Below are 128391 nucleotides of genomic sequence, written 5' to 3'. Positions count from 1 at the left end.
CGGTCATGCGCTAACTGTGGCCTTGTTGTCCCTGAAAACTTAATCTCATCCGTCCACCTAACCTTCTGCCGCCCCCTGATACGCTTCCCTTCTCTTGGAATCCAGTCCGTAACCCTTAATGAGCACCGATTATGTTCCCTGCTCATTACATTCCCTGTCCACGCCCATTTCTTTTCCTTGATTTCAACTAAGATGTCATTAACTCGCATTTGTTCACTCACCCCAGTCTGCTCTCTTCCTTTCCCTGAACGTTACACCCACCATTTTTCTTTCTATAGCTCGTTGCATCGTCCGCACTTTAAATAGAACCCTTTTCGTAAGCCTTCAGGTTCCTTCTCCGTAGGTGAGTACTGGTAAGACCCAGCTGTTATACACTTTTCTTATATTACAATCTTGCAAACCGCATCTTTTCTTCGGCGTATTTTTTGTTTATTATATGGATTCTTGGGTTATGAAGTGTTGCGATATGTGTATTGCTTTAGGATTGTAGTAGTTGTCTAACCGTTCTTTCTTTGTTTCTAACCACAATGGACGCCTTTTTAGAGGTTGTCGCAATATCCCAACTATCATGCACGAAGATTTGCAGATACGCCACGTAACTGCCACGTAGATAAGCCACATAGCTGGACAGCACCAAAGCAATGTCGTTTGCAGCCGCTTGGAGATACTCAGACAATTTCTAGCAATGCACCAAATTGCATAAGTATCCTAAAACAGTTCAACTTGTCAAATATTATAATTAGATAAAACGGCTGAATGAGAACGTTCTAGAGTGACAAAACATTTCCGATACAGCTTTCTGTTTGTCAGTACGTACTACATGAAACTGTTTTTCCAATAGCCAAAAAGACCCGCGAATACAAGCATACATAAAGCCTCGACGGGTCAAACTGGCAGCAATTTCGCGTTATTCGCTTACTTCTTTTACGCTCGGAAAAACTGTTATGTAGCTCTTACCCAGCAACAGAAAGCTGTAATGGGGGTTTTTTGAGTTGCTGTACAATTTCCTTATTGACCCTTTCATGCAATTATATAATTTAAGAAGTCCATCAAATGATTAAGACTAAATATATTATTAGGCGGAATGCAAACGACAATCTGAATTTCTCTAAGTGACGACAAACAACATTACCTAGCTTCTTTCCAGCTACGGGGCGTTTCCAAATTTTATTATCTTGGTGCATGATAGTCGGGACACCCTTCATATTATTATGCAACTAAGAACAACCGGTCCCGCTCCAGCTTCTACCCGCGGGACCTCTTTCAGTAAACGTCTACTGTCATGATCATCATCATCATCAGCCTGGTTACGCCCACTGCAGGGCAAAGGCCTCTCCCATACTTCTCCAACAACCCCGGTCATGTACTAATTGTGGCCATGCCGTCCCTGCAAACTTCTTAACCTCATCTGCCCACCTGACTTTCTGCCGCCCCCTGCTACGCTTCCCTTCCCTTGGGATCCAGTCCGTAACCCTTAATGACCATCGGTTATCTTCCCTCCTCATTACATGTCCTGCCCATGCCCATTTCTTTTTCTTGATTTAAACTAAGATGTCATTACCTCGCGTTTGTTCCCTCACCCAATGTGCTCTTTTCTTATCCCTTAACGTTACACCTATCATTCTTCTTTCCATAGCTCGTTGTGTCGTCCTCAATTTGTGTAGAACCCTTTTCGTAAGCCTTCAGGTTTCTGCCCCGTAGGTGAGTACTGGTAAGACACAGCTATTATATACTTTTCTCTTCAGCGATAACGGCAACCTGCTGTTCATGATTTGGGAATGCCTGCCAAACGCACTCCAGCCCATTCTTATTCTTCTGATTATTTCCGTCTCATGATCCGGATCCGCCGTCACTACCTGCCCTAAGTAGATGTATTCCCTTACGCCTTCCAGTGCCTCGCTGCCTATTGTAAATTGCTGTTCTCTCCCGAGACTGTTAAGCATTACTTTAGTTTTCTGCATATTAATTTTTAGACCCACTCTTCTGCTTTGCCTCTCCAGGTCAGTGAGCATGCATTGCAATTGGTCCCCTGAGTTGCTAAGCAAGGCAATATCATCAGCGAATCGCAAGTTACTAAGGTATTCTCCATTAACTTTTATCCCCAATTCTTCCCAATCCAGGTCTCTGAATACCTCCTGTGAACACGCTGTGAATAGCATTGGAGATATCGTATCTCCCTGCCTGACGCCTTTCTTTATTGGGATTTTGTTGCTTGCTTTATGGAGCACTACGGTGGCTGTGGAGCCGCTATATATATCTTCCAGTATTTTTACATATGGCTCATCTACACCCTGATTCCGTAATGCCTCCATGACTGCTGAGGTTTCGACTGAATCAAACGCTTTCTCGTAATCAATGAAAGCTATATACAAGGGTTGCTTATATTCTGCACATTTCTCTATCACTTGATTGATAGTGTGAATATGGTCTATTGTTGAGTAGCCTTTACGGAATCTTGCCTGGTCCTTTGGTTGACAGAAGTCTAAGGTGTTCCGGATTCTATTTGCGATTACCTTAGTAAATAGTTTGTAGGCAATGGACAGTCAGCTGATCGGTCCATAATTTTTCAAGTCTTTGGCGTCCCCTTTCTTATGGATTAGGATTATGTTAGCGCTTTTCCAACATTCCTGTACGCTCGAGGTCATGAGGCATTGCGTATACAGGGTGGCCAGTTTCTCTAGAATAATCTGTCCACCATCCTTCAACAAATCTGCTGTTACCTGATCCTCCCCAGCTGCCTTCCCCCTTTGCATATCTCCTAAGGCTTTCTTTACTTCTTCCGGCGTTACCTTCGGTATTTTGAATTCCTCTAGACTAGGTTCTCTTCCATTATCGTCGTGGGTGCCACTGGTACTGTATAAATCTCTATAGAACTCCTCAGCCACTTGAACTATCTCATCCATATTAGTAATGATATTGCCAGCTTTGTCTCTTAACGCATACATCTGATTCTTGCCAATTCCTAATTTCTTCTTCACTGTTTTTAGGCTTCCTCCGCTCCTGAGAGCATGTTCAATTCTATCCATATTATACTCCCTTATGTCAGCTGTTTTACGCTTGTTGATAAACTTCGAAAGTTCTGCCAGTTCTATTCTAGCTGTAGGGTTATACGCTTTCAGACATTGGCGTTTCTTGATCAGATCTTTCGTCTCCTGCGATAGTTTGCAGGTATCCTGCCTAACGGAGTTACCACCGACTTCCATTGCACACTCCTTAATGATGCCCACAAGATTGTCGTTCATTTTTTCAACACTAAGGTCCTTTTCCTGAGTTAAAGCTGAATACCTGTTCTGTAGCCTGATCTGGAATTCCTCTATTTTCCCTCTTACCGCTAACTCATTGATCGGCTTCTTATGTACCAGTTTCTTCCGTTCCCTCCTCAGGTCTAGGCTAATTCGAGTTCTTACCATCCTGTGGTCACTGCAGCTCACCGTGCCGAGCACGTCCACATCTTGTATGATGCCAGGGTTAGCGCAGAGTATGAAGTCTATTTCATTTGTAGTCTCGCCGTTCGCGCTCCTCCACGTCCACTTTCGGCTATCCCGCTTGCGGAAGAAGGTATTCATTATCCTCATATTATTTTGTTCCGCAAACTCTACTAATAACTCTCCCCTACTATTCCTAGTGCCTATGCCATATTCCCCCACTGCCTTGTCTCCAGCCTGCTTCTTGCCTACCTTGGCATTAAAGTCGCCCATTAGTATAGTGTATTTGGTTTTCACTCTCCCCACCGCCGATTCCACGTCCTCATAGAAGCTTTCGACTTCCTGGTCATCATGACTGGATGTAGGGGCGTAGACCTGTACAATTAAAAATTATGGGCTTTTACGTGCCAAAACCACTTTCTGATTATGAGGCACGCCGTAGTGGGGGACTCCGGAGATTTCGACCACCTGGGGTTCTTTAACGTGCACCTAAATCTAAGTACACGGGTGTTTTCGCATTTCGCCCCCATCGAAATGCGGCCGCCGTGGCCGGGATTCGATCCCGCGACCTCGTGCTCAGCAGCCGAACACCATTGCCACTGAGCAACCACGGCGGGTTAGACCTGTACAATCTTCATTTTGTACCTCTTATTAAGTTTCACAACAAGACCTGCCACCCTCTCGTTAATGCTATAGAATTCCTGTATGTTACCAGCTATATTCTTATTAATCAGGAATCCGACTCCTAGTTCTCTTCTATCCGCTAAGCCCCGGTAGCACAGGACGTGCCCGCTATTTAGCACTGTATATGCTTCTGTCGGCCTCCTAACTTCACTGAGCCCTATTATATCCCATTTACTGCCCTCTAATTCCTCCAATAGCACTGCTAGGCTCGCCTCACTAGATAACCTTCTAGCGTTAAACGTTGCCAGGTTCATGTTCCAATGGTGGCCTGTCCGGAGCCAGTGATTCTTAGCACCCTCTGCTGCGTCGCAGGTCTGACCGCCGCCGTGGTCAGTTGCTTCGCAGCTGCTGGAGACTGAGGGCCGGGGTTTGATTGTTGTGTTTATAGGAGGTTGTGGCCAAGTACTGCACCAGGGTGGCCAATCCTGCTTTGGTGAGGGAGTGCGTTACAGGTTCTGGTCACCGGGATCAGGCCACACTCCAGGCCTGTTTGTGCAATTTTATCAACACGCGGATTTTTTTCTTTAGTCCGGTGGAAAATTGCCGGCACCGGGATTCGAACCACGGAACTCTTGCACGCGAGGCGGGTGTTCTACCTCTACGCCACCGCTGCACCACCTGTATATATGTGCTACTCATGAAATGAAGCAATACACTTGAATCTGAATGTGAATATGAATCTGAAGGCTTGAGAAGCAGCTTACGGTTACGCGTATTTGGTAACCATGGCGACACACACACACCAAGGGAAACAGAGCATAATGCCGAGTGAGCTGACAAATAGCCTAATGAAATAACTTGTATGCTATATCAAGACACTGAAGAAGACAGGTAAGATTAACTGCTTTTTCAAGCTCTGGCCGAGTCATACGCGGCAACGTAACGATGCACAAAGTAGTATATGTTAATCCAAACGCACCATCGTGATTATACTTGCCTCGCACGCCATCGTGGCGTGCCGCCAGGGCATCATGTAGCTTCGCGATGACGGTTTATATTGTGGGCTCGAAAATAACGACTAGTACATCATGTAAATGAGGGAGACTTTTCTACGGTAAGAGATCCCATCCGGGAAATAAGAACACGCGTATATATAAGCTTCGCAACAGAGGCATTATAACATTGAGTACTACGGTCCTGATTGATTTTGTTCAGGGTGACGTCACCATTTTATTGAGCGTTTAGTTCGCAGAAAATGAGCTAAAGTTATGTTTATTTGCATCGCAATGGCGGGCGTGCTCGGGCAGAATGTGGAACCACTACTTTTGCTTTTCCCCGAGTATTCTGCGTACACTACATACGACAATGACCCCAAGAATGCAGTACTCTGAAATGAACAGAATTTGAAAACAAGTTCATTTATTAGTACAGTGCAGTAAAAAGTGAACACTGTCACAGTATAGCTGTGGGGGGGGGCGCAAATATTCAATATTCAAAAATAGTCTTATATGTCTATAGTAAACTAGACAGACCGATGGCGTCTTGGCAAAAGAGTCAGGGTATACTTCAAGGTAGATGACCTGGTGGCACTGTGGACCGGTTGGCTTTCACCGTCATAAAATTCCACAAAGGACGCGATGTCGCCACGACAACAGGCGAATGTGCGCCAACAAAAAACAACAACATTGTTAAATCAAAGGTTTCATTGCCTCTTCTTTCGAATTTTTCCAGCGCTACGGTTTCTGTCATCCACGCCCCGTCAGCGGTTGGTTCTGAGCGTGCATATACATCGAAGGAGCGTGGTAGAGAGAATAGGGAGCGCGAGAAACTCATTGCGACCTTTGCATCACTTCGTATGCGGACAGTACGCTCAGAACTACTTGGATGTAGTCACATTAGTCCTTTGCCAGCTGTAATTATCCGTGCTCCCTCAAAATTATTGCAGACGCTGCTGCTCTTACCCTTCAAATGACGTGCAAGTTCCAAGAAAGGTACATAAGATAGTGCAGAGGGGGCAGGGACACGAAAGGTGGGTAGAACTGGCGCAGTCAAGGGAAACAAATGAATAGGAGCCTTGCCATTTTTGGCTTCCTTTTCTCATACAGGGGAAAGGCGAGAAAGGGACAAGCCGACGTGTGAAGGCAAGGAAACGTTGCTACAATAAACACGACAGTGATTGCGGGCAAACTGAATGAACGATGCTGTATGTTTGCGCTTTTCGTAAAAAATAAAGGCCATGCAAATTGGCCAAGTGGACAACTGACGTTGGGCGTGCAAAGGAAAAGGTGAATTAGCCGACAGGCATCGCTGTGGAAGCGGTCGCACGTCATGCCAACTATTCTGTGACCGCCTAGGTAGCTATGCGCCTATAGCGTTGCTCGACATCATGGTTTTGGTCCCGGCCGCGGAAGCCGGATTTTGACGAGGGCGAAATACGAGAACGGTACTGCACTTAGATTTCATAATAATAATAATAATAATAATAATAATAATAATAATAATAATAATAATAATAATAATAATAATAATAATAATAATAATAATAATAATAATAATAATAATAATAATAATAATCTTCCTGGCTACGCCCACTGCAGGGCAAAGGCGTCCCCCATACTTCTCCAAGTCCCGGTCATGTGGTAATTGTGGCCATGTTGTCCCTACAAAATTGTTAATCTCATCCGCCCACCTAACTTTCTGCCGCCCCCTACTACGCTTGCCTTCTCTTGGAATCCAGAGCGTAACCCTTATTGACCATCTGTTATCTTCCCTCCTCATTACATTTCCTGCCCATGCCGCCCCCCATTTCTTTTTCTTGATTTCAACTAAGATGTCATGAACTTGCGTTTGTTCCGTCACTCATTCTACTCTCTTCTTATCCCTTAACGTTACAACCATCACTCTTCTTTCCATAGCTCCTTGTGTTGTCCTCAATTTAAGCAGAACCCTTTTCGTAAACCTCAAGTTTTCTTCCCCGTAGGTGTGTACTGGTAAGACGCAACTGTTATACACTATTCTTTCGAGGAATAATGGCAACCTGTTGTTCATGATCTGAAAATGCCTGCCAAAGGCACCTCAGCCCATTCTTATTCTGATTATTTGAGTCTCATGATCCGCGGTCACTACCTGCCCTAAGTAGATGTATTCCCTTACACATCCAGGGCCGCGGTACCTGCCGTAAACTGCTGTTCCCTTCCGAGACTGTTAAACATTACTTTAGTTTTGAGCAGAATGATTTTCAGACCCACCCATCTGCTTTGCCTGTCCAGGTCGGTGAGCATGCATTGCAATTGATCCCCTGAGTTACTAAGCAAGGCAACATCATCAGCGAATCGCAAGTTACTAAGGTATTCTCCATTAACTCTTATTCGCAAGTCTTCCCGAACCAGGTCTCTTAATTCCTCCCATAAACACGCTGTGACTGCCATTGGAGAGATCGTATCTCTCTGCCTGACGTCTTTATTTATTGCGATTTTGTTGCTGTCTTTATGGAGCACTACGGTGGCTGTGTAGCCAATATAGATATCTTTAAGTACTTTTACATACGGCTCGCCTAAACCTTGATTCCGTAAAGCCTGCATGACTGCTGAGGGTTCGACTGAATCAAAACTTTCTCGTAATAAATGAAAGTTATATATAAGGGTTGTTATATTCCGCACATTTCTATATCACCTGATTTACAGTGTGAATATGTTCTATTGTTGAGTAGCCTTTACAAAATCCTGCCTGGCCCTTTGGTTGACAGAAGTCTAGGGTGTTTCTGATTCTATTTGCGATTACCTTAGTAAATACTTTGTAGGCAACGGGCAGTAAGCTGATCGGTCTATGACCTTTCAAGTCTTTGGCATCGCCTTTCTTATGGATTAGGATTATATTAGCGTTCTTCCGAGATTCCCGTACGCTCGAGGTCATGAAGCATTGCGTATACAGGGTGGCCAGATTTTCTAGAACAATCTCCCCACCAACCTTCAACAAATCTGGTGTTACCTTGATCCTCCCCAGCTGCCTTCCCCCTTTGCATAGCTCCCAAGGCTTTCTTGACTTGTTCCGGCGTTACTTGTGGGATTTCAAATTCCTCTAGACTATTATCTCTTCCATTATCGTCGGGGGCACCATTGGTACTGTGTAAATCTCTATTGAACTCCTCAGTCACTTGAACTTTCTCATCCATATTAGTAATGATATTGCCGGCTTTGTCTGTTAAGGCGTACATCTGATTCTTGCCTATTACTAGTTTCTTCGTCACTGCTTTTAGGCCTCCTCCGTTCCTGAGAGCATGCTCAATTGTATCCATATTATACTTCCTTATGCCAGCTATATTACGTTTGTTGATTATATTATATTATATTATATTATATTATATTATAATATATTATATGGGACGTCAATTGAGTGGCACTTTCTGGAAGGCGGGCCCGCGCCAACGGTTACGCTGGTACTTTCGACAAGTCATCTGTAAATATCCATGCGCTAGACCCGCCGATTACATTTCAATGATCGCTGAATTTGCTCGCCGCTGTCGTAGTGCTTCGACTGTTACTTGCTTTTCTAGGCGCCAAGTCTTGCAATAAAAAGTTGTTTTCACGAATCACAGCTTTACTTCTGTGTTCTACAACGTCACTACAACACGCGAAATTTGCGGTGTTACGGAGCAACGCCAATAAATCTACATCAATGGTCATTGGTACGTGAGAGCTCTCCGGCTGTACAACAGCCAGCACAAATGACGTGTTTTTGGGGTGCCAATATGGTGTGTTGCCGCATTGCTTCAATGCCAATCGCTTTACCGTCCGCATTCCTTGTGACGTGCGTTCTGCCGGATCTTTTTTTTTTAAGTTCGAGGGTAGATTTAGCAGTGGTTTTTCAATACACTGTGCTTGTGATTGGCTTTTTCATTACAATACATTCACACAGTGTATGCCGAGAGCTGCAGCCGGTTCTTCCATATGTGCCAACTGTTAAGTTTTTCAGTGAAATCGTAGGTGTTGAGGTCCTCCTTTTCTTCCCCTGATGTGAAATTATGAGTCCCAGAAGGCAAATATTTAGGCAACGTTTTCTTTTGTACATTACATCGCTTTAGCAATTTATGTACCCAGCTTGAATGATAAGAGACATTTGCAGAAAAGAAGTCGTCGCTTGTTGTGGCGCTCTCCGGTTCTGTAAATGAGACGGGTGCGACTGTCACTCTGGATACTGCGGACGTGGCACATTGGGTGTAGCAAAAGGGTGTGGCGAAAATTTTCGGTTGATGATGCCTACCTCCTCTAGAAGTAAGATAAGCATGGGTGGACGGGCAGGGTTGATAATATGATGTCAGGGAAGGCTGCTTATAGGCACTGGAACTACACATGTACTGCGCTAGGTTACTGTTCACAAATCTGCCAAATGGAGTGACCTGAACTGCGCTCACTGTGAAGAATTATCCTGGTAGGGCCTGAGCTTGCCAGGTGAGTGATGCAATCGCACGTAATGATGCATAAGAGGTGGGGTAGAAGTACCTTTTGGAATTCATGGGCCTCTTTGATTCGTATTGTTTGCCGTGCGCAACTCGACAACCTTCACCGGTAAGAGCTTTTTGCCATCGAAGACGGGCGCGCAATGTGCGATCAGCGTGCGTTACCATATGCGCTTTCTCATCGATTTCTATCCCTTGATGTCCAGATATCCATTCCAAAACTATCCATCGGTTAGGATGTGAGGAGAGAAGTATTTCGACGAGCGCCAAGGTGAAAATAGAGGGGATTCCCGAGCCCGTCCGTGGTTGTCAGGTCCAATAATAATTCTGTTGGCGGCGTTTGCGGGCTGGGAGATCGCATGCGCAATGGCCTGTGTTTCATTCCCCGACAGCTGACACATTCACGAATGAATATGTAAACAAGCAGGACTCATTTGGTACTGTTGTAACCATCCGTTCCGGTGCATTGACAGCGTGCACATAGTGCGCGGTGTGCAGTGATATATGTTGCACGGGCATACCGGTGCCGTGGTGAATACCGGCGTTCAAGTTTCGGAGTACCGGAAGTACGTCAATCCACGGAATGGAGCCCCACGCTGGAATCGCTGGCGAAATAAACGGACGGTGGCTGTAAATGGACAGTATACATTTCCATATAGATTTTGCTTTGCCGTACATGCCCGCCTGTCTAATAAGAACTCCGAGATTACTTGCACTCGCAAGTATGGCTCGCGACAGAATGGGATTCGTATCGGTTATTTTTCTTCAGGACAGATCGTTTTTGTAGAGATACCGCAACTACAATCTACGTGGGTTATGTCGAACAACGGTGTAAAACCGCCTATAGTCTGATGACAACAATATCCACTCAGCCTGTGTTTTTGCATTACAGACTTGAGCTCACTTAAATTCGCGAAGTACGAATTAACCACACTAGCTACGAATGAGGCTGCTTCGTCGAACTACACAAAATCACAAATTGACTGAAATAATAATTATAAGCGAAATCCTTGAGACTATTTGAGACTGCTAAAAGACTGAGCAACTAACAGCAAACAGCGTGCTGTGTGGCGGCGTCTAAATATTTGTCTCTATTGTGTTTGGGACGAGCTTTTCAATTTCTTGTATCTGGCTGTGCTGCTCTCCATTTTTGTTCGGTGTAATCGCTCCCTGTAAAAAAGGTACATATTAAGACTCGTTAATAAATTCTTCAAAAGTCTTGGAATGATACGCACCTGAACTTTCTCTTCACGACAAAGTGCCATCAGTTTTCTCCAAAACGTGACAGCCCCGCCACAACAAAGATGATATTGCCATTTTACATTCTTCATTTCGCCTGAATCAAAAATCAATTTTTCAAAATATATTAGGCGCTAGAGCGAGGTCTTGAACAATTTTATATAAGGTAGCAAAATATTTGAACGTGCAGTTAAGCAAAAAAAAGTCGTAACATATTTTCCAGCAAAACACGCACAAGATTAAAAAGGTCTCCCAGACGTAGAAGTATGCAGTAGATCGACAGTTTGTGTAAAGCTTATTATTACATGTTATCTTGTCTGCAGAAGCACTCGAATTTAACCAGAAATATGTAGCCATCCAAGAACGGAAAAAAATGAAATAAACTTCACGAAAGGACCGAGTCCTTTGCGATGCATACTATTCCTCTGCTCATGTAAAGCGAAAGCGTACGATGAAAGTCTCTCAAAAAGGTATATCTTACTAGAAAAAAACATTTACTCCATAGGGAAGGTGGGTTTCACTGCGAAATGGTGAGCCTAGCTTTTCACATTTCAGCAGCTTCTTGCGCCCTCTGATTTATGTACCGCAAGCACAACATAAAAACGCGTGATCTCTAACAACGAAGAAGCTAAAGCTGAAACCATCACTAAACCTGCGCGAATAAAAAAAGAAGGTGCTGGGTTAGCTAGCCTCGTCAGTCTGTCTTCCTTCTTTTTTTTCAACAACATGCTCTTCTGGTTGATAAGCGTGATTCCTCCTTCCTTTTAATAGCTCTCCCACCTCAGACACTGCTCACTCGTTCAGGCAGCAATTTCCGCTAATGTTGGTTAGCTCGATTAAAACGAAATGCAACAGTAAAATGAACGGTAGTTGCAGATTCCCATTTTCCATTTGTTGTACTGGTTTTTGTTGCTTCCCGGTGTTCCACCTAGCTCTTCTGTAACCAAGCACTGCAGCATCAAGCTGTAGGATTTTTCACAATTTTAGCATTTTTAGTTACATATAAGCTGTTTGTTTGCTAAAATAATCCGAATGACAAGACCATTGAAGTGAATAGGTAAGAAAAAAATGTAATTTATAAATAAAGAGTTTCATTTACCTGTAACAGCACTCACGGCAACGCCAATTATAAGTGTTGCAAATATAGCAAAAAAGCTAGTCCACAGATAGGACATGCGAAAGAGGACAAATGATTCTTCGAGCCTGCAAAAAAAGAAAATGCAGTGATGCAGGAGCTCCCGTACCTGTCAGTATCAAAATAGAAATCTGGAATACGCAATAACAAACCACGCACACATTCTTGTTGCTATGAGCTTCATCTCAAAACGATGTTACCTACCCGGAAATAATACTAAGTTAAAAATCAAAAGGATGTGCTGCCTAATCATCATGCAATTTCATGAAACTGTTTTCTTTTTCTTCTTTTTTCTTGAACTAGCGCAGTGTTTCGCCAAGTAAATATCCTTAGAATGCATTACTTGCATGCCACCTGTACTGGGCCTTGTCAGCCATTTTCGACGCATTTCAGCCTGGTCAATTTCATGAAAGGAATTGGTGAGCGCATGAAATGAAACGCAACAGTGCCAGCAATTAGAGAAGACGTTGATTACTTGCACATATACTTATTACGCGGAGATTATCATTGCACACATTGCGCGCATAGGACATGCTGTTGTTCCCGACACGTATTTCTTCCTTTTACAGTAAAATGTCCACACAAGTATAAATTAAACTAGGCAGGGAATAAAAGGAAGATGCGCTGCATAACGAGGAGAAATAGTGCCGATTCGGAAAGATGCAATCCTTGCTTTAAAACACACAGCACAACTAAGGTACGTAAGAGCAGCGAACTTACTTTCTGTGAGTGTCGACGAATGTAGCATTTATAGCTGAAACAATGCTGCTTTCATTTCCAGGGCAGCTGTCGAGCGAGGCTGCCATTCTGGGAGGCCTTCGTCCACTCCGAATAATTGTAGTTATGTGACAAAGTTGGTAGATGATCATTGAAAGCGTTGCCACGCCAGCACCCTGCGAGAGCAAAGTTTTGCCTTGCAAAGGTAGCAGGAAGGAATACAGCACAAAAAGAAACCTCAGCACACAGTCACTGTTTCTCCGAAAGGATTCTTAATTATAAATAATGCAGCTTGCACAAAATGGTTGATGCAATGTTCTTTGCCCATTTTCAAGTCTCTGTCTTATTTTGACCCCCTTCGTTTTTCCTGGAAAGATGAAGGGTGTTTGCCTTCTATAATGACGTTGCTTGGCTAAAATCACCTTGAACATCATCCCACAAAGGGTCCGTAGAAGGGCCTGCGATACCGATATTCAAAGTTTTGAAGTGACGACGTCATGTGTTGTGCTGCTCTTAGTAACGCACACCCTTACCTTGACTAAGGCGACAACGCAGGAAAGACTTGGACAAAAGAAACGTAAAACTGGCATCAAGAGCACGGACCTTCGTGTTTACGTTTAAAATTGCGTTTTCAACTTTGTCTGTGACTGTAACAACCAACTTACATGGTGTGAAAAAGACTGTTCGTATCCGGTACCGATTGGCCACTTTCTTAGCACTACGAAACAAACACGGGAATTACGACATTGCATGATGCATACATCTGAAGGAGCTCGTTGCATGTGTCGCCCAAGTACCCTCAGATGCTTTGAAACACATTCACCAGTGCTACAGGAACTATAGTGGAGTGTATGCAGCCTTAACTCAAGCACTAGACCTGACTTGCCCCGATTCTATGCAAACAAATTTTAAAGCGCTGAGAAAAAATATAGCATCACACAAGCCCTTAATGTTAGCCTACTGCATTGGGGTCGTTCAGGGGCAGCGCATCGAACATATATCGTGTCATTCTTGCACGAAATAGCTGTGACACGCCCTTGTGGGGTCCTTAAGGAAATAAAGTGAAGCAAATAAATTAGGCTTCACGGACATTTCAGTGGCAAATGTCATATATATATATATATATATATATATATATATATATGACGTATTTTTTGGCTTTCTCAATCTGTAGGTTCAAGTCTAAACTCATCTAGTACCCAGCTTCCATTTCTTTCTCGTGTTCTTGCACGTTGCTTTGCCTAAATTTATGCAATTTCAGGCTCCATGCGTAAGTAAATTGATCACAAAATTTAGATGACACGTAAACTTCGCCTTTAAAAGTGGAGTACAATAGTATTAAAAGATCCGTGTCCGCTTCTCACGCTTGAGGACAACTGCAGCTCATATGTAAACGTAAGTTTTACCGGAAAACGCTGGCGGCGAAAGGATTCACAAGGGCAAGCTTTCTGGTAAAAACGCGACCTCCTGCGGGGCGAATCTTCTGTGACTGTTTTCTATTTTTGATATTTCAGTCTTAGAAGATTTAACCAAGGTTTCTACTCTGTTCACATTTCCGAATTCCTTGATTTTTCCAGGTTTTCCCTGAGTGCCTTCGCAAAATTCCCTGAGTGATGCAGAACTGTGTTTTATGTCAAGACGGGCTGAAACCATATCACCCGACGCTGTCGCTCTCTAGTAAGCATATGAAAAATAAATAAATAAAAAACCGACCTAATCCAATTTGAATACAAAGGAGTAGTGTTTATGTTATTCAAAAAAAAAGAATAGAATGGAGGGGTTTGTAAAAAGCACAGCAAATAAAATGTCTTAAAAAAATTGGAAATTGAGGCGGACGTTCTCAAATACAAATAAAAAGGAGGTGCATACAGAAGCAAATATTTTCGAATATGAGCTATTTCTATCAGCTGACAGCAAGCTCAATGGTACAAAACCCGAACTTTTTCACAATTGAAATTCTTTTTCAACAGCTCGCAAGTTAAGCTCAACTGTCCTGACATACTCTCAGTCCACGCACGACGCCTCAGTGTTGTTTGACTGCTTTAAACAGTTTGGTTTGGGTGAGGGACACCTGCATCTGTATCTACACCTGCATCTGGACACCTGCACACTGTTTTTTTTTGAGCTCAGGCTCCTTCAAAAAGCGGTCGCATACTTCATTCCCCGTTCATTCCTCAATGCGCCGGTCCTTTTTGTTCTTCTCCTCGTTTCGCTGCGCGTTCGCCCCACGGACCATTTGAAGCATACTCTTGGTCAGGTTACAGTCAACGTCTAATTTTCTGGGCCCCATAGGGGCCACGAAAACATGCAAAAGATCACGCAGTCCGAAAAAATAAATGCATGTCTTTTAGTGCCCTTAAGGGCTCGAATCGACACGCGCACGTCTGAAAAAGATCTGAATGCCTGCCAGTATACATATTAGGCATATCGGTGCTCCTATAGTGACAGGAGAGGGTGGGTGCAGGCGTGTAAAACTAAGGAAGGCATACTGTGTCCCACCCCTTCATTACGCTTGTTAAGCTTCACCGCAATACTTTGCTAATGCTTCACCGCGTTACAAAACTGTAGTGAGAAAAAACCAACTTTCGAGAACAAGCATTATGCAATGCGCCGTGCTTTCCGAGCTTCAAAGCCAAAATTATTGCTGATAGCGGAGAAATGAAGAAACACAGCATCGAACGGCAAGAACCTTAATGGCGAACGTTGAAGCGGCTAGGCCTAGCGTTGCCGCAGTGGTGGCTAAGACTGCCAGCGCATCTGTGTGCGAGAGCGCTGGTTCGACGCGGCGAGGTAATCAAAATGGCAGCGGTGGTGGGTTTGGTTAATGCTGTTTTCGACCTGCAGTCACGGCAAAACGTCCGGAAAATCGGACGGCAAAGAATTGTGAGTCCGAAATTTCAGACATTCTTATATATTGACTATACGAGGTACGTGGTGGGGCCGCGAAGCCGTCCGAATTATCGTGAGGGAAATCTGGAAAGTCGGTCGTTGACTGTACACTGGCAACTCCTCCAGACAACGACAGGGCGTCAAAGACGACTCGTTACGATTGCTGTGTGTTACTCCATCCAGCATTACCGTGACTTTCGACCCTTTCAATAAAATGACAGCTAATTTTCCCTTATAAAGGCCCAAATTCCCTGAGTTTTCCCTGAGTTTTTTGCAGACTACTCAAAATTCCTGAGAATTCGCGGTTTTCCCGGTTGGCAGACACCCTGTTTAACATAAAAGGAACGCGCTGTCGGTGTTTTCTTTTTTGGCTTTTTTGTGGGCTGCCATTCTCAAAATTTCGAAAGATAACTTTGTAAAGAATTGAAGACAAGGCATAAGGAACTTTTTGTTTGAATAACAACTTTAGTGCCGTGCAGAATATGAGTCGTTCGGGATGATTACCTCGGGCGCGGAGGCTGTCACCGGCACCTACGCCGACAGCGCTTGCCTGCGAGGAGGGGCCCTTAAGGCTGTCACGTTAAAACTAAAAGCATCACCATGGTAGCACTTACCTTTGAGTGAACAAATGGAAACAAAACAGCCAGCAGACATAATCCTACAAATGGTGCTGTGATGCCATTGTAAACCATCAAGAAAGCCTGCAGAGAGAATGAAGTTACCAGAACAAAATTGACAGTTGAAATGTTGAAAATAATGAACATCAAGGTTCCTTTTTAATTTTGACCTTTCACATTTTACAAGCTGGTACACGAAGTAAGCATCACCAAGGCACATCATTATTGAAACTTCAGTGCCTAAACAATTTTTTTTTCTTGCCCGTCGACCCTGGACAAGCAATATGTATATGGTGTCACCACTATAGTAAGCCAAGCCGTCAAAAGAAATAAAAAGTAACAAAACATTGTTTACAACTAACTCTTGAGGTCTGAGCCAGAGAAAGGCTGCCGTAGCTGTATGTTCAGTTTGTCCGTGAGGAATCGGACGAACCACGTCAACAGGATATTCTATCACATCTCGATCGTGCAACGAGCTCGAAGGTGACAACGCCTCCGAGAGCTTTGATATAGAGCGCGGAGCTCTGAGTGAACAAGACAAAGGTGTCCCGAGCGCTCGGTTCCCGCTAGGCGAATGTAAAAACAAATTATGGGGTTTTATGTGCCAAAACCACTACCTGATTATGAGACACGCTAGTGGGGACTCCGGAAATTTGGACGACGTGGGGTTTTGTAATATGCACCTATATGTAAGCAAACGGGTGTTTTCGCATTTCACCCCCATTGAAATGCGGTCGCCGTGGCCGCAATTCGACCCCGCGCCCTAGTGTTTAGCAGCCCAACACCATAGCCACTAAGCAACCACGGTGTGTGTAGCCGAGCGTAATCGCGCGGTGAGTGAGCTCTACCTTACATTATACTTTGGGGTCTTACGTGCTAAAACCCTAATCTAATTATGAGGCACGCAGTGCTCTACAACGCTCGAAAGCGACCTGTGGAAGGTCCCAATACTTTGATGCTGCACCCACGGTGAAATACCAAAAACATAATCAAAATTGTGAGCCAAATATGGTTTTGGGCGAACTTGTGTTAGAAAGTCAAGCAACAGTCAAATCCTAACAGCAGCAATCGAGGCTTCCGTAGACGATTCTAATATCATGGCTAAGGTCTGCCCGATATTTATAAACCTGTCAAATTATACATTCAAAACTGTTGTGGGCTAGAGAATGTACAACTGTGGGCAAAAGTATTGTGTTGCGTAGTTGTTCGGAAACGCACACTACACAGTCATGAAGTTGTATACTGTACAATCGGCCTGCAGGGGAACCTACCCACAAAATTTTCCCAACCAGCCGTCGCTGCGGGGATGGCGATATTCGCAGAAGTGACCCTGGAACTCTCCCCAGCCCGCTGCGGCGACTCACTCTGTAAGGACAACAATGCGCCTCGTCAACAGCCCATTGGCGTCATCATGTCTAGACGCGGTCGGCGGACCAAGTATTGTTAGGAATTCGCCGTCACCATGACGGTTTGTTTGGAGCGGGAGAACTCCTGGAAGAAGATGTCGCGAGCCGCAGAAGCCGTCACAATCGATGGACAGACGCGGCGGCCACTGGCTGCAGGGCCAATCCTGGGATCAAGAGGCGTTTGTTCGGGACAAGACCCCTGTCGGCGAGAACCCTCTCACCTTGGTGTGTTCAGTGAAACCTGTGAGGAAGTTAGTGTGTAAACCCTCCCCCTCAAAGGCTGGTCGGCTACGATGACTTTCGACGCTCCCATTGGTCGAAGGTTGAACGGCCATTTGCCCTCACCTAGGGAAGTAGGGAGGACAGAGTGTTTTAAGGAGCCGGTGCGTGGCTGATTTGTGTGTATTCTCTTTCAGTCGTGCTAGACTGATGAACTGTAATGTTCTCATGTAGATACTGTAAATAAATCCTATATTCCTCGTTCTCGATGAGAACGAGTCCTTCCCTTCAACAACGTCCTCAGAGTGGGTGAGTTGTACGACGGCATGGCCCAGCTGTCATCTATTTCATGCCCGACCTCAATCCTTACAATACAAAGAGATTTGCCATTGCCGACTTCCTAATCCAGTTCTCGATTCCTTTATGCCCACGTGCAGATACGTAAGTAAATTCTCATTTACGCGGAAGCCGTGCAATACATACTTCTGCTCAGGACTGTAAAATCACTGACTAGCACCAGTTAGCTCAAGTTTTCTGCTATTGCTGTACAATGCTGTTGTATGCCGCTTCCGGCTTCACTGATCGCACCTCCTCCCCACGAATCCACAACAACGCACACAAAGTTTCTAATTCAGAAATTTCGACCTAAGTGAAAGCGATAACCAAAACGGTGCAACACTTAGTAAAGCGAGAGTCAGGAAAGGTAAAGGAACGATGGATAGGAACTGGAAAGTATTTCTTTATATCCTTGGCTATCATGCGGCCACTTCATGGAATTCATGCAGGGCACGCCACAATGTTGTAGGATTTTGGTTTGGAAGTACTCCCACATCCACCATAAAGTTCTGACATAATTTCCTGCGACTCTCTTTTCTTTTGACCAGTTAGGCAACTCCTAGGAGGTCTGCATTTTCGCATTGACGATAAGGTCAAACAAGCTGTCTGTTCATGTCAGCAAAGCAAAGAGAAATCTTTCTACGGTGAAGGCATCAATGCGCTCCCGAAATGCTGGGATACTTATGTTATCTTCAAGAGGCATTGCCTAAAGCAACCAGACCACTTCCACATGTCTAAAGAATTACGTTTCGTAATCTTGAGGGATAAAACTACGTGCTTGACTTTAGCATCCGTTAAAAATTCGCTCCTTGAAGCATGACTTAGGTTATTTTAGTGAGCTTTCTCTCAATACGCCGTCTTCCATTTTTGGTTTATACAAGTAAGGCAACACACACCCGCAGGGATTTCTTCGTCGAGTTCCGTTTCAAGTATTTCTAAAAGAGATGGCTTTTCTAAAGTCATTGCGGCAGATGTTTGTCGTCGTCAGCTGGCGCTTTGCACAAGGGGATGTGTGAAACGATCAGAGTTGTTTTATTGCCCATGGTGTGCGTATGTTTTCTCTTTAATTCCTAACGCAGAGTAACAGTCCTATATCCATCGAAGATAAACAGTCGATACATAATGTGATAAAACAGGCTTTCCCAGTTCGGAAATATTGTAGAAATATGCGTGCAACATCCCCAACGTCTTCTAGAGAATGCGCAAAGCGACCCGAAAGTAGAGGAAACTTTTTGAAGGCGAAACATTGCCATCCATTGCCATTGAAGCACTAAGCTGCAAAGAAACCTCCCAAGCAGCTTCTTCGAAAGGAAACTTAGTTGTTGGAGTAAAATTCGCCATGAGTTCGGAATTAGGGATAAATTTTTCTTGAACCGCAAAGTTGTGATCGTGGGAAACCAGTTGAGTTTCCTGCGTAGGTTTGTGTTACAGTCTGGTGGATTACAGTTTCTTTCTTTTCATGTAACTTCTTCGCACATGTTAACGCAAATGTTTTGTTAAGTCAATCATCAGGCCAAATTAACTTTAAATGCTCATTGTGAAAAGTGTTCTTTAGGAAGTAGTGATTATCCATTGCAAACAAATAAAGGAGTTTGACTTTTATAAGGGTTGTAAACGCTATATGAAGGAATCAAAGAATGTGTTCGCCTTTTAGACGTTCATCAACACGGTAACGGTAGGGTCACACGTGCAGAAAAAGTGAAAGATGCCATAATCAGAAAAAGAAAAACAACTCCAATGGTCTAAGAGAAATGTGTCTGGAGCACTTACCCTCGTCACAGAGCCCATATGTGCGCAGAGCATGCTGTAGATTGTCATTAGAATGCCCAAAACTAAAGCTGAAATAAAGTAAGACGTTTCGCTAGTTAGCCATTATGAGGTGGTTATTTGGCCATAGATTTTACTGAAAATTTTAATTTTACTATGATGTAGCTGCCTTATTGAAATGAGTATGGCTACAGTGGGCATTCTGGGTTCTAAAATTGCGCAAGATTTCTCCCAATGAAAACATGCTGACATCAAATATGTTATATCTCTGTCGTGCTTTGGTATTCGGTCCTTTTTAATAGCAAATAATGGCAAAAGACCAAGACGAATAAAAAGTGAAGAGAAGCGTTACCTAATGCTTACCGAGAAGACAAGGTTGCAAGTAGTCTTGCAACTACTCTCTGTAGTAGTGTTGAAACTACTCTCTGACTTCGATTGTGTACGAATAAAGTTCACCGGAGAGTGTTTTTTTAAGTACACAAGCTAGGTTTGCCAAGGTCATGGCTCCTTGCAATAGTTTTCACGCGGAAAATGTATGCCCCTTCATTCTAATCATTGGCGGGGAAGTCAGAGAGAAAGTGAAAGCCCTTTAATTGAAATGTGGTGAATTCTTTGAGAGCGTATTTATCCGCCTAATGCCAAGGCTGTCAAATTGAGAACATGTCTGTAGACGGCACTGCATAGTTGACCACGCCATTGTGAGCGCGTATACAGAATCGGGACCTTCTAGCCGTGTTGGAAAACGCAATTCAAAGGAAACATATATTTAGTCAATCGGAACGTCTGCTGCCATCTCCCTCATAAAGTAATGAACGATGGTTGCATGCTTGCTTCCTAGATGGCGCCATTTAGATCGTGTTTACGTACGTATCCTTGTGTACGAGGATACGTACGTGTCCCTCGCCAGGTAGAAAAGTGCCATTAAGAAAGGCATTTTTCAGTGATCAGAATATTTTCCGTCATGCCTCGGAAAAATATTGTCACCGTGGCTTAGATGCTTCTTTTCTAGATTGCGCCACTTGGATATTGGAGAGAGCAAGATGTGGAGTACGCGGTGCGGAACGCGCCTTCAGACACAGAATATTGTGGGCGTGGGAATTCTTCATCTTGGTGCAAATTGTGCCAAAGTCTCAAGTATTCCGAGAACTGGCGAAAGACCTTTGGCAGACACTAAAATTGCGTTCTTTTCTGGAACAGAGTGAGGACTCTGACAATGAATACGCGTTGGAGCTCTGACAGCGGTGGTAACGACAGGAGACGAGAACGACATGAGAGAGCCAGTCACAGCGAGCGGGAATTCAAAAGAATAGCAAGGCAGTGCAGCCGAAGCATTCGGTTTGTTTTTCAATGTCATGGGATGGACAGTGATGTTCGCATGCTGCTTCAAGATTTTCACACGAAAACGAGCTTCTCAAGGTAAAACGAATGTAACACAATGTTAAACGACCAATTATACTTTTCCCTTTTCTCGTTTTTCTTTGTTTAAAATAATTTTCGAATTAAGCTGCCCAAGCCGTAGTAGTTCTTGAATACACATTAATAATATTGAAAACGTCGAGTCTATCGCTCCCTATCGGTTTGTGGCAACACTTTCACTTTATCTAGTATTGGGCACGGCAAAATGAAACTGCTCGCACGACATGACAGTTACATGCATAGCTGCTACATTGGCTACATTAACCTAAGTTCCCTTTTTGTCATGCCACACATATTAGCTTTTATATGCGAAGAAAGGGGTTTCTGTACAACGTCGTTAGCAAGCTAGGCTTCTTTTTTTCAGCAATAGAAAAAAAAGGTGAATAAAGAAAGTACACCTCTGGAACAGTGGCCTACTCTAATTACGTATTCCATTTGGTTTCCCCATTTCTATTTCTGTACTGTGACGTGTTACCGCGACCCTCTAATTTTTTTCTTCCCATTAGTTTTACTTAAATTAGCGTTAAAGGGAGCGTCTTGTTTCTGCATGAATAAGTGTTTGTTAACTCGAACGCCTGTTTAACATACATGAATGCAACTACATTTACATAAAACATTCACAGTTGTTTTCAGGGCATTCAGGGATGTTTAAGCAGGCATGTTTAAGGAGTTAAGCGGTTAAGCCAAAAAGAATTTTACAAAAGAATAAAAACAACGCCTCACGATTTGTTAAAGCACTAACCTTGCTCAAGATATTTTGCAGACAAAAAACATGGAGAAAGCTCTTGAGAAGACAGCGCGATCATCACAACATTGACATTTGGATTTGCATCGAAAAAAAATGAGAAAAGAACGTTGACAATAAGCATAAGCATGCAGATAGAACATCATTTATTGATGTCGTTTATTGATTGAAAGGCTTACCGAGCTCACAAAATTCTACCAAAGCAGGTTTCGTCAAAAGAGAAAAAAAGTCGCAGTTTCGCTTTAAAGACGTAGCATCAATAATTGCAACAGCAAATTAGTCGACACGTAGCTATACGCAGTAAGGATAGTAGCATCGGCAGTATACATTTGTGAGCATACATACGGTCACGTGTACTTGTCTTTGTCGGACGGCGCGTTTCAATATGCTAACTAAATTAACAAGCACGCTGTCACGTGCGCACAAGCAAACATGAACACATTTTACTCGATGACCACGGAAACTCGCTGCCAAAACACTGAGGGATGTGGCGCGGCAGAATCAACCAGCGAATTGACCTTCACGCTGCGTGTCACATCAACGCCAACAAAGCCCCAAAAAAGCCGCGCATCCTTACTCTGCCACAGGATCGCTGCGCGCGACGGAAGACGACGCGCTTCGTCCCCGCTTCTCTCACTTGCGTTAGCGAGATTGTGGCGCGAGGGCCAGATCACCCTCGTGCGCTTTCACTCGCGAATCCAAAAAACGGTGCGCTGCGAGGATTTTACCTCCTCGGAATTTGTACTGAACCTCACAGCGACGGCGAGGCCGAAAGCAGAAATACGCCTATAGAGTGTCCATATATTGCAATAAATATGGAATGATGGACACGACAGCGGTGCACATCGCCCTACAGATCTTTACAGCAGTTCACCAACGGCATAGAGAACGACAAGGCTTGCATGCTCTATCCTCAAGCTACACAACGCAGCAAGGCGTGGAATCGCATCTGCGCTCCTTTTCGGTATTTCCATTTGGAATTTAATTGCCGCGCACCTTCGTGTTCTGCTTTGGTATGTAGACGCTGTGCTATACAGTGCGCCTAAGCACTCATTTGCAGGATGACTCGTGCTGTTACGCTGTACTGGATGCCGTAGTGCCTGTAAGTAGCTTAGTCCACAATAATTAGGAACGCCTGCAAAAGAAAACCCGTGCCTGGACCGCCAGCGACAGAGAACACGCGCGGCAACCTATGCGCGAAAATTCGATACGTGCGGCGACGAGCGACAGTAAACTGCACACGGAAGAAGGCAGCTACGACTGTCAACTTGCAGGTGACGTCAGTCCTGCGTTTTCACATGAGATGCGTGTGCGATCCCACTCGCAAAATATTTGGTCACGGGATCATAGCGTAAATCAAACACGAGCGAAGCAACCGCAGTGCCCCTTTTCTTTTGCGTGTATGAAGCTTTATCAGCTTCGACAAACAGAATAGTACAGCCAGTATTCGTTTTGCGGCAAAGCCTTTTCGATTGAGACACGTTTTCTTTGCGAACCCAACGAATCAGTGGGATTGCAATGCAATGCAAGGTAGTTCCAAAGGCTTCAGTTGACAATTTGAGAGCGTATAAGCAAATGTACATAAAGGATTTAAATCGGGTCAAAAGCGCACATTGCCACGAGCAAAGGCTCGGCGAAGATTTTGGTTTCAACGCAGTACGCTTCTTGAGGCTGCCGTATAGGAATGGATAGAAAAGGGTGCAAGAACCAGCTGTCATGGCGTTGTTTATACGTTGGGACTCAGTGACGTTGAGTATTCATTAAGCGCTGGGCGATGAAGGCTTCTGTTGCATTTTTAGACTCCTAAAAGGCCCCACGCCCACTACAGATGGCGGGCGCTGCCAGTGTTGCCAGAGCACTATGCCTTTGGAGCATTTCCTATGCCACAATTAACAAGCTAAGAGCAGGAAGGCGGAACAATGGCAAAATGCCAAATAGTTTTACTATCGAGATAGTCGTATCTACAGTTGAGACGAAGGCGAAGGTGCAGAACTAAATAGGCAGGAGCTTGTCAATTAAGCCAATGTCTGAAGAATGACAGAGGAAAATTTAAAGCGTAGCGTTGATATGAAAGAGAACGCATAGTTCCTAGGATGGCAAAATGCCAAATTGTTTTACTATCGAGATAGTCGTATCTACAGTTGAGGCGAAGGCGAAGTTGCAGAACTAAATAGGCAGGAGCTTGTCAATTAAGCCAATGTCTGAAGAATGACAGAGGAAAATTTAAAGCGTAACGTTGATATGAAGGAGAACGCATAGTTCCTAGGATGGCCTTCTAGATTACGAAGTATCCCGTTCTTATATTTTGTTACCTGCTAGTCCATGTGTTTCTTAGTAAGCAGAGCCTATCCTGAAAGCATATGCATCTCTTTAAGCCGGAGATACGAACAGAGGGGCTTTAGCGCTTTCTAAAGCACAACACTTATTACAATAAGGACCGATTGTCAGTGAAAGATGCAGCGTGGCGGCAAAGTTGATTGACTCAAGGTGACGACGAAGCCAATGTGGCAATACTCAAATGAAGAAACTGTTACACTTACCTGTGCCACGTGTAATCCACAGCACGTGGTTCTCAGCATTCTTGTATCGAGGTGCAATGACGTCCACGTGCAAAATAGCAGCTTGGGAATTCACTGTCGAGGACACGGTACTTCAATTGAAGAAAGGAGAAAGAAAATGAACGAAGTAGACGCATTGTAAATAGGCATAGTGATTTTGGTGTCATTATATACAGAATTAAAAATTCTTCCCTGCCACTGTTCAGCAAGACTTTGATAGACATAACTCGTGTGGAAACGTGTGGTTGTAAGTACTCAATGTAAGAACACAAAAGCTTATACGTCAAACTCGGAGAATCTTTTGAAGTTATGGATTACCGGTGGGCTTCGTAAAAGCGCCATTGACGAACAAGAGACGCTACCAAAAGAACTGAAGAAATTTTTAAAGAACTATTGTTGATTCATTGTCTCGATAGGTTCCTTATTGTTCTCAACAGATAATGCAAAAGTAGCAGCTGTCTTTTTTTTTTCAGAGGATGTAGCGGGCTATTCAAGTCATGTTCTGAAATTTTTATGCTATGACAGCATAGGTGGTTGTTGTTTGTGCGATGGCCGATAGCCTAAATAATTAAGTTACGTATGCTTCGAAAAGCTGAACCACCTACGTCGAACAGCCAGTATTCTTAAAATGCCTGCAATATGTCTAACAGTTCTCCGCAATAAACGTGTATTAATATAACTAGATACAAGAAAATAACTAGAAGCGTGTGAATGTCTTCCCGCCTGCCACAAAGGGGCCAGTAGTGATCAGTAATATAATAAATAACACAATAAAATAATATGTATACACTTGCCTAAAATGGAAGTATGAAAATAATTTGATATGGCTAGCCAACTGTTGTCCTGTCTTTCAGAATGAGCAGATCTGCCTTCTTTCACAGCCATTGTTTTGAATATTCAGAATTATGCGTCTCAGTGAGATACCACTTAGCGATGCAATGTGTTGCTGCAATTACTTCAGTTATATGAAGCCACTTGATTGGTATAGCGTTTAGTTACAAATTACTATAATGCTTATTTTGTTATGACTGATATTGTTATAGATTCTTACAAAATTGTTGTGGTAATTTCATGCACTGTAGTAGCGAATTACTGTGCCTGTAGATTGCTGCACTTTCTTTAAAACGAATCTGCGCTCATAGAAAAATAATAGTTTTGTTGGCTTGAACAATGGAATCAATATTATTAAGCCTCAATATTGATAGTAAGGGTGTTATTGAAAGAAGACAAAAATGCAAGTTTGCACTATGTTGCCTGCAGAAATAGAATATAGCGTATATAACTAAATTTCCCCACATGTACAGGCAGAGTAACAGCAAGTTCTTGGCTAAGACAAAATTTACACAAATTGTAGACAAGACACTTGTGTTTCAGTACCTTGTTGCAGCGCTCACGATACCAGCTAGAAATAATCCAGAAAATCCAGGAATGTCCATCAGGTATGTGTTGATATAGTACGGCACAATCTGCAAATTAACAAAAATAGAATAAGGATTACCTAAAGCACCACCAGAATCGGGAGAGCAGTTTTAGTATTTTTGCGCGAATTTTCGCCGTAAAGTGCGAAGTTTTTTTTTCTCTATTCAAGGACGCTAACGCGATATGTTAAGACAAACAAAATATTGAGGTTCGGCTTCTAAAATAACGAATTGGTAATTCTTAGCGAGAACAGATGTTTTCTACGCGATAAAATGACGTACCTGACAAGTCATAGTGGTGCAATCTGTTGTAGACTAAGGTACGTCTGATCTGTGGTCAGCAGCAGTGAGGTAGGTCACGCGCTGATTAAGTCTATTCGTTCGTTTTGGTGCAGGCGGTTCATATTGAGAAGCAGCAGCTGGGACTTCGGCGGCTATTTTTTACGCAACAAAGTGAGATATTGGCACACGGAAGACAATGATATTCATCTAGGCAAAAAAATATACCCATGTAGGAGCACTAAATATTATCCACCAACATCCCTTACGGTGTGAGACAGCCACCGACATCGTTGGGCGGCAATCACTTTTTACTTGCAAGGACGCAGCATTCATTTGTGTGAATGAATGTAAATGTATTGAAGTGATGAACAAGGGCATAAAGCGGGATGCCTTTAGAGTCAACCTTCACACAGGGGAGTAAAGGTAAGGGGTCATGTCCCTTTGTCTAAACGTTAGCCTATACTTCCATTAAGCTGTTAGTTAATTATCAATCTTCTACTTATTCGTTTGTTTTGCATGAAGTGTATCGATTAATGCATAAGCTTAACTTACTAATACTGGTTTAGTTGCCACTCGCTAGGAGGGCGGTTTCCTCTAGTGAGATTCGTTACGCTCAATAGTATGAGCGAGGGACAAAATACAAGGGAGTACGAAACAATAGTTCTTCACCGACGAATGCCAGTCTGACAACTGATATATATTACAGAAAGCGAAGGCGCACAAGCGAGTGCTTGCACCCTTCGGAATTACAGGGACCTGTTTGCTGGCTCACGATACGGCATGAACGCATCAGCAGTCAAAGCGGAAGCGCGATAAAGAAGAATAACGATGAAAGAATGGCAAACAAGGGTGAGTGCTCTTTCTTCTCTGCGTCTTCTTGCAGTTGTTCTTTTCAACATATTGCTAAAAAACTTCGGTGCACTGAAAAATTCGCTATATTTTACTCCCCCGGTTGATATAGCACTGCCATTCGTTCTTGTCCTCTCTTTATGCTTTCCAGTAGAAATGGTCAAGACTCCATTAGCAGTTTCAGTACTGACCAGAAGGACCAAACCGGAAGGTTTTATTCATATAATTGCTGCACCGTTTGTCCATTGAGTACGTCATCCTTGAATATAGAGCTTACGAAGACGACCGAACTCCATACCACACGGACGGAGAGAACCTCAACGAAATCCCTTTTACTTTAAAATAAATCTTGCTTGCGTGGCTTCGCCTATACAGGCGGCACGAAACCCTAGTTGTTTCCAACCCTCTATTCAAATAGGTTGCGCTTGATGCTTAGTCAACCTTGTTCACGGAACTAGAATTCGTTAAGTTGCTATATTGATTCAATGCTAACTCATTACCCCCGACAGTCATAGCAAAGTATATTACTTCTGTTTGAATTTGATCACGTCTTTTAAAGTTATCATTGGTGTTGATGAATAAGAAGGCATGTTGGAGCAGGGGCGTAGCCAGAGGGGGGGGGTTTATGGGGCTTCAGCCCCCCCCCCCCCGAAATTTTTTCGTGCTGTGATGCACCGCCAACCAAAGCAACCCACGGCACCGGAAATCATTCTGGATTTTCTCTAGAATGCATCTTTTGCGCCAGAAAATGCATTACAGCGCGAAGATTGCGAACTCGGGCTGGATTTCGTGGCGACGCCCATGCACCTGGACTCACATAACGCAAAGATCCCCGTTCGAGCACACAGTTTGAAGGGTGCTTTGGTGGCGAGCGGGCCAGCCGCGGCACCTTGCAGAGGTCGCAGAATCTACGGAGCGCACCGATTTCAATTAAGAAACTTTAGAGGTGTAGAGAGAGCGATTCTTCATTTCGGTGCCTCCCCCCCCATCCACACACACACACACAAAACGACATTATTGCCGCGCCGCGAATTGCCGCATGCTGAAAGCTCGATTTTGTTACTAGTTTTGCGAAAAGTAATGGGGCATCGGACTCTTCACTCGCCGGATACTCTTACTATATTATTGCGATAGCAATTAGGTGGACACTCAAGGCGCATTCCTGTCGTCGCCGTCATGTTCCGTATGAAGTACAAGGGCGATAACATCGTCAGCGCGCGCCACGGGCTGTATGTGCGAGTGAAAGCGTAACGGGGGGGGGGGTTGGAGGGGGGAGCCGACGATGGCGGGTCAGTCTGCTGAGCACAACAGAGAAAAGCGAGAAGGAAGCGCGCCGCTTTCCGTCGCGCGCCATGCATCGGGGGAGTGGAGGGAGGGGGCGGGGGTGCGGGCCTTAGGATTCTGTGACCTGTGAATCTGTGATTGCGTAACACGTTTATTTGCCTTATTTGACGCAATATACAGGGTGTTTTAGCTAACTTTAGCCAGAGTTTAAAAATATGCCGATGCACTCTAGGACGACGCGATCAAATGAATGTCGCTCACTTTTGTATGCATTGCGTAGCTGTTCTGTATTATCTTTAATTAGATAATTAGTCAAGATTTATTAACTTATGAAAGAACGAAGCTAGGAAAAAAATTCTAATTAGAAAGTTTCGGAGCGCTTTGCAAAGCGTCCGAATATACAGTTTCTGTCTTTCTATCTATTAAGTATTAGTGTTTTTCAGCTCACTGCGGATTCCCGCGAAATACAAGAAAACATAACGTGACCTGCCCGCTTGCGTGTCGTGATTGCACTGATCCCAAGCTTTCCGCGCACAAACAGCCATATGTGCACTAGCTGCCAATTAAAAAGCGACAGAGCAGTGACGCAAGCGTTGGCTCTTCGATATAAGCTAGCAACCGTTATCCCCTGTGCTGTGTAAAGCGACTGATGGACGTGGTTGTAGCTTTAGGTGGCAATTCCAGAAAGCGATGAACAGACTATCGTGCATCGACCGCTAAAGCGGGAGCAATTTCGTGATGCCTTTTTCCAACGAGAAAAAAGCAAACATGATCCTTGCCCTAGTAGCTGCATGCAAGCAGACAGAGACGGCAGGCTGCAAGAATATTTCGAAGCTGGCACCCGGTTACGCGACTGAGCCCGATGACAATATTCAACACGTACGAGTCGCTGAAGCAAACCGGCAGCTTCACAAGAAAGAGGCAGAGAGCTTGAGTCATAAATAATGAGGCTCGCTCCAGCGTTTTGGCTTTCATGGCAGCTAATCCACACGCTAGCACGCGCAGCGTGAACGCACAGTTCGGTGTGTCCAACTCAAGTGCCTGGACGATATTGAAAACAGCTGGACTGCAACCTTATCACCTGCAGTTGAATCAGTGCCTGGAGTCAACGGATCTTCAAAAGAGACTCACTTTGCGAATTCGATTTTGATTCAGGAGGGGCAAGATTCTGACTTTTTCACTTAGGTATCCGGACTGACGAGATGAACTTTTCCTGAAATTGCCAAGTAAATATCCACAACGCACACTATAGAAGTGAGCGAAATCCCCACTAGCTAGGAATATCTCGCCACCAATATCAGTGGTTTTTTAACGTTTGGTGCGGAATATATGACAGCACAGTCATTGGCCCAATGTTTTAACAACACTCTGGCCGGCAAGAGGTATGTCAGTGCCTCAAAGGGCAGGTTCAAGACTTCTGGTGTAACATGCCCCTAGCCCAGCTTGACGAAATGTGGTGTCAGCACGACGGGGCCAGTCAAGCACGACAGTCAAGCACGAGCAAGTCTTGGTGTTACTTTCCCAGGGCAATGGACAGGGAGAAACGGGCCTGTGCTGTGGCCGGCAATGTCCATCCGACCTCAACCCTCTTGACTTTTTCTTCTGGGGCTATATTAAGGATCACGTATACACGACGGAAACTACGACTCCAGAAGTCTTACAGGATAACTGAAGTCTGCCACAGCATTTCACCGACGGTGTTCAAGGCAGCGACAGCAAGCGTTCTCAGAAGTTCCCGATGTTGCATCGCTGCAGAAGGTGACCTCTTCGAGCGCTTGTTGTGAAAGCGCATGAAAAATAAACGTAAATTAAGTGAAAGACTGCGTCTGGTCATTAATGATACTCTTATTGCACCATTTTCAGGCTTCTGAAAACTGAGTTTTTTTTTATTCAGGGATGTTCAATTTGCTTACAGTTATTGCGAAATGACGGACTTGTTGCTTCCGGCAGCACAAGCGATAACCGCTGCGTCTGCTTATCGTTATAACGAACTTTTGCGAGGGGAGCACATCGCTAACGTAAACGGCACAGCCGATGCCTACGTGGTTGCCCTGTCGCCTTTTAAGTGGTGGCGCGCCTATGGCTGTTTGTGCGATGAACGTTGGGGAGCAGTGCAATCACCACGCGCAAGCGGGCATGTCACTAGTTTTGTGGTTCGCGGGCATCATCAGTAAGCTGAAATACACTAATACCTAATATAGATATAGAAAGACAGAAACTGTTTATTCGGACGCTTTGGAAATCGCTAAATGGAATTTTCTAAATGGAATTTTTTTCCTAACTTCATTACTTCAGGGCTTATTAATCTTGACTAAAAATGTAATAAAGAAAAATACAAAATACAGCGTGACACACTGCGTACAAAAGTGAGCAACATGCCTTTGGTCACGTCGTCTTAGAGTGTATTGGCATATTTTTAAACTCTCACTAAAATTAGCTGGAACACCCTGTATAAAGTGACTTCTTCTTAGGTACGTTGATTTATCGGTTACTTATACGTATATTTAAATATCTTGTTGCGAGGTTTTGTGGATACATTCAGCGAACTTTGTTCCCAGAGACTCTTTTTTTTTGCTTTTTAACAATCTTTATCTTGGCAATTGTGCATTCCATTGTACTTCGAATTTCGAATGTATATATTGCAGTACTGCTGCTTTTTATATGTGACCTCTGTTGCGACCACGATTTCGGTGCAATTACAATATGCAACCGGTGACAGCTGCTCCCTGCTCAGTACATTGGAATGAAGGACGGCCTCACTGAGATTTCTCCCTGGCCGTTGCATATGTACAAAAATGTAAACAAGGCTTTCGAATGACAAAGTGTGATTAACATATTTGTTCTCAACTTGTTCATTTCACGGCCTTTACATTTATCATATCAGCGGCATGCACTGCTTTGCTGGTTTCGCACTGATATAGTTCTAAAGTTCGTGTGATATTTTTTTTCCTAATAGACAAGCAACATGGAAGCATTGATATCAGTTATTTTTGGCACAATTTTTAGGACATAAGAATACATTCTTTTGTGCAAAAATACATATTTTGCTTGTCTTGAAAGTGCGTAGCGTTCAAGAATTTGTTTGCAGCATTTTTGGCAACTGCAATGCAGTTATTATTCATGTGTTTGATGCCTCGACAAATTGTGTGAGGAGGTCAAGCTCCAACGTGAGCCGCTCCCTCCCCTCCCCCCCCCTAACGAAATTTCTGGCTACGCCATTGTGTTGGAGGTAATAAACTTGGCGATATATTGCAGCGGAAATATTTAAACTGCATATTAGGTGATTTGTGGAAGTAGACTAATCATAAAATCAGAAGCAATGAGACCCTTATTCTTCTAGTTTTCCTAAGTTAGAGCCAGAGACACCTTTCGCTACATACGAACAACTTAGTCTCACTGTTCGATCACAAAATGGTTACGGCCCAGCCTTACTTGCATTGTGCGGAGCCTTACTGATCTACTGGACGAGTGAGTACAGCCTAGACTGAAAGGAATGGGTACCATACGCCCTTTATTACATTTCAGTAAACAAATAAAAATGAGAGTTGCCAATTGCAGGCCCACCTCGACGTTCCCCTAGCCAATGCGGTTACAACAGAGCTTAAGGCAGCACCTACTGGGCTGTGCCTAATCTGTTTAAAAGAGTTGTCAGACATTAGACAAACATCTGTCCCACTCCTATCGTGGCTCTCGGTGTCCTATTCCCGCGTTCCTATCGATTCCTCTGTGCATGGGTGCTTATACTTTCTGTCGTCATGTTTCCGTAGAGCTTGTTCTCAAGTCAGCTCTCATAGAATATCAGGAGTGTCACACACACCGGCAATTTACAGGCACTCCGTGAAAGTAGCGTTTTTGTCGAATTCTGCGCTGACAGTATACGCTAGCCTTCATGAGCTTTCGATGCATGGGCTGTTCGCGTCATGGGGAATACTTGGCACCGTTTCGGCGCAGGTCAACGAGCACGTGAGCAGTTCTGCCGATTGTGGGTCCTACGCCGCAAGCATTTGGCATGTCTTAAGGGCGTGCGAAACTATCGCACCGCACCTTTGGTGATGGTGCCACCACTCCTACATTCATTGGGTAGGGATCAGTCGGTAATTACCCAGACATTCAATCTCATCATGCGCAGTCAACTGCCCTTCAGGGAGAGTGCCAAAAAGTAATTGCATGTTTTTGTGTGCTACGTCACCTATTCAGCACGTTTGTGAGATGAGCGGCTTACCCGTTATCGTGAGAGGTGTGGCGTAATTTATTTCTTTTCCATATTTCTTTCTTCTCCATATCAAAGCCATGTTCGCGTCACGAACACCTTTGCTATACAAATAAGTTTACAGGAACTAGGGACAATTTTATTCCGCTTTCCTACCATTTTATTTTAGGATTTTTTGTTCCTTTCGTAGCAACGCCTATGGAATAGCCGGTAGGCAAATATACGCCGGCTAAAAACTCTGAGCTCTTACAAAGAGCTTTTGCTCTTTTATATTTCCAGAGAAAACATTTGCTGAAATTTCGAGCACTAGTAGCAGCGCCCTAGTGCACAGCATATTGGGCGGAGAAAACGGTATTTGATAGTAAAAGCTTTGATTTCGTGCCAGCAAATTTACAGGTCATTTATAGGCACATGGTTTCAGCGTCTGACGACTGGCAACCGCCGTGCTAAGGTGTAAGAGCGCAGGGGTTGCTCAGGGCCTGCTTTACAATGGACAGTGGTTGGCCGGATGCGGCGGGCGTTATCAAAGGACGATACTATTCTGCCTCAATGTTGATAAAGGCGCACATGCATCATCGCATCGTTCAATCTTTCTATGACAATAATAATGACAATTATGTTTATTTACATATGTACATAACACGAGGGGCATGCAGAAAAAGCTGCCACATGGGCAGCTTGACGAAGCCGCAGGCCCCCGCAACTGCGGCTTCGTCGCGTAATTTGCGTGGCTTCTTAATGAGATGGTATCGGCATATTTTAGGAGAATGAAATTGCTGTAGCGCCCACTGGCCACTGCTGGTTACCTTTACACAGATTTACTTGATGATTGCATTATGCAGTACCTTTAGTTTCGGATAGTAGCCGCAAGTACGAGCAAGATTAGGCGGGGCCAATCTTCTCAACGCTTTTGCTATTACTAGCTGAATTTCCAGTGTTGTTCAAGTATCAAATAGCTGCAGTTAGGCACGGCATATCTGTATGACTTATTATCCGGGCTCAGTATGTGGTGCTTCAAAAACAACATTAGTTGCTTTTCTACATTCATTTTGTCTGTTTTATTGGCTCGGTGGGATCTCGGTGCAATTCATGTGATGTACACCATATGCGACCCTGGATTGCCCTACTATCATAATTAGCCGGCCGAAACGCATTGCTTACTTGGTCTATGCTGGAAATTTCTCCCAGCAACGTTGGGTCACAGCCCCGAAACCAAACTGTCAGAGCTACTCCAAGGAAGAGACCTGTGAAATATATCAGCACGAGAAGCAGGGCGCTTGTCTGGGCGGTCCTGCAACAGGATGATGCAAAAAAATCATTATGCCTACGATTAGCTTACGCATACACTGTTCCAATGAAATAGACTTCATTGTATGGTTTGGAAGAGATACATGTGCCATCCAAACAAATAGAGGTCTTAAGAAATTGGAAGACTTGAAGGGACCATCAGATGTTGAGGAAAAATGTCACTGGATCCAAGATTTCGACAAGCGCATTGTCAAAACATCGGCTCAAGCGACATTCCTTGTTCGGCCGCTGTGGATCACTGTACGTATTGCGGAGTCTATCATACATCTCTCACTTTTATTTCCTTACACCAGAACTATAACATGTGCAGGTAGCATGAGGTGCGTCTGGGGACTTTTCCAATTATTAGCGCAGCTTATTCACTGCATTTCACAATTGGTTAAAAAACACAGAATGAACTTTTTATTGATCGTTTCAATTAATTTGACTCTCCAGACGTATTCCGGCCATGGGCGCGGCCATAATGTTCTTTAGAAAGCCCAAGTGTGATGAAATCGCGGTCGCACGCTGTGTGCTGAAAGTGCAAAGGAATGCATGAGAGTCGAGAAGAATCATGCTTTGTCTGTGTGCGGCTGAGTGTACTCGCGTGGGGAGGGTGCGTCCCGGCTTTCCGCACGCGCAAAGGGAAGGGGGGAGGGCAGAGACATGTGCGCGTTAAGGGGGAGGAAAATGAAGAGAAGTGGGAGAGGGAAGCGCGCCTCCCCGCTTCTACTACGACAGAGGCTAGGCGCAGCCTATCTCGGAGGTAATCGTCGGCATGCTCGGTGGCTAGCCGAGCAGAGATATCTGATGTCTTCGTCTGGTGCGCCTAGCTGTCGTTCAAGTGAGTGGCAGTGCGAAGGGCAAGTCGCTCGCCGCTGCAGCCGCTCATGATTGCGCCAGCTTTCCAGCATCGAGTGTCTGCGGTCTCTGTTAATATTCACCAGTGCATGCGTGACACCGCGTTTTCTAGTTTATTCAGTAAGGGAATGTTTAGAGGAGTTTATATAGTTGTTAAGACTACTTATCTTACGCCGTTTTGCAGTCTAATAATTTTCTACGCCAATCGATGCGACACCATTCGGGCAATACTGCGTTTTTATTTAAAGGGGCCCGACCCACCAATCAGGCTTGGTGAAATAACACAGTCCGCGGGTAGCATACGCTGCTGCGAACATCTCAGCCAAGTTGTTCTGTTATACGTGGAGTGGGGAGCTCGCAAGCGGATCGCGAAATCACTTTTCTTTCAAACGCTCTGTATTCATCAGAAAGCCCCATCCTCACTCTCTCCTAATGCACTATTTTGCCATCGGGCGCACGACATTGTCAATCCGTTAGAAGGCTGCTATTGGCCTATAGATCACATCAAACCACGGTCGTCTAGATGGCTAGATACCACGACAGTCGCTGGGTGCTGCCTTCCGGCTCATAGTACTATACCTAATAAGAAAAAAAAAACATCAGAATAGAGTGGGTAAGACGTAGTATGGTATAAAACGAATTGCTTTAATTTCTTCTTCCTCAGCATTGTCCATTTTCCCGGCACGTCAGACAAAACAGAGCAAAATTAAAGTCTTCATTAGGAAGTAAGCATAACTTCACTGTGAGTAAGAGACAAGTGCAGCCTGATTAACAGGTGCCAGGTCTGATTTTTTGCCGTTGTTCTTCGCCTTCGCGTACTCTCTCACAGATGGTACCTATACGTTCCTTTTCATGCGACGGCTGTCCTTCCAGACCTGGTCTCAAAACTCTGCATGAAGGTCGCTGAAACGATGCGACATCTTGCTCTACTGAACTCTCTTCCACGTAAAAAAAAATGTGCCAAGGAATGACAGCCCTGTGGCAATAAAGGTACCTAGATCACATCATTTCTCATCATTTCAATTAAGAAACAATATATTGCGATTACCCCATCTGTGCGGTTCTTTTTTAGTTAAATTTACAATAAATACAATACCTTTGTTTAACAATGCATTTTTTTTACCTTGATTGCTTGTTTTTTTGGCAAAGGTTGTGCATCCAAAACCGTAGTGACTTAATCCCACATACGTTATTCGGGAGCTTCAGAGCTCAAACCTGTTAACCACTTCCCGATACCGATTTAGCCACTGGATAATTTAAGCAAGTGGACTCGCCAAATATCGAGGCACGTCTGATGGACTTGGGTTTTAACGCACCTTTCCGCACATTTTTAATCAGACCTAGTAAAAACTGCCTTTATCAAAGAGCACTAGTAATCCATGACGGTTCGTCCATGTTTGGTGCCTTGTGCGAGTTGTATTTTCTCAGTCAATGTGATGCAATACGAATGCCTAAGCGCGAGAGACAGAGCACAATATGGAAATTTTTCAGCCCGAAAATACTACATCGCATGAAGCAACGACAGTCAGACAAAGAGCCGTTTGTAATATAGAGTTGGTCTCTCTGGGCCTCTCATTCTGGCTGCGCGCACTCGTAATACTTGATAGCGATACAATATTTATCTCCATACGGCTATCGTCTTCAAGGAACTCGTCTGTGCCACAGCATGAGGAATTTGCGATGGGGAACATTGTCACGTCTAAAGTGGCACGAACCAAAATCATACATTTGGCAGCATCTATGTCGACATTGCCGCGATTTAGGCGTAATATTGGAGAAGCATGATACCTTAGTTACGCATTAGTTCCTCTCATTAAACCTCCTGGCAGTCTCAAACACCGTGTTCTCTGCAAACCACAGTTACTTTCCTACCTTTGGGCGTCCTTGAGTGTCCGAGATGCCAAGAGCCTTTGAGCAACAACTTGATCCCAACATACGCGGTAGATCGCCATAGCCGAAGTTCCCAAGGAACATGCCCAAATTGTTTCGTCATTGGTCAGATCAAAGCTGTAACTGTTGCCGAGAGAGAGACCTGCAATTAGTGAAGCCCCTGGGGTCCCACACAATGCATAGCAGTTACATATGAAATATTACTGTCATGATAAATATTCTTACATTAGAGGGGGAAGTGGTATGAAAAACCAGCGACGAAACATTGAGCTACACGATGTGATAGACCAGCCTGCCATGCTCGAATTTTCGAATAGCGAGCCCCCATGTTTTTAGAACAGCATCTACATTATGTTCCAGCTAGAGAACACGTTGTTTGCAACATAAAGTGATATCACCGTCATTACCACGCTTAGTGTGGATTGCTGTGGTTGCCGCCTGCTAGCCATTAATATGTACACGTGCGTCTGTGGCAACATATTGTCGTTGTTGCTCTTTTGTTGTTGTGGTACACTCATAATGACTTGTCAGCCCTTCTAATGCGGTAGCATTCTTAGGGTAGTTCTGGAACTTGCGGGTGTTTTGTATGCATGCGTGCCTACACACAAAATCCCTGGAAAGTTTTGATTTACACACACACACACACACACACACACACACACACACACACACACACACATATATATATATATATATATATATATATATATATATATATATATATATATATATATATATATATATATATATATTGCAAGGAGGGTTCATTCTGCTCGTAGAGCAGCAGCGCCAAACTCAGCACCAGCAGGTGGGGCGCAGCCAGCGAACGAACTGGGTACGAGCCAGGCGATGGCAGCGGGGCTTTTCAGCTTGCCGATCTTCTTCGTCACAATCACCACTGGAATTGAAGGGTAGCCATCCGGGCGACCTAGGAAGAGGTGGGCGGATCGTAATACTGCTTCAGCCGGTCAATGTGCACAGTCTCTCGGCCCCGACGACCCAGATCGCGAGAAGGCGATACGGGTTCTACCACGTAGTTCACTGGTGATGTTTGGGCAAACACGCGGTAGGGCCCGTGGTACTTGGGGAGGAGCTTGGACGAAAGTCCAGGAGCAGCAACAGGCGGGACCCAAAGCCACACGAGTGAGACGACGGGGAAGGCGTGAGGGGAAGAACTGAGGTCATGACGCTCTTTTTGGCGGCACTGTTGAGCAGACGTCAAAGAACAGGCCAGTTGTCGGCATTTCTCAGCGTGCTGAGCAAACGCTGAAACAGGTGAGCATTCAGCAGGGTCCGGCCGGTACGGGAATACCGTATCTATGGTGCTGGAGGGATGGCGGCCGTAAAGCAGAAAGAATGGTGAGAATGCGGTAGTGGCTTGAGAGGCAGTGTTATATGCGTGAGTGACGAACGGAAGTGCAAGATCCCTGTTGGAGTGGTCAGATTCAACATACCTTGATAGCATGTCACCAAGAGTTCTGCTGAATCGTTCTGTTAAGCCATTGGTCTGTGGATGATAAGCAGTAGTAGTGCGGTGAATAATTTGGCATTCAGGTAGGAGTGACTGCAGGACGTCCGAGAGGAATAGGCGACCCCGATCGCTCAACAGTTCACGAGGTGCGCCATGGCGGAGAACGAAGTTGTTTAGAATGAACGAGGCGACGTCTTTTGCTGATGCGGCAGGCAAGGCGGCGGTTTCAGCATACCGTGTCAAATGATCTACGGCGACAACAATCCATCGGTTGCCAGCGCCTGCAGACGGTAGAGGCCCATATAAATCAATGCCGACAGGGTCAAATGGCTGAGCTGGGCAGGGAAGTGGTTGGAGAGGTGCGGTGGAGAGATGCGGGACACACTTGCGTCGCTTGTAGGCAATGCAGGAGGGCACGTATTTGTGGACGAAGGTGTACATCCCTTGCGAATAATATTGTAGGCGAAGCCGTGTGTAAGTTTTTGACACTCCGCCGTGACCACACCGCGGGTCAGAGTAAAAAGCGGAGCATAAAACTTGTCGAAGGTGGCGAGGCACTACTAATAGCCATTTGCGGCCGTCATTGTGGTAGTTGCGGCGGTATAACAGTCCGTCGCGGATTGTGAAATGCTGCGCCTGTCGGCTTAACGCTCGAGGTGCCGAAGTTGCCGGAGGATTTGACAAAAAGTCGAATATCATGACGATCCACGGGTCTTTTTGTTGCACCGATACCATGTCCAGGATGTCAAGTGGTGAGATGTCATGTCTGTAGGTAGAACTGCTGCTGTCTGAAGTTACTGGTGAGCGCGACAGGTCATCGGCGTCAGGGTGTTTGCGTCCAAAGCGATAGACGACACGGATATCATATTCCTGGATTTGGAGGGCCCACCGAGCGAGGCGGCCCGACGTGTCTTTTAGGTTAGATAACCAGCAAAGAGCGTGATGATCCGTCACCACGTCAAAGCGTCGACCGTAGAGATATGGACGACATTTTTGAAGAGCCCATATGATAGCCAGGCACTTTTTTCTGTAATTACGAACTGGGACAGGTGGAGACAGGCCCGAGCATCTACTGCAAACCCTATTACAAACCTAGAGGAATGGGTTAAGGGTGAGGTGCAAGCTTTGAAAGCCTTTACGAAAGAGGTCTGCGCGACAGAAGATTGCCCAGCGGTCGATCCGCACCTTCTACACTTATGGGAAGCAAGACACTCATTGACAAAGAGATGGCGAAGACAGCGGCTTAACCGCAAACTAAGGAAAAAAATAGATGAGATAAACAAAAAGGCAGAATCCTACGCCATATCCTTGGCCAGACAGAACTGGAATGCGCTCTGCGATGGTATTCAGGGGAAGCTAGGTGTGTCGAAGACTTGGAAGCTCCTGCGTGTCCTAATCGACCCCAGCAGCAGCAAGTCGGCCACTAAAGACAGGCTCACGAAGATTGTACACACCATCCCGGGTACGGACACAGAGTTGATGGAAAAGCTCAAGACCAAGTATCTGTGCACGGACCCAGTCGTGGAACAACCGGAGTATTCTGGGCTGCCGAATGCGAAGCTGGACATCCCACTCACGAAAGAAGAGATCAAAGCAGAAATTGCGGCCATGAGAAAAAATGCAGCTCCAGGTCCAGATCAAATAACAGCGAAGCTCTTATTTAACCTCAGCGATGACACCATCACCTCGCTGGTGGATTGCTTCAACGAGCAGCATTGGGCTACAGGAACGCTACCAATATCCTGGAAGACGGCCGAGGTTCGCTTCATTCCGAAGCCGAACAAACCCCTTAAACTGGATAATCTTAGACCGATATCGCTGACCTCGTGTTTGGGCAAGCTCATACAGAGAGTCATCAACACGAAACTCAGTAGATACTTAGAAGAGAACAACCTCCTACCTAACACTCAATTCGGCTTTCGCCCTCACCTATCGACCCAGGACGCCCTCTTGTACCTGTACAAGGATCTCCTTGAGACAAGGGCCATCCTGGCACTTGATTTGAAAGGAGCGCTTGACAACGTTCTGCATAAAAATATTCTTCAAAGCCTCGCCGACACCAACTGTGGCGCCAGAACCTACAACTATGTCAAAAACTTCTTATCAGCAAGGCAAGCCACTATAAACTTCGGTGGAATAAAATCAGATCCCATCACTCTAGGCCCTAGAGGAACTCCGCAAGGGGCGGTACTCTCACCCCTTTTGTTCAATTTGGCTATGAAAGATCTACCAGGCCTTCTCTCCGAAATCCCGGGTATCAAATACACATTGTATGCGGATGATATCACTGTCTGGTGCAACTCGGGGAGTGACGCCGAGATCGAGGAGCGTCTTCAAGCAGCAGCGGACACGGTGGACCAGTACGCCAGGGAAAGAGGCCTCCAGTGTACGTCGGAAAAGTCCGAGTTGCTCATCCTGAAGAACCCGAGGACACCCCTGGCACAGAACATCACGGTGTATATAGACAACCACTCAGTACCGAAACCCACGGAGATCAAGATCCTAGGGCTGTATATCCCGCAGGGGCGACAGAATACCAGCACTATGAAGAAGCTTACAACATCCACCGAGCAAATCCTTCGGATGATGCATCGTATCAGAAATAATCACCATGGCATGAAGGAAAGGGACGCCATGCGCTTGGTGCAGGCTTTCGTGATTTCTCGGATAATGTACGGGACGGCATTCCTTAACCTCTCCAAGTCGGAAATTGAAAAGTTGGAGGCACTGATCCGGAAGGCCTACAAGACGGCACTGGCGCTACCAAACTCCACGCCAACGGCAAAGCTCATGGCTCTAGGAGTACATAATACCCTCAAAGAGATGTGGGAAGCACAATACCTCTCACAACTCAATAGGCTCGCACTCACAAAACCAGGTAGAGATCTCCTCGAAAAGATCCATATTAATCTGCCCTATACGATAGACCAAAGGGAAGAGGTACCACGTGATGTGAGGAGACGCATCAACGTGTACCCCATTCCGCGGAACATGCATCCAGCATATAACATCGAAAAGAGAAAAGCAAGAGGGGAAGCCCTGCAGAAGAAATGGCACGAGCAACCTAACACCTTCTATGTGGACGCCGCAGGGCCAAAGAATGGAGTGATGACTATTGTGGTCTCAACGCCTTCAGAATTGATGGTGAATTGCGCCTCGATAAAAACATCCAACCCCACTCACGCAGAGGAAGCATCTATTGCATTAGCTATAGCATCTAACCCCAACGCCGATGTGCTCACTGACTCCCAGAACGCCTGTCGCAACTTCAATAATGGATTAATTCACAGGTCAGGGTTGTCATTGCTGACTAAGCATCCACCCAGCCAAGCCTCAGTCATCTGGTTTCCCGGTCACCTGGAACTACCAGAAGGAAACGAAGCCGCTCACAGGCATGCCCGAGCTCTTCTATACCGGGCGTCTCCCCCTGATGACCGTGAAGAGTGCTGGGACCTAACTGCTTTAGCAGTGTATGCTGACAATCTCGCACCATACAGAACAGCCAGGAAGGAGTACCCAACACCACATAAATCCCTCGATAAGTTGGAAGAGAACACTCTTAGGAGACTACAAACTAATACATACCCAACGCCAGCTAAGTTACATCAGTGGTACCCTACACTATACTCCCCGCAATGTCCACACTGTGGAGAGGTAGCTAACCTCTACCACATGGTGTGGGCTTGCCAATTTAATCCCATAGTTGACCCCATTCCAAATCCCTCAAAAGAGCAGTGGGAGGCTATTCTGCTCAGCGATGATCCTGACCGTCAGCACTGGCTGGTGGGGAGGGCCAGCGCAGCAGTAGTAACCAGTGGGCTACCGGAATAGGCGGCCCACCCACGAGTTCTACGAATATCCTACAAATAAAGATGTTTTCAATCAATCAAATGGCGGAGATGTGAGTAGGTGACGAAGAGTCGTAAATGCGTCATCAGAGGCTTCTGACCAAGCAGAAAATTCGTTGTCGCCTTGGAGAAGTTTGTTTAGTGGTGCGATCACAGCAGCGAAATTGCGAACGAAACGTCGAAAATAAGAGCATAGGCCAATTAAGCTGCGTAGTGCTTTCAAGTTAGTGGGCTTCGGAAATTCGGATACGGCGCGAAATTTAGCTGGATCAGGAAGATTGCCTTCTTTGGAGACAGCGTGGCCTAATATAGTCAGTTTTCGAGTTGCAAATCGGCACTTCTTTAAGTTAAGCTGGAGACCAGCATTCCGGAGACTGGTCAAAACTTGATGTAAACACCGAAGGTGGGTCGGAAAATCAGGGTAAAAGCCGACAACGTCGTCGAGGTAGCAGAGACAAGTATGCCACTTCAGGCCGCGTAGCATGCCGTCCATCATGCGTTCACAGGTGGCGGGCGCATTGCACATACCGAACGGCATTACAGTGAATTCACACAAGCCGTCTGGTGTTTAACCGCGGTTTTAGAACAGTCAGCGTCAGCCATGGGCACCTGCTAGTAGCCAGAGCGGAGATCTAAGGAGGAAAAAAACTCCGCTCCTTGCAAATAGTTTCAAGTGCGTCGTCAATACGGGGCAACGGGTATACATCCTTTCGGGTAATCTTGTTATAAGCCTTCGATAATCGACGCAAAATTGTATGGTGCCGTCTTTTTTTTAAAACTAGGATGACTGGTGACGTCCAGGGACTACTAGAAGGCTGGATGACACCGCGATTGAGCATATGGTTCACCTGGTCATTGATGACGCGTATTTCAGTCGCCGATACTCGGTAGGGACGCTGTCGAATTGGTGCATGGCTCCCAGTGTCGTTAGTGCGCGAAACAGTCGTTGTGCGGCAGGGTGATGTTGCTTGGCAGTCAAAAGAGGAAGAGAAGCCTTGGAGCAAGAGAAGAGGTTCGTCGCGCTGCGTCGTCGTAAGGTCACTGGCAATAGCTGGCGCAAAAGAATGCGGCAGTGACTGACGAGGCGATGCCTCGAGAGCAGCAAGATAAGTGCAGCCGTCCATCGTGTCAAATATTGAAGATGAGGTCTGTGGCTCTGCTCTGCCAAGGCTTTCGTGGTGGCGTAAAGTAATTGGTTCAGCCGATGGGTTCGAGACGCACATGAGAGAGGCGCCAGCTTTGAACTCGAGGACGGCGAACGGCAGTGGTAGTGAACGGCGGCGAACTAAGAATTCAGACGGAGCGAAGAGTACTGTGCCGTCATCTACAGAGTCACAAGATATAATGACAAGAGTGGAAGACCAGGCAGGTATAACGGTGTCTTCTGAAACAGCGATTTTGCGAAAATGGTCCTTATGGTCCGTGATAATATCGGTCGAAAACTGGAAGAGCTCGATTTCGGCGCGGGCGCAGTCAATGATCGCGTGATGTGTGGATAGAAAGTCCCAGCCTAATATGACGTAGTGTGAACATGATGGCGACACGATGTATTCTGTGATATAGATGACTTTCTGAATTACGACACGAGCGGTGCAGGCGCCGGATGGCTCGACGTGCTGCGCGTTGGTACTTCGAAGAGACAGTCCAGAAAGCAGCGTCGTCACTTTTCCTATCTTGCGGCAAATACGGGCACCTATCGCTGAAAGTGCAGCGCCGGTGTCGGGAAGTGCTAGCGCCAATGTTCCTTCTATTTCGACTTCAATAACGTTTTTCGGGGAAGTATGAGGCCTTAAACATTTCGCTGAAACCTCAGTTCTCAGCTCCTGAACTGGGATTTTTAGTTTTCCTGGAGCCAAGGCCTCCGCCGCCGGTGCATGGGGGAAAGGTGAACGGCGAGCGGCGGAGAATGCGGTGTAGACGGCAGCAGGAGATTCAAAGGTGTCCGAATAGTTGCGGCGTTGCTGGAAACGTGACGCATATGGACGCACACTGTTGGGCACGCTCGGTGTAAGCAGGCGACAGTGACGGTGCCACGTGTCAAGCACGGCCACAATTAAAACAAATCGGACGCTTGTCTTCCGTACGCCAATGATCTTGAGGTCGTGCATAGTGCACCAGTGGACGGACTGGAGGGGATACCGGTGGGTGCAAAGCTGGGCGAATGGGGCCGTAGGTCTTTGGCGCAGGCTTCATCGCGCCTTCGGCGTACGTCAGGTTAGCGGCCGTGGGAGCCTGCTGGAAAGAAGGCGAAATGTGGTCGGCTACCTGCTCCTTGATGACATATTGAAGAGCGGGCGCCAACGGAGTACTCGGCTGGCCGTGTGTAAGTGGAATCAAGGAAAGCTGACAAGCCACCTCTTCACGGACGAACTCTTTGATCTGTAGCAGCAGCGAGGTGTTATACGGGGCAGCAGCCAAGCTCGACATTGAAGTGGCCTGAGGTGTAGATTGGCGGGTGGCTACGCGTTGTTTGCGCAGTTCGTCGAAGCTTTGACAGAGACTGACGAGTTCAGAGACTGTCCACGGATTTTTCGCCAATAGCATCTGGAAGGCGTCGTCTTCAATGCCTTTTAAGGTATGGCGGATCGTCTCGGCATCAGCCATTCTGACGTCAACGCGGTTGCAGAGGTCGACAACATCTTCTATATAGCTCGTAAACGTCTCCCCGCACTGTTGCGCACGCCTACGCAAACGTTGCTCGGCGCGAAGCTTCCGAACCGCGGGGCGCCCAAATACCTCTGTCGCATTAGTCTTGAAGGCCGTCCACGTCGTCAGATCACGTTCGTGGTTGCGGTGCCACACGCTGGCGATACCGCTTAAATAAAACGACACGTAATTCAGTTTTTTGGCGGCGTCCAAGTGGTTCTGGATGCTCACCCGGTCGTAGTCAGCGAGCCAGTCTTATACGTCAGATTCTTCGGTACCAATGAAGATGGGTGGGTCACGTTGACGCAATGGACCGGGGCAGCGGGTTGTGGTTGAGGTAGTCCTTCTTCCGGCATTATGAAGACGGGCTGCAGTGTCCGATTACGAATTTCCAGAATTCCGGTTGTACCCAGCACCTCCTTCAATTGTAAGGAGGGTTTATTCGGTTCGTAGAGCAGCAGCGAGAGACTCAGCACCAGCAGGTAGGACGCAGCCAGCGAACGAACTTTGTACGAGCCGCGCGATGGCAACAGGGTTTTCAGCCTGCCGATCTTCGTCTCAATATATATATATATATAGTAGGCAAAGAGGGATTCCCTGATGAAGATCGGCCCACCGATCGAAACTGTCGAAATTAAATACTTGTTCTGTTTACCTTTTAGCACCACTCAAGTTCTTTATATATATATATATATATATATATATATATATATATATATATATATATATATATATATATATATATATATATATATATATATATATTCATTGATTGATTGATTTCGTCATGGACGGACCTAATACTATTACCCCTACTTGGGTCATTGGGTCGCAAGCACAGCAATTAGTCAAATGGTTAGTGCATCGGGCTGCTGTGACCAACTTGGGTGGCTGAGTGTGTGAATTTGTACACATGTGCCCCTCATTATTTTCTGTTATTCTTAGCGTACCAATGACACCAAGCTGCATGAATCGTGCAGCTACCTCGATATTCATTTGGGTTGTCTCGATCTGCTGATAGTACCCCAGAAATGCGCCCACATTTACTTCCTAATTATCGTGAAGGACGCACACGCACACACTCATATATATATACATATATATATATATATATATATATATATATATATATATATATATATATATATGAGTGTGTGCGTGTGTGAACTACACAACAATTAACAAGTAAATGTGGATGCATTTCTGGCATACTATCACCAGATCGAGACAACCCACATGAATATCGAGGTAGCTGCAGGATTCATGCAGCTTGATGTACTATATATATATATATATGGTGCCCCAGCTAACTTGGACCAAGACTTTAAAAATTCCCAAGAGCTCTAGAGAAATCGAACCGACTGCATAGTAGCCGTAGTCGTATGTACTTACAGCCAGCATTTATTTCATCACGACGCATTACTTACTTCTTCACTTTTAATTATTGACTGAATCGCAAACATATCAATTTCAAGGTTGTAGGGCACCTCAAATTACCTCCGAGTCAAGCATTTGTTTAGGGTTCAGCTTTGATCTGTTGGTTCTTCCGAAAAAAAAACACAAAAACGCGCGAAACGTTCAAAATACGAAATAGATACGCGCTCGCGCGCCGCTACTCAAGCGCTCCCAAGCGAACAGCTACGGATACACGGCTTACCTAGCAGCGGCAGCTCGATACAGGGCTTAACGCTATGTGATGGTCGCGGCATCAAGAGAACACGCCGCTGACGCATTGATAAGTGAAGCGGAGCCTTGTACGATGAGGCGATAAGAGAATGCAGCCGTATATATTTCAATGGTTGCTTTTAGACGGTTTCAGTAGCGGCGTGCGAGTGCGCATCTATTTTGTATTTCGTGTATTTCACGGGATTTTGTTTTTCCTTGGAAAAAACAACCAGGACCACTTCAGCACGAAATAAATGCTGGATTCGGAGGGTATTTAAGGTGCCCTACAACTTTGTAATTGATATGTTTGCGATTCAAGCAATAATTAAAATGTTCACTAATCAAAAGTAATTAAGTAATAATTCGTGATGAAAAAAATGCTGGCCCGAAGTACACACGACTACGGCTGCTATACAGTCGGTACGATTTCTCTAGGGCTCTTGGTATATTTAATATCTCGGTCCAAGTTAGCTGGGGCACCCTGTATGTATGTGTACATACAGGGTGCCGTAGCTAACTTGTGTATATATATATATATATATATATATATATATATATATATATATATATATATATATATATATATACATACAAGATTGGCATTTTTATGCCTTACAGAATTTTTAAACATAGCCTGTTGCAGATAGCATCATTCTATTACTTGAGCTGACTTACAGAGGCGGGTATTATTTTCACGAGAACCTGAAACTCCTAATCAACGAGCGAATAAACATTCACGAATTATCCTCCTAATTAATCACGTGATGACACATAGTATAGTCGAAGAATTGTAGCTGGTGAGGTTGCAAGGCATATCCCCTTTGAATTTTCAGAATGACGCCCAGTTTGGCGATGCGCAATCATCAAACTCGTCGTAAATGTGCACTGTTGGTAAACATACCTTCTTAAAAAACAAAAGTAACTCGAAGGCCCATGTATTTTGTCTCACCCTTTGGGAACTAATATCGGGATACTGCTGTCACCCTGGGAATTCATTTCACGCGGATGCGTCCTGAAAGCTCCAAGCTACAATTCATACAATGAAATATGGGTCGTAAAGTAGTTAGCAATTTAATAAGCTAATTAAATTAGTTGAATATGTAATTTAATTTATCGTACAAGTAGTGTCCGCCTCTTTGGATAATCCAGCTCGAGCACAACCATTATGCTATCTGCCTCGCCATGTCATTTTTTAAATATTCCATAAAACTGAAATATGGTCACCCTGTATATAGGTATAGTGTACCGAACTATTGGAATGTCCTTTCCTGTTTCGTGGTTCTCAATGTTTCGCTTTCCCCCTGTCGAAACAAGCTAAGAATGAATTCTACTGTATGTTGAAAGGCATTTACAACGTTCGAAACCAGTCGCGTGTGTGATTAAGTAACTCTTCACGCAACTAAACGTTCCTTCCGCCGTATCTTTTAGGATGGTGGAACAAATGTATGAGTGAGTCACAGCGAGAGACAATACGTCTGCTTCCGCTTGAAGTGTTTCACTCTTCTGTAACTTCTGTTTTAGGCTAACTCTAATTCTAAGTATACGGACACAAACCGTGCGCACACGACATGCATGTGCTATGTCTGACAAGGAGCAACGTCTTTTGAGTCTTTTTGCAGAAATCAAGCTATATGATCAAGCAATTTAGGTATGTTCAAGTCTTGCGTGCTCAGGTGAAAGTACGCAAAAGAAAGGTCAAGAAGTATGTCGGCCATATCTATTTATTGGGAGAGAACCATCACTACTATTAATGGAGGAAAATATGAAGGTCCCACTAACAATATTAAGCTAGTTTAAAAGGAACAACGCAACTGTATTGATTAAAAGTGTCAACATATTTGTTATAAAACATGAGATGGTAGCGACCGCTTTGTAGATATATATATATATATATATATATATATATATATATATATATATACAACCTATATACCTTCACCGCACAATATGAATATATGACCCAAGCAATCATGCTTTGAGCTACAGGGTTATGTATGCCATTATAGCAGTACCCCTTGTATAGTTCCATTTGCAACCGTCATCGTACATGGCAATGTAGTATTAAAGTTGTATCAGGGCTCAAATAATCGCGCAAAGCCCAGAACAAATTTCTGATGCCGCTTAACATCACTTTAAGCGTTAATTATTTGAGTTACATATATTTGCCCTTAAAGCCATCTTTGAATACATCCTCAATAATATAGCTACAACTTCTCAAGTTCATATTACCTCAGTAGTATTTCAATAAAAATTGTCACACTAACTGTCAACGTTTGTTCTAAAATTCCCCGTTTTTGCAATGGACGCTTAACCTATGCCCAAGATAACACACTCAAACTAACCCATAATTTGCAATCGCAGCTCATCAAAAGAATTAGTAACGTAAGCCGCAAATATTCTAATAATAAGAATCAACTTTCATGCGAGTGCACAATCACGTGCTCTCATTCCTAAGAGGCCACATATACATGTTCCGGCAGCTTCCATACGAGTCTTCGCTTGCAGAAAAACACCCTAAATTATTGAAAAATGATTGCTCATAATTTTCACTGTGCGTGAGGTAAATGCGATCGCGTCTTGCGCGTGTGCAAGCTGATAAATGTTTATTTCTGTCTCTCCTGTGCTTTCATGATTGTTGAGTGGAGAGAATACACCTTATCATTTTCTTTTGTTCACACCGGAAATAAAGTGTGATTTCAAAACGCTGGAATAAACTATGGTTGTTCATTCATTTGCTTTCTTTGTGCTCTATTGAAAAGCTTATCGAACATATTCAGGGATTCTCTCACCTGCCCGGGCCCACATTTTGGAATCTGGTCAGAACCCTCAGTAATATTTATGATGCGATGAGATAACTCCTTGCTAAAATTACTTTTGATGCTCACAAAAATATTGATTTATCATTCTTCCATCGCAGCCACTCTTCAGTAACATTTGACCAACAACTTTCCACGTAAATCCACCGCAGTGCCCTAGTTTTAATTCAGTGTGAAATGAATCGCCTAATCTTCAGAGGTAGTCCCGACGGCATGCCGCCTTTCTAATCGTTTCGATCTAGACGGCCGGTTCTGTACAAGCGGCTCAAAGAACTGCACGCCAGTACGACCAATGCAAAACAACAAACTCTCGAATTTAGGTCGCCAGTACCGCGGCGTAGTTCGGTACAACAGATTATTTTTTTCCACTTGGATTTCCTCACATGTCATATCTGCTATGCGATGAATTTCGTACAAAAACCACATTCTAAAAACAGAGAGAGTTCCGTGAACTCTCTTTGAGGGGTATGTGCTTGTCATATATTAAATTTCCTTTTACAGAGTAGATCGACCCCCTTTGAGAGAGAGCAGAGTAGCTGGCCCCGACAGTATTTAGTTACTCCACTGCAAGGGAATGCTAGCATTCTTCACAGAGTGCTAATACTCACTCCCCACAAGGGTTATAGTGCTCTCCAAAAGTGTTTGTGCTCCCATAGAACAAGTGCGTCTACACCTCAAAACCGAGTACTTCTACTCCTTCAAACCGAGTGTTTCTACTCCTCCAAAGAGAGGGCTAGTACTCTTCCCAATAGTCTGAAAGCGCTCACTATACAGAGCCATGGTCTGTATTATTATTAGCCGTGGTCTGTATTAAAGAGCCATGGTCTGTATTATTTTAGTCTGTAGTCATGAGTCACGAGAATGGGACTCATGATGCCTCGGCAGAAAGGATGTTCCACGTCCACCGCCGAGGTCTCTGTGTGGTGGCCCTGGCTAACACTCCCAGGGTTCTACTAGGAAAACATAAATACCCAAGAAAGTGTATGGGGTAACGGCTCCGCGGTAGTTCAATTGGTAGAGCACCGCACGCGAAATGCGAAGGTTGTGGGCTCGTCCCTCACCTGCAGCAAGTTGTTATTTCATCCACTTTCATTTCTATTAATTTATCGTTTCGTTATTTAATTTATTAGGCACAAGTAATTTTTCCTACTTTGTCGGCGGTGTCAGTGTTTGTTGACTTCTCATGCGTTTTCAGTAAGTTCAAGATAACGCAATGAACTGGCATCGCGCCGTACACAGCTGAATGCCTGAGGCAAAGTTTCGAAGTAGCTCTGGCGCTGCACGTAACTTGAGTGGTCGCAGATTACCCATGAGCGAAAGAGACCATCAAGTGCGGGCGGCTTATTATAACGACAGCATGCGGCCAGCAAAATGACGCCTTCTTTTATGTGACTACTTTTTCTAACAGCGTTCCGACCACAGTAGACTACAAACTAAATAAATTCAAACACTGAGAACGCACGCCGAGCACGCTCCGCATAGCTCCGAATCAGGGGCTGGTAAACAAACCTTTTTATGCCTCTCCTCGCCTCAGGTCTTATCGAACATACCATGTTTCAGACTGCGTTTTGCGATGTTCAAAGCTCTTACCATAGAGAAAAAAATTCAAAATGAGGGAACACTAGGTGAAAACTGGCAACAGGAAACACGTGACGCCTAGTGTTAATCCAACCCGTTAATTGACGCCAGCATGGCAAACACGAATAGAAAGTGAACTTACACACAACGTTTTATTTATTTTTATTCTTTCCTGCTAAAACAAAATTTTTTTGCGTATAAATGAACTGATACTTTGCGACTTATTTTTCTTGCGTTGCCTACCAGCAAGCTAACGGCAGGCCAGGTGCGACATATGCATGCGTCATGCGCCAGACACGCCATCAAAACCAGCGAGGCCGGTTGCGCATGTGAAGGTCTCCTGTTGGCCGACCCGCCTCTTTCGGACACAGCTTGTTTGTTGGGCTCCCTTCGTATTCTTGTGTTCCTTCCGCACTTGGACACGGCACCACTGCACTATTGAACTACGGCAAGGTGTGGAATTTTGTTTCAGTCTGCGATGCACTTCAAGCTATTTTATCTTTTACGGCACGGAACCGAGACTTGTGACGCAGTTATCGAAACACAGCTAGGCCGTCCTGACGTAGCAAATTTGAGTTATTGACTGGTACTGAGAGATGTTTGCGACGTTTTGCATAAGCCCCAACATTATTAGAAATTCTTTCGGTAGTTTTTGGGCACGCTCGCCGTACCTGGCTTTGTGACGTAGTTAGCGAAAAATACCTCGGCCGTGTGACGCACGTTCTCGTGTCTGAATCTTACCGGCAAAAATTTTGGCGCTTTCTCTGACACGCAACGTTATTGTAACTAATTGCGTTACTTTTTGGGGTTCTTTTCAAGCACACTGGCCGCGCCCGGCGTTCTGACGCAGTTTCACGTGTACTGAATCTTATTGAGACAAGTTCGTGACGCACTCTCTGACCTCTATCATTATTGTAATTAATTTCGTTACTTTTGGCGATACATTTCAGGCACATTCACCGCGCCTGGCATTGTGGCGCTGTTAGCAAAAAAATAAAGCAACCCGGCCGCGGTGACAAATTGGAGTTCACTGAATCTTAGTTTGACAAGGTTGTGGAGCGTTTTTATGGCCACGCCAGAACACATATGTTTCTTTCGGTACTCACGCTTGTCGAAAACGCGACGAGCGATCGCAGTGAGTAGCAGCACGGGAGTGTTGCTTGCTCCGGCAGAACGCGCAAAATATAACGCCGAGGAGCTAAAAAAACAAGAACTCAAAAATCTGTCTTCTGAACGACTGAAAACTGGCTTTGCACCCAGGTAGTTGTCTTGAGTGCAAGTAGAAGGTATTCTGCGAGTGTCTAGCATGGCCTGGCTCAGAGCCTGTGTTATGGCCACCTCTGTGTACGCAGCGTACTATCGCGTCCGCTGAGGCCAAGTTGTTTTGGAAACGCGCAGTCGCTTGTGCATTTGTGTTCTTAAAGTGCAGGAAATAATACCCGTGACTGGGGGAATGCATGGAAATCAGATGTTTTCTTCATGTTTATATTACGGCTTGGCATGTGTTGGGTATTTTCGAGGTGATGTATGTAACATCGAATTGATTTTGTTTGTAATAAAACCCATTCACCACTTTTGTATGTTTTCCCTCTACACGCAATATCCCTATAAGGTCTAATTACGAAAATGACACTTGCTTGTAATTTACGATTCTCAGCTGGTGCCCTCCGTTGGAGCTGCGTACGGGAACTACTGCTGCTTACTTGGCGCCATAACGTGGGTAAAACGCACAAGTCGCCAAGATAGAAGTCGCCCTTTATCCCAGTTAGGTCAGTGGTAGGCGATTATTAATGCATTTCTCACTCACAGCATCAAAAAGTTCCTGTGGACTAGCCAAGGTCACCGACAAGAATAATAAATTGCCTGATTTTACCGCTATTCACTAAGCTTTTGTTTAAACTCTTGGGTGGAGTTAGCCGCAACATCCTGCCTGTGCACATTTCGACAATTAGATACGGTTTCCGATAAACGTGTATAATATTAGGCGCTAGTAAAAGGAGCTACATTCTAAGTCACAATATGTTTCATAGGGCTTAAGAACAAAATAAATTTTGGTGCATGCTTTCCTTACTTGGCCATATACCTTGCGACGTCTGTACCGGTGAGCGGTTGAATTGTAGAATTAGGTGCAGAAGCATCGATAAACATCTTCGCTACAACCGCCATTGGGGCAAGCAGAGCAATCACAAATTGCATGCAGTCAGTCCACACCACTCCTCGAAGTCCTCCCTGGGGGAATAAAAACAGGGAGACATTACTTTTCTAGCCACGGGAGAGGTTATCCCTCGCGGAGGCCCCTTGAGACATCCAAAGTGAGTCTCGCCACATTACATTGTTTAACGACCATAACTTGGCAAAAGGAGTTGCCGTTGGGCAACCTGTAGAACTTCATAACTAGAAAACAGAATCCCTCGCTATATAATTGTTATCCGTTTCTTTTTTGTGGCATCTTTCATGTCACGCGCTCTCCAGATTGCACTAATATTATTTTTATTTGTACCCGTATAAGAAATAAACGCCCTAAAATTAATAAGCGATTGCATTTTGCTGTATTTGGGTAGGTAGGTTGACGGGACTTAAATTGTCCATCCACCCAGAGGAAATCTGCGTTTGGATTTTGGGGTGCCAACGCAAACGTTCGGGCCGGACAGCCCCGGGCGCATTCTCCGTCATTGATCGCCACTTATCGACGCTTGGCCTATGGTTATCAGAGGAAAAATCTTCCTTCATGCTTCGCTCGGGAGTGAAGCGGAAATCAACACGCCTAACGCTGAATATTAAAGGCCATACAATTCGTCCTGCAACTATAGTGTTCGATTCCAGGGCATCGCCATCGACAGCAAGCTACGATGGCGATATGTACTTGAAAGTGTTGCGGCTGCATCAGTGCAAAGAGTAGTAACTGAACTTAGCCGCATGGCAGGTGTATGATGGGGAAACACTCCTATAGCGATGCTTAAACTGAACGCTGCAATGATAACAAGCCGCATTCTCTATTAGCTGCCGCTGACGTTCCCATCGCAAGCCAATTCGAGCGCATAGAGGCAGTGCACGGAAAGAGACTTCGCTTGCCAATGGGAGTTCCTCAGGGGGCTTCAAGCAAGAAGGTTAGCAATGAAGCAGAATCTCCTCCACTCTGCCTTTTGTCATATCAGGCCCGGCTGGCGCGGCTATTAGGGCTGGGCGAGTCGCATGCAGGCGCGACGCTTCTCCGGTGGCTAAGGGTAAGAACGTGCTTCCATTTCCATGCGGCGCTGAACACCTTCCAATTTCTGGGAGTGGAATGGTCTAAACAGAGTTGCCTCAAATCGCCATGGTCTTTCTCGCATGTATACTTACAGCCTCAGTGCACCACACCTACAGGCGAAATGCATGATTTCAACTGCCGAAGTAAAGACTACTTGAGCACAGCGTTTCAAAGCCACCTACAGGTGTACACAGATGGGTCGGTGTGTGCAAAGACAGATAGCTGCGCAGCGACATTCTACATGGCCTTGCTTGATGCGTCATGGTTAGGCCGCCTGGATGCCGTAGTTTCGTTTACAACAGTGGAAAGTGCCGCAATAACCCCGGCCTCGCGAAAACTACGTGCATATTCCGCACCTGACGATATGGTGCTGACGGGCCGAAAGCCAGCGTTACAACGATTACAGCATGGCATACTTCGAGAGAAGTTTACAAGGCAATTTCTGGCACTTATCAAAGTTCTAATAGCCAATGAATGGAAGGCGAAATTTAAGTGGATCCCATCCCACGTAGGAATTGAAGGAATTGAAAAAGCTGACGCTCTTGCACGCCTAGCACCGACATGAGTCCCTAAAGTAAAAGCGCCAAAGATTTCTCAGAACCCTAAGGATGGAATCCGCATTCACTTTAGGGTGATCCACCAGACTCCGCACCAAGCCTCTTTGACCCATTGACTTACTCGTGAAGATGCAACGCTGTTGTACAGCATCCCAGCCGGCTCTGTGAAAACCCCGGCTTGGTTGTTCAAGACTGGACGATGGGCCTCCCGGCTCTGTGCCTTCCGTAGTGATAATGCCGACATCAAACATTTCATTTAGCTACGCCCGCACTTCTACACAGAAAGAAAAGCGATGATTGCCAGCCTACAAAAAAAAACAATGTTCATTCGCACAGGACCTTTGAAGACGTCGTTTTACCCTGGAATACCGCGGCTTTCAGGAAGAGACTGCAACGACTGCTAATTGCCTTCATGCGAGACACGGGGCTCTTGGACAACTGGTGACCCACCATAGTGAAATTCACAAGAGACTCAGGCGGAACAATTTCCAGCTAGCTCCGCCTGCTCACACACCACCATCACCATGAACCAAAAAAAGAAGGCGCCTCACCAGGACGGTGTAAAGGGTCCCCGACAGTCCGATGAATATGTTGCACCAAAAAAGCGGCGTCTTGAAAACTGTAAAATGGGAATCACAGACGCCAACAGTTGGATGTTGGGCGCTGTGGACAGGCATGTGCTACTTTCTTGTTATGACCTCTCTTTCTTTATTTTATATAAGGTTGTCATTTTATTTCTTTTTAATAACATGTATTTCTGGTAATTAATCTGCATAAACATTAGAATATTTCTTCACAGATTACGTTTTTTTCATATCGGACGTCCACTGGAGCACTCGTCTTGCTATTCTTAGCCATCGCTTTATATTGCATAACGACCTGGATGCTTTCTCTTAACCCCTTCCTAGTGGGCCATAAAAACTCACCGGCTAGATCGACAGTTTTTTTAGACACTTTAAGATGTCGCCATTGTAATTTCCCCCTAAGCCATGCGCTGTATGAAATGGCAAGTGCATGTTACTATTGATAATCTTTACCAACTTTTGGCACACTGGGAAACCCGAACGAAATAACATCGACAGGGAGTAGCGTCAAAACTAACCTCTAGTGCTCGTAGCTCTTACCTAGTCGAAGAACGCAAAATTTGTGCTTTGGTTGACTGAGGAACATAATTTCTAGATGACCAGCTGCAGCAAAGACTCAAAAGCATCTGTTAGGTTGCGTACGTTTCTGATCCGCCGTCTCCGCAGTTTTCACGATGTTTCAAATTGGTACGTGCTCACGAGTGCGTGAAGAGTCGGTGACTCTAGACTAATATGAAGCTGACCTTTATAGTTGCCTCATGGGCTGTTTTTATCCATGAGCGTTCAGATAACGTATATGTATATAAATTTTTTTTTCCGTTTTCTGTCGTACAAAAACGCGCTGTCAGTTTCAGATATACCTTCCGGGAAGCTTTACTAGCAGTGTAATCTATAATTTTTTAAACACTCGCTGCGCAAACATCATTATTCATTACCACGCGGTATCGTGCAGCACGCGCCATTACTGTAGCCCAGCTTGCGCACAGTAAAGCTGATCGAATGCGAATAAATGGTAATTAGTCATCGGCGTTTTGCCTACAAAATTAGTACAAGCGTGCCTTTGCTTGGACTAATTAGTCACAGGATACCTAGATCATGTGAACGAAGTCGGCAGAAGAATAATAATTGGTTTGTAGTCCATACGGCACGCAATAAGTAGCTATCAGCACACAGCATACTATGATCATTATAAACAAAAACTAATTATAATTGCTTTCTACCAGTATTAACATCGTGTACTGAACACTGAAGGCTAAGAAAAAGCGAAGAGTGGATGCTTATTAAGGAAACGCTGAGATGTCTATGCGTATCCTGAACGAAACTTGAAATGAAGTTCATTCGTGACCACGTAACAAATGGAAGAACAAAAATGATCCGCCTCACGTTAAGATACGTAGAAAACAATGATTTAATCTATAGACCAAACCAACGCGGCTGATAACCTAGTTGAAGTTAACCGGCAAACAAAGAGTGGGGCTAGCGATGCGGCATGAAGGGTAGCTAACCGGTGGTCTGTTAGACTCAAAGAATTCATACTAAGCAAACAAAAGCGTAGTCAAGAATTATAAAGAACCAGGTGGTGTGATGAGATTAAGATATTTGTAGGCATAAGATGGTGTCAGCTACAGCTAGACAGCGCTAACAGGCAACCGATGGCACAGGCCTTCGTCTTCCAGCAGTGCACATAAAACAGGCTGATAATGTATACCTTCTACAACGACTGCAGTTAAGTGTGTCTGTTTCAGTCCACACGACAGGTCATCACGTGTCACTCTCGTTATATGTCAAGAATATTTCTATTGAGAAATTCAAAAGTTTAAGGTTGCCCAATTCATTCCATTGTCGAGTGATAGCACAAAGTTGAATCCAACGCTAAGTTCTCATTATTGCGAAGTCACCTTTTGTTCCGTTTTTCATGGACGTCTACATATGAATGCTTGCCTAGAACGCACATTAACATGACATGTTTTTCGTCATTGTACTTATAAAACAGACAACATGCTTCAGGTACACTGAATTATGAGGCTGGGTTATGTTTATGTTTCTCAAAGGTTTTTGATACACTATATTTGGAAGCGTAGGAAAATACGTAAAACAGACTTACCCGTTACAAGCGTGAGCGACGCGGCAAAAATGGAGATCGCCCCAATGCTTTGCTGAATAAAAAGAGGAGCGCATTGTTGCTTAACGTGTGAGTTGTTTATATAGTATGTACGATATAAAAGTTACCGCATTATTTTGTAGCGGGACATAAAAAACTATCGGATATGTTCAGTTGATACCTCAGTCTACATCGTAATGTCCACAGGAGATCACAAAGTATTAACTGATAGCTTAATAAGAATCACAATTGCAAAAAAAGCGACCCAAGAAAGCATGTTGTCTCTGTTTACAGTCCGTCCGCGGCACACTCTGAACATAAACCTGAGCACAGTGAAGAGATATATTACGGGATTACATATATTATAAATGCACAAATTCGGCACAAGTATATGATAGACTGGCGGGTACCAAGCCCCAACCCTAGGTTTACATGTGTGATGCGCTAACAATTGTGCTACAGTGACGGCTATCCATCCAAAAAATTGAACACTTATGGACACTGAATCTAGCCAGAGGAGTGTAAGCTTGCGCAATTCTGGGCCCAGGGGTGGATGTAAAACATCTTTATTTATTTTTTTTTGCCGGAAGACGTCACGCAATCCGTGAAATTAGAGCGGTTCCTGGCTAATAAACGCTCGTATTCTACTTGCTGGCACACAATTTGCCATCTTCCCGACCAAGCAGGCAATGAAATCAAAGAAAGCAAAGGGTTAATTAGCTGCGGCTGAAATTGAAATGTAGAATGTAATGAAAGAAGAGGGCATTCAAGGGGAGTGAAACATTATTTGTCACTGTTGGTAACCAAACCCACAACCTTCGCATTACGAAAAATAGCTGTCATGTGTTTTGGGAGATCCCCTCTGACAACACACGGGGAGCACACCTGAAGTAATTACTTCGTCGATGTTAATGTATCCGATAAAATACCCGCATAAAACATTTTACCGACGAATATGATACCCCCTGATGTGAATTTTAGGCGCAGCTATTCAGGCGTTTTCAATTTCCTTCTGCAGGACAAGGTGCTCTTCGCGGCAGCGCTGAGCCTCTGCTCGGGCAGCTCGTTTAGCAGCAGCGGTAGATGAATAATTTTCACCGGTTGCATCGCTCATTGTTCAGAAAGAAAGCGTAAACACGCGGATAAGGCGTGGCTTGTGCTGAGCGCATTCTCTAGTGGTGGAGGCGCCGCAGGCCAAGCAGCGCATGCGCAGTGGGTCCGAAGCCCACGCCAGTGCTTAGTTTCTGCCCTGGCTGCATGATTATTTTTGTCTGACTCCGCTTTCCACCTCGACCTTTTCGCCATTGCCTCCTCCAGCTTCCGCCTTCTGGTTGCACTGCACCTTCTCCGGTTTCTTCCACACGTTTTTCGATCTTTCGCTGTTCTCGTTCACTCTGGTACGCCGGCGCCGAAACTGACGCTAGCTCTCGCCGCAGGCACGGGCGCCTAAGAGCTGTGCTCTAAAATTAAAAATGTATCGGGTGAAACACCATAGAGGGCTTTCCCATTAGAAGGGGATCAATGTAAAAGTTATGAACAGTGCATTCCTAATGCACTTTCGTTCCCGCAAAACTAGCTCCTCAAGTGATCTTTCCGCCAACTCCGCCAATGCCAGTAAGCTCTCTAAGCACTTAATATGCATTTAGATTTTTTCAAGGCACCTTTAACGCACAGATTGTCCCATAATTGATTTCTGGCAAGGCTGTCGACAACTCAAGCCTGAATTTATTTGTTTTCTAATGGAAGCAGAGTTTAAGTTGATCTGTACTTATGGTGTTAAACGAACCAACCAGTATTGGTTGAACGTATAATGCCTCTTCAAGTCATTCTGCGCGCTTTCAGAATCTTTTTTTATATGTAGTAAATGTGCAAACAAAAAAACTTTGTCATCATACGTCGACTCTTCCGGTCTGTGCTATGTTCACAGACCGGAAGCAACTATGGGGATAAATATATTATTTCTTGTGACTATCTCGGTGAAACCACATATTGTAGCTCCAGCGACTATATCTTGGAAAGTACCTACTGCATTATTTCAAACTGTTATTCTAAAATGACATTACTCTTCTTACTCAAGCGTTTAAAGAACGCCAAAGGCCGCACCTCACATTTGCCACAATTTCTATTGTTGTTTGGCTACCGCAGTTAGGCAAGACGTTTGTAACTCGTTCAGTAGATGAAAGGTAAAGTCGCGGTATTCACACAGACCCGGACATGCTTTTTTTTTGCACATGTACTTGAGCTCATGTGTTTTTACGAGATATAAAATGTTTGGAGAGATCTCACAGACTTTCTATAAAAAGGGATAGAAAAGTGTTTTGGAGTGTTCAAAACACTGAATTTCAAGACTTGTTTTCTTACCGTAAAGAAAATGTAGATTGCACATGCCGCAAGGGAAATGGTGGCGTTGAAGCGCAGACGAATGTACTGTGCATTGGAGAGAAGGAAAATGTTACATAGTTATCCGTTCTGTCAACCTAAATAGAGCACTCATAGTCACTAGTTGCCTTCTGTTCTCAACGATGCTTTTCTGGTAAATTTTTATTGCTGCTTTCACTCTATGGTAATTATTGCATATGACGGAACCTAATATATCACGTACTACACTTCAGTAGTTGCATTATTGTTTCTATACTGCCCATTCTGCATGCGCTGAACTTCAGACTGTGTTTGCGCAAGGCTTGTCAGCCTATTTGTAACGGTAAGACTAGCTTAAGTTCCAAGATATGCATCCTGAACAGGCCCAACAAAAGGCATGTGTTTCAGTCATGGTGCTACAGAGGCATCTGTTTTATTTTTGTGTACTACAGAACACAACCATTTAGAACACCTGCCTGTTTCTTGGCAGGATATGACAAATGTTGTTTCAGAAGTGACACTATAGTAAACCGCATTACACGTGAGGTGGTTGGGGAGTCAGGTTGAGGACCTTATTTGGAGAAATAAAGTAATAAATTTAGGCCAGAATACCCGGCCAGGTGTGCAGCTTTGAGGTCATCGCCCGTGAAATAAATGAAGCTTGTTACCTTGTGAATGCATCGCTCGATGTTGGCCCCACCACTTCCCTTGACTTAGACAAACATAAAAGATAACGCATGCAAAGTATCGCTCCGCACCGAATGACTGCTATAAACAGTATTCATTCTTTTACAACTCTTTTTTCTGCTCAGTTTAGCTTGCCTAATGAGCTGCCGGTATCCCAAACATACGTACGTCGATTTTGTGTTGAAGTTGAAACATCGTATGTCTTCAATTGTGACGTGTTGTACACTTTATGTGGTCTAACATTCAGTGCCCAGTGTTATGGGAAATCACTGAGTTTTCGAGATCGCACTGGGGTTCTGCTTATAAGTGTAAAACACCCATGCTGCTCAATAAATCGGGAACTGCAATGCCATCATGTCATCCCGCGTCTAACACAAACCATGATTTCTATGCTGCTACACCAACGACATTTATTTTCACCCTCATGGAAACACCAAAGAGCTGTGACTGCCATAATTAAAAATTTTGTACTTCAATGTTCACGTAAGCCTTCACATTGTCCTACACAGTGCACGCTACCAAGTTCTGCTGATACACAAATATTCAACCTTGTGTACCATCGCGGAAGAACATTGCTTAACATTCCACGCCTGTGTTAATAAATATTATACGGATCTTAATACATACGACCAGAAATCTTCCGTACCATCTTGTCGAAACGATGGCAGAAAACCATGTTTCATTGAGAAGCGATGCAAGGTGAAAAGGCTGCGGCGATTGGTGGACGAAGAACACGTCTCGCGATATGACGGGATGGGACAATTCGTGATCGTAAGGAATAAAGCCGGTTTCGTTCCAGAATTGTTACATCTATAGAAAAAATGGAAACGACTTTTGTTTATGAACCAACGTAAACTTTTCCTCCCTAGCTGAATACTACGTTTAAAGAGGTTGTATTGAAATAAAGTGAAAAAGCACTCAGTAACTTCATTTAGCGTGCTCAACAAGGACTTATCTCCTTATAAAAACAAGCGTTATATCTTAGTAGGTCATTTCCTATTTTTAAATTTGCAGAACTTTGAGACACAATATGCCGATTTGTTGAATTGAATTGATGCCAAGATGAAATAATTGTAACATACAGACAGCGCCGGATGGTTTGCATTTCGCGCAAGTTCATGATATATATTGCAATGAGCATCGTGCCCCGTGTATTCTAGTTTCATAGGCCTAGCGACAACTTGGTATTTGATGTACCGCAATGAGCCGTATGGAATCGTCCGCTTGCTGTTCCGGAGCGCTGAAGCTCGCACTTACGGTAACGTTATCTTTGCTTGGTTGAAAAGGAGCACGTTCCTACATTCACCTTCCTCTTTTCGATCGTTCTCCTGACAGGTAAACCTCTCTCAGGTGCTGCGAGCCCTGGGGCCGGAGCAGTCATCGTAACTAGGTTCCTTTTCGGTCACAAAGAACCCAACGCTGTGGAGGGGCCTCGTCGCCGTTGGCGACAGGTCGCCTTCAGAGAGGTTACTGAGTTCTGGTGTGCCGGTGAGCAACCGTTATATTAGGGCGTTGATCATTGTATTTCTAGGAGGCGTCAGAGTTTCATTATGGTTCTGGACAGCTTCGATGTCACATCGGCTTTTGTTAGAATTTGCATGGACACTCAAGGCACGTTCGCGCCTTCGACACCGTCGCCTTTGTTCTGATGTCACGGTATCAAGAAGCATAGGCGGTTCATGCTTCGTGGCTTGGCGACGTGATGGAAGCGCGGTGTGTTTGGCTGTATAAACGACGTAGTGGTCCCACAAGCTCCACTCAATGGGCGCAGCAGCGGAGTCAGTGTTCTGTTTTCCGCAGGTGGCATGAGCATTGTGCATGCCAATAATAGCACTGCAGTTGTGCAGTTATGTTCGTACCAGAATTTTGTGCATACAGTGGACGGATCGAAGCAGTCGAAAATTTTCCACCTTCGAATGCCAACCATTTCCCGTGATTTTTATACAACGAGGCTTGCACAATGCTGTCGCTTCACATGTATCAGCGAAGTTTGACTCCTGCAATGAATGCGCTTTGTGGCACACTTCATCAGTCCAACATTAGGAGACGCCTGGTAGTTGACACTGCCCATTGCAGGCGTTTGCTCTTTTGCAGAAAATTCGGGGTGAAGGTGCTAGAGCACGCGCTACGTATAGTTTAGCTCTGGTCGAAATGAGATGGTCTCGCATTCCGGTCAGCTACCACGTAGACAGCCTTAGGTTTCTGCACAACTTATGGTAGCCACCAGCAACGCAGTCTGACTTTCCCCAACAGATGCTTCCACAGTGACTGTGCCTGGTGGTGAAGTTTCGACACTTGTGAGTCAGCTGAAGAACTGGACACCATTAATTTTAGCTCCACGATACGCAGCCACAATATCACCGCGAGGAGGCTCTGAGCTGGCCTCACTGGTACCTACAGAGCTCGTAGAACGTGGACTGAAACGTGAGTATCGGCTTCCTTCACTGAGGTGTGTCGATGTTGCATATAGTCTAGGGCGTACGGCTCAACAGCTACTAGCTGAGCTCCTTGAGGGCCAGAATGTCTCTCAACAAAGACTGGGCGATATTGAGGTCGAGTAGCAAAAAGTGAAAATATCAACATTTCCAATAAATGAAATCGAGGACTTTACTCGCGAACTAGATTCACGAATCGGCAGTTTAGAAAGGCAGCTTGTCCACCTAAAAGACTATAAGCTGCAACAATCTCGTTGTGTTTGGAATCCCTGAAATACGAAATGAAACCTACGAAGAACTATCACAGTGTGCGCTGAAAGATGTGTTCACTGAAATATTTGGCACAAAAGTAGTTTCCGCTCAGCGAATTCACAGAATTGGTTGGAAGCAAGCTAACAAGCATCGACCGGTTATTATAAAACTAACAGCTTACCGTGAGAAAGTTAGCATACCAAAAATTTCTTCAAATTTAAAGGCAACAACTACTTATTCAGAAGGTCATTCACAACTACAAGGACAGATAAAAAAGAAACTATGGGAAAGCACCGCTGTTTATTAGGTATGATAGGCCTTTTGGTCGAGGAGGCGGCGTTGCGCTTTTTATCAATAAAGGCATCGAGTAGGTGACGCCGCCTGACCTCCTTGAAACAGCGTGTCAGGTGGAAGTTTAACGAAGGCAGTTTGTCTGTAGGAATGGGAGTTGTATACCGACCGCCAAATGACAATGACAAATTCATATTGGCTATCACTGATTATATCCTGACGCTTAGACTTCACGACAGTAAATTGATCATATGCGGGGACTTTAGCGTACCTCACATTAACTGGGACTCCTTGATGACAACTGGCAGCGACAAGGTTTTCTGCAATACACTAATTGACTTCACCGTCTCACTATACTTATGTTGTTCATAGCACCCGTAGACGTTGTTCAATTCTGGATCTTGCATTCGCTACAGGTGATTTCATGAATCTCAGAAACCTTTAGCAATAATTTCAAATATGTTTTTTTGCGTTGATAACGACCTTGACTCTGAAATTGTAGAGGGTCTTTCTGATCATATTGCAGTCTTTGTTTAATTTTCTGTTGCTTGTGAACCCACGAAACCAGAATACAAAGCTGTAAATGATTTTTCACATGCCAAATATTATGGTGCGCTTTCTATGTTAGCGGATTCCTATGATGATTTTTCTGCTTTCCAATCACCTGTGGCGTGAAAGCGTTAGTGGAGCATTTTAATGCAATCGTCTTTCAATGTACATCGAAATTCGTGCCCAGCAAGTGTGTCAAACGCAATCCTAAACAACCACGGTGCAACAGAGAGATAATTTAGCTTTTTCGCTGCATAAAGCGACTACGTCGTCGATTCCGGTGCAAGCCAAGCCAGGATTTGCTTTTGTGCACGCTAAAGAAAACACTCAGAAGTAAAACGCGTGAAGCTAGAGACTTTTGTTAAAACTGTACTCTGTCAATGTTCATAGGAGAAAATTTGACTACACTTTGGAAGGCAATTAAGTTACCTTCTGCTAGCTCTTCTCCATTCATTATTGAAAATGAAGCCTGCTCTGGCGCTCAGACGATCTCAGAAATCTTCAGCAATCATTTCAAATATGTTTTTTTTGCGTTGATAACGGCACTGTTTTTTCCTTCTCCCCTCTTTTTGTACCTTCAGCTTTCTCAGATATCCATATTACTTGTTCTGGAATTCATAACCTCTTACTAAACATAGCCTTTACTAAAAGTGCCGGTACGGATAGCATTCCTAACGTATTTTTGAAAAGGCAGTCTGAATGGTGTGCACGTTATCCAATAAGTATATTTTAGAAATCACTTGACTCCGGACAAGTCCCGCGAATTTGGAAGGTCGTTAATGTCGTTACTATCATCCAATTGGGCAAGAAGAAAACTACAGACCAATTTCATTACTATCTACGTGCTGTAAACTTCTGGAGCATGTCATTCACAAGGGCATCTTTCAATATCTAATTACGATATCCTTTCACAGCATCAGCATGGTTTCTGTAGTGGTTTTTTCACAGTTACACAGTTGATTGAATTCAGGCACAATATTGCCTCATCACTTAATAAACTTGAACAGGTTGGCGCTATTTTTATTGATCACTCCGAAGTTTTTGATAAGGTATGCCACTGAAAACTTGTTCTTAAACTTCGCACCTTTCTGACTGGCTTCTATGCTGATAAATTACTTGGCTGAATTACAGATTATTTGCACGTTAGGACTCAGTTTGGTAGCTACAATCGCCAGCAGTCATCATCATCATCAAAGTGATTACGCCCACTGCAGAACAAAAGCCTCTGCCAACTACCCCAGTCATGTACTAACTGTGGCCATGTTGTCCCTGCAAAATTCTTAATCTCATCCGCCCACCTAACTTTCTACCGCCCCCTCCTATGCTTCCCTTCCCTTGGACTCCAGTCCGTAACTCTTAATGACTATCTGGTATCTTCCTTCCTCATTACATTCCCTGCCCATGCCCATTCCCATTTCTTGATTTCAACTAAGATGTCACTAACTTGCGTTTGTTCCCTCACGCAATCCGCTCTTTTCTTATCCCTTAACGTTACACCTATCATTATTCTTTCCATAGCTTGTTGCGTCGTCCTCAATTTCACCGGGTCACATTTTCTTGGGTGCCCCACGGCGTTCTGTTTTGAGACCTCTTTTCTTTATAATTTATGTCAATTATGTCGTCAAGTAGTTACTAACACTCCAGTTAAGCTTCGTCTCTACGCTGACGACGGCGTTTTGTACTCTGATGTATGTAGTGCCACTGATCAAGTTTTACTAAATGTGCTTTGTTCTCTTTGCGAATGGAGCAGAACATGGCAATTAGAAATTAAGGTTAAGAAAACGGTGATAATGACATTCACTAGTAAGCAACAACCCTTGCAATGTAAGTAGCGCAATGCGGAACACACACTAGAAACAGTCCAAGAATTTAAGTATCTTGGCGTTGTATTCACTTCTAACTTAAAGAGACACAAGCGTATTGACCTTATTTGCACAAAATCCTTGAAGGAAATAGGTTACCTTACAGGAGCTTTAAAGGGCACGGCTAAAGAATGCAAGCTAACAGCCTATCAATCCCTTGTCAGGCCTGTTCTTGAATATGCATCTGTTTAGTGGTCACCTCATCTTTTACATGACAAAGATAAACTCGATTCTGACTAACGGAAAGCTGTCAGATTCATTTTTAACCGTTACGCTGCAACTTTTCCCCATCCGAGCATTACCACATCTTATCAGTTGACAGTGGACGCTTGGAATAAAAATGATAATTCTTTGCGAGAACTTCAACAAGGACAGTTTGTAAAGCAAGTCTATAATTCTTTGTTTTGATGTTTCCTTTTTTTATGTTACCACTCCTGCAATGTCTCAAACCAGAGACAGCAGTATCTGTAAATAAATAAATAGGCTGCAGCTAAAGTTTCTCCTGTCATGTAGCCCTAGATGCGCTGCTGCCGAACTGTAACTAACCTGCAGGTACACTTGCCACGTCCCACTCCTGTTCAGGACTCATTGTATAGCAGTGAATTTGCCGTAGATCCAGAGACAAACCTGACAGCATCACACGGTACAATCAAGACATGCATTTCTTCACCAGACGTCGTTTTTTTCTAAGGGACTGCCGTACGCTTTTATATAGTATTCCTGGACATTTAGTATCTAGAAATCAGGACTACATCGTGCGTACGCTAGTTAGGCGTGTGCTGTAGTGACGTCGATTTTATATTCCAGAGCCAAGAAATTCCGCATGTCCTTCTTGAACTATATTTTCCCACTAGTGCCTGCAAGAGCAAGAGGCGGCTTCTTCGCTTGCTTCATGTATACACTCGCCCCGAAGAGCACTATTCACATTGCGGCGCAGAGGCTGAAGTGACGCGGTGATAGGTCCAGACTTATGGAGGCTGAATTCTTACTTCCGTTGCTTCCTACGTCGTTACCAAATCCTTCGCGCGAGAGGCACGTCATATGAGTGTAACAAAACTGATGCGTGTTTCTCGTATCCTCCCCCCCCCCCCTATTCCTTTACTTCCCATCGTCGCACTCTCGACTGTAATTACAAATCCGGCTTGTATGACAGACGCGCAATTTTACCTCAACCAAATAGTGGTGCCGCGGGCGTCGCAAGAATCTGACTGCCTCTCACAATATCCGCACTGAGGCTGCCAGTTGTGCTGCAAGCTTACTAGTAATATGTGGCACTAACTTTATCAGGAACCAAGTGGTAGTCTCAGCACCGAACGCACATTGTCTATACTAGGTCGTCTAACAAAACCTAACAAAGCAAAATAAAACAATCAGCATTCGAAAACATCGACACAACACTAACATCAAAAACTCACGATGTCTTACACATTTGCGATAACGCTATGTCCCCCCAACGAACGAGCTACCTTATGTGAAAAACACGGGTCCTCATAACAAGCTGGCTTATTTTATTATGCCCATGACTTCCACTGAGGTGGAACCACTGCGCGGCGTACTTCGGTGCGCGTATGGTTTTCTCTGGCCGAGTGAATTTTCGCCTGCCAGAGTTCTGGACGCCTTCTGGCTAGCAGACGAGAACAAGAAACAATGGTCGCTCACCGCCATCACTGTGAAGACTCGACGGATTACACCGTGTTCGCTTGAGCGCAACCTCTCCGGAAAGTCTCATTTCGCCGGTGTAAAATACCGAGCACACTGCGTATTGTTCTCGGTGGACCAAGCGTCTCACGTTTTCTTCGATATTCGTTCAGTAGCAACGCTAGGGGACCAAAGTAGGCATTAGATTGTGGCCAATATACTCTCCTTTGCGTTTGTTTTTTATTTCGGCGCCCCCGCCCCACAAAAGGCAAGAAATATATACATTGTTGCGGCGCAGCGAATTGTCGCATGGTGACAGTTTGTTGCTTCTTTTGCGGAAAGTAATCGGCCACGGCACGCTTGGGTTGCCGGATACTATTATTATATTATTGGGATAGCAATTATATGAAGACTCAAGGCACATTCCTGCTGTCGCCGTCGCCCTCATGTTTCGTATGAAGTCTCAGGGCAATAACGTCGTGACAGCGCGCCGCATGCCATACGTGCGAGTGAAAGAGTAGGGTGGTGGGGGTGGTATAGGTGAGCCGACGATGATGGCTCAGTCTTGCGTGCGCAAAGGAGAAAAGCGGGCAGCAAGCGGGCAGCAAGCGCGCCGATTTCCTTGGCGTGCGATACATCGGATGGATTGGATGGAATAGGGACGGGATCAAGGATTCTGTGAATCTGTGATTGCGCTACATGTTTATTTGCCTTGTTTGACGCATTATGTATAGTCACTTTTTCTTAGGTACGTAGATTTATTGGAGACTTATGCGTATATTTAAATAACTTGTTGAGAGGTTTTGTGCGTACGTGCAGTGAACTTTCTTTCCAGTGACACTTTATTGCCCTTTATCAAGCATTTGTATATTCCTTTGTATCTTCGCATTTTTAATGAACGAGGGCGAGTTAAATGAAAGTGAGCCTACCCACCCCGCGCAATAACGGTTCGGTTCATTATCTGCGAGGCATGCGTGTAGCACACAGTTATCTTTCATTTACAAAAGTGACACGCAGATGTGAGGGTACATGTTCTTTAATGCTCTCATACACTGGATTGAACATGGTTGCGTGACGTAATGGACACTTCAGAAATTGAGCAGCGGGGTGCCATGAATGTTTTGACAGCTGAAGGTGTTTCCCAAAGGGAAATTATTCACCGTATGGATGCCGTATACGTTGAACATTGCATTTCATTGGCCACTGTGAAGCAATGGAGCAAACGGTTGAAGAAGGACGTGAAAGCTGCAAAGACGATCCATGACCGGGCCGAACCATCTTGCAATCACCCGCAACACAAGTGCGAAAGCTGATGAGCTGATGAGACAAGAACGGAGGATAAACATCGGTGAACTGGCAGAGCGTGTGAACATCAGTCGCGGCTCGGTTCACACCATAATTCATGAACATCTCGGTCATCGGCTCTTGTGTGCGCAATGGATGCCCGGGATTTTGAACCACCGTCAGAAGAAAGTTCTGCGCCGCCTTGACTAATCTGATCCGGAATCACAATGAGGGTGACAACTTCTTGTCTGCAATTGTCATCGGGGACGAACCATGGTGCCAGTAGTACGAGCCTGAAACACGACGGCAAAGCTTACAGTGGAAATATTCAAACTCACCGCCCCCAAAGGAAGCAAAGGCCGTCATTTCCGCCGGAAAGGTGTTGTTTACTATTTCTTTTCAATCGTCAGGGGCCATTACTGATAGAATTTTCTAAAGCCGGTGAGACTATCAATCGTTTCCGATATTGTGAAACGCCGGATCGGCTGCGTGTCGCCATCAAGGACAAACGACGAGGAAAATTGACGAATGGCGTCATCTTGTTGCACCACCTGGCTATGGTGTTGGGCTGCTGAACACGATGTCGCGGAATGGAATTCCGGCCACGGCGGCCGAATTTGGATGGGGGCGAAATGCGAGAACACACGTGTACTTAGATTTAGGTGCACGTTAAAGAACCCCAAGTGGTCGAAATTTCCGGATTCTTCCAAAACGGCGTGCCTCATAACCAGAAAGTGGTTTTGACACGTAAAACCCCATTGTTTAATTTTTAATTTTTTCACAATGCCCGTCCCTAGGTCGCTGATGCGGTTAATACAAAACTGGCAACTTCAAGGGGAGTATGGTAGCGCGATTGAAAGACGGGACAAGAGAAGACACAAAGGGACACAAACAGCGCTAACTTCCAACACTGTTTATTTTCGAAAACCAGGTCGTACTTATACACTCAGACAACATGAGTCACAGCCACGTGAACAGATTAACAGTCAGAGTGATACATTTTGTGATATCTTAAGCCATGCGCAAAAATTTCAGTTCTTTTTCAGAGAGAGCCAATGATGGTTTGCTGATACATGAATCCCCTAGGGCATCAATCTGCTCGGCTTCTATTATAAGTCTAGTGAGTTCGCACTTGTTTCTACCGGTAATGATTGTTGATTCGAAGAGAGGGGAGCACTTATGTTGGTTACAATGAAGGGAGAGACACCCATCTGATACAAGTTTGTTGACTTTATTTTTCTGTTCGCGCAGTCTATCATTAATGCATCTGCCCGACTGTCGACGTAATACTTCCCACACGATAAGGGCATACGATATATAATGGAAGTTTTACATTCTCTGAACTTCTTCCTGTGTTTAACTTGGCAGCTAGGGGCACTTTCTTTCTTTTCTGGTCTTATTTTCCTGCACAGGCTGATTAGTTTGTTGGGTGCTGAAAAAACCACATCAGTGTTACCTCGACGGGCAATTTTCTTTAGGTTGTGCGACAACCGGTGGATATAAGGTATCACTGTTGGTCTTTTTTTCTCTCGGGTACTATCTCTTCCCGCTCCTTATATCCACCGGTTGTCGCACAACCTAAAGAAAATTGCCCGCCGAGGTAACACTGATGTGGTTTTTTCAGCACCCAACAAACTAATCAGCCTGTGCAGGAAAACAAGACCAGAAAAGAAAGAAAGTGCCCCTAGCTGCCAAGTTAAACACAGGAAGAAGTTCAGAGAATGTAAAACTTCAATTATATATCGTATACCCATATCGTGTGGGAAGTATTACGTGGGACAGTCGGGCAGATGCATTAATTATAGACTGCGCGAACACAAAAATAAAGTCGACAAACTTGTATCAGATGGGTTTCTCTCCCTTCATTGTAAGCAACATAAGTGCTCCCCTCTCTTCGAATCAACAATCATTAACGGTAGAAACAAGTACGAACTCACTAGACTTATAATAGAAGCCGATCAGATTGATGCCCTAGGGGATTCATGTATCAGCAAACCATCATTGGCTCTCTCTGAAAAAGAACTGACATTTTTGCGCATGGCTTAACATATCACAAAATGTATCGCTCTGATTGTTAATCTGTTCACGTGGCTGCGACTCATGTTGTCTGAGCGTATAAGTACGACCTGGTTTTCGACAATAACCAGTGTTGGAAGTTAGCCCCGTGTGTGTCCCTTTCTGTCTTCTCTTGTCCCGTCTTTGAATCGCGCTACCATGCTCCCCTTGAAGATGCATTTCCAACAAGCCCACATTGCAACCCTCGAAAATTGGCAAAGTGGGAAACGCTGCAACATGCGCCATACAGCTAAGACCTGTCGCAAAGTTTGGGCGGGCTAGTTGGTATTCCATGGTATCAATCGTCACTTACAGCGCATACATAGATGAGGGACAAAAAGGACGACGAAGACAAGCGCTGTACTTCCAACTGATCTTTATTTTGAGAAACAAACGTATATATGCTGAGACACCAAAGCAAAAGCGCGACCTACAAAGCGTCAACCCGACATGAGTAGGCATTCAAAATTCATGACCTAAGATGAACGAGAGCGCATGTGCGACGTCAGAAAAACCAGTTATTTGTCTGTTAATGCAATTGATGGCTTACTAACTGAGTCACCATCGGCAATCGCTGCTGCTTCAACGATAAGTCTGGTACATTCATTAGAATGTACCAGACTGTGTTTGCCCCAAACTCTGAAAGTCGCCTTGCGACTTCCACATTTTGGGGCAAATGAAGAAAGCAGCTTAAGGGAAACAGATTCGTCTCGGACGATGACGTGAAAGAGCCAGCTGCAGATTTGTTGAAGCAGCAACCTAAGGAGTTTAATAGGATGGGAATCACCCGACTCGTTAGTCAATGGGATAAATGTCTAAATGCTCATGGAAACTACTTTAAGTTAACTACCCCGTTTGTCATATATTTGCACTGGCTCACTTCCGTTTGACTCGCCCTCGTATATTTCGCAGAAGGGCTTTATATAGGTGCTCTCTGTTGGGACAATAATTTCATGGCAATTACTCACGATACACGACCGGTGACAGCTGCTCCTGCGTAATACATTAGAATAAATGACAGCGTCATTGAGATTTTTCACTGGCCGTTGCATATGTACCAAAATCTAAACAAGGTTGTTGAATGACAAAGCTTGATTAACATATTTGTCCTCAACTTGTTCTTTTCATGACCTTTACATTTTTCATATCAGTGGCATGCACTGCTTTGCTGGTTTCGGACTGATATAGTTCTAAGGATCGTGTGATAGTCTCTTTACTTATTAAATAGACAAAAGCATGGAAGCATTGATCTCAGTTATTTTGAGCGCAATTTCTGGCACATACGAGTATATCTTTTTATTAAAAAATACATATATTACTTGTTTTGACAGTGCGTAGCGTTCAAGAATTCGTTTGCAGCTTCTTTGGCATTGGCAATTCAATTATTATTCATGTATTTGATCTCTCGACAAATTGTTTACGAGGAAGCTTTAGCTCAGGCCCAACTCTGACGCGGCCTATTCAAATAAATGTAAAACGCAGAAACGCTTTTCTGAGATAACCCCTGGATCACTTTTAATAGGATTTGTTGAATTCGAGAAAGTTATTTTCTAGTATCTGTTGGAAGCGGAAGTTCGATTTAGGGCCTGAATTCTGTTTAAAATATTTTGAAAAATTTGAAAGCCCGAAAAAAAATAGAAGCACAACGTTTACAAACCAAAAGCTCTTCATAAAAAAAAAACAAATATCGCGATTCTTCAAACGGCATCTATTATAAGACTCAAAGCAGACAAGTTCGGTATGTCAATTTGTACCTTACGTGAATTAGTTAAGTGGTGCACAAGGGTTCTGCAAAAGCTGTATTTCGATAATGCTAAATTGTTTGAGATTAATTTGTAGCATATCAATTTTGTCCGCTGTAGATGTACTCTTTGATGCCATTTACGGAATTGTGATATTATTTTTCATTGTTGAGTTACAGAGTTTTATACGTGATAGTTTCGTTTTCTAAAAATGTGAGATTTTTGCCAATTTTTAATAAACAATTGACAACGTAAATGAAAAATTTGAAACCAGAGGACAGTAGAATTAAAGTTTTTCGTTTAAATACAACAAACCTCATGAAATTTTGTGCAGTGGTTGCCGAAAAAAACTAATTCACCTTCTGCATGTATTTAGATAGGGGCATCCGAGAAAAAGCTCCCTCTTGAGAGGAAGCTTTAGCTCGGGCCCAACTCCGACGCGGCCTATTCAAATACATGTAAAACGCAAAAACGTTTTTATGAGATAACCCCTGGACTGATTTTGATGAAATGTGTCGCATTTGAAAGAGGAAGTTAAATTCTAGTAACTGTTGGAAGCGGAATTTCGATTTAGGGCTTGAATTTTCTTAAAACAATTTTCAAATATTTGACCGTTGCAAAAAAAAAGAATCACGAAGTTTACAAATTCATAGCTTTGCATCAAGAACTGATATCGCGGTTCTGTAAACGACATTCATTAGATCATTCAAAGCCGACAAATTCAATATGTCATTTTACATCTTACGTGAATTTGTTACGTTGGTTACAACGGTTTTGGAAAAGTTGTATTTCCCTATGATTAATTTTTTTTACATTCGAGTGTAACATATCAATTTTGTCTGCTTTAGATGTACTATTAGATGCAATTCACAAAATTGTATTATCATTTTTAGTGGTTAAGTTACAGAGTTGTAAACTTGATAGTTTCGTTTTTTGAAAATTTCCGATTTTTGCCAATTTTTAATAAAAAATTGACAATCTAACTCAAAAATTCGAAACCAACAGTCACTAGATTTTAAGTTTTTCTTTTAAATGCAACAAACCTCGTCAAATTTGGTGCAGTGGTTGCCGAGAAAAACGAATTCTCCTTTTACATGTATTTAGATAGGAGCACTCGAGCTAAAGCTTCCTCTTAAGGAGGAGGCCAAGCTGCAACGTGAGCCACCCTCGAACGAAATTTCTGGCTACGCCACTGTTTATTAGTCAAGGTTTAAGAAGGAAGACCTTTCACACACTATCGAAGATACAGTCGCAGAAGCATTAAAAACATCCATCTGCTCGCTTCAAGATCAGCAAGGTGAACAGACTAGGACATTGAACAGGTAAGGCTGCGTGTGGTAAGGCACCGTGGCCACACCCGTCCAAGGCACGAAAATCGATTCGTGTACTTGTACAATACTGAAAGTGCATCGGCTTAAGTGACCGCTTATTGTGTCCCTGTGCGTCTTCCCGTGCGCACTCAGTGATTACTCTCTTCTTTTTTCCTCTCTTTAATTTCCTCCCCCCTCAGCGTAGGGTAGCAAACCAGGTGCTCGTTTGCTTGACTTCCCTGGCATTCCAATCCTTGTTTTCTCTCTTTTGCAGAGGCACATAGTTTTTCGTATCAAAGTTGCTGACATATGCTCCACTGAAGAGAGGCTTCGTACGCGTTCTCTGGCTTTAATTAGCAAAAGAAAGAAAGAAGAACACAAGATATACACGTTGAACATAGACGAAAACATGCACTCAGTTAGCAATCTTACCTCGAATATGGAAGTTATTCGAAGGTGGTACAGCACTGGGACGAACACGTGGGTGGACAATGGCATAAACACCAGAGGCATCACGTAAGCCCAGGACATGTGCCAGCCGTAGGCGTAGTAGTGCGCGGGAAAGCCGACGAGTCCCGTCGAAGAGAAAAGCGACGCCACGGAGGAGGCCGCCAGAGGAATTGTCTTCAGCAGGCGACTTCCAAGGAACACTTCCTCCGTCGTCGCGCGTAATCCGACTCTTGCGTTAGACTTCCGAAAGGAAAAGTACAACCCCAGGGTGAGGTTGCACGCAATCAAGGCGCCGAAGATGGCGTACTCCAGGACTAGTGCCATGGGTTACTTGGCTTCCTCCTTGCGATGCAAGTTTGGCCGAAAGCTGTCAAGTCAATTGTAAATTCTACGTTAGATACAGTAGAAATAGCATCTGGACAGTGCTAACACTTTTGAGAAATGGATACTATAGTGCTAACTTCCACTCGTTAAACCTAATTATTATAGGTGTTGGTTAGAGAAGCGCCTTTCATTTATGGTCTCTTGGCTAGAGTGCGTAAGTAAAAAAACTCATTACAAGTCGGTGAAAATGTGCGATCTGCTTCCCATGGTTACACGATATCGTAGCGGTGGTAAACCTGCCATAGCGCGCGCAGGCACAGTTGTTCGAAGAAGGAGGAGAGAAAGGAGATTATTTGAAAGAAGACAGATAGGTCGGCAGATAGGTCGGCCTGAGCTAACATGCTCTGTCCTACTACTCTGCAAAGGGAGAGGCGGAACGGGGACATAGGGCGTGATGAGGGATGATGATCACATAGAAAGAGGGGTGTTCAACGGTGAAAACAAGTTCAATATTCTGGTAATAAACATTCAGAAATCGCATTCATGAAGTAGCTGTCGAATTCCGTATCTAGTTTGTAGTCCTGAATTCTGGTTAACCTAAAGATAAAGGCGCTAAGACCAAGCTGGTGCGCTGGCCTCCCTTGCGTGAGCAGCACAAGCGCCAAACAAAAGGTTTACAACATGAAAAGAGCTGCGATAAGCAGCTACAGCATGGCGAGCACCTGCAGGAAACTTTTAGCCGCCAGATTCTGGAGACCACCGAAAATCACGCGTATTGACTCTACCAGATGCATCAGCATTTTCTGAAAGCTATCCTTCTCATTGTGTCCATCTCCTTGTTTGCCCGCAGTGTCACTGCTTTCATTGGTCCTAGCAGTCTTGGCTTCATGGCGTAGAGGACTACTAGGGCCTGCTGGCATGGCCGTGGGCCTAGAAGGCAGCAAAAGCCATTCGGCGTCTGTAAAAGCCGGTGGAAGTAAATGTTTGCCGCGTACTCTCATTGCCCTTGCATTAGCAGTAGGCGCCGCTACCGTCTCCGATACACGTACAGGCAAAGGTAGTCGGGACGCCTGTGCCCCAGTACGTATTTCTTCCGAAATTGGTCTATGACGCCGCTTTCGCGAGCGTTGGTCACTTTGGTGAACAGATTGAGCAGCCTCTTCACATGAAGATTGATCTCCTGCCATTTTTCGAAGAATACGAACTTCTTGTTTCACCTTCGGTCATTCCTTCGAAGTCACTTCGTGAGAGCCATTACAGCTGGGACATTTAAATGAAGACGCATCACAGTCGGTGGTATTATGTTCTCCGCTGTAATGCGAGCACATGCCTTTATTTCAACAAACACCACTCACGTGTCCTATAACTTTAGGCAGTTCCGGCACTGAAGAGGCCTTGGAACAAATAATCCTACACGGTGTATGACGTAGCCAACTTTGACAGACGCTAGTAATATCGAAGAAGCAAATATTAACTTGATACATTGGTAGTTCCCCAAGCGATGGACCTCAAGAATGCAAACCGGTGGCCTGAAATGGACTAGATTTTATGCTTAACCTCGGAAATCACACTAGTCATTGTCTTCTTCCCGTAACTAGTAAAGGAGCGGACGGGGATTGCGCTTAACTGTGGAATGGTCTTCAACTTCTCCAGTATTGGGGAATTTTTCACATGTATTGTCAGGATGTTCTTGCGAGCATTGATGCCGATCTAGTTTGTTTCCCGAGGGGACACACTTTCAAAATATTCGGCTAGAAACTGCCTGCAGAGGGAGTTCATGCTGTGTGACGTCGAAAGCGGCATGTAAAAAAACCATGAAGGATTCATTAAAAAAATTAAATTGTGAGGTTTTACGTGCCAAAACCACTTTCTGATTATGAGGCACGCCGTAGTGGAGTACACTGGAAATTTCGACCACCTGGGGTTTTTTAACGTGCACCTATATCTAAGTACACGGGTGTTTTCGCATTTCGCCCTCATTGAAATGACATGAAGGATTCATGCTCACTCTGCTTCGATAAAGTAGTCTCAGTCGACAAACGGCCCATCTTCTTCATACGGTGGCCCATGGTTACGGTGTGCTTGCTGCAATAGTGCATGATTTCTGCCGCTGAGATCGCCCAGTAATCGAGCTGGTCCGAGCTTCCGAAGGCACGTCGTCCCAAAATGAGCGACGAAGCAGACGACTGACCTTGTTCAGGTGGTCGTGGGAGTGTCTTATTGCACATCCTTGATGAAATGACTCTCACGTAAATGGGAAAAAAGTAAAAAATTGCATCGAGAGGCCCAGAGAACCAGTGAGCCCTGGGCACTACATTGTACTAGTACAGTGTATACATGAAGGCGATGTACATTGTATACACGACTGTATGCACGAAAATAGCCACCGAAGCGTCGGCTACACTAAAAATAAAAAAGAAATTCGATTGACTAAGAATTTTAAAAAAGGAAAAAAAAACAGAAACAATATTAGAAGGATAAAGAACGAAAGAATAGAGCATCAAATAACGCACCGACTGCCTGCAATGCTATGCTAAAAGCGTGCTCTGAGCGCGGCCTATCGGCAACACGATAACGTACAATCGCCGCCCTTGTTAGTATGTAAGCCACTGTAGATACTCTTACTGCACGAAAACATACACAAAATAGAAAATTCGAACAGCCAAGAATAAAGCACTTCCATACGAATACTACATATAGGCATTACCCGCGCTTTCCACCAAAGCGAAAACAGGAAAGATTGGTGCAAGTACTGATGAGCGCGCGCAAACTACGTTTTTGGTAACTCGTCTTCAGTGGTGCCACTACAGTGTGGACAACGCCAAAGTACTTTTCAAGTGTGCGAATCCGGGCCATACTTTCTTTACCTGTGGGTATTTAGAAACTTGCGCTGCACCTGCGTCCGCGTACTATTTCCAATTGAGTTTCCTTTGTCAAGCCGTAGTGTGGCTTTCCCTTTTAGCTCGCTTCAGTGGTGAACGACCGCTCGGCTGACTAGTAGGTTAATACTGAATATTGTGGCAAGGGGTGAAAAAACGACACGACTGCTGTGCCAATTTTGTGGCACTGTACTTTTTCGACGTGCGTGTGCAAAAAAAAAAATATTGCTTGATCTATCAAGTGTACGAAAGTAACACCGTAGGGATAATTAAAGCAAAAAACGGAGCTAAATGCTGGATTTCTTGATTGTATTGCGCTTAGTGTTGCAAGAGGGGAATAGGAATTCATTCGTTCTTCTGTAACTGTAACACTAAGCGCAACACGTCTATGGAAGACCATAGAGCTATTCCATTTCGTAGTGGCTGACGTTTTCGGCGTAATTGGAAATAGCAGTCTAGTTTGTAAGCGCCAGATGGAAAGCAGGCGTCAAGAGGGTCGCGTGTTCTTTTTAATGATACCCACTAAAGCGCGGTTTTGGTTGACAGATTACTAACTTACGAGCAATCTCTCGCATGCGGTACAACACTGATGTGTCACTTTATCCCTACACATAAGCACAAAAATGTTGCCGTCAAACTGCGCAACTTACGCTTTCGGTCCACTTGTACGTGTCACACAGGTTGTTACGATCGACCTGTCAAGTGTAAGAAGCATTCCGGGGCTGCGATTCTATGACGAGATAATTTGCCTCATCACAGGAAAGCCTATTAGTATAAACCCGGACCTCAACCTGTCAAGTGTGAGAAACGTTCAGGCGTGTGTTCCCATGACGAGGTAATTACCCTCTTACCCGAAAAAGCGTCACCCCTTTACGCCCTGTGATGACACAAAGGGAAGGACGAAGAGGAAGAGACACGAAGGGCACGAGATCGTTGACTGCAGAACTTGATAGAGACACTGGTACTTCTACATGTTCCCCAACTTTTCCGAGAAAACATCGACGCCCACAAGACCGCGAGGGGTTATTTAAGGTCGTCCTGGCCATGTGGTAATCAGAACCACTCGAGGCTCAGATGGAATCACAACCATGTACCAATGAAGTGAATAGATTCTTTTCAACTTTTTTTCATCATCATCATGCGCACCTTCATCGTCGTTTCCTGATTCTTTCAGTTAAGACCCACCTCACCCGGTCGAGATCATATCAGCTGGTCGGCAGCAATCGATACTTCACCCTTCGCCCTGGCGTCAGCAGCATGGCGAGCGCTTGGCTTTATTTATTTTATTTATTTATTTCACAATAACCCTAAAGGCCCTCTAGGGAAGGTATTAGATAGGGTAAATGTTACATCGGTGAGGCAAAGAACCGTGCGTAAATGTAAATACAATGCGGAAACAAAAGTGGGACAAAATTAATTACAGTGCACCAACGTATAAACACATAGATAACCAAAAAAGAAGAATAGTTATCAGTACAGCAACTTTCAATGATTTGCGCAAACTATGAGAACGTCGCGGAGGCTTTGGTTATCGGCGCATGAAAAAAAAATTTGTTTACAAATCAGAGAGTGAAATGGTATAGATTAGGTATGCAATGGTACTGCGTAGTGCGTGTGTAAATTTCGAGGAATTTGTTTCCGTAACAATGTGCGGTGGCAGATTATTCCACTCTATCGCAGTGCGAGGTATAAATGACTGACCTAATGCGAGGATATGTTTAAGGAAACCAAGCGAACGGTTTGCAGATGCGAGGATATGGTTGATGTGATTATTCCACGTCAAGTTAGGAGTTAGGTGCACGCCAACACATTTGTAGCTGGAAACTTGTTGAACAAGACTGTCATTTCTAAGGTTTCTGTGCGTTCTAGGGTAGCCAACCGGAGATAATCTCTGGTTAACCTCCATGTCTTTCCTTCGCCTTTCTCTCTCTCTGTCGTTTAGGATGTAAGATGTTCAAGTTCGGGGTACCTGATTAGTAAAAACATTTATTTTAGTTTTAGCAAGATTTAGAGGCATTAGCCAGATTGAATACCATACGTTTATTGCGTTTAGGACAGCTTGAAGAATGTCATGACCACAGTTAGAGTGAATATTGCAATATATGACGCAGTCATCATGAGAATTCATCATACTTTGAGAATTTGCAAGGTTTTAGCTCATGTGTTTTCTAAAACGCAAAATCGGTTTCTGCACGTGCAAGCTCCTGTTAAAGGGTTCGTCACATCACTGAGTAAGAAAGTTTTGATTCAGGATTGACCATGGATTTAAGCAAACGGAGACAGCCAGAGTTGTTATTACAATGTGAAGAGCTGGAAATTGAGGTCGGGGAAAGTCGGAGAAAGCGGCAGCTTATTAAGGCGATTGAGAAGTACGGGTCTCTGGAGGACGAAATTTCCAAAGCATCGGAAGAGATAGAGAAACGAGTTGAGAAAGGTAAACAAAACGCGGTAGTAGAAAGGCAGAGAGCTTATCAAAAGAAAGCTGCAGAAAGAAAGGAACGAGAGGAACAGAGAGCTCACGAACCAAAGCTAAAAGAACTATGCGTGCAGCGGGATCTGGCCGTTCAGGTGAAGCAGGACTAAAAAAAAACGGATCTTATACTGCGGCACAAGGTAAACAATGACATGGCATTGTTTCTCGTTAGTTTTGATAGAACCTGTCAGAAACATTGGTCGGCACTAGAGAGTTGGCCATAACAGATTCTGACCGTTCTTCCCGGTGAAGAAACGCAAATGGTTGCAAGGCTAACGAAAGACGAGGCAGATGACTATCAGAAAGTAAAAACTGCGTTGCTAAGGAAATATCTGCTTTCAGCGGAAGCTTTCCGGCGCCGCTTTCATGAGACAGTCAGAACGCGGGGTGAGACTTTTCAAGATTTAACTTATAAGCTAAAAGGCAAATTAATTGAATTGCTATAAGGGGAAGATGTATTCGGTTGTCACGACAAGGTTGTTGAGTTAATCTGAATGGAGCAGTTCTATGGGACCTTGAGTGAAGAGATGCGCTTTTGGATTCAAGATAGGTCAGGGAAAACGGCTTGGAACGTGCTGCAGTGCTAGCATATGATTTCGCTGGACGTCGCGAATCCGAGAAAATGTGTATCAGGCCTCTAACTAAATTCAGCAAAGAGGAAAACATGCACCCCTTTTACAACGAGAAAGCTGGAGGTGGGACCAAAGACATGTCGACCAATTATTCAGGCCAGAATAACAACGCAGCGAAAGACGAAAAGAATCACCAAGAACATTGGAGGCTGCAAAACCGGTCGTCTCTTTCCGTTGCCAGGAGCCCGGACACCCTGCGATCAGTTGTCCGAAGACTAGAGTTTTCTCATTCATCAATAGTGACAATGACAACTTGGTCCTCTTAGAATCCAACCTTCACAACCTTGTAGTGAATGGAAGGCCATGTAAGGTACTTAGAAACTCAGCGGCAACAATGGACATTGTCCACTTTGGGCATGTGAAACCTGAAGATTTCACCGGTGAATGTGCGGGGATCTGGAAGCTAGTTGAGGGGAACAGTGTTTGCTTGCCCATAGCCATCGTGAAGATTGAGGGCCGTTCGGACTATTGCTTGCTGAAGCGGCAGTATCGCAAAATATGTTCAAGCACAATCCTTACTAATTTTCAAATCACTCGGCGATGCTGCTGAAGAAGAAGGGTCTCAGATTTGGCGACCATACAGTCGATGCTCTCACACGTTAAAAAGCTCGTGAGATAGCGGCGAAGATAAAACATGCCAATGAAGCCAAAATTATGCCTCATGACATTGACAATCAGGAAGCATAGCCCATAGCTAGTGAAAGCGATGAGGAAGACGCTAGCGAGGAGGCATCCGGAGCAGTACGAATACCGCAGCAAGGGCTAGCAGAGGAATTGGAAACCAATTTGGTATTGCCACATTCGGAAGGCTTCTTAGTCCTACTGAGGGTTGATAAAGAGGGACTCGCGGCGGAACAAGAGAACGATGTATCCCTCGACAAGCTGAAGGAACTAAAGGAAAAGGGGATAGCCAGAAAGAGCACTTTTCAACGCCGCGGTGGTCTTTTATACCAACAGTACAAAGTCACGAAAGAGTACAGTATGATCAGCTTCTGGTTCCCTCAAAATACAGAGCTCCATTGCTCAACCTGTCCCATGGCAACGGCTGTGCGGGTCATGTAGGCATAAATAAGACTAAATACCGTTTTCTGCAAGAATTATATTGACCGGCATGCTTCAAACATGTAGAGAAATACGTAGAGACATCCAAGGCTTTTCAGAAAGTGCGGAAGCCACACGAAACGAGGAAAGCGCCTATCAAATTAATTCCTGTAATCACTGAACCCTTGAAACGCTTAGTGGTTGATGTGGTGGGACCCCTTCCAGAGACCAGCTGAAGGTACAAATACATTTTGACAATTATTTGCACTGCAAGCAAGTTTCTGGAGGTCGTTCCTCTAAAAGAAAACAATTCAGTCGGAGTAGTTGAAGCTTTACTCTCGGTGTTCCCTAGATTAGGTTTCCCTCTGTGCTACAAAGCGGTCAGGGCAGCGTATTCACCAGCGTCCTTACGGCCACCTTCCTAGGAAGGTGCGGGATTCGCATCATCCGCAGTTCAGTGTGGCATCTGCAGAGCCACAGTGTAAAAGTATTACACTCTGTGCTGAAATGGTATTGCGGGCTGTGTGTTACGAGCAAAGGAAAGACTGGGAAGCGTGCTCAGCGGCCAATATACTAGCATTGTTGTCGGTGCCGCATGAAGCCACAGGGTTTAGCCCAACCGACCTTGTTTATGGGAGGTCGCTTCAAGCTTCCCAAACCCTTCTTAAAGGCATGGGAAGGGCGTGGAGATGATACTACAGTTGTTGACTACGTATTAGAACTGCTAGAGCGGTTGCAATCGTGTCAAGAGCTGGTGGAAGCAAACATGAAATCCACCCAAAGGAAAGCTAAAGTATAGTACGATAGCAACGCTGGGAAGCGGACTTTCATTGTAGGAGATGAGAGGCTCATGCTAAGGACGTCCAGGAAAAACAACGTAGGCTCCATCAAATTACCGGGCAGGTGTAAAGAGCTGAGAATCTACCACAGCAACCCAATGAAGCCATATCGAGAGCGCGAAGCCATAATACACTGGCAGTAAAGATGCCTGAAGAAGTGGAAACAGAATTTGCTTACACGATGCCGCCAACGGAACTTCCACTTTCTAATGCTCACAAGAATATAAGCCCAAACAAAAATTTAGATGCACGCCAGCGAAGCGAACTGCGAGAGCTGGTGGGTGGCTTTGAAGACTTTTTTTTTTGATCGACGAAGTAGAACGAGGTTGATAGAGCATGATATTAGGCTGGTATCTGACGCACCCAATGAGGGCAGGCCCTACCTCGTTTCATCTAGGGAGATGCAAATTTTGGAAATAGAGATCCAGAGGATGTTAGAGCTAGAGCTAGTTCCCTCCATGAGTGAGTACATATCCCCGCTAATTCTGGCGGAGGCTCCGGGGGAAAGCCCCAGGCCTTTTATCGATTACCGCAAGCTAAGCTAAATTCCGTAACCAAGGATCAGAATTATTCCATTCCTAATATGAAAGAATGGATAGAATTCATCAGCAGGGCGGAATATCTATTAACCTGAGGTTACTATCAGGTACTTTACATCCTCTCTAGGTACCTTCCGGCCTGCTGTCGTCACCTTCGGATTAAAAAACCCTCCATGTCCTTTCTCACGACTTATGGACCAGGTTCCGAAATGAATACAGGACTACGCGCATCCCTACTTAAATGCTATCGGAGTCTTTTCTCATACTTGGGAGGATCAATTGCAGCCCCTTGCAGACTTTAAATTGCAGACCCTAAAAGGTGAAAAATGTGAACTAGGAAAAGCCGAACTTAGCTACTTCGGCCACAAGATTGGGCGTTGCTACCAACGCCCCCTTGAGATAAAAGTAGCAGCCATATTCGATTCCCCAAGACCACTAACGAAAACATAGGTGTGTTCTATTTTGGGAGTAACTGATTATTATCCGTAATACATCCGTAACTTTTCATAAATCACGAGTACCCTCACGAACAGTTTACGAAAGAATAACGCTCTTCTGGACGCTCTTACGATGCGGTGTGTGCCACCTTCACTCTGGTGTGAATGTTTTAGTCAACCGAGAGTATGTCCCTATTCTTAACATTCGATGTGCCCAAAATGTTTCCACGAAGGCATCGCGTTAGGAAGAATATTATCTTTAGACAAACACGACCCTCTGGCCATGACTATTAATGCTCCGAAGTTCTCGCCTGGAAGCCCGGACATAAGACCTGCATCTGACTACCATCTTGACGGTATGATTGCCCCGGACCTCTCCCCTTCTCACTCCGAAGATCTTCTCTGCGTGTTAGCGTTTCACAGCGATGTTTTCGATTTTTGTTGACACCATCTCGGTCAGAGGTCGCTGGTAACAAATCGCATCTATACTGAGAATGCTAGATCCATCTTTAGCAGTCCTTATTGAATGCCTGCTGCTGAATGCCGTTTCATTCAAACAGAAGTTAAGAAAATGCTGACTAATGACATCATTGAACCACCTGAATGTCCTTAGGCGTCCCCTGTGGTGCTTGTCCAAAAAAATATAGAACACATGGTGGTTCTCTACCGACTCAAGGCACCTGAACCATATCACAGAAAGGACGTCTACCCCTTGCCTCGAAAAGACGATGCACTCGACTCTCTCCATGGCACAAGGTACTTTTCTTCCATAGATCTTCGGTCCAGCTATTGAAAAATTGTCGTTGAAGAGTAAGATGTCGAAAAGACCACCTTCGTTACGCCCTACTGGATCTACTAGCTTAAAGCTATGCCCTATGGGTTGTATACTGCTCCAGCAAGATTTTAAAGAATGATGGACCACACCTTCGCGGGTTCAATTGGTCAACTTGCTTGTGTTAGATTGACAACACTGTCGTTTCTTTCGCCTACATTTCCCATTCATCTAGAACAAGCATTGGCTTGTTTGCAGCTATTTCCCAACACCCGGCATCGACAAAAGTCCTCCAAATACCATATCGACAGCCCCCGTATCACCGCACTTGGTCATCGCTTTGATGCGGATGGTAACCGACCTCACACTGCCATAGCAGGTGCTGCTACCGTCTTTTAAGCGCCCCGTTCTTCCCAAGCCACCCGCTTGTTTCTTGGCTCTCCATTTCGTGGCTTTATGAAAAGCTTGCAGAGATAGCACGGGTTCTCACATGCTTGCTCAAGAAAAGCGCTTCTTTTACATGTGGTCCTGCCCAAGCGCGTGCCTTTTGGTAGCTCTTTGAACTACTCACTATGCCACCTATGTTGTATCACTGTTTTACGATTCTGCTCCTACGGTAGTCCCTCCACCCGCAAGTGGCTAAGGCATCGACGCTGTTTTGGTTGTATGTCAACGTGGTCAGCACTGCATTATCGCGTGTGCCAGCCACGTCCTTACCGTCACTGAGCAGAATTCTTCCCTTACAGAGAGAGAGACTGCCTCGCTATTGTTTAGGCCTTCGCCGTATTAGACCCTTATCTATATGCCAGACTTTTTACTCTCGTCACTGACTATCACATTTCCTGCTGGCTATGCTCACACAATGATCCCATGGGTCACCCTGGACGCTGGGCATTACGGCTTCAAGAATACGCATACACAGGCATCTAAATTCTGACGGTTTGCGTAGTGATACTGATTGTCTTTTGCGGCACCCTGTTGACCATCTGCTACCTCCACCGTGCCGCAACAGTCCTCGTGTGGTTGCCATCTCTGAACTATTCAGCATTGCTGCATAACACCATGACCCGGTCCTGCGCAATATTATCGACCCTCTCAACTGCCAGGATCCTGATGCTTCACTGCGCCTCATTGCGTTACGCGATGACACTGTACTTCGTCGCAGTTTGCTTTCTGACGGTTCTGGCCTCTTACTTGTGATTCTGGCACACCTCAGCTCGACCGTTCGGGTTAGCTTCATCATGCGCCAGCAGCGGGGCATCTCGGTGTTTCACGCTCATACGATTGCACACGTCATCGGTTCCACTGGCCAGGCATGTCCTGCTCGACGCGTCGTTACATTGGCCTAACAATATGCAAATCACTTTGCATAAAACAAATCCGATAGCGTCACGCTTCTCACTTAGTGATTGGAGGACGCACTTCGGCGTCAGCATTTCGTGGTGATATTGTATGGTGCGCGTCCATCGCTTTCTTGGTCGTCGCGGCTGCTAATAGAAATTCCGTAGCAGTCGTGGCTGTGAAGTCTCTTAATCCAGCGACAAAGAGTCCGTTCACATTGCGCACAAGTGAATTAACGTGCTTTTCTTCTAATATGTCGGCATATCGATATGGCAAAAGAGACAAGTAATATATTCTGCGGATATTGCGAAGCTCTCATAGGATAGCTATGCTCAGGCTTATAGGAATAGTTTAGCCATATATCGGCATATGACCCTCGCGAAGTCTTTGAAAAGCTGCATCAAAACAGGTCTCACGTGGCTGCGGTGCACTCTCAATGTTCAAACGAAAATATCGCGTCGTCTTCCAAGAGCGGAAAGAAATACAGGAGCTTGTATTCTGCGTAGAAGCTGTTGTACGGGAAGTCGCTTCAATGGTCTACAACCACGTTTCAGAGTCATTCGAAGAAGCACCATGGCAGGATCGCAGCTGCCTTAGTGGTAAAAAGATCGTGGAAGATTAAGCTGGAGTGGTCATCGTTACTGCGCGGATTGACAATATAGCCCTGATCCTGATAATCGTACACCAAGGCTAGACCACTGGTCATTGGCGATGTTGGTGTAGTCCTCACGACTTGCGCGGTGCATTCGCTGCATTCGCTGCACACCAATAAAGAACATCTACCAGCTGTCACTGTGCGGTGACGATGAGGAAGCAAGCAACGCCAAACGTATTAGTTATTAACATGACACTTTCTTGAACGTATTGGTGTCGAGATAAATGGGAAATGTTGCAATCACAACAATAATGGCGAGCAAAGTCAGTCATTTATACATGCATTATTGTGCAATAAACAGCGAAAACGCACAGACCACGCGAGCACGTCAAATGGCGTCTCTGTGATACTTCCGGTGCATCAACTGCCATCGAGAGCAGCACTTTATTGTAAAGCCATCCTGTTGTTCATCCGTGTGGCAATCTTCTTGCTCGGCGCAAAGACTTCCTTATTTTTCTCATGCAAACGACATTCAGGCTATTAGGCAGCCATGGCGACACGCAGCATAATTGGAAATAATATTAACGATCTGCTGTTCGGCTAATGTCAATGCGTGTACGCTGTGGAGGTGCAGGGGGCGGGGGGGGGGAGGGCTGCGTGAAAGTGACGGAGTAGCAAAGCATCTGGTGGCGAAAAAATTACCATGGCGAAGAAAAACATGGGGAACCGCTTCCGGCCTAGCGCTGCCTTCGATGGTAGGTGTGCCACTGGCAGGAAGCGGAGAGAGTCAGCTTGGCACGCGTTTCCGTGTTTCGGAAAAGTATGCTTTCGACTCTAAATTCCTAAGCAATCATTGGTGGTCGCGTAAATTATAAGTTCTACGCTGACATTGTGCATACATTTTTCTAATATAAGACTTGCGCTATATAATTGGGGGAATTATTCATGAAATTTCCCATACAGTTAAGTCCAGGAATTCGGCGTATATTGTACTGCGGCGAAGCCGAGCCTAGGGCGATGCTGTAGTCATAACACTAAGAAATGCATTGTTTAAATATCGATTGCTCAGCAGTGCCTCATGTTTCACAAACAGCCCTTCAGGCACCTAATTCCGACAACAGCCTCGCTGGCAGGATTTTTTGCCTGGGTCACTTTTGTATACCGCTTTATAATGCCTAGGATGATTTATAAAATGCTACTTGCAGCTCAGCGCGAATTCATTCGCTAATTGGGCTCTAGTGGCGTGTATTCTATGTCTCAATAAAGGGAATAATTAGACATCCACCCGCTCGTATCAATTGCTACAAAAGAAATCCATACGGGTCCCTAAAAACAAGCCTCGCAGTTGAAGAAAAATTAGTCCTGGACCGGGCCTCGAACCCGGGACCACCGCCTTTCCGGGGCAGCCACTCTACCATCTGAGTTAACCAGGCGGCTAACAGATGGCAGGGCGAAGTCGAATTTGTCAATCGCTAGAAGCAAAGACAAGAATTTGACGAAATAGTTCGGCGGAAACCCGCAAGGTGGAGAGAGGCAATTATTAAAGAGAAAAATTAGACATCCACCCGTTCGTAGCAATTGCTACAAAGGAAACCCCTAAGGGTTCCTCGGAAGAAAAGCCTCGCAGTTGAAGAAAGCTTGTCCTTGTCCGAAACTCGAACCCGGGACCGCCATCTTCCCCGGGCAGCCACTTTGCTACCTGGGGCGCTATAACGTAAAACTATTCCAAACTTTTCTATTCGAATTCTGCTATCAGCCCTCCGCGATTGGTCAAAAACTTTTTTTTCGACCACTCCCACTTCACCTGTCTGTCACGCGACGTCACGAAAACCGCAATACCTCCCCATCTGATATGATGTGTACACACTGATTATGCATGATTTGACAGAAAAACAGAAAAAAATTAATTTCTGATTCGACCCCTTTTCGGCATTAGCCCTCGGCTATTGGTAAAAAGTTTTCGGGCTGCACACACTTCACCTGCCTGTCACGCGACGTCACAAAACCGCACAAACTCACCGCGTCAAAGTGACGTGTACGCGATAATAATATTTGGGGTTTTACGTGTCAAAACCACTTTCTGATTATGAGGCACGCCGTAGTGGAGGACTCCGGAAATTTTGACCACCTGGGGTTCTTTAACGTGCACCTAAATCTAAGCACACGGGTGTTTTCGCATTTCGCCCCCATCGAAATGCGGCCGCCGTGGCCGGGATTCGATCCCGCGACTTCGTGCTCAGCAGCCCAACACCATAGCCACTGAGCAACCACGGCGGGTGTGTACGCGATAAAGATGCATTAATATGCCGAACAAAACTGAATTTTTTTCGGAATAGCCTCAGGCTGCCCCGTTCCGAAAGGAATAAAAGATGGCTGCCGCCGATCGCTGAGACGCTGGCTACTCGCACTTGCCGGAGAGCATGGGTGTATTTGCGTATAATAAAACTTCTTGCGTGACCGCGTAACGTTTTCAATCACTTTCGGCACATTTACTACCTCGTTCTGCCAACTCTTCTTTGCTGAGGGTCAGTTTTAGCGTCATTCTTAAGCTTCCGTTGCATGCCGCCGCGATTTTCGACCAGCCATCACAAGCTAAGTAAGGGAAAGCAAACAAATCGCAGACGCCGGCACCACCCTCTTCATCCGGTTATCCATTTTCAGTGCACTGGCTCTGCCCCAGTGAATCCCTCTCAACTTGAGCGTTCTTCTCGCCTTTTGTCAGCCAATTAGATACGACAACTCGCTCAGTGTAGGCAATGTTATTCGTTTTTCAAGCCAACAAAAGTGAGCTCCTATGATCGAGGAGAGCGTTTGATTGGTCTGTTCAGACAACCCTGCGGGTGACCGCCCGGTGGTTGCGTCGGTGGTTACGCAAATTTGACGTCAGGAAATTGGAATAGAAACATATTGGAATAGTTTTACGTTATAGGGCCGCTGAGCTAACCAGGCGGCCAGCAGAGGGCAGGGCGAAGTCGAATCAATGAATCAGCCAATAAGTCAATCAATAAACCGGTTAGTCAGTAAGCCAGTTAATCAATCGATCAATCAACATTTTGATTTAGCAGAACATTAATTCGCTCATTTTCAAAACAGAGCACCTAACTATAGTTAAGCCCATTCTCTACTAATCCCACACCAACATTCACATTTGCAATGACTTGGCACCCAAACGAAACCTTTCACTTGATATTCATAATATTCAGAGTTGGAAATAGTAGAGAACACTGAAGCGAACTTAATTAGCAATTATTATCATTATTTCAACCTTGTCTGCTATATAGTCTGAAAAAAGAGCTTTATGATCACAATCATTCATAGAAATCATAGAGAACGAAGCCTGCCACTGTCATACTAAAGAAAGTCATTCACGGTCACTAGGGACTAAATTCTGTCACATCCTAGTTATCATATTTCAATCACCATTTTTGTACCTTTTTCTTTGGTAGCTACGACGCCATGCTGTTTAAAAGTGCGAGCACATCAAACTGAATGTATTATTAGTGATCACCAACGACTCGGTATAATCATGTAAAAGTGGTAAGCGAAAATTGTCATTTAGGGAAACCATGGTTGATAGCAATGATGACGTGCATGCATGAAAACTACCACAGTGGTGCTAAACAAACTGATACAGGATCGCTAGTTACCCAGTACTACCATCTCCTAGTTAGCCTTCATGGACTGTTTGTGACTTTCAACATATACCGATGGTGCTGTACTGTGCAAGACACGATAAGTTCTAGCCGAGCGTATCGCTAGAGATTACTAATAAATGGGCGTTAATAAAAACGTTCATGCAATCACTTTTTCAATGATACCAATGATGGCGTAGTGGAATGAAGGTCAGTAATGTCATACTAATCAAATCAATATATGATCACCGGTGAGCAAACGTTATCATCTCCTACTTATTATAATTGGGTCATTGTTTGTAAGACTGATTATTTGATATACGTAATGCTGAGCTACATGAAAATGCAATAGTTAGCATCTCTGATTGCATCAATAGTGATCAATCATTTCTGGAAGTAATGAATCAGCAGCGGTAAACAAAAAAATATTCAGTCAATGACTTTTTAATTTATATAAGGGGAGGCTTGCCCGTATGAATGCTACATTTGCACCACTAAAATAATTCACTCATAATCGCTCTTGCACTAATCATACCAGTTCCCATTAAGCATTGTTGGATGGATTGTTTTAAGACCTTTCATTTGAAATCCATGACTATATGGTGTGTAAAACAGAAACAACTTAGCATAGTATGTCAGTAACTAGTGATTACTAGTGAATATAGCCCTATTAGCTGTATAGGGTGTAGTTGCATTAGTAACTGGTGATCACCAGTGAATATAGTCCGATTAGCTGTAGGGTGTAATTGCTCAATAATTCGCAGTGTGATTATTCATTGTTTTTCATGGCGACGTGTTGGACTGCCAGCTGCCGACACCTTAGGAGGAATAGTTAGTTCTATGGTCTAGTGACCAATGTCTACTAGTGCCAATGGTCATTAAATTGCTCTAAAGTGTCACAGTTGTGAGATACGACGACATTAGGCGTGCGCCATTCGTCCTCTGAACAATGTCATGTTAATATTTTCTCGCATTTATTCGCTCGAATTGACATCTGTCTGGTGACCTTCTCGCAAACCAAAAATTAAATAAAAGAAAACACTCGAAACATTGTCGTTAGTTACACGTGAGGAAGGCTACTGGTCTTCCATTTTGCGGTTGTATTTTAAAAGAAGGTTTTCAACTCCTAAAACTTTTACATTTTGCTTGCCTCGGCACTCCAACGTTCTTGAAGGACGTTCTTTTTAATCTCACTGGCACTGGGAATAAATCAACTGGCGATTGAATTAATTTGAACGGAAAAAACCTGTACTTTGCATAAGCGAAAACAAGTGCAGCTGCAAGGTCCCCATCAGTAATGCAATCTACATGTGATTCGCAGAGCTGCGCAATGGCTACCATTTTGTTTCAAGAGTTGCCGAGAAGGCACTCCTACTACTAGTAATAACAACAACTAGCTGTTGCTAATCATAGTGGTTAATGGAAACGAAACAGGCAATCTAGAGCGCGAAAAAACTATGGCGGCTTCTGGCGTGGGGGCGGGGCATACTTTCCACGCTCCGTAACGCAGCAGGAGCTTCAAGCAATGACAGTGCAGCCTAAGAGAAAAAAATTCCCATAGAGCCCAGCGGCCATGGAGGAAGGAAAACTGAGGAGGGCTGACGTCACTCTTTGTGAAGCTAAGTGAAGCCGGAAGTTGGCCTTGCTGCGTCATCATATCGGGCCAGTTCTCCTCTCCTTTTACACTTCTCGCTAAACCACGCCGCGCTGCGCGCAACCGGGCTACTCGGACGAACGCTCCGCAGCACAAGGATGTAATCGCGATGTCTCATTGCGTTACGGTTGCCGAAGTCATGTTGGAAAAAGTTCATAATGAACTTCGTAAATTAGGCCATGAAGTCTATTCGACGGCTCTCACCGGCTATTGTGAAAATAAACATGCTTTTTAAGGCCAGCCTACCGAACTGTTCTCACCAACGGCAGGTACCAGCTGCTGTCCAGTTCTTGCGTGTTTTTAAGTAGGTCACCGGTATCACTGTCTTCTACTCGCTTTTCTCTCCTTGGGCTTCGTGGGCTTTGAGACGGACTTGCGAGCTAGACGTGTAGCATTAGGAAAAAAATGTACGCATCCTCACTGCACTGCAGGAACTCACTGGAGACACGTAGGACCCAACAATCCATTTGCGATCCATCTGGAGCTTATGACCACAAACAGATATTCTCGCTGTGGCTTGAGGAATCGTCAGGCTGTATTGAACGAATTCCGGGTGGCCGCGCATCTCTACGACAGCTCGCCAGCGAGGAGGCAGAATGTTATTTCGGACTCCGCGTTTAAGTTCATTGACTGCGGCCTCAGGTGCCTTCATCCCACGGTAAGTGAACCTTCACAGAACCAAAGTTTTGCGATAGCCGGTGCACGGTGCACAAGAGTACGCGTGCAGAACCGGTCTACGTGCGACCATGGAACAGCTGTTTGATGTGTTCGCAGGAGTGCGTTCCTTGGAGCCTTGCTTACTCTTCCAACGCATCAGCTAACCTTCACTCCCCTGCGCTTCTCGCGCGCACGCATAAGATACGAATGCGGTAGGAAGAATTCGTTCCTTAAGTACAAGCAGCTGCTTCTTTCCCATCTTCCCGGATGAAGCATCGAGTAGCCGGCGCACGGTGCCGAAGGCAGATAAATGCGCATATTCTGCGCAACGCTTTATCAGCACGTGTTTTATGGTACACTTGTGCAGGTGCGCATGGGCCTCGAACGTGCTCTGCTTGAAAGACTTCGTGCTGTCGCGAGTACTGCGTGCCAGTTTTTACTGAACACGAATGTTCTAAAACCAGGACTGTGCATTCTTGCATTACGCATGTTCCACGTGCCGTGAATTCATCATGTGCTGTCAAAAGAAGCACTGACCTGCAAGGCATTCGTTGTACAGATTCTGAAACGCATACAACGACAGAAAGATGAGCTTGTTTGTAATGCAAAATGCAAAAAGTTTTTGCATAATGCAAAATAGGGGTAAGGCGTGCAGACACGGACGCCGACTATCAACTCAAGGAAGCACTGAGGCGAAATAAAGAAGGAAAAAGAGACAAAACTCCTATGCGCATGCTCTCGAATGGTCGCACCACTTGTAAATAGCGTACAAGTGCCGGTGTACGTGAGATATAACTGTTAAGGCAATTGACATCTTCCTTATGTAAGGTAATTGAAGGCTTGCTCACGCGCACACTTCCCCCATTATAGATATGTCATGCCTCGAACATAAGACACGTACGTTAAGGCGACATCGTTAAGGAGCTCGTGTCGCAGAAGAGCAAGCCGGTGTCTTCGGCGTCGGCGGCGTTGACCGTGAGCGAATAAAGGCAGAAGGCAATTCATAAATAAAAACAACTTGCATGCTGGGGTGGATGGGAATCGAACCAGCGTTTCCGGCGTGTGAGACGGAGACGCTACCACTCAGCCATGACTTCGATACTTCAAAGCGGGTCAGAAGCGCCTCTAGTGAATGCGGTGTTGCCTTAGAAACGTGCCGTAGAAAGTTATACTGCGGTGAATATCGGTAATTATGAGCATGTAAATTATAGAAGTTGCAGTTAAAGGCGTAGCAAAGTACGTTTCCACTACATTTCTTCTGCGCTTGGCGCGCACGAAGAGCCATCTTGCGGCAAACACAGAAGACCACTCTCCTCGCAGTGTACGGCGCTGCCCCGACAGGTGGTGCGCCACTCGCCCGCTTCTCCCCTTCGTCGCGCTTCAGCGCATTGCGGCCTTGCAGGGACCCGTGCGAGGATGCCCCAATACCTTTGCGTTTAATTAGTTTTCTCACTCTCTCCCCTCCCAACTTCCAGCGTGTGTCACTCGAACCCTCGTGTTTAGGCGATGCGGCTCCTGTGAGCGGAAGCTCACAGCGCGATTCCTAGGTGCAGCGTCCAATGCGGGACACGTCTGACGTGATCGCTGCGCCGTAGCGTGTCTGGTGGGAAAGCGTCCCCTGCGATGTGTGCCGTGCTGCTGGCAAGGAGTCATGCGTCTGCGCGGTGCTCCCAAGCGAGATAGAGGACGATCCCATCAAGGCGTCAGCCCCATGATCGCGTCTGCCTTCATGGCGCATCGCGGCCCGGCTGTCCATGCCGATCACGACGTTTGACTCGCGTAGACCGTTTCTCTCTCCGAGACAACGAATTCTTTGGTTCGTTCCGCTTGCTCAGGCGCACGTTTCGTCTTTGTGTGACTCAAGAGCATGCCGAGCGAACGAGTGGGCGGTGCGAACGCGGTTCGTTAACGCTATCGCGTTCCCCTCTTGAAGGCGAAGCTTAAGCGTCCTCCAATTTTTCGTTCTTATGCCTGTACAATGCAGCGCATTCATCTAGTTCAAGCGTGCACTTACAATCTTGTGAATGTAAGGAAAGATTACGAGGCAATACACCGGTTAACGAGCTTTAATGTTCTATTAGCCTCTAATTCATACATTGCCCCGTTTGTCCTACGTAGATATGGCCACAGGTAAAGAGAACTTGATATGCCACAGCGATACGACAGTCAGTAAAATTGTTGTTCTTGATCTGCTTCACTGGACACACATCTGTTGCTTTTTTGCCTTTTACCTGTTTTTTATCAGCACGGCAGCGCATATCTTACCTACCTTATTGGGAGCAGTAAAAATAACATTAACGCCATACCTACATGCAACTTTTTTAAGCCTGTGCAATACTGATTGAATGTAAGGAATCGCCAGTACTCTTTTCTTGCTATTACTGTTTTCTGTAGTCACGTCCGTGCCCTTCAAAACCGACTTCTTTAGGCGTTCAGCCAAGCCACTGGGGCCACTGCTGTGCTAGAATAACCTATTTCTAATAGGCGCCGGACCTGTGCATTAAAACTGGCGCTCATATTGTGCATGCGCGATCTGAGGTGCGATCGGAGGTCGTTGTTCAGCAGGCTCGTTCGGTTACCGGCACACGCGATTGGCCTATTCCGCGCCGACGTCACGAGCCGCGGGGCGCGGCCACGTTTTTGGTGACGTGAAGATGACGACACGCTCCTGTCAATAATCGTGCAACCGAGCACGTCGTTTGCTAACCGCCGAACCCGACGGGAGTTGGGAAGTTTGGAGCGATCATACGCTCGTTACGAGAGCGGCTTCGCATGGCGCGTCTGGTGGATTGGATTGCATCCAACTGACGGCTGCGGCTCCGGAATGGCATGTTCGGATCCAGTCCATAGTTTCATTCGAAAAAGTGGCGCTTGCGTTGGGAACTTAGGTTATTGCGCAGGCGTTGCCCGAGAAGGAAGGAGAGCGGGTGGCGATGCGAAACGCGTTTGAAGAAATGGCCGAAAACGAATTCCGGCGTCGCTTTCGTTTCTCGAACGAAATAGCGCATCTGTCGTACAGCGAAATCGACCCCATCATCGGTGCACGCGAGCCACTGGAATGGTGTTGCTGCCTCTTGAAAAGTGCGCTACTGTGCCCGTCGTTCTTCTTTTCGTTGTTTTTTCTTCTCGCTGTTTGAGACACCACCTAAGAACGACGCAGCGAAACTAGTCGTTACAAATTGTAGTAGTCACACGTACTACTATTTGAAAACGTGTTTAAGCTTGAGAAGAAAAAAATACATTTTTTAGATCAAGATTTCATTCTATGGAAGACGAGAAACATTTCGTTTTATAATAGACTGTCTGCAAGCAGACGACAAACGCGGCGACTAAACTTCCGGGGAATTCAGCGCTTGCCGATTGGCTGCTCTCTCAGCACCGTTCTAAGAAATTTTGCATAATGTCACTTTCTGACTTTGCAGCAACCGAACAGAAGGCGTATCGAACAAAGATCTCCGATCGCGCCCTGTTGGGAGAATACTTAAGTAACGACGTGGCAAGTCCATTTTTTACTACATTGGAATGGTTCGGTTGAAAGTTAAACAATGGCTTCGAAGATCTAGGCGGGTACTGCCAACACACGTGATTTTGTTCGAAGACGAAGGAAATGTCTAGAAACTACTACGCGTCTCTGAGGAAATTCCTCGGTAAACTTTATTCCTCCTCCATTAAGTTTAAATTGCTCACTTAGTGAGGTAGCAGCGGAATCAAAGCACTCGTGGAAACACCACCGGATCCGTCTTATTACGAAAGCCGACTCTTGCACTTGTTCTTTAATGCCCTTATTTCCGGAATTTAACAGCCCCTCATGTGGCAAAGAGTAATACAAATCTTCGATATCCATACAGAGGAAAATCCTGGTGATTGTACAGCTTTTAGTATGGACATCAAAGACATGTATTGCTCCTTGCCACATAACGGCTTGTTTAATTCCATAAATCAGTGCATTAAAGAACAAGTGCAAGAGTCTACTTTTATAGACAGAGGCTGTGTTTCCATGGGTGCTTTTCTAGAAATTCTTTCAATGTACTTAAAGTCGACGCTGCTTGGGTGGAGATATGGCATGTTTCTGCAGAATTCAGTAATTTGTATTGGTACAAAGGTAACATAGTATTGGTTTCAGATAACACAGCGCAAAAATAAAGAAACACGCAGACTAACGCAAACCTGCCGACACGGCGTTTTTGCCGCGGTACGAAACTGACGCCGCAACACATGTGAGCGCACAGAACCACAACAAAACCACCATTGTGGCTGGAAAGCATGGCCGCTACAGCAAAAGAAATTTAGAATAAAAGGGAAAAGAAGGAGAGCCTAGTACGACATTTACTCTACACTTTTCGCCTAGTGCGCGGACGGGGTAGGGGCACTCCCCAGTTATCCTTCGTCCATGCCAGCGGCCGAGTTGACGGTAGTGTTCAAAGCCGCCGACATTATTACCTGATCCACACTTCGGTTTTCCGGGTTGGCAGGCGCGTTTTGGACGCTAGTTAGAACGCGCTACGCCAGCTGCGCTGATCGGCGCGGCATTCGTTTGTCTTTACTGCTAAACTGCACGCGGTCTTGTTACGGAGTCCTTTCATTAGTACGTAAAAATGATTGCGAACGATCCTTACAATCATCCATCCAATATGTGCCATGTGCAATGTCATAAAGAAGACGCAAGACGCCTTGAGAAGTGACGAAATGTTTATTTTGCTCTGTATGAATTCTCGTTCCGGGCTTTTTGTGCATTCATCCAACGTTGTGGCACCAGGTAAGCGGCAGTAAATTACAAGCACCTGTCATTTTGGTATTTACACAACAATGTCTGTAGAGGCAAAACGTACGAAAATGGTGAATGGGCGGCAGTACAAAACAAAAAAGAAGCAATTCGCTTTTGCATACATGGCGCAGAATATACCCGACTCATCTCAAACAATACCGTACGTATCGCACAAATCGCGTATCGCAAAAACATCCGATTTCCAAGCATTCCCCCATTCCCTGGATTTATTTCCTGCACTTTATGTGCATAAATACATCGGCGACTGCGCGTTGCTAAAAGAACTTGGCGTCAGCCTACACCATAGTACGCTGCGTATGCATAAGAGGTGAGCGCGACACTGGCCCTAAACCAGACCATGCTAGATGCTCGCAGAATTCCTGCTACTCGCGCTGAAGACATGCCTGGGTGCCAAGCCTGTTTTCAGTGGTTCAGGAGACAGAATTTACGAGTTCCAAGTTCCTGGTGTTTCAGCTCCCTGGCGTTATCTTTTGCGCGTTCTGACAGCGCAAGATACACACTACCATGTGATCCCTCTTTGCGATCACTCATCGCTTTTGTGACAAGCGTAAGTACCGAAAAAAGGTATATGTTGTTGCGGGTTCGTGAAAAGGGTCACAATCTTGTCCCACTAAGATTCAATACGCGCCAAATTTCTCGCCCGGGCCGAGCCGGTTTTCGCTGTGTCACGACAGACGCGGCGAGTGTGCCTCAAACTTATACCAAAATGTAGCATAATTACAATGATGCTCTGATTCAGAGAAAGCGTCACGCACTTGTTCCAGTAAGATTCTGCACACGCGAAACTTAGTCCATCACACAGCCGAGCTGCTTTTAGCTAACAGCGTCACTAAGCCAGGCGCGGCGAACGCGCCCGAACACTACCGAAATTAGTTAAAATAACATAGGACTCACAGAAGTGTCGCAAAGATTTTCCAGTACAAGTTATTAACTGAAATAAACTGCGCCAGGACGACTGAGCTGTTTTTCGCTAACGGCGTCAGGAGACAAGGTTCCGTGCCGTAAGCTTATTTGCTTGAAATGCGTAGCAGACTCAAAATTTCTCACCTTCCCACAGCCCAATAGTGCAGTGGTGCCCTGTCGAAGTGCAGAAGAAATGCAAGAATACGCTGGGAGCCCTACAAAGCGCGCTAAATCTAAAATAACAAAAGTAGGCACACCGGTCGCCGAACAGGCCAATGAACGCTCACATGCGCCGCCGGCCTCGCCCGTTTCGGCGGTGCGTCTGACTCATGACGCACGCATCTGGCGCGTCATTGACCTATGGCTAGGTAACGCCAGAAAAATAAGTCGCAAAGTGGAACCTAATTTATATGCTGATATTTTTACTTTTGCCGTGAAATAATAAAAAAGAAAACGTACGTTAACTTCATTTCAGATTCATTTTTTCTTCGACGCTCGCGGCAGCAAACGGTCAATATTAATTGTAGGGTGGCGCATTTCTTGTTGCCAGTTTTTGCCGAGTGTCCCCTTTTGTTGAATTTCTTTCTCTGTTGTTGTGGCAGCAGCAAAGCAGCAGTAGTTCTTGTACGAAGCTCCACCGGATGGAAGAAGATTTGTCGATAGACAACGCCTGTGTTTTCGGTTGTTTCTCTTTTTTTCTAGCTTTTTAATATTGTGTGTGCACAGTGATCACGTCATCCTTAGGGATGGCGGGCACACGTCCTGTGCAGCTTCCGGTCGATGCAGTCGACCAAACAGCTGCTCGGCCGGTTGATGCCTTCTTTGCTACGGCCGCCACCGACGTGGAGCTTCCAGATTCGGCAGATGACTCCATTGTGACTGAGATGGATTCCGACAGTAGTAGTTTCACGCCTGTTCAATCGCGCCGCCTGAAAAGGAAGTTGCGCCGGACATCAACAGCTGGTGAGTAGACAGCAAAGACTGTTGACAAACCTAGCGCGTGGCGCCGGACATCAGCAGCGAGGGAATTACCTGCAGAGAATGTTGACGCACCTGACGGGTTCTCTGTGGCTTTCGTAGCCACATCGGAGACAGCTAATTTGAATACCATTAACAGAAAGCGGCTGACCCAATTTTTCGACCAGATGATTCCAGGACAAGTCCAAGAGGTCAGAATCAACGCATGGAAGAATGCCCTGACGGTAGATGTGAAATCTCGGGCGTCTGTGAACAAACTGAAAGAAATTGGAGTGTTAGGCGATATGCCGGTCCGCCTCTATCTCTCTCATGGAAAACGGACTTCCGCTGGAGTTATTACACATGTAAAATCTGAAATAACGGACAGCGACCTGCAGAGACTCATCAGTCCCACGGCCAGGATAGTCGACATTCATCGTTTCCGCCGATCACGGTGTGTTAATGTAGTTTTTGAAGCCGACTCTATCCCATCCCACGTCAAGGTGGGCTATGTGCGGTATCCTGTCTGTCTGCATGTTCCCAAGCCTGTTGAATGCCACAAATGCAACAGGATTGGCCATGTGAGTGCTGTTTGCAGAAACGAAATATCCTACCGTTGACGTTGCGGCTAACACCAGCATAATGCATGCATGACGGAGATTGTCAAGTGTGCCAACTGCTTCGGCGCTCATGAGGCGACGGCTAAAGACTGTCTTAGGATGAAGAGCGAGATACTCATCCTGAAGAAGATGGTGAAAGACAACTCAAGTCACCAAGAAGCGGCCGCGTCTATTCGACGCCGAAAGCATCGTTCCCGATGCCGACGCCCACTGTCACACGCCGCTAGTCTGTCCCAGCCACCGCCACAGCAACTCTCAGCTCCGTTGCCTCAACGTCTTAAGCCACAGAATGATAAGACGCCGTCTGCTGCAGCGCCCCATGTTACCACGGTGGTTCAGAAAGATGCGGGTATATTATCCACCTCGTCTGATGTGGAATGGCCTGCTCTGTCATCCAAGGTTGTCGAACTAACGCGCCCAACATTCCATGCCGTTCCAGCGGACAATATGGACAAGACGAAAGGCCAGCAGGTGAATGTTCTTCTAAAACAACTGGCACACTCCATGCGTACGCTGCTTTCAGGCATCAATGCGCTAACAGCCAGGGTTGTTGTTCAGTTTTTGGACGCAATTGAGCCGCTTTTGGCGGCACTGCGGTAATTCGTTATGGCGCTACCACACAGCCCCTTCTCTGTGTCGATGCACATACGTCGCAGTTTAATGATGCAGTCGAACGCCCGAGGCCTGCATGGTCGCCTAAGTGACTTCCGACAGCGCGTCCAGAAATACCGCTTCCTTGTGATTGTTATATGTGAGCCCGAAATGCCTTCTGCTTTCTTCCTTTCTGGATATGTATTGCGGTGGTCTCAAGAAGCTGATGAAACAAGCAAGGTGTTAGTGTGCATACGCCGAGATATTCCACACTATCACCATGTGCTCCAGCCCCATCACAGGAACCACTACGTTTGCTTGACGTTAACGCTTAAAGGACGGGTCTTCTCGATACTCGGCGGCTACATTCCACCCAGAGATCACATTGATTTCTCGCACCTGTCTTCAGCAATCCAGAGTTGTACAGCTCCTCATCCTATTGTGGGGGACTTCAATGCTCATCACCACCAATGGGTAAGTGCTGTAATGAATAACCGAGGCAAACCCCTATCCGACTTTTAGCACTCACAGGATTTCGTCAATATTAATGATGGCTCTCCTAGGTTTCGACGTGGCACGTCTTATAGTAGTTGCTTGGACCTGACGTTTGTTTCCTCACGACTACAGTCCTCTATTAGCTGGTTCAGTGATGTGGAAACGAATGGCAGTGATCACATACCAGCGTATATCTGCGTGAAGTGGTTCGCACCTACCACTTTGTTTCATGTGCGGTGCGCAGACTAGCCCACTTTTAAGACTTTCGTGGAGAGCTCCTGTGCGGATCTAGAGTCCCCAACCCAAATAGAAGACTTGATCACGTCCGCCCTCGGGTGAGGCCACGCGGAACATATGTGCACCTACACCGGGGTCCCCTATCGACGTGGAATTCGAGAGGTTACGTGCAGTTCGCCGGTGCGCTGAAAGAAAATATAGGACGAAATCCACGTATGATCTCGCCCTTTGTCGCCAAGCTCAACGGCAAATAAAGAGCCATCTCGACAAATTAGGAAGGAAGCGCTGGAGAAAGTTCTGCTCATCACTGGATCCTCGCAAGCCGCTGTCATGTATTTGGCATATAGTCAGGTGCTTACGCTTTCTAAGTGCTCTGGCCTTTTACCAACGCCGCAAGGATGTAGAGGTAGCGGACGACTTCTGCAAAATGATTGTGGGCACAACCAGCCTCAATCCAATACGAAGTTGTTTCGCCACCTTCCCCAAGTGACCACTATGACTTGCTCTTTACGATGCCCGAATTAGAGGCTGCCTTTGCGTCGTGTCGGCATTCATCTGCCCCTGGCCCTGACGGGATCTCTTACTCGTCTCTCTCTCACCTTGGCAGGGCTGGTCGCACTGTGCTGCTCAATTATTACAACGAGACATTGGACTCCGGTATTGTTCCGGAGCAGTGGAAGATCAGCCGCCTGGTCGCCCTCTTGAAGCCTGGAAGGACCCCTTATGAGCTTACCTCATACCGGCCAGTTGCATTAGCCAGCAGTGTTGGAAAAGTTATGGAAAGAATGGTCCTGGCGAGGCTCGAATGGTTTCTGGAGAGAAATGATCTTTATCTGAACATGATGACCCCTTTTCGGTGGGTTCGTTCTCCGATTGACAGCGTCATTGACATCGTTACGACAGTGGAACATGAAAAACGTCGACACCGACTTGTCGCCGCTGTTTTCTTAGACATTAAAGGGGCCTACGAAAACATCCTTCATGAAGGAATTCTCGATGCCCTAGATGACTTGGATATTGGCGGCCGGCTCTGCTTGTGGTTTGTGAGCTACCTCAGCGGCCGTTTCGTTTACATGTCCACGCCTGACGGAGAGACTAATCGTCATCTGGTATGCCGTGGAGTTCCTCAGGGAGTTCTCAGCACAACATATTTTAATGTGGCACTGATTGGCCTGGTTAGCAAACTTCCACCTCATATCCACATCAGTGCATATGCAGATGACATCTGCATCTGGGCTTCTGGTACAGCACGCCCACCACTACGTGCGAAATTACAACGTGCTGTGTCATCTACTTCACATTACATACGGCGTCAGGGTTTACTCTTAGCTGCTGAAAAATGTGCTGTGGTTGCATTCACGCGCAAATTCGTCTGCTGCTACCCGATCTCCATTATTGGTGCTATAGTACCATATATCTCCCCCCCACAGATTCTTGGGCATTATCAGACCGCGGATTGTCATGGTCAAGGCATGTTAATATGTTGAAGCAAAAACTTCATCTGTTTTGCTGTGTTCTTCGCTTCGTAGCAGGCATGAAATTGGGCCCAATTGGAGGCTCATTACTACGACTTGATCAGTTTTTTTGTTCAAGTCTCATTACTACGACTTGATCAGTTTTTTTTGTAGGAAGACGAAGAACCTGCTGCTAGCCTGTCTGAGTAGCTCTGCCTACATTTATCGTTATTTTCGGTATTTTCTGGTAATATTACTGGTCAGAACGGTTCAAGACGTCTGTCGACTCGAAAAGGTACCTTCCGTATCGGAGACCGACGGGTGCTGCGCCACCCGCCGCCTCACAAGGTGCTCGAAGGAACCAAGCTGGCACCGACGAGCACCCCGCCATGGCCTCCCAAGGGCTGACACCGGGTCAGAAACGCCAGCTGGTTTGTACAAGCCAGCCTGACTGCAAGCGACAAGACACTGGTGAATCTGAAGACGAGTCAACTATCATCGATGACGAGAACGTGGCGAACGCTTCAGACCTAGACATGGACGAGGGTGGCTTCCGAATTGTGCGCCATCGTAAAGACAGGGCGGAAGGCATTCCAGTGTTAATCACTGCAACATCCGAAAGAGATGATTTAAGGCAAGTAGACCCTATTGTCCTGTATTCTCAGCGTGAAACGATTCTCGGTGGAGCACCAGTGAAGAGCCACTTCACAGCACAGGGAGCACTGCTCTTAAATGTAGCGACAGAAGGACAAGCCAACGTCCTTCTCGAGACCAAGAATATCGGTGGCATAGTCATATCTGCCCGTGTCCCACACAGTTATATGAAAAACACGTGCATTGTTAGAGGAGTCCCTAAATGGTACTCGGATGAGGAGCTGCTCACCTACCTGAGACCTCAGGGAGTATTCCATGCAAGAAGAATCATCCGTCGGGTCCAAACTTCATCATCTGAATGGGAGTCAAGGCGCACTAACTCGGTGGTTCTCACATTTGCTCCAAATTCTGAATGCCCGGAGAAGATCAACCTTGGTTTCACCAGACATGAGCTTGTCGACTACGTGGAGACACCACCACGCTGTTTTAAGTGTCAGCGCTTCGGACATATCGCTAAGTACTGTCGTGGGGAACAGAGGTGCAAGCGCTGTGGGGGACCTCATGACTTTAAGACGTGTGCAAGTAAAGACAACTTTGTGTGCGCAAACTGCGGCGGTGACCATCCTGCTAGCTACGGTCGATGCCCGGCGCGGACAGCTGCTCAGCGAAGAAATAAGATGTTTGTTCTGGGTCCAAAGAGTGCAAGCGCACCATCGAACACGAAGAAGACGTCCAGAGCGCCACAACTAACTGGTTTGGAAACAGAGTACGCATCTCATTTCCCGCGTTTCACACCGATAAACGAAGTTATTGAGCCAACGCAAACGGTCACAGCGGCTGAGAAACCTGTTCGAAAAGAGTCCGAAAAGCGCACCTATGCGGCCGCAGTAAACCGACCTCAAGTACCACTTGGCAACAGTCAGCAGGAAAACTGCCAGCATGTGATACGCGCTTTGTTCACGGCACTACGTTCCCACGTCGCGAAGATGCCTGCTAGTTCAACGAAGGATATGCTGGAAGCAGTGCTGGCTCTTGAGTCAGTAATACTCTGCTCTACTTCCACATACACTCAGTAGCATAATGGCAATGTCTCGCCCACTTGGTCCATTCCGTCGTCCAAAAGTGCCCTTAATAATGCAATGGAACTGCGCCGGTATTCTACAGCGTCTTTCTGAACTCAGCCTTTTCCTTCGAGACATACCTATACCAATTCTAGCCCTCTCGGAGGCCGGTCTCCCAAATGGAGGGACGATCCCAGGGTACATCAGACATGGAAATCCGAGTATACCATCATTTGCAAATGGAAGTGCGATGATATACATCAGGCGAGAAATACCTCACGTCACCTTACCAGTGCAAGACCTTTGTTCTACCTTCTTGGAAGTCGCCGCTGTGCAAGTGTGCCTAGGAAAACGAAAACTCAGTGTGGTGTCGGTGTATATAAGTCCGCGCAGGAAGGTCTCCATGGAGGCGTTCATAAAGGACCTTTGCATTCGTTGCCCCTCTCCTATAATAATCTGTGGGGACTTTAACGCACATCATTCGCTTTGGGGAGATAAGACTGCAGATTCCCGAGGCAAGGAACTTGTCACAGCCGCGGAAGCTGCTGACTTGTGCATGGTGAACGATGGCAAACCGACTTTCTTCAGACCACCAGATTCATGGAGTGCCATAGACCTCGTGATCCATTCTATAGACCTTGTCGTATCGTCAACAACGGCCCCAGACAGGATGGGCAGTGACCACTTTCCCATCTTCACCAACATCACCGGATTTCACACTGCTGGGCGACAATTCTGTGCTGTGACCCGCTGGGACACATACAGAGAACCGTTGGACGAATCCCCTGGTGAGCTGTTCGCAGATATGCTGCGGAGCAAAAGAGTGGCTACCTCAATGTTGAAACTGCCAGATCATTTCCCTACTCCTGATTTGAAACTAAAGAACCTCTGCGCAGCGCGTAGGAGAGCGGAGCGAAAACTAATGAGAAAAACGGGAAATCCATCTGCGAAAACTGAATACAACAGGATAAACGCTGTCATCCGTCGTCACACAAAAAGATTAAGACGAGTTCAATGGGCTGGTTTCTGTGAGAGTTTATCGGCGTTTACTCCCATGACAAGGATATGGGGAGTAATGAATAGCCTATCCGGAAAGATTCGCCTACACAGGCCATTCGAAGCACTTGCTTTAAAGCAAGGAAAAGATTTGCAAACCCTTGCAGAAGATTTTGCAGACGTATACGCATCTGGCAGATCAGCAGGAGTATCGAACCCTCTGTTGTCTGAAGCATTCCATACCATGGATACGCCGTTTACCTTTCGTGAGTTGGATTTGGCGCTTAGCAAATTAAGAAGACGCTGTGCTGTGGGTCCCGATTCCATCAGCAATCAGATGCTGACAAATCTGCCATATGAACGAAAACGAGCACTTCTGGACATATTTAATCACGTCTGGAGCACAGGAGAGATCCCAGAAGCGTGGAAGGCAGCATGGGTGGTGCCAGTGCTCAAGTCCGGAAAGGATCCTGCAAACCTCACCTCATATCGGCCAGTATCGCTAACATCATGCGTATCAAAGTTGATGGAAAGACTAATATGTACGAGGTTGACATGGTATCTTGAGCAAGGAAATAGACTGCCATCATGTATGACCGGATTTCGTCCACGGTTGAGTGCCGAGGACAGTGTCTTGGATCTACTGAGCCATATCGAGCACCATCGCGTAGACGGCCTTTCCACACTCGCCATCTTTATGGACGTTGCCAAGGCATACGACTGTGTGCTTCATACAGGCATCATCAACGGACTCCGAGCCATGGGCGTCTCGGGAAATGCTCTTCGATTCGTCCATGAATTTCTCAGTGATCGATGTGTACAAGTTAAGCTGGGAAGTATAATGAGTGTCAAGCGACGCATTTCCCTCGGCGTCCCACAAGGAAGTGTCCTATCCCCCTTGCTTTTTAACGTTGCCATGGCCAGCCTTCCAGATGCCCTGAAAGTAGGTCGGACGGCAGTTAAAATGTCCATCTACGCAGATGACATCTGCATTTGGATCTCGGGGTACCAACACAAACGTTTGGCCCGGATAGCCCAGGCCGCAATCTCCACTATCGATCGCTACTTATCGACGCTTGGCCTATCCTTATCAGCAGAAAAATCAGCCTTCATGCTTTTCCCGGGAGTGAGACGCAAGTCAACACGTCTGACGCTGAATATCAGAGGGCATTCAATTCTTCGTGCAACTCATGTTCGATTCCTGGGCGTCACCATCGACAACAAGCTACTATGGCGTGGTGCGGTCGAAAGTGTTGTGGCTGCATCGGTGCAAAGAATCAACGCACTTCGTCGATTGGCAGGTGTACGTTGGGGAAACAATCCTATATCCATGCTTAAACTGAACGCTGCGCTGATAACAAGCCGCATTCTCTATCAGCTCCCTCTGATATCACCGTCATCGAGTCAATTCGAGCGCTTAGAGGCAGTGCACAGAAAGGGACTTCGCTTGGCGATGGGAGTTCCAACGGCGGCTTCAAACAAGAAAGTAACTAATGAGGCAGAGTCTCTTCCACTCCGCCTCTTGGCGTCTCAGGCCTTGCTGACGCAGCTATTAAGGCTGGGCGAGTCACGCGCAGGCACGGCACTTCTCCGGCGGCTAAGATCAAGAACTCGCTCACATTTCCATGCGGCGCTGAACACCTTCCGATTTTTAGGATTGGAATGGTCTAAACGAAGTCGCCTTGGCCCGCCATGGTCTTTTCCGGACGTTACCTGCAGCCTCAATGTACCCCACCTACCGACGAAACGCACCATTTCAACTGCCGAAGCCAAGTTTATTGTGTTGGACCACTTGAGCACTTTGTTTCAAAGCCATCTACAAGTATGCACAGACGGTTCTGTGTGTGCACAAAAAGATAGCTGTGCAGCGGCATTCTGCATACCATCCCTTGATGTGTCATGGTCTGGCCGACTGGATCGCGTAGTTTCCTCTACAACAGTAGAAAGCGCCGCAATCACCGCGGCTTTGCGGAAACTACGTGCCTTTTCTGCACGAGATGTCGTGGTGCTGACGGATTCCAAGTCAACATTACAAAGATTACATCGGGGCCTACCTCTAGAGAAATTTACAAGGCGGTCTCTGGCACTGATTGACGACCTCACGAGCAAAGGATTTAACATAAGCTTTCAGTGGATTCCATCACACGTAGGAATTGATGGAAACGAGGAAGCTGGCACCCTTGCACGCCTAGCGCTGACATGTGTCCCAAAAGTGAAAGCTCCAAAAGCTTTTCAAAACCCTAAGGATGCAATCCGCCTTCACTTTAGACAGATGCACAAGAATCCACACGAATCCTGTGTGACTCATGGATTTACACGCGAACAAGCGACGCTTTTATACCGCATCAGGACCGACTCCGCATACACCCCAGCTTGGTTATTCAAGACTGGGCTTCGCGCTTCCCCACTCTGTGTTTTCTGTGGTGACATTGGTGACATCGAACATTTCATTTGGCTATGCCCACAGTTTGACACAGAAAGAAAAGCGTTGGTCGACAACCTGCAAAAAAGCGGTCTCACGCACAGGACCTTTGAAGACGTTTTCCCCGGAGGGCCCGCGGCATTCAGGAAGAGAGCGCAACGCCTGCTGATAGCCTTCCTGCGAGACACGGGGCTCATCGACACCTGGTGACACATCCCTGATCTCAACTTGAAGGAGGATCAGGCGGAACAATTGCCGGCTATGTATGCCAGGCTAACCCCGCCTGCTTCAACATCACCACCACCACCACCACCACCAGTTTTCTTGTAGGCTACATTAAATACAGCCTTCCAATACTCTCAAACTTGAGCACTTCCTGCTTACGGACATTAGAGAGCATTCAAGTACAGGCACTCAAAATATGCCTCGGCTTGCCACGACGTGCCTCCAACAAAGGCATTATTGAGGAAGCCCGTGTATGCCCATTATCGGTATACCTGTCCCACGAATCATTTCGTGTGTATTTGCGCTTACTGACACGACACCATTGCCATCCATTGACGTCGGTTCTACGTGAGCGACCGGATAGCAGTTTCACAAGCGCAGTCGGCTGCCATCTACCCTACATAACATCACGCTATGCCCTTCCATATCACCCCGTCAAACCACCGTGGGTGATGGTTCAACCTTCCGTATGCGTGTATGTCCCCGGCATGCTAAAGAAGTCGTTGGTTTCCGTTAGCGGACTACAACAACTTGCTCTGGCATACATCTGGTCAGAATACCAGACATATGTTCATGTTTACACAGACGGGAGGGTGCAGCGGTGGCGTAGAGGTAGAGCATCCGCCTCGCGTACAAGAGGACCGTGGCTCGAATCCCGGTGCCGCGCAATTTCCCAACAGATAAAAAAACGCGTGCTGATAAAATTGCATAAACAAGGCCTGGAGTGCGACCTGATCCCGGTGACCAGAACCGGTACCGCACTCCCTCACCAGAGCAAGATTGGCCACCCTGGTGCAATACTTGGCCACAACCTCCCATATGAATACAACAATCAAACAACACAGACGGTTCCGCGTCACCAAAGGCATCGACAGCAGCTGTGGTGACACCAGCCTAACAGATGACTCGTGCTTTCATAGTAGATCATAATTCTACATCAACCGCTGCCGAGCTTGTGGCTATTCGGGAAGCGATTCGCCACATTTGCGGGGAAATACCTCAAGAGTGGTGCATTTTCACGGACTCAAAACCCGCGCAGCAAATTTTGGGATGCTTCCTGCGCCACACCATATATCAGGTTCTGGCACTGCAGATCCCCGAGCTACTTTCATGCGGTCAAGAAAAACAACACCGCATAGTGTTCCGATGGATCCCGGGAGACTGTGGGAAGACTGGTAATGAGATGGCCGATGATGTAGCAAGGCGCGCCCGCAGCAAGGGCCTGCGAACTGTAGTGCCATTCTCCAGGCCGGACATCACATGCCTAATGTCGGAATTAATGAGGGATGGAACGAGAAGGTACTGGGCCCAGCCAGACGCTCGTCACGTCCGCCTTGAAAGGCTTGATCCCGACGTGCAATTTCCATTTGTGCGTGGAATTCCACGCCCTCATACATGCCTGCTACACAGACTGCGGTTAGGCGTTGCCTTCACGCGCAAATACTTGCACATCATTGGACGGGCAGACTCCCCGGATTGTTCAGTGTGTGGCACTGTAGAGACTATAGACTACGTGCTCGAAGTGTGCCCTAAATATGCGCGCGAGGGACTGATAATGGCAGATACCTTGAGATATCTGTTAGACCACTGTAAGAGGACCTCTTGCTAGGCACATGGCCACAGAATTGGCAGACAATAGAGACAATGCATGCTCTTTCACGTTTCTTAGGCGACACGGGCGTGGACTCACGCTCGTGATACCAGTTATGCAATGTGTCCTTCACCTCGTTCCTCCCATTATCATCCCCCATTGTGACTCTTTCTTCCCCTCTTCCCCTTCCCTTACCTAGATTAGCAGGCCAGATGCTCCATTTTCCGGCCGAACTCTCTACATTTTCCAGTCATTAAATTACTACTTCTTCACCGGACGGCATCAGTTGAAAAAATTTACAAGAATGTGTCTTTTGGGTGTTTAGGCCTTATAGGAATACTGCATGTAGAGGCGAAATGTGCGAAAGTCGCGAACAGGCGGCATTGCAAATTAAAGCATTTCGCTACTACGTACACATGGCGCAAAAAAATATCCGTCTCATCCCAACCAATACAAAACATTTTAAGCATCTTGTTAGCCCCAAGTATTCCCCACTCCCCTTCATTATTTTCCGCACTTTCAGAGCACAAATAGACGGGCTACTGCGTGTTTCAAAAGGAACTCGGCCGGAGCTGACACGATGGTAACCTACATATACAGAAGTGACCACCGCACAGGCTCTCCGGCTGACCATCCTAGACGCTGGCAGAATTCCTTCTACTCGATCATTAGACAAATGCGTGGGTGCAAAGCCTGTTTTCGGTCGTTCAGAACACGTTCTTGATTGTTGAGCTCCTCGGCGTTATCTTTTGCGCATTCTGTCGGCACAAGCAACACGCTACAGTTTTACCAGTCCTGGCAATCTCTCGTCGCGCTTTCGCAAGCGTGAGCACCGAAAGGTTTATGTTGTTGGTGGGGCCACTAAAAGCGTCATGGACTTGTCTCACTCAAATTCGGTACAGGCCATGCATACTTTTTCACCTCGACCTAGCTGGTTTCCGCTAACTGCTTCACAACACCAGGCGTGGTAACCATACCTCAAAAGTATCCCGAAAAGTAAGTAAAAAAACTACAATAATGTTGGGGCTTAGAGAACGTGTTACTAACTTGTACCACCAAGATTTAGTATAGAAGAAACTAACAATTTCACATGGTCGAGCTGCTTTTCGCTAACTGCGTCACAAAGCTGCATGCGGCGAGCGTGACTCGAAAGTACCGCAGAAAGTAACGAAACTAACTACAATAGTGTTAGGGGTCAGAGAAAGCACAAGCGCTTGTCCCAGTAAGATTCAGTACAAGCGACACTAACTGCGTCGCATGCTCGGGCTGCTTATGGCTGCGTCACAACGCCAGGCGCTGAGAGCATGCCCAAAAACTACCGAAAAAGTGAAACAACGTTGCGGATCATAGAAAGCGTCGCAAACATCTCCTAGCATGAGTCATTAACTCAAGCTAACTACACCAGGACGGCCTAGCATAACAAGTCTCGGCTCCTTACCTTAAAAGCCTAAATTGCTTGAAATGCGTCGCAGGCTGTCAAACAAAGTTTCTCACCTTGCCACAGTCCAATAGCGCGGTGGCACCGTGATGAAGTGCACAACGAACGGAGGAATGCGCCGGGGGCAGAACAAGGAAGCCTAGGTTCAAAATATAGGTGTCGCCAAACATGCGAACTTCACATGCACAGCCGGCCTCGTTCGCTTCGGTGGCGTGTCTGATGCGTGACGCGTGCATATGGCGCATCTGGCGCATCTGGCGTGCCGCCAAATTGTTACTAGATAACGCAAATAAAGTAAGTCGCAAAATAACCTTCGCTTATGCGCAACATATATTCGTTTTAGGGGGAAGTGAAAAAAAATAACACGTTCTCTAAGTATATTTCATATTTTTTTTCCGGTGCTCGCGTCAGCTAACAGATGGGATTAATACTAACCGTGATGTTTTTCATGTTGGCTGTTTTTGCCGAGTGTCCCCTCTTGTTGGATTTCTTTGTCTATGGCGACACTATCCCTCAGTATACATACGTCCAAGCCCACATATATACGTCCAAGCCCAGAGTGCACTCTGGTTCGCCAAGAAGATTTTCAATTTGCTTTGTGGTAAATAACAACCTTTATGCGAACTTCCGCAATGGGGCTGCGCGACCTTGTCTGGGAGTTCCTCCGCGTTCTGCTGTGGTACTTTGAGCGACTTCTGCCCCGTGTCTACTGCGAGGTCTCCCTGGTTTTCGCTCTGTTTGTCTCCTCAACCTCTGAGGCCAGCTAGCACTGACACTTGGGTTATTGCTGCTTGCGTGGGGGATCCTTTCGTATGGGATCTATTCTCAATGGGTTTGGTCGCCACAGTTTGAGTCTTTTGTTGCACACATGGCTGCCAGCGAGGTGTTCTCCGTCGGATGAAGCGCATCTTGGGGAGCACGGATGAATGTCCACCTGATCGCGCGTTCCGTAGGTCGTGTAGATTTTCACGTGCTGCTGAGGCCAACCATTTATGTGATGCCCTCTTTCTTGACATGTCTTGATTTTGCACAGATGTATAAATATTCGGACCTGAACATTATAAAGATGTCAGCCCACACTAGACGATGCTTTACTTAGTGTTAGCGGTTGCCGTCATCTTCAGAAGTCGCTTTTAGTGCTGTGGCATCCCCCTGCACATTATGTGGTAGTAATAACAATAGGGCGTAATACATACACGCGAAATGAATCTCGTACCTAAATATTTGTAGGTAATGTAGGTAGGTATTGTAGGTAATGTCTGTAATGTGCCTTGTTACTTGATGTGCTGACGTTGTTCTTTTGTAGCAGGATGGGCGCCGCACCACGAGACTTGCGTAGCTAGTACTCCTCGTTGAACCACCTGTTTCCGAAACTCATGCCAGTCTCCAAGACCTGCGCCGACCTTCGGTGGCGGGCTATGCTCTTCACAGGGAGGATCATGGACTGCAATCAGGGCGACACACAGGGATCGGTGCTACCTGCAGAGGGCCTCTGTCATACCATTGCACAGTTGTCGACATTTAACGAAGTCACGGTCATCATCGAAATGGATCTGTGCGAGGTTCCTACAGGGAAGCTTTCGCTGGTGTGACTTCAACAAATGCGTGGCTCCTCTGGCTTGGCAGCGTGCGAAAGCCATGTGCCCTTGCTGGTTTACTGGTTCCTGACAGTCCACCGATGTGTTACCAGCACTGAACTAGACGAGAACGTGATTTCCAATTACTCAACGCACTGCTCTCTTTACTGCGACGTCCTTGAATACAATCTTAGCATTTGGGATCTACAAACGTCTGCAGAGAACTGCAGTCGCGGTGAACCTAGGTACCTAGCGAATTCCATTGTCTGCATGCGACGGCTCGAAGCGCTCCCCTGCGAAGCACTTGAGCTTTCCGCACAAGACATCAGGGAGTACCTAGAATCGCATGCCATTTCGAATGAGCTCGGTGCGTAAGCTAGACAAGTCTCAATAATCGCACAGCACTTATTGACTGCGCTTGAATGGTTCCTTAGCACAGATTTAAATTCAACGTCATATTTTTGGTCCAGATAAGAACTGGTGTGGCCATTACATAGAACGAACTGCAGCACTTCACTGTTTTACGACAACAAATTCTTCGCGTTGCTTTTCGTGCTATTTGGTTCCAGCATTTGAGTAGGTAACAAACAACAAAATTGTCCTAAATATTGGCCTCGTTTGATGCCCTCTAGGCATTGATGAAGCCTGGTCTTTTGCTGACTTAATCAATGTGAATCATCATTTCTGGATCATGAGTTTAATCGCATGTAGGTGAACGTTTGCAATGTATCCACGCCAATATATAGTCACAAGTACATGCATGAAGTAGTGCATGCATACCATGCAGAAAGACGCACGTCGCCTCTCGTTCGCATACTTGGACCGGCATCATCTTTGGAGTAAATAAAAGGAAGCTATCTGGTTTATTTATTTCTTCATAAAATATACCATCATCTGCAAATAAAATATGACGTTTTCTTGAAGCCATCTGCGTATCAAACAGATTTGATCGCCAACACAAAGTACATCTTCCTTTCTCCCGTACAAAGTTATTTCATAATTAATATAATTCGATACAAAATAATATCAGTAGTTGCTTTAAAAACTTCTCTTTAACTCTCAGAAAACAATGTTTGTCGATATTAGTTCACACAATTAACTTTGGTCTTCCACCAGTGCACATAGCGTCTCCCGCAATGTTACCATCTAGCTAATAAGTGTTTATTTTAGGTGATCAATTAGACTCCTCTCTAAAACTTAGTTTGCATGTCAGCTTCTTAAAGAAAAAGAAAACCACTTATCATATCAGGGTGCTTTTCAAGACCAGACACTACTTCCAAAAGCCCACTCTCCCGATATTGGGTTGTGCCTTTCTTCGAAGCCATATAAATTATTGTATCCGTTTCTGGGGTCTTACATATCTATGTTATAGATTCATTGCAGCATATCGAAAATAGTGCTGTCCGCATCAACGCATCGGCTCCTCATAACGCTAATGTTAGCTTCACCTTCAGCGAGTTAAATCTCCTCGCCATAAATAATCTTGTAGAACTACATCATCGGCTTTTACCGGTAACTTAAAAGCTCACAATTTCATTACACCAGTGGCAGAAATATTCTTGCGAACCCTAACATTACTAGGTTGCCATTACAAGATAATCTTTTGGTTCCAAAACCACGCAGAAAATATGGCAAACTAAATGTTGCTTCAGCTAGTGGTAAAATATGAAATAAGTTACCGCCTCACGTGAAATTTTCCCCTACATTATCACAGTACCAGCGTTCACTGAGAGCTTATATTACAACCTTGCAAACCGCATCTTGTCTTCGGTGTATTTTTGTTGCTGTTGTTTATTATGTGCACTTTTGAGTTATGATGTGTTGCGATATATTTTATTGCTTTAGCATTGTAGTATATCTATAACCCTTCTTTGATGTTCCTAACCACCATGGGCGTCTTTTTAGTTATAGAGGTGGTGCCAATGTCCAAACTATCATGCACCAAGATTTGCAGATATGCAAAAGCCACACAGCTGAACAGAACCAAGGTGATGTTGTTTGCCGTCGCTTGGAGATACTCAGGTATTTTTGTGCATTCGGCCTAATAACATAATTAGTCAGAAATAGTTAATTTTCTTCTCAATATAATTCAGTGAAATGGCAGAACGAGAGCGTTCTATAGCAATATGAAACACTTCCGATAAAGCTTTCTGTTGCTCAATACGTGCTATATTAATGTGTTCTTGCCGAGTGCGAAAACGACCCGCGAATACACGCATAGAGCCTGGAGCGGCCAATTGAAGTTGAAATTTCTTTTCATTATCAAAATGCGAGAATACTCGGGCAAAAAGTGTAAATCAATTCACTTGAGAAGCGCCCGAGCTCCCAAATACAAGGCATACAAAGGGGGTTACAATATGCATTAACAAGGCATTTTAACTGCTTATCATTGCAGCTCAACCACTGGTGTTATAAAGTGTATTACGATACGCCAAGCTTGATGATAATTAGAAGTACATAAATATAATAACACCAGTGGTAAAAGAGTAGCGACATCACGTAATGAAAAAAACTCTCGTATGTTACGTATGCTGCACATTTCCACATGAATGTCTTGGAAAAGTAGCCTGTTCAACAGAACTGCAAGTGCATGACGTAAAATTTGCCGCCCATGCTCAGTAGGACAAAATGGCACGTGCCAATACTCTTTACGGCGGAATGGATATACAATGGTATTCGTTTTCAGCGATTATATGCTAAGAAAGGCATGCTCGCAGCTGTATACAGATTTTTCGTATCTTGTGCATAAAAAATACTCGTGAAGTTTGGGCAAGCGAACAATTTTAAACAGACGAAACAGTTCAGCAGTGCGTGCATTGTAATCAGCGGCAGCGATATGACGTAACGCCTTCTTTTGTAGCCCATGCAGTTTGCTAATGTTAGACGATCTGGTATTTCCCTAAACCAGGCAACAATACTTAAGATATTATAAGAAGAGCGTGTTATAACTTAATTTTACAGGTAAGGGAAAGTATGAGTGAAATTTTTCTTGAAGACCAACACACCTATTTAGGCGAGACATAACTGAACTAACGTGAGGATCCCAGCTCATTTTCTATTGCAAAGTATTCCTAGCATTTTTATAGCATCAACTATTTGAATGGTGCCATTGTCGAACTTTTATCACTGGTTTTATAATAAACGAACTTTTACGCGCACAGAACAGCCCAGCTTTGGTTTTTTTTTTGAGCATTTATTAACAGGCAATTTGCAGCGCTCCACCTACTAAGTTTTTCCATAGCTTCGGTAATAAGCAAGATCAGGTGCTGCATGTCGCTGCCTTTAGGTAGGAGGCTTGTGTCATCAGCATGCAAAATATAACTTGGATCCTTGCTAACAGTTATTATGTCCTTGATATATAGCAAGAACAATAATGGCACGATAATAGTTCCCAGAGGGACTCCTGTGGTGATATTCTGGCAAGTAGCCACGTGGTTTCCTATGGCCAAGCACTGGCATCAATAATGTAGGTAAGCTTTTAGGAGGAGCGCTGCGATTCCGCGAATGCCATACAACTCCAGTTTTTCCAAAAGCAGTTACTGGTTGATCCGATCGAACGACTTCGAATCGTCTACAAATACACCGATGTACAATTATTTCTTTTCAATGGACTCAAGAATTAATTCATTTTGCTTAAAGAGAGCTGTTTCTGTGGATCTGTTAGGTAGGGAGCCATACTGTGATGAGGTAATCACGTTAAATTTCACGCAATAGTTCATTAATCGTTTATAAATTAGCGATTCCAAGTCCTTGGAAAAAATAGGTAGAATCGAAATTGGTCTATACTTAGACAACTCATTTTTGTCGCCACATTAGAAAGCATACTGACTTTAGTTACTTGCATCGGTTTTGGAACGCAACCTGAAGTTATTGATAAGTTATATAAATAAGTCAATATTGGGGCTATTATTTCAACCGCGTGTTTAACTGAAGCTACCTCTACACCATCAATATCTCGTGCTTTGCTGTGTTTAAATGAGTTAAATATGGCATATATTTCGGCCTCATTAGTTGGCTTGATATACAACCTAGAAGGGTTGCTATTTATGGCATGTTTAGGCCTACTTGACATTCGCGGACCTGACCCAACATCTCTGAGAATTGTATTAAATTGTTCAGGTAAGATGGACGGCATTTTAAAGCTCGGACAGAGTCATATGCGGTGATGTAACGATGCACTAAAATAGTAAATGCTTATGCAAACAAATCAGCATGGTTATACTCACGTGGTACGCCATCGTGGCGAGAACCAGGACATCATCGAGCTGCGCGAAGTTGATTTATATTGTGTGCTCGAGAATAACAACTAGTACCTCAGATATCTGAGAGGTTGTTTCTACGGTAGAAGATCTCATCCTGAAAAAAAAGAAGCTTGCGAATAGGGGCATTATAAGATTCAGTACAACGGTCCTTGTTGATTTTTGTCAGGGCGACGTCAGCGTTAGACGACGAAAGAAAATTTTCAAGTCATTTTTATGTTTTTCATAATTGCGAGCATGCTCGGGCAAAAAGTGAAAGCATGACATTCACGGTTTTCCGAGTACTCTGTGTGCACTACGTACGACTATGATACCAAGAATAGAGCACTATTAAACGAACAGAATTTGAAAACAAGTTTACATATTAGTACACTGTAGTAAAAGGTAAACACCTTCACAGTATAGCTGTGGAGGATGAAAATATTGAAGAAAATAAAAAAATCATGCATATCTGTTGTAAGCTGGTTAGAATGTTGGCGTCTTGACAGAGGGGTAAGGTTATTGCTCAAGATAGAAAACCTAGTGGCTCAGTCGGCCGGTTGGCTCTCACCGTCATAAAATCCCGCAAAGGACGCGATGACGCCACGATGACACGTGAATGCACGCCAACAAATATTTTTCTTAAATCGAGAATTTCCTTGCCTCTTCCTTCGACTTCTTCCAGTGCTGCTGCTTCTGTCTTCCACGCCATCTCAGTGGTTGGTTCTGAGCGTGTATATACATGGAAGGAGCGTGGCAGAGAGAGAAAAGGTAACGCTAGAAGCACGTTTTGACCTTTCCATTGCTTCGCATGCGCACAATGCCATCAGAACTCCCTGTGCATAGCCAGATTAGCCTCTTGCCAGCTGTAATTATCGGTGCCCCCACAAAGGCGTTGCAGATTATGCAGTGCTGACCCTTCTACTATTGTGTAAGTCCCCTAAAGAGTTAGACATAATTGTAGAGAGGGGCCAGGAATAAGAGGCAGAGATTCGGTAGAACAAGCGCAATAGAGAAACGAGTGAATAGTAGCCTTGCGATTTATCGCTCGCAATTACCATACAGGGGAAGGGAAGGGTGGGACAGGGAAAAACCGACGTAAGAAGACAAGGAAACGCTGCTACAATAGAAACGACAGCAGTTGCGGGCAAACTGAATGAACGATGCTGTACATTTATGCTATTCCTAAAAAAAAGAGACCATGCAAATTATCAAGCGAACAAATGACGCTGGGCGTAGAGACCGAAAGCCAGATTATATCACTTTACAGCGTAGGCATCTTTGCAGAAGACCTCGCACGGCATGTCAACTATTCTGTGACCGCTACGATAGGCATGGGGCTATAGCATTGCTTGACGTCGTGAGTATGGCCCAGACCACGGCAGCCGGATTTCGACGGGGGCAAAATACAAAAATGGTACTGCACTTATATTTCATCATCATCATCATCATCGGCGTGGTTACGCCCACTGCAGGGCAAAGGCCTCTCCCATACTTCTCGAACAACCTCGGTCATGTACTAATTGTGGCCATGTCGTCCCTGCAAACTTCCTAATCTCATCCGCCCACCTAACTTTCTGCCGCCCCCTGCTACGCTTCCCTTACCTTGGAATCCAGTCCGTAACTCTTAATGACCATCGGTTATCTTCCCTCCTCATTACACGTCCTGCCCATGCCACTTCCTTTTTCTTCATTTCAACTAAGATGTCATTAACTCGCGTTTGCTCCCTCACCCAATCTGCTCTTTTCTTATCCCTTAACGTTACACCCACCATTCTTCTTTCCATATCTCGTTGCGTTGTCCTCAATTTAGGTAGAACCCTTTTCGTAGGCCTCCAGGTTTCTGCCCCGTAGGTGAGTACTGGTAAGACAAAGCTATTATACACTTTTCTCTTGAGGGATAATGGCAACATGCTGTTCATAATCTGAGAATGCCTGCCAAACGCACCCCAGCCCATTCTTATTCTTCTCATTATTTCCGTCTCATGATCCGGATCCGCCGTTACTACCTGCCCTAAGTAGATGTATCCCCTTACCACTTCCATTGCCTCGCTACCTATTGTAAATCGCTGTTCTCTTCCGAGACTGTTAAACATTACTTCAGTTTTCTGTAGATTAATTTTTAGACCCACTCTTCTGCTTTACCTCTCCAGGTCAGTGAGCATACATTGCAATTGGTCCCCTGAGTCCCCTGAAGGCAATATCATCAGCGAATCGCAAGTTACTAACGTATTCTCCATTAACTTTTATCCCCAATTCTTCCCAATCCAGGTCTGTAAATACCTCCTGTAAACACGCTGCGAATAGCATTGGAGAGATCGTATCTCCCTGCCTGACGCCTTTCTTTATTGGGATTTTGTTGCTTTGCTTATGGAGGACTATGGTGGCTGTGGAGCCGCTATAGATATCTTTAAGCATTTTTACTTACGGCTCGTCTACACCCTGATTCCGTAATGCCTCCATGACTGCTGAGGTTTCGACAGGATCAAACGCTTTCTCGTAATCAAATAAAGCTATATATATTAGGGTTGGTTATATTCCGCACATTTCTCTCTCACCTGATTGATAGTGTGAATATGGTCTATTGTAGAGTAGCCTTTACGGAATCCTGCCTAGTCCTTTGCTTGACAGAAGTCTAAGGTGTTCCTGATTCTATTTGCGATTACCTTAGTAAATAGTTTGTAGGCAACGAACTGTAAGCTGATTGATCTATAATTTTTCAAGGCCTTGGCGTCCCTTTTCTTATGAATTAGGATTATGTTAGCGTTCTTCCAAGATTCCGGTACGCTCGAGGTCATGAGGCATTGTGTATACAGTCTGCCCACCATCCTTCAACAAATCTGCTGTTACCTGATCCTCCCCAGCTTCCTTCCCCCTTTGCATATCTCCCAACGCTTTCTTTACTTCTTCCGGCGTTACCTGTAGGATTTAGAATTCCTTTAGACTATTTTCTCTTCTATTATCGTCGTGGCTCCCACTGGTACTATATAAATCCCTATAGAACTCCTCAGCCACTCCTTAGGTGCACGTTAAAGAACACCAGGGTGCCAAAATAATCCGAAGTCCGCCACTACGGCGTGGCTCATAATCAAATTGTGATTTTGGCACGAACAGCTCGATTATTCTACAAACACTTCCGCCAAAATGCGATGTGCCATGTGAGGCAACGGCAATGCTCAGCGCTCTCATATGTTATGAACAATGGCAAAGAATAACGCCTCAAGCTAACATGTCTCCCTTTGTATTGTGTGTATTCCGCAGTCAAACAGCAGTGGCGCACGTAAGGTACCGTATAACATCAACTCACCCCTCTCATATTTGGCTAAACGCTGCATAAATTAACATTCCCAGTGAACATCGCTGCTTATTAGCGTCAATCATAGCAAGCTACACTGAAAGGTTCGCTTTCATTGATCCCACCGGGCGGGGGAGCCACATGATTGTTAATGCGAATTCACTTGCTTAAGAATTGTGTTCATTAGTGGAATTTCTTCATCCAAAGTGAGGAAAAGCAGCTATTGTGTCCACGCTAAAGTTGATTTAAACGGCTTCAATCCTGTGGTCAATCGCATCATTGCAGACTTCCGTATGATTCTAGTAGTCGAAATGGGTTACAATGGATAGCCCTTTCAGAAGGTGCATGAACGGCGAGAAGGGAGACACTTGCAGAAGGCCCCAGGAAAATATATCCATGGGGGCACGCAAGCAATTTTTACGTTGTGCAAATACGAGCGAGTTAGTTGACGCTGAGTGTGTTGCTGAGTTATGAAGTGGAGTTTTGTCACTGAGTTAAGTGTTGCGGTGAACTTCTGCTAAATTTAGTGCTGCTGTGTAATGTTTCCGAGTATAATGCTGCTGCTTCTGAGGTCGTAAAAAAGCAAGTCAACAAGCCAGCCATATTGCGATCTCTCAGCAGAGTTTCATTTCCGGAGTTGTCATTAACGTAGTGTTTCACGCGCAACGGGATCAGTGTTCTTTCTAGATGACACTACTTTTCAGCACGACGACATCCCTTTGCCGAGCGCCACCATTCTGTTGACACTACATTTATTCCTCGGGTTTTTAGGCTAACTCCACGTCATGCTTAGGGAAGGTGGCGTAATCATCGTCCGACGGGACCTTGAACTGTTTGCATCTTATTCGTCGTCGTCGTCCATAGGCACCAGTGACGGCGTCATGCACCATCTAGTCAGTGGCCCGCCAGGCGGACCCCAACCAAGTGCGAAGTCTCGAAAATATTCATGACTGTCGCTTGTTGTTGCGGTGGTGCAATGAAATGATGGCGCAGTTGTTAGCGCAAGGTCAATTCACATGGTCGCGATGGAGAGGCTGAAGAGCGATTCCAAACCAAGCAGCGACATGAATTATGGTTGTGTGACTGAAGCACGACTACATATGTCGGTGCAAAACACTACTTGATGAAAATTATGTATCCAATGCGTCGCCAATGGAAACAATCGAAACGACGCTCTCCTGAAGAATCTGCAAAAATAGGACCTTCCGCATGGGTGCCTGCAACACCTTATATTTCCCGAGGGACCAGCTATAGCCCGCAAGAGACTTCACGTCTCCTTATCGAATTCTTAAGAGAGACTGGTTTGATCGACATATGTTGAAACCCTTCAGGGGTATTGTAAGAGACGCTTGGGCGGAGCAATTTCCGGCCTTGATCGCCAGGCTAAACCCGCCTGTTGCTACGATCCACCACCGCCACCACCACTACAGTCAATGAAATTAGGCAATATGAAAGCACAGGCTGTTGCCTTACATCATCCAATATTTATGACTATGCTAAACTGCGCAGGCTTTCTCAAGTTTGCTCAGGGTGATGCGTGCTGAGGTATTTCGATTGTATTACCGTATTTAACAATGTAATGTCGTCAAAGCTCCTTTATGCGTAGTCATAAGTAACGACAATATACGTGGTGCTAACCTCATAAGACTTGATCTGTAACTTTATTGTTTAAGGGCCTTTTCACTAAATATTGTGTTTTAGCTATGTCTTCAGTACTAAAACAATACTACAGAACGCATGTGCGCTGGAATAGTCAAGAATAAAGTGTATTTTTTGTGAATTACTTCAACCTAATCTTCATTTCATCTGAACAGCGAGATAGGAGATGTGCGTTAGTAAGAAAGACATGCATATGGTATTTTGTTCAAAATGTGGAGGAACCGATTGCTATGAATTCATGCAAAACTCTCAAGTCTCAGCGGTGTAATGCTTGCCGTTATAACATGAGGTGTATAAGTGTACATGGGCCTATTAAGGTTACATTGTTCCGTGATGTTGTGGCAAATATTTTCACTTAATTAAGCTTCATGTCTTGCTCTTCTGTGCTCTGTATATGCGATGTGGTGTGAGCTGGTGCAGTGCTGTAAGAGACGACTTGACGCAACAAGTCTCGAACAGCAAAAGTTTTGCAGTGTACAAAAGACAGCCAAAGAGGCGATGAACGGTGACAAGCGCTGTTGAGGGTTGCGAGAAAGGACTAGTGCGTGAGAATTAAGTTATTACGCCCCGCATAACTAAAAATAAACTGTAGAAAGTATGCGACAGCGATAGTTGGTGTTGATCCATGATGTTTTATAGCGCGAACTTGTCACCTCTGTCGCCTTCCTTTGTCAAAGTTTGCGCTATGAAACATCATGATTTTGCTTTGCACCGGGAATTTGGCCTCGCGAAATGTAGATGGCGTTGCCAAGCCTCTACTTGTCGCCATTCTAGGATGCATGGGCTTCTATGGCAGCTTCGCTATCATGTTTACATATACCTTGGTTGCTCGGCTATGGTGCGGTAGCAGTGGGGGTGGGGCAGAAAATCGAATCTTCACCATGGTCAGTTTAATTTTCTTTAAAAATTAAGATGACGAAATTTGTGCGTTCTTTTTCTGGTACGGCTTTCAGATGACAGCGGCATGACGCAGTAAGCGAAATACTGCTCTCATATCAATAAAATGAAATTTTTCGACATCATGGTCAAGGTGCCGTGCAATGTCTTCAACGTCTATGAAAAATCCCCCAAATGTCAACAAAGGCCAACAAAAATGCGGGCAACATTGGAAAGGCGAAACTGCTTGAAATTTCAGCACAGCACTAACTAAACCTTTAGAGATAACATAAAGGTAAAAGGCCATAACCTTGAGAGGGTGGCCAAACTTCGGGACAAATAAATCGTCTCTAAGTATTCAGCTGAAACCCGATGCTGCACAAAAAGGCGCGAAAGGTCGGCAAGTGTTGAAGAGCGTAGAGTTTCCAACAATATCTACGAGAGTCGACTCTGGCGCTGCAATCATCCAGCCCCCAAGGGAATGATGCATCGTACATGGATTTGTCTTATCATCAGCCTTGTGGATTAAAACATCGTTGTGGATTTCTTTATTATGTTTTACGGCTTTCAGTGTCCTGAATTTCAGTGAGATATATGCTTTTCTACGCCTAGAAAACTGTGATCACGGACAATCATAACCTAGTTTAGCAGTTAAGCCTGTCGAGATGGCCAAATTGACACACGCCAAGCGCCTTATCACGTTGACTTGCAAGCAGTAAATTTATAAGGGCACCGTACGCAGCTTGTCGATGCACGCATCCCTGGCGTAATGGTTTCGAAATCGGACTACCGTGCTAGAAGGCCTTTGTTCGAATCCAGCCGCAGCACAATTGCACCAACGCTTATTTAAATATTTATTACACAGTATTACGTCTAAAATGACGAGTTTGAGAAGTCACAAAACCGTTGGCAGCCACAAAGAATGTGCTTACTACCAGTCAGTCCCTGGCTGGCTGAACCACCCCGCTTACAGCTTCTGTGGACTGTAGCGTCTTTGTTCCCTCTTGTAATTATTTTAGGAAACTCATATTTAAGAGAGGTCCAGTAGGCCCTATGGCCCACGCCAGCGCTCGGCAACTGTCGGACGATGTCCGACAGCCTGCTTCTCAAATTTCAAACTGTCGGACTGTGTCGTTCGCACTTTCAAACTTCGCAGGCGTCCGCATCCCAAATTTCAGATCCGACTGCACCCTGAAACCGGTAAGTCGAGTCTGAAATTCGCAACGCGAACTCCATCATAATCAAAATAATGCACTCTACGGTACCATTCTTCGACTACAGCTACAGATTCTCGCGCGATAAAGAAGCGAACAGGTTGTTTCCTCTGCCATCTGTCACCTTCCTCGAACTACCAACATTCCTTAATGATGTCCTTGACAACGACATAAGTCTCGAATAGAAGTGTGAGGAGCTATACGTGAGACCTTTGAGCATGTGGACAGCCTTTCTGGCATTCGATATGTGCTAGTCTGCATTGCCACAATGTTATACAGGCGGAACGGTGACATGGTAGACGATATGGAGAACAGACGAATCTCGCATGTGTAACTGCGCAATAATAATGACGTGCAACTGCCCAATATTAATAAATAGCGCTCTTCCTTCACACACTTGGATAACCTTGACAGCACAATATTTGGACAACTAGCTGCATGTACATGTCACACACAAAGGTGTACCTATCCTCTTCGCCAGTAAATGTGGCGCAATATTCTGACCAGCTTCTGTCATAGGATGCGAACAGTCGACGACACAGAGAGTTCACAGAATTCCTGTGTTTTGCCTTTTGCCTCAAAGTACAAAACCAACTTGTCTATGTGACCCGCCGTGGTTGCTCAGTGGCTATGGTGTTGCGCTGCTGAGCACGAGTTCGCAGGATCGAATCCCGGCCACGGCGGCCGCATTTCGGTGGAGGCGAAATGCAACAACACCCGTGTACCTCGATTTAGGTGCACGTTAAAGAACCCCAGTTTGTCGAAATTTCAGGAGTCCTCCACTACGGCGTACCTTATAATCAGGAAGTGTTTTTGGCACGTAAAACCCCGTAATTTAATTTTTTTAGCTTGTCCATGTGTCTGTCTTATTACTTAGGCTCATATTGTCCCCATTGGCAACCATCACGCAAGCCCATGAGAGCGGATAGCAACAGTGCTTAGGAACGCGGAAGCAGTTCCTCATGTTCTGTGCCAGTGCCCGCAGCACAGTGTGAAGAGGCAATCACCGTCCGTCGTGCTTAAGCAGTTAGACGACCAGCCTCTGTCGGAATAAATAATTTTGAAACATCGATGCGACTTAACATCCTGTTGAGACTCGGGGTCTGAAGATCTGAAATTAGTTGTCTCGTGGAGGAATAAGGGAACGTGGGGATGGACCCGATATCCTGGACGCTTTACAAACAAGATTATTTTTACATATTTACAAGAAAGTTCAAAGTAGTACAGAAAAAGTTCATGACGAAGTTGTAGCAGCCGATCCCTCTCGCCGTCCGTTGCTCCTTTTATGCCCTGCGTGGTCATTCTTCCCTCACCTCCCACAATCCGGCGTCAGGAGACCAATGACATCAGGTTCCACCAACCGGAGGCCTTTTGCCCTTTGCCTCCGAAGGGAGCTTTGTCGGAAACACACGCACATCACTGGGCACAAACAGGAAAGGGGGTGTCCTACACCGACTCCGATCGTACACTGACTCCATCTTCGGCGTGGACGTGCCAAATAGTGCGGCTGACAAGTGAATGACCGTATCCGTGCTAATTGCCCAAACCTCTCTTGACCGAGGTACTACATGGCTGGTCATAAATAATCCATTTTGACAGCCATTATGACGAGGCCGCCGGCTCGTTCCTCCTAATTGCGCTAGGCGTGACCGGAGATTGTCACGGGGTGAACGGCCTTTCACAACAATCCCATTGGAAGGTCGTGCAGATACTGCAGCGCTTCTTGAGATGGACCGGCCTTTGAGAACGCCTGTGATTTGATTGTAACGCATTTTCGGTTATTTGTTTTAGTTTTTTATCCCTCTTTTCTTCGTTTTTTACTCGTTCCTTTTTTTTTCTTGCGCTTTGTCGATTTTACAACCCCTATATCCCCTAGCCCAGTGCAGAGTATCAAACCGGAAACTCGCCTTTGGTTCACCTCCCTGCTTTTTTCATCTATCCCTAGGTCAAAACCGATAGTTCAAAATCAAAAGCTGTTCAGGAGGCAATACCTCGTAGACGCAGTGCGTCGTTCACCCGCTAACAGTGTGTTCCGGCCGAACAAAAGTTACCACGCAGTGTTTCCGACCATCCTTCACCGTTCCTAAGAGTGGCTACGTAAGGGTGGGAGGTAGATAAGCTACCACCATTACGTAGCCAAAAAGTACCGAACACCTCCTCCTCCAACCCTGCTCTTTACTCTGCCCCCCACCTTCCTAAGTGGTATAACGACAACGTGACAACGTCCCCTAGACAGTGACCCCCCCGTTTCAGGAGACAACACTCAGATGACACTGACTATATAGTTGCCCTTGAAGAAACCGAATTTCTTGCGACCAACAACAAGAAACTAAATGACTACTTAAATTGTTCCAAAGGAAACTTGCCGACCGATTAAATGCACACTCTAAAATTCGAACCACCTCCCACCATTCCCAGCCTGCCACCCCATCCTCCACGTCGACCATGAGAACTTAAAAGTTGCGCCTCGTCATCTCTGTGGTCGTTTCCCGCAAGTAGGTTTCAAAATTTCTGGAAAATAAACTTATTTATTGGTTGGTCCCCCTTGAAAATCATAATTATTTAATACAACAAGACAGGCGCTTCTATCTCAATATTTAGGTTGTTTACCGCCTTTCAGCGGTAAAAAAATTATAAACCTTGTCGTTCGGCAAAGGAAGCGTCTGCATGTGCCCGGAGTTTCTCGAATGTTCTCGATGGTTCTTTCAGTTGTCTGTTTCCAATAGAAATAGCGTAACCTGAGTGTTTGCGTGGCAATTGAGTAGTAGTTTCCGGAAAGCACGCGGGCAGCAGTGCTTACACCGCAACGTTCAACGAAGTCATGTATAAAATTCGATTCGCTGAACACGAAAATCAGGTTTAGATGATCGCCGGGTGCGCCCGCCATCGAGCTGCGATTCTATCATCTCTTTCGCGTTTCGGACGTCTTCTCTGTGGTCGTGCCCTCTGTTAGAAATTCTGTTAGGTTGTTCCTAGGGTTGCTCATAAGTCAAACGAAGAGTTCCTTTTCACACCATTCTAAGGTAGGCACGAAGCAGACTGGAGACAAGGCAGTGGGGGAATACGGCATAGGCACTAGGAATAGCAGGGGGGAGTTATTAGTAGCGTTTGCGGAACTGAATAATATGCGGATAATGAATACCTTCTTCCGCAAGCGGGATAGCCGAAAGTGGACGTGGAGGAGCCCGAACGGCGAGACTAGAAATGAAATAGACTTCTTACTCAGCGCTAACCCTGGTATCATACAAGATGTGGACGTGCTCAGCAAGGTGCGCTGCAGTGACCATAGGATGGTAAGAACTCAAATTAATCTAGACCTGAGGAGGGAACGGAAGAAACTGGCACATAAGAAGCCGATCAAGGAGTTAGCGGTAAGAGGGAAAATAGAGGAGTTCCAGATCAAGCTACAGAACAGGTATTCGGCTTTAACTCAGGAAGAGGACCTTAGTGTTGAAGCAGTGAACGACAGTCTTGTGGGCATCATTAAGGAGAGTGCAATGGAAGTCGGTGGTAACTCCGCAAGGCAGGATACCAGTAAGCTATCGCAGGAGACGAAAGATCTGATCAAGAAACGCCAATATATGAAAGCCTCTAACCCTACAGCTAGAATAGAACTGGCAGAACTTTCGAAGTTAATCAACAAGCGTAAGACAGCTGACATAAGGAAGTATAATATGGATAGAATTGAACATGCTCTCAGGGACGGGGGAAGCCTAAAAGCAGTGAAGAAGAAACTAGGAATTGGCAATAATCAGATGTATGCATTAAGAGACAAAGCCGGCAATATCATTACTAATATGGATGAGATAGTTGAAGTGCCTGAGGAGTTCTATAGAGATTTATACAGTACCAGTGGTAGCGACGACGATAATGGAAGAGAAAATAGTCTAGAGGAATTCGAAATCCCACAGGTAACACAGGAAGAAGTAAAGAAAGCCTTGGGAGATATGCAAAGGAGGAAGGCAGCTGGGGAGGATCAGGTAATAGCATATTTGTTGAAGGATGGTGGACAGATTGCTCGAGCGAAACTGGCCACACTGTATACGCAATACCTCATGACCTCGAGAATACCGGAATCTTGGAAGAACGCTAACATAATCCTAATCCATAAGAAAGGGGACGCGAAAGATTTTAAAAATTATAGACCGATCAGCGCACTGTCAGTTGCCTACAAATTATTTACTAAGGTAATCGCAAATAGACTCAGTAACACCTTAGACTTCTGTCAATCAGGTGATAGAGAAATGTGTGAATATAACCAACCCTTATACATAGCTTTCATTGATTACGAGAAAGCGTTTGATTCTGTCGAAACCTCAGGAGTCATGGAGGCATTACGGAATCAGGGTGTAGACGAGCCGTATGTATATATACTGAAAGATATCCATAGCGTCTCCACAGCCACCATTGTCCTCCATAAGCAAAGCAACAAAATCCCAATAAAGAGACCTGGATTGCGAAGAATTGGGGATAAAAGTTAATGGAGAATACCTTAGTAACTTGAGATTCACTGATGATATTGCCTTGCTTAGAAACTCAGGAGACCAATTGCAATGCATGCTCAGTGACCTGGAGAGGCAAAGCAGAAGGGTGGGTTTGAAAATTAATCTGCAGAAAACTAAAGTATGGTTTGACAGTCTCGGAAGAGAACAGCAGTTTACGATAGGTAGCGAGGCACTGGAAGTGGTAAGGGAGAACATCTACTTAGGGCAGGTAGTGACCACGGATCCGGCTCATGAGGCTGAAATAACCCGAAGAATAAGAATGGGCTGGGGCGCGTTTGGCAGGCATTCTCAGATCATGAACAGCAGGTTGCCACTATCCTTCAAGAGAAAAGTGTATAACAGCTGTGTCCTACCAGTACTCACGTATGGGGAAGAAATCTGGAGGCTTAATTACGAAAAAGGTTCTGCCCAAATTGAGGACCACGCAACGAGCTATGGAAAGAAGAATGATGGGTGTAACGTTAAGAGATAAGGAAAGAGCAGATTGGGGTGAGGGAAAAAACGCGGGTTAATGACATCTTAGTTGAAATCAAGAAAAAGAAATGGGGCATGGGCAGGACATGTAATGAGGAGGGAAGATAACCGATGGCCCTTAAGGGTTACGGACTGGATTCCAAGGGAAGGGAAGCGTAGCAGGGGGCGGCAGAAAGTTAGGTGGGCGGATGACATTAATAAATTGGCAGGGACAACATGGCCACAATTAGTACAAGACCGGGCTAGTTGGAGAAGTATGGGAGAGGCCGTTGCCCTGCAGTGGGCGTAACCCTGGCTGATAATGATGACTGAC

General features: G+C 45.3%; 1 protein-coding gene across 2 annotated transcripts; it reads right to left on the bottom strand.

Moving 5' to 3' along the window:
* Positions 1 to 9005: 9005 nt before the first annotated feature.
* Positions 9006 to 110440, bottom strand: LOC142584929 (sodium-coupled monocarboxylate transporter 1-like). 2 transcript variants are annotated; one of them, XM_075695281.1, is made up of 16 exons: positions 110297 to 110381; positions 74038 to 74422; positions 59504 to 59569; positions 57146 to 57197; positions 55009 to 55076; positions 52725 to 52882; positions 36612 to 36752; positions 33753 to 33882; positions 25926 to 26014; positions 24531 to 24640; positions 19833 to 19900; positions 16099 to 16185; positions 12599 to 12771; positions 11843 to 11946; positions 10740 to 10840; positions 9006 to 10674 (listed from the first exon to the last, which is right to left on the bottom strand). In XM_075695281.1, exons 2-16 carry the CDS (start codon positions 74377 to 74379, stop codon positions 10582 to 10584), a joined length of 1782 nt encoding a protein of 593 aa, XP_075551396.1. In that variant the 5' UTR covers positions 74380 to 74422; positions 110297 to 110381; the 3' UTR covers positions 9006 to 10581. The 2 variants fall into 2 exon arrangements, with proteins under 2 accessions (XP_075551396.1, XP_075551397.1); XM_075695282.1 differs by lacking the exon at positions 74038 to 74422 and having other exon boundaries at positions 110297 to 110440.
* Positions 110441 to 128391: the final 17951 nt, after the last annotated feature.

This window comes from Dermacentor variabilis, chromosome 6, assembly GCF_050947875.1.
Source record: "Dermacentor variabilis isolate Ectoservices chromosome 6, ASM5094787v1, whole genome shotgun sequence".
Taxonomy (NCBI): domain Eukaryota; kingdom Metazoa; phylum Arthropoda; class Arachnida; order Ixodida; family Ixodidae; genus Dermacentor; species Dermacentor variabilis.
Note: the sequence above shows the minus strand (reverse complement) of the source record. Positions and strands in the feature narration are given on the sequence as shown.

What these genes read in the sequence shown, in the direction of transcription:
- LOC142584929 (XM_075695281.1), bottom strand. Translation starts at nt 74,379, where the DNA reads ATGGCACTAGTCCTGGAGTACGCCATCTTCGGCGCCTTGATTGCGTGC. An exon ending in GGACCCTTTACACCGTCCTG is followed by an intron (nt 52,883 to 55,008) that starts GTGAGGCGCCTT and finishes TTATTCCCCCAG; the next exon opens with GGAGGACTTCGAGGAGTGGT. An exon ending in TTCGTCGACACTCACAGAAA is followed by an intron (nt 11,947 to 12,598) that starts GTAAGTTCGCTG and finishes CTTTTTTTGCAG; the next exon opens with GCTCGAAGAATCATTTGTCC.